Source organism: Suncus etruscus, chromosome 1, assembly GCF_024139225.1.
Source record: "Suncus etruscus isolate mSunEtr1 chromosome 1, mSunEtr1.pri.cur, whole genome shotgun sequence".
Lineage (NCBI taxonomy): Eukaryota > Metazoa > Chordata > Mammalia > Eulipotyphla > Soricidae > Suncus > Suncus etruscus.
In genome coordinates this window covers 149,327,535-149,471,713 of record NC_064848.1, presented here as the reverse complement: position 1 = coordinate 149,471,713, position 144,179 = coordinate 149,327,535, and the positions used below count along the sequence as shown (strand labels likewise).

The window sequence follows — 144,179 nt, the reverse complement described above, 5'->3', positions numbered from 1 at the left end:
TTCAGGAGACCCTATGAGTGCCAGAGATTAAACCCACTGGATTATCTCTAGCTCCTATTTCCGAAACTCAGATAAAGGCAATCACAAACCGAGATAAGCAGAGAGGGTTAGGCCTGCTCAGGCCAATGCAGCAAATATGGCCCTCAGTTCCCCAGCAATCACACTATTTTGAAATTTCTTTCATCTGCCTCATTTTCTCGGAACCCCTTTGTTCCTCAAATGTGACCACATGGCCACACTGCCCTCCATGGAATTTCCCAGACCTCACTCTTCATGCTGTCCTTGGTGGTCCTCTCTGGATGCTGCTGAGAGCAGTGGTCTGGGGGAGGAGGACAGGGGCTAGAGAAAGAAGAATTTGTCCTCCCAAAAACCACTTAGGCTTGAGAGAACCTCTTCACAGTGGGGCAGTGAACTCCTGGTTTGTATGTGGAAAGCCTGCATTCGTTCAAATGCAAGAGCCTCTTGGTACTTCCCCTAAGCACAGACCTGGGAGCAGCCCCTGAACACTGGTATTTTTTAGCCCACAAACAGAAAAGGGTAGGGTGGAGGGAGACTGGGGAGTTAGCACAGCAGACCGGAATGCAAGCCTTGTGTGTAGAAGCCTGGGTTGGAGTCCCAACATTGCATGGTCCCCGAAGGATCCTAGTGCCCAGAAAGCAAAGTTGGGAGTAGCCTCTGAGCAGTCAGGGGTGGCCCCCAAACAAACAAACAAACAAGAAAAGGAAAACAAATATTTGGGGGCCGGAGTACTCAGTGTTAGAATATTTGCCAGTAAAGCACTCCCCCCAAAAGTAGCAACAATATATTAACAGCTAGCAGTTTTCTTCTGATTTTTAAAAAATATCTCCCCCCCATGTCCTCTCTGCCATGTGTTCAGAGGCCATTAGGACATCACTTAGCAGTGCTTTGTCAACATCTGGTGCCAGGGATTGAATCAGGAGCCTCATCTAAGCCTTAGAGCCACAGCACTGAAGGCTTGCTGACCTTGGTGGAATGTTTCAGTCCTCACTCTGGGAGTGTGTGTGCTATTGGCCTGGATGAGGGGCAGAGAGAGCACTGTGGTCAGGGGAATTTGGAGGGGCTCTTCTGTGCCCCCTCCCTTGTCCATTTCACTCAGCCCAGGGGTCCTGTTGCTGGCTTCAGCATGTCAGTCATTCATCAGGCAGCACCAGTTCTAAATGAGCAGGAGACGCTTGTGGAGAAGATGCACTGGTGGAGGCAATGCCTCAGTCCCTCAACTTCCCATTTTCCTTGTTTGTGCTTAATCTCTGGGGGGTTGCTGATAGGTGCTTGCAGGAGGGGTGCTGTGCATGGGAGAGGAAGATAGGCATTCTCGTGTGTACAGAACCAGTGTCTGGGTCCTGCAGGCTGTGGGGTTCTGGGGTGAGGGCTCTGCCCCCTGACTGGACCCAATTTGTGTTGGTGCCCCAAGGCTATGAACTGCAGCTGAGAAACCTGGGCAGAGAACAATACAGTTAGTGAAGGCTGAAACTAATAGACTGAAAATTTGTAAAGGAGGGGCTAGAGTGGTAGCACAGTGATAGGGCATTTGCCTTGCATGCAGCCAATACAGGATCAACCCAGGTTTGATCCCTGGCATCCCCAAGCCTGCCAGGAGCAATTTCTGAGTGCAGAGCCAGGAGTAACCTCTGAGCTCCATCAGGTGTGGTCCAAAAACAAAACAAAACAAAACAAAAGCAACAACAAAAATTAGTAAAGGGCCTGAAAAGGAGGCCCTTCAGAGGATCTCCTAAAACTACCTGTGAGCTGAGAGCCAGCCTTAGGAATAGATAAGGGTCTTATTTCTCTAGTCTTTTTTGGGATTTTGTGGTCAGCTGTGTTCAGAGCTTGCTTCAGACTCTGCACTCAGGGATCACTTCTGTTGAAGTTCAGGGCACCCTGCAGGTGTCAGGGTTTGAACCCGAAGCAGTTGTGTGCAAGTCATGTGCTCTGTACTATCCCTTCAGCCCAGATGGGTTCTGATTCCTACCCCCAGCTGCCCAAAACAGAAAGCAGGCATGTTTTCTCCCCGGTGATTCAGGGACAGACAGGCTATTTTTAACCTTTGTTTTTACTGATGGAGAATCAGAATTTCAAAGGGGCTTGCTTATCCCTTAAGTGACAAGGATAGAATCAGAACCTGGGGCTGAAGCTGCTTTCAGTGAACAGTCAGTGAAATGCAATTCCCAAAGGAATAGTGGCGGACGATGTAAAACCCCCCAGTCCCTAATAAAGAGTTCCCTGGCCTGAGACCTGAAACACTGAGCCTATCTCCACTGGGAAAGGAACAAGCATAGGGGCCGGAGCAATAGCACAGCAAGTAGAACATTTGCCTTGCATACAGCTGATCCGAGATGGATCTGGGTTCGATCCCCAGAATTCCATATGATCCCCCGAGCCTGCCAGGAGTGATTTCTGAGCATAGAGTCAGGAGTAACCCCTGGGTGTGAAAAGAAAACAAAACAAATGAAAAAGGAACAAGCATAAACGAGCATTTCCTATAGTCCACACCATGAGAACGATCATCATGAAAGCATACCCAGTGTGTATTTTTTTTAGCATGGTTTGTGCACTCAATCAACCTTGGCATGGAGTCGGTGCACAGACGGTTGGAGAAATAGATCTTGAAAATGAAGGGAGAGCTGCAAAGAAGTTCCTTGAGGAGTAATTGGAGTGGCTGTGAGCATTTAGGTAGAAAGAAGACAGAAGGTACAATACAAAGCCATCTTAAGATGGAAAGATCAGATTGTTTTTGGTTTGTTTTTGGCTTGGGGGGATCACATTTGGCAGCACTCAGGGGTTTACTCCTGGCTCTGCACTTAGAAATCTCTCCGGCAGGCTTGGGGAACTATATGGGATGCCTGGAATCAAACCTGAGCCTGGCCCGGGTTGGCTGCTTACAGAGCAAATTCCCTACCACTGTGCTATCACTCCAACCCCAAGATGAGATTGTTTTGTGTCAGTCCAGATTTAAGAAGATAGCTGGCAGGGCAGGGCAAGGGCAAGTTAGAAATGAGACCACCTATAGGGGCCAGAGCGATAGCACAGCAATAGAGCTTTTGCCTTGCATGCTGCTGACCTGGGACAAACCCGAGTTTGATCCCAGCATCCCATATGGTCCTCCGAACCTGCCAAGAATAATTTCTGGGGCCCGGAGAGATAGCACAGCGGCGTTTGCCTTGCAAGCAGCCGATCCAAGACCAAAGGTGGTTGGTTCGAATCCCGGTGTCCCATATGGTCCCCCGTGCCTGCCAGGAGCTATTTCTGAGCAGACAGCCAGGAGTAACCCCTGAGCACCGCCGGGTGTGGCCCAAAAACAAACAAACAAAAACAAAACAAAACAAAACAAAAGAATAATTTCTGAGCACAGAGCCAGGAGTAACCCCTGAGCACCCCGGGCCTAAACACACACACACACACACACACACACACACACACACACACACACACACACACACACACACACACACAAAGGAAAGAAAGAAATGAGACCACAATGAAGAATACACTATAACCAGCAAAAGGGACAGGGATGAAAACGGGACCCTTGGAAGAATCGTTGCCACAGCCCTGGGCAAAAGCAGAGGCTTTACCTTGCATAGATGTAGGGAATTGAAACCAGCTAAGTCTGGGGGACCTGCACCCCATCCTATCCCACCAGGTGGCTCTGGACTTGTTTGGTCCCTAGGAGGGGCCAAAGGACTGTGACCTATTCTGAGCCTGTTCCTACAAAAAGTTACACAGATGAAACAACTCTGGTGTAAGAGGTCCAGATCACCGAACACTGCGGATTAGCTGAGGAAGGGTCTAGAGACCTCAGGACTGGTGAGTGTGTCAGTAATTGAGGGAGGAGAAGGCATGGCCTAGGGCTGAGGTATGGGACGTTGAAGGGAGGTTGAGGAAGTGTTTTTATTTTTTTGTTTTTTGGGACTACACCCGTTTGATGCTCAGGGGTTACTCCTGGCTAAGCACTCAGAAATTGCCCCTGGCTTGGGGGACCATATGGGACGCAGAGGGATGGAACCACAGTCCGTTCCTTGGCTAGCACTTGCAAGGCAGACATCTTACCTCTAGCGCCACCTCACCGGCCCCCTTTTTTTTTTTTTTTTTTTTTGAGGAGTAAAAGGTCAACGCCATAGCTGAAACTGTTCAGGACTTAACTCCTGGTTCTGTGCTCAGGGATCACTATTGGCAAGGTTCAAGGGGCCCATATGGGGTGCTTGGGATAGAGGGACTATCCAGACACTAGATGAGCACCTTGGCCCCAGGACTATCTCTCAGGCATGAGGAAGTTGCTAAAGAACCTCTGGGCTTGTTGGCTAAGTGACTGCAAATGACAAAGGACAGGAAGGTGAAATCAGCCCCAAGGTTCAATAAGAGTTGCCCCATTCAGGGAGGAAATTGGAGAGGAGAGAAGAATTTAAAAAAAATTTTTTTTAAATTAACTCACCATGAAATATAGTTAAAAATTGTGGTATTGGTGGAGAGAAGGTCATACTGTTGGTAGGATTGATGTTTAAACATTTAATACCTGAAACAATTGTATTGTGAACAACTTGGTAAATTACAGTGTTTTCATAAAAAATTTGGGAAAAGTGCTGATAGTTGAGTTCTAGTCTACAAAGTTCCTTTACTAGTGTTCATTTCCTGCCATCAATATCCCTAGTTTCCCTTCTTTTTTTCTTTGTTTTATTGTTTTTTTTTTTTGGGGGGGGGATCACAACCAGCAGTGCTCAGGGGTAACTCCTGGCTCTATGCTCAGAAATCGCCCCTGGCAGGCACATATGGGATGCCAGGATTTGAACCACCACTGTCCTGCAGGAAAGGCAAATGCCTTATCTCCATGCTATCTCTCCGGCCCCCTTAGCCTCCCTTCTGTCCTCCACCCCCACCACCAGCTGTCTCTATGGCAAATACCTCCCTATATCTCTGTCTCTCTCTGTTTCTCTGTCTCTCTCTCAGTTTGATTCAGATAAAGTGATCCAGGGCCAAAGCGGTAGTACAGCAAGGAAAGTGTTTGCCTTGCACACACCCAACTGGTTTGATCCCTGGCATCCCATTTTGTCCTCTGAGCTAGGAGTGATTTCTTAGCGTAGAGCCAGGAGGAACCCCCGAGCACCACAAGATCACCAGGTATTGCCCCCAAACCAAACAACAACAACAACAACAAAAAAGTGATTCACAAGATACATACTGATGTGGAGAAGCTCTTTTTTTTTTTTTTTTTTTTTTTTTTTCGTTTCTGGGCAACATCCAGCTATGCTCAGTGCTTACTCTTGGCTCTGCCTTCCGGGACCTCTCGTGGTGGGGTTTGGAGAACCAACCATATGGAGTGCTGATGATTGAACCCAGACAGGCTGTGTGCAGGGCAAGCACTCGATCCACTTTCCTATCACTCTGGGGCCATGATGTGGAGAAGCTGTACGAGCAATCTGGAAGCAAGGCTGAATGCAGCCTTTGAAGCTATGTGTGTCCGCGCAGAAAGAACCACTTCTAGGCTTGCGCGTGGTCCTCTCTTAGCCATGGGGCCTTTTTCCTTCTGTCCTCCTCTGGCCCAGGGTCTTTTACAGTTGGTGGGATGTGCTCATTTCCAGCCCTGGCCTCTCCTTCCCAGAAGAAGACCCTTAGAAAAGGACCTGCCTGTAGCTCGTTTGTTTGGGGAAGAGTGGCAGGGAGAAGGAAAGGAAACCTGGTTTAAAGCACCTGAAACTGTCTGGAGGGTCCAGCTTCAGCCCACAGGATTCCCTGCTGATTCATAGACAATTTATTGCTTGAACACATTATTTGTTTGGCCACACCCAACAGTACTTACTGGCTTAGTCCTAGCATAATGGAGGGAACCATGAGCAAGATGCAAATGACACCATTAGGTCACCCTGAAGGAAACCATTTCACCTCAGGTTCACAAATCCAGGGACAGCACTGTGGTCCCTCTCTGCCTGCCTGCAGGCTCCCCTGGAAAGCTGGGTTGGGCTCTAAACTCAACTGGGGCTTTTCCTCCCAATGATAGGCCAGGGCAGGCTGCATGGCAGAGCTGCTAAAGGGACTTTCTCAGACCTAGCTCCTGTGGCCTCGGATGCTCTTGACAGCCAGAAGTGAATGGAAAGTTCCTCCAACCTGGTCTCTGTGGGTGTGATTAAATTTGTTGTCTCAATGGAAGATTCTTTACCATAGTTCCTCATATTTTACCTTATGGTAAAAACGATGCCATATCATAACATAGTTCCCTGTAAGCTTTTATTCTTTTTGGTTTTTGGTTCAAACCCAGCAGTGCTCAGGGATTGCTCCTGGCTCTGTGCTCAGAAATGGCTCCTGTCAGGCTCAGGGGACCATATGGGATACCGAAGATTGAACCACCATCCCCTGGATTGGTTGCATGCAAGGCAAATGCCCTACCACTGTGTTATCTCTCTGGTCTACTATTTTGAATTTTGAATTAATTTTTATTAATTTACCTCTTCTCCCACAAGTATTTGTAAAGAATTAGTCCAACTTCCTCCTTTCGTTCTTTCTTCTTTTTTTTTTTTTCCTCTGTGCCCTATGCCCTGAGCTTTTATTCTAGACAAAACTTTTTATTCTAGGTTTTTATACCAAGCACAACCAAAACAGGTGAAGTTAAAGAAAAAATATATATCTATATAAAATAAAATAAATAGTTAAAATGAATTTAAAAAAAAGTAATTAAAGGGGCCCAGAGAGATAGTACAGCGGCATTTGCCTTGCAAGCAGCCGATCCAGGACCAAAGGTAGTTGGTTCGAATCCCGGTGTCCCATATGGTACCCCGTGCCTGCCAGGAACTATTTCTGAGCAGACAGCCAGGAGTAGCCCCTGAGCACTGCCGGGTGTGACCCAAAAACAAAAACAAAAAAAAGTAATTAAAGAAAAAAGTGATGGAGACTACTGTGTTTGAGGATAAATACCATAAGAAGCATTATTATAGAGATAATAAACATACAAAGGAAATATAGGCATCCCAATTGTCTTCTTTTCTCTTATTTTTTAAACAGAACCACATAACTTGAATCATCTTGTTCTGCCTCATAAGTTAAGGGAGAAAAAAATGGATGGTACCAGAACATTGAGTAGAAATAAAAAAGGATCAGATTTAAACACCAAACCCAAAGTCAATGACAACAGAATCGATACCCAATCTACAGCAAGCTGTACACAGAGGGGACCAGTTACCCTCGAAGTCTGGGAGGCAAAACAGGGGGATGCTGGGAACTGGGGTGGAGGGAGGACAACAATGGTGGTGGGACTACCCTGATTCAATGCCACTATGTGCCACAAATATTACTGTGAAAGATTTGTAATTCACATTGGTCACAATAAAAATTATTTTTAAAAAATTGTGGTTATCGGGGCCGGGCGGTGGCGCTGGAGGTAAGGTGCCTGCCTTGCCTGCGCTAGCCTAGAACGGACCGCGGTTCGATCCCCCGGAGTCCCATATGGTCCCCCAAGAAGCCAGGAGCAACTTCTGAGCGCATATCCAGGAGTAACCCCTGAGCGTCACAGGGTGTGAACCAAAAAAAAAAAAAAAATTGTGGTTATCACAATTGCCAAAACATTGCCAGGATCCAAGCCTCTACCAGGAACATCTACCACTGCTTTGGCATTGACTTATTCCAAAGAGTGCTCCCAACACCCAGACGATTCAGCAACAGTCTGCAGGCAGGGCAGATCGCTCCACATTTAATGGTAAGCTGAAACTAGAGGATGCTCCACATCAACCTGACATCGATGAAAGAAATGCACAGAATTCAGAGTCTTTAAATATAAGAATCTGATACCAACAATAGCTAAAGTGTGAAAAAGTTTCACCAGGAACTTGAGAATGACTGGAGTTGAATGGACTGGTATGCCTGGAACCCAGAGTCAGTCTTATGCCAATAAACTTCTGTGGTGAGGCCTTTTTGTAATCAGGTCAAGGATTTTTTTCCATTTTCCCCATTTTTCTGGACCTATGCAAACAACGGCGATTGCCACTATCACACCTTTATTGTATTTTTTTACTCTTATCCTTTAAGGAAAAAAAATACAACTTACTGAACTTAAAAACAAATAACTGTAGTAGAATGCCTGTCTCGAATACAGGCAGGGGATGGGAAGGGGGTAGGGGGTGATGTTACACTGGTGAAGGGGGGGTGTTCTGGTTATGACTGTAACCCAACTATGATCATGTTACTTAAATAAAAAATATATTAAAAAATTGTGGTTATGCCATTCTTTTATAGGTTAAGCAGTCAACCTAAATTTACAATAGCAAATTATAAACTTACGTTGGCAGATGCTGTCCATGAACTTGTATCATCTGCAATTTTTTATTTTGAATTAGAGTTTCTTTGTAGCTATTTATTTGGTTTGGGGGCTACCCTCGTCTGTGTTAAGGGGCTATTCCTGGGGGGGGTACTTGAGAATCATTCCCAGGGGTTCTTAGGGGAACACGCAGCTCCAGGGATTGAACCCAGGTCTCCCTCCCACCTGGCTGAAGCCAGGTGCTTCGGCCCTTTGCACTATCTCCTAGGCACCTTGCCTGTGGATTTATGGGTTTGTTTGGCCTCGTGGCCATGGATTGCAAGGCAACTGAATCTCTGAACAAAGTTAAGTGGTCTCTTACCTGACTTCTGGTGATTTTCCATTGCCTTGGATTGGGGTTCTAATACACAGCCTTGGGGTGGGGGATCTGGAGTTGAAGTAAACAGCAACTTGAAGGCTAAAGCAGTGACCAGGCATTGGGAATTCAAGGAATCAGCTAAGAAGATGTAAAGATCCTTGATGAACTCTATAATGTTGGCTCAGTGAATGGTTCTTCCCAAACCCCCTCCTGAAAAACACCAGATGGAATGGAAGCTGCTGACCAGACTCTCCCTGCCTTCAGATAGGGAGGAGAACTGTCTCTCATGAGGGCTTAGGGAAAAAATGGTTGAATCTATATTGCTGATTTGTCTGCATTAGGTCAAACTCATCTTCAAAACAATGGCTTAAGTGAAATAGAAATGGTTCAATGGTCATAGCATGCTTTGTAAGTGGGAAGCCCACTTACAGATGATCCTCAGGACCATCTATATTCTATATGGTCCCCCAAGTACTTCTGGAATTCATCCCTGAACACTCACTGATCACCCCATTGACAAATAAAAGCTATTAAATGTTTTTTTGATTAATATCTTTATTTAAGCTCCATCATTCTATTAAATGTTTTTCATGTGCAAAATGCTGTTGTGTCTGTTTCACTGGCTTCAGCACTCTCTGTACCTTCATGACCTCATGACCCATATTGACTGCTAGAGCTCCAGCCATTACATCTGACTTAAGCAGGTGAAAGATATTTTCCTTAAGGAGCTAACTTTGGCTTATAACTACTTTTGTTGTAAGCAAACTTTTATTTTGGGGGGGGTCACACCTGGCGGCGCTCAGGGGTTACTTTTGACTCTGCATTCAGAAGTCACTCCTGGCAGGCTTGGGGGACCATATGGGATGCCAGGATTTGAACTGGGTCCGTCCTGTGTTGGCTGCGTGCAAGGCAAACATCTTACCACTGTGCTATCGCTCCGGCCCCTGTAAGCAAACTTTTAATTAGAGCTTTATGTACAGACCAATTTGGAGGGAGACTGGGTGAACTGGGCCCTTTGTAGGCTGTGCTGAATAAATCTGAGATTCTCTTACTAAATGTGGAAGGACCATTGTTATTGGAGTGTAGGCAGCTTACTGTCTTTACCAGGGAAAGTTGGATTGATTTAGTAGCTGTGAGAGAAATTAGATATTAAAGTTCATAACTCACTTAGCTCTGTGTCAGCCTTCATCTGTGAGCTTAAGTAATGTCGTTACAAAAAAGAAGTTAGTCCCTATGACTCATATCTGTGGTTGCTAAATTGTGTTTCATGAATTCCTTCGGTCTCCTGAAGTTGCCTCAGAGGCTGGTGGTAGTTTCAGAGACTAATGAGCAGCCCAAACCAGACCAATTCCTCTTTTATCTGTTTTGTTATGTCCTGCTGTAAAGAATTTAGATCTGATGGCTGGAGCTCCAGCAGTCAATATGCATCATGAAGATGAGGCAACTTCTAATCATAAGGAAACAAGAACCTTGGACCACAGAAGCTCTCAAGCACTGTGAGAAACAAGCTTAGGAGCAACCGTGGGACATTTCTTGGTTTTGAGAGAAGCAAATTGTACAGATGTTATGGCCAGGGTCAAGAAATAAAGGGAGGGCCCGGAGAGATAGCACAGCGGCGTTTGCCTTGCAAGCAGCCGATCCAGGACCAAAGGTGGTTGGTTCGAATCTCGGTGTCCCATGTGGTCCCCCATGCCTGCCAGGAGCTATTTCTGAGCGGACAGCCAGGAGTAACCCCTGAGCACCGCCAGGTGTGGTCCAAAAACAAAAACAGAAACAAAACAAAACAAAAAAGAAATAAAGGGATATGTTTCTGTAATTGAGAACAACAAAATTGATCAGGCTTTCATGATTTGGTAGATGATTAAACATAATTTTCTTGACTCTGAAGCATTACATTTATTTCCCAAAGGCTAGAATAAAGAGAAAATGAACTCTGAGTAAGATTGAGGCTTGCTTCCCTGTTCTATCACTGCTGCTTGTCATTCAGTTTTTCTGAATCTCTCTTTGTTCCGTTATAAAGAGTGGGTGCTAGTGTTCCTCTGAGCAGGGCGGGGAGGGGGAATTACCATCAAGTGTGGAGACTTGGAAGCTATGTGTTTAACGTGCTCAATCTCATACATGTGTTGGAGGACCCAAAGCACTGGGGTGTTTGTGGGGGGGATAAGGACGGGGATGAGGGTCTAGCCTGGCCTCAAGAATCCTGCCCCTCTGTTCTCAAGGCTCAGAGCACAGGCATAATGTGGGGCACATCCCCTGGGCTGTGTCTATCTACTCTCCTATGACAGTTTGTGTATTTTTAAATATTGTTTAAATAAACAATACAATTGTGTTGAAGTTTTATTTTTTAATAATATCTTTATTTAAGCACTATGTTTACAAACATGTTTTTAGTTGGGCTTCAGTTATAAAAAAAAAAAAAGAACACCCCCCCTTTACCAGTACAACTTTCCCATCATCAGTGCCCCCCCTTCCCATCCCCTGCCTGTATGTGTGTGTGTGTGTGTGTGTGTTGTTCTTTCCAATATGCAGTGATGGGGGGGGGCAGAGAGATAGTATAGTGATCAGGGTGCTTGCCTTGAACCCTCATAACTAGGTTTGATTCCTGGCTCCTTTTAATAGCCCCTGAGGCTGCCAGGAGTGATCCCTGAGTACAGAGCCATGAATGAGTAAGCCAGAACCTTAAAAACACTAATACAGGGCCCGGAGAGATAGCACAGTGGTGTTTGCCTTGCAAGCAGCCAATCCAGGACCTAAGGTGGTTGGTTCGAATCCCGGTGTCCCATATGGTCCCCCGTGCCTGCCAGAAGCTATTTCTGAGCAGACAGCCAGGAGTAACCCCTGAGTACCACTGGGTGTGGCCCAAAAACAAAACAAAACAAAAAAAAAACCCCACTAATACAGGGGTCGGAGAAATAGCACTGAGGTAAGACGTTTTTGCCTTGTTTCCAGAAGGACGGTGGTTTGAATCCCGGCATCCCATATGGTCCCCCGTGCCTGCTGGGGCGATACCTGTGCTTAGAGCCAGGAGTAACTCCTAAACGTTGCCGGGTGTGACCCAAAAACCAAAACCAAAAACCAAAACAAAAATAACAACAAAAAAAAAAACACTAATATAATCAAAATGTGACCAACAAAAAACAAACCAAACTTGCTTTTTGCTTCTGGAAAGACAACTCTCTCTTCCAGCAAGCTTCTTCTTCTTCTTGTTCAGGAGCCTTGACTGGGTCTCTGCACAACTTATCCCTCACCCCAGGGGGCCCTCCACACCCTCCTGGCTCCTTGGAAGTACCCAGGTGCCCAAGGTGTTTGCCAAGGTCACAGACACAGTTTCATTTCCTCCAAGGCATAAAGAGCTCTAATTTCTTCAGCTTCCCAAGGTCACCCTGATTTCTCAAAGAACAGTTGTTAAGTGACCTGCTTCGATGCTGAGAGACCCTAATTATTTCCCGGGATGGCCCTGCCTCCCCACCACCTGGGGATCGGGTTCTCGACTTGTGGCTTGTTCTTTCACTTCCTCCCTAGCCTGCTTCCCACAAACCCACAGGCCGCCTGGGTTTTCTCTGACTTGCAACATGCCCAGGGTTGAACACAACTGTGGCCTGAACACAAGGCTTTCCTTTCCTCACTGCCCACTGGGCAGAAGGAAGTTCTAGGAAGTTTGTTCATGTTCCAGGGGGTCACAGAGGAACAAAGAAAGGAACCCTGGGGAGGGGAGCTAAGCAATAGCACAACAGTAGGGCATTTGCCTTGCATGTGGCTGACCTGGGATGGGCCCACGTTTGATCCCCAGCATCCCATATGGTCCCCTGAGCCAGCCAGGAGCAATTTCTAAGCGCAGAGCCAGGAGTAACCTCTGAGCTCCACCGAGTGTGGCTCAAAAACCAAAAATAAATAAATAAATAATGAAAAAAATAACCGTGGGAAGATAGTACAGCGGTCTGGCGCTTGTCTTCTATGTGGCTGACCCAGGTTTAATCCCAGGCATCTCATATTATCCCCTGGGCACCACTAGGACTGATCCTTCCTTCCTTCCTTCCTTCCTTCCTTCCTTCCCTTTCTTTCTTTTCTTCCTTCTCTTCTTCCTTCCCTTTTCTTCTCTTCTTCCTTTCCTTTCCTTCCTTCCCTTTCCTTCTCTTCTTCCTTCCCTTTCTTTTTCTTTCTTTCTTTCTTTCTCTTTCTTTCTTTCTTTCTTTCTTTCTTTCTTTCTTTCTTTCTTTCTTTCTTTCTTTCTTTCTTTCTTTCTTTCTTTCTTTCTTTCTTTCTTTCTTCCTTCCTTCCTTCCTTCCTTCCTTCCTTCCTTCCTTCCTTCCTTCCTTCCTTCCTTCCTTCCTTCCTTCCTTCCTTCCTTCCTTCCTTCCTTCCTTCCTTCCTTCCTTCCTTTTGGTTTTTGGGCCACACCCATTTGACGCTCAGGGGTTACTCCTGGCTATGTGCTCAGAAATCGCCCCTGGCTTGGGGGGACCATATGGGACGCCGGGGGATCGAACCGCGGTCGGTCGTTCCTTGGCTAGCGCTTGTAAGGCAGACACCTTACCTCTAGCGCCACCTTCCCGGCCCATCTTTCTTTTCTTTTCTTTTCTTTTCTTTCTTTCTTTCTTTCTTTCTTTCTTTCTTTCTTTCTTTCTTTCTTTCTTTCTTTCTTTCTTTCTTTCTTTCGTTCTTTCTTTCTTTCTTTCTTCTTTCTCTCTTTCTTTCTTTCTTTCTTTCCTTCTCTTCTTCCTTCCCTTCTCTTTCTTTCTTTCTTTCTTTCTTTCTTTCTTTCTTTCTTTCTTTCTTTCTTTCTTTCTTTCTTTCTTTCTTTCTTTCTTTCTTTCTTTCTTTCTTTCTTTCTTTCTTTCTTTCTTTCTTTCCTTCTCTTCTTCCTTCCCTTCTTTTTCTTTCTTTCTTTCTCTCTCTCTCTCTCTCTCTCTCTTTCTTTCTTTCTTTCTTTCTTTCTTTCTTTCTTTCTTTCTTTCTTTCTTCTCTTTCTTTCTTTTTTTCTTTTCTTTTTTTTTTCTTTTATGGTTTTGGGGCCACACCTTGCGGTGCTCAGAGGTTACTCCTGACTCTGCTCAGAAATTGCTCCTGGTAGGCTCAGGGGACCATACGGGATGCCATGGGTCTATCCCAGGTTAGCTGCGTGCAAAGCATTGTGCTATCTCTCTGGCCCCACCACCAGGTCTGATTTTTGGACACAGAACTAGCTCTAAGCATTGCTGGGTGGGGCCTAATCCTCTCCCAAAAAAGAAAATCAAGAATCCCCAAGGACCTCTTTCATGGTCCTGGGCCCTCCAGCCAGGGGGTCCTACAGATTCACTTTATAGTAATTTCTCTTCTTAGCTACAGTCTCCAGCTTTGTTCCTAGAGCTTCACAGCTGCCTAGTTGGGATCCCCTCTCATAGTTAAGGGTCTATCAGTCCCAGCCAGGTCCAGAATCCTCCCTCTGATGAGGACCATGAGGAGTGCCTTCCTGTTTTGATCACTTGTTTCTGTTCTTGACTTCCAACTTTCGCTTCTGGAGTGGGGTGGGATGAGCATTCCCCCCCCCACACACCCCACTTTCCTGACAGGTCCTGAGTTACTTTCCAAACCCAAAAGTAGGTCCCCATCTCCAGCCACACAATACACAGACAGAAATTCTGCTCTGAAGTAATTTCCTTACGGAGCTGATTCTTTGAAATACTATTCTAGACTGGCCATCCAGTGGAGAAAGTCTTCTTTTTCTTTTCTTTTTTTTTTATTGAGACCATTGTGAATTACAAGTCCTTCACAGTTGGATTTCATGCACATAGTGACAGTGAATTAGGGCCATTTTCACCACCAGTGTTGACCTTTCTCCGCCATAGTTCCCAGCATGCATCCCAAACCTCCACCCTAGCCCCCTGGATTGCCAGTGTAGCAGGGACCTTTTGTGTTTAGCTTGTTATAGTTTAGGTCTCTTGAGTCTATTGTAATTGACTTTGGTTTGAGTATTTAGGTCTAATTTTTCTTTTTTCTTTATTTCATTCATTCTTTCTTCTTCCTTCTTTTTCTTTCTTCTTCCTTCCTTTTTTTCTTTTTTCTTCTTTCTTTCACTCTTTCTCTCTTTATCCTTCCTTCTTTCTTTCTTTCTTCCTTCCTTCTCTTTCTTTCTTTCTTTCTTTCTTTCTTTCTTTCTTTCTTTCTTTCTTTCTTTCTTTCTTTTCTTTCTTTCTTTCTTTCTTCTTTCTCTCTCTCTTTCTTTCTTTCTTTCTTTCTTTCCTTCTCTTCTTCCTTCCCTTCTTTTTCTTTCTTTCTTTCTCTCTCTTTCTTTCGTTCTTTCTTCCTTCCTTTCTTTCTTTCTTTCTTTCTTTCTTTCTCTCTCCTTCTTTCCTTCCTCCTTCCTTCCCTTCTTTCTTTCTCTTCTTTTTCTTTCTTTCTTTCTTTCTCTCTCTTTCTTTCTTTCTTTCTTTCTTTCTTTCTTTCTTTCTTTCTTTCTTTCTTTCTTTCTTTCTTTCTTTCTTTCTTTCTTTCTTTCTCTCTCTCTCTCTCTCTCTCTCTCTCTCTCTCTCTCTTTCTTTCTTTCTTTCTTTCTTTCTTTCTTTCTTTCTTTCTTTCTTTCTTTCTTTCTTTCTTTCTTTCTTTCTTTCTTTCTCTCATGTCTAAGGACAAACTTCACCACTTCCTTTCATGCAGGTGCCTTTCCCCAACCTTGGCCCTGGACTAGTCTTCAGCCCAGCCCATGCCCTGCTTTAGTACCTGTCTTGTCTCCCCTGCTTTTACCTTTGCTATAAAATGAAAGCATGAGGGTCTGAAGCAATAGTACAGCAGAAGGGCGTTTGCCTTGCATGTGGCTGACCTAGGACAGATCCAGGTTGATCCCCAGTATCCCATATGGTCCCTCAAGCCTGCCAGGGGTGATTTCTGAGCTCAGAGCGAGGAGTAACCCCTGAGTTCTGCTGGGTGTGGCCCAAAAATAAAAACAAAACACACACACACACAAAATGAAACAATGGGGCCCGGAGAGATAGCACAGCGGCGTTTGCCTTGCAAGCAGCCGATCCAGGACCAAAGGTGGTTGGTTCAAATCCCGGTGTCCCATATGGTCCCCCGTGCCTGCCAGGAGCTATTTCTGAGCAGACAGCCAGGAGTAACCCCTGAGCACCGCCGGGTGTGACCCAAAAACAAAAACAAAAACAAAAAAAGAAACAATGACCAGCACATGTACATATGCTTTCACAAAGGGGAGCTGTAGACTTAAACCAGCCTCATGGAAAATTTCATACTAGTTTCTACCACAAACTCTTTGATTTGTTTTTATTTTGGGGTCACACCCTGTGGTGCTCAGGGCTTATCTGATCCCCTGACTCTATGCTCAGGGATTACTCCTGGCGGGGTTAAAGGGACCAATTGTGGGAACTGGGGATTGAATTTGGGTTCAGCAAGTGTATTATTTGCTGTATTATCTCTCTGGTTCCTCTGCCACACTTTTAAAAAACAAGTGGTCTTTGAGTGTATGGTCACAATGATGGGGAGAAAGGAGGTTCAGAGAAAGGAAGTTGAAATTCTTAGAGAAAATGACCCAATTCTACTTAATAAACATTTAGTTTTTTGGGAGGGTGCTCAGGGATCTCTCCTGGCAGACTCACCCATTTGGGGGTACCAGGGATCAAACTTGTGTGGGCCACTTGCAAGACAAACACCCTACCTGTTATACTATTGCTCCATTGTCCATAACCACTTAGCATTTTATTTGCAAATCAGAATAATGTAATTGTTTGTGATGGATTTTAGAGGAGTGAAATACCCAATGATGCTCAAAGGTTACTTCTAGCAGAGTTGGGGGACCATATGAGATGCTAGAGATTGAACCCTGATCGACAACATGCAAGCAAGCATTCTACCTGCTGTACTATCAGTCTAGTCTCTCAGAATAATTTGAGATGTAAGGATGCTTGAAAATAGTGACACAATGCATGGGGAGTAGGTTGGGCAGATATCTGGCTTCCGGTTTCCTCTTTGATTCTGGAGTCCAGCTCTTGCCAGGTATGGGGTTTAGGGAGGCCCCATGCCAGAGGCCCTCTCCCTAGCCTGAGGAGTGCTGGAAGGCTTGGCAGGCCCCCCCTCTTTTTCCCCTGACTTCAGGCCTTCCCTGGGTACCAGCTCAGATGGCCAGAAGTGGGTTCAGGTGGACTCTTTGGAGTCCTCAGGCTTCCCCCCTCCCTCCATACTCCAGGGGGGAAGTTTATGGGGAGTATGTTGGGTAGATATCTGGCTTCTGGTTTCCTCTTTGATTCTGGAGTCCAGCTCTTGCCAGGTATGGGGTTTGGGGAGGCCCCATGCTGGAGGCCTTCTCCCTGGCCTGGGGAGTGCTGGGAGGCTTGGCAGGCCCCCAGCCATCCCCCTCTTTTTCCCCTGGACTCCAGGCCCTCCCTGAGTGATGGCTCAGATGGCCAGAAGTGGGTTCAGGTGGATTCTTAGGGGTCCTCAGGCTTCCCTCCTCCTTCCGTACTCCAGGAGGGATGTGCATGGGGAGGAGGGCAGGCAGATATCTGGCTTCTGGTTTCCCATTTGATTCTGGAGGCCAGCTCTTCCCAGGTATGGGGTTTGGGGAGTCCCCATGCCAGAGGCCTTCTCCCTAGCCTGGGGAGTGCTGGGATGCTTGGCAGGCCCTAGCCGTCCCCCTCTTTCTCCCCTGGACTCCAGGCCTCCCCTGGGCGCCGGTCCAGGTGGACTCTATAGAGGTCATCAAGCTTTCCCCCTTCCTCTCCCTACACTAATGGGAATGCACTTTGGGAGGAGGGCGAGTCGTTCTAGCACTGGTTTATATTGGGACGGTCACTGGAATTTTTTTCTCGTTGGTCTCCTATTGATAGTATTGTATGCATATAGTTTATATATGCATAATATCCATCTTGTATTGTGACCTTGATACTGCCCTACAAAGCTCATTTCTAATCTTTTACTGACTCAGTCCCAACCCTTATTTCCCCCCATCTTCCCATGTAGGTGCAGCTCGTGACATGAAGCTGACCACATAGAGTGATGAGTGCAGTTAGAGAAAAAACTACAATGAAAACTATCATAACAATGTGAATGAATGAGGGAAATAGAAAGCCTGTCTTGAGTACAGGTGTGGGTGGGGTAGGGAGGAGGGAGATCTGGGAAATTGGTGGTGGGAATCTTGCACTGGTGAAGGGGGTGTTCTTTACATGACTGTTATCATACAACTACAAGCATATTTGTAATCACGGTGTTTAAATAAAGATAATTTAAAAATAATGGCACAAAAGATTTTAGAATACTTATCTCCATATTTCCAAAATATGAGTATTGTGTGATCTTGTGATATCTGCTTTTCATCTGACTTCTTACCTTCTTCCCCCTAGTCATAGTACTATTTTCTGAACCATAAAGAGTATAGCTGGAGAGATAGCATGGAGGTAGAGCATTTTTCTTGCATGTTAAAGGATGGCAGTTCGAATCTTGCATCCATATGATCCCCTGAGCCTGCCAGGAGTGATTTCTGAGTGTAGAGCCAGGAGTAACCTGAACGCAGCTGGGTGAACCCAAAAACCAAAAACCAAAACCTCCCCCCCCAAAAAAAAGAGAGAGAGAGAGAATTTTGCAGAGTTGAGTCTTCTTTACCCCTAAATACTTCTAGAGCTATTTCTATTAAAAAAAAAAAAAAAAGAACATTCCCAGGGACAGAGCAATAGCACAGGAGGATTGGGCATTTGCCTTGCACACAGCTGACCCAGGCTCGATCCCTGGCATTTCATATGGTTCCCTGAGTCTACCAGAAGTAATTTCAGAGCACAGAGCACAGAATAACCCGAGTGCCACTGGGTGCACATTCCTTTACATAGCTCAGAGTTCAAAGTTCTAACACTGATAATAGTTTTATTATCGAATCTATAAACTTTACTTCCAATTTTACTCATTGTTACAAAGCAATGATAGCAAAACAGATCCAAAAAATCTAATCTTGGATGGTACACTGAATTCTTTAGTTATTAGGTTTGTTTCTCTGGATCCTGTAACCCAGAGGAGTCTCTCAGGCTTCCTTTGTCTCTCTTAACCTTGATCTTTTTGAAGTCACAATCCCTCACAGAAGCACACCCTTCAATTCCATCTTACCCATGTTCCCTCTTGTAATTAGGTTCAGACCACGAGTTTGGGGCAGGACAAATTATAGACAAGAACCATGTTCTTCATGTTCAGCACTCGAAGCCCCCACCCACACCCTATATGTACTTGTTCCTTTGAGGGTGATGTTCATTTTGATCACCAGTTAAGGTGGTATCAACCTGGTTTCTTCCTTGTAGAGTTATAGTTTGGTCATAATTAGTAAGTACTGTGTATGGGGTATAACATTAGAAAATAGATAGGGTACTTGCCTAGCATGAATCCAGTTGCAGTTTGATGCCAAGGACCACATATGACCTCCTGAGCTTCACCAGGAGTGATCTCTGGGTGCAGAGCTAGCACCCTATAATAGGCACTCTACTATCTTCCGGGTCCTTAGCATCTCATCTCAAATTACTTTGTCTCCTTGAGTTTCCCAAGGAAATGTGTCTCTGTCTTTCGTGTGGACTCACTTATCTATTTTTTTTTCACTTATCTATTCTCTGTGTGCCTCTCAGGATTCAGCTCAAGACTCCATGTAGGGGCCAGAGCAATAGCATAGCAATAGGACATTTGCCTTGCACGTGGCCAATCCAGGATGAACCTGGGTTCAATTCCCAGCATCTCACATGGTCCCAGAGCCTGCCAGGAGTGATTTCTGAGTGTAGAGCCAGGAATAATCAGGTGTGGCCCTAAATAAAAATCCTAAATAAATGCAAAAAACACAAACACACAAACAAAAACAAAGACTCTGTGTCTCTCCTTGAGAAATAATTTCTTTGCAGTGGACACCCACACACCCCTTCCCAGAGGTTTCTGCTGCCTTGAACATGGCCAACCCTGTGGACATGTAACCCTAGTCTACGCTACTGAAATAGATTATATCTGCGTGGATGCTTCTTGCAGGGTGATGAGTGCCTCTCGTCCTAGCACGTGTCTTCTTCCTTCCTTTGTTGGGGGAACCCTCCACTCACACATTAGCTGGCTCCAAGTCACATGCTCTCTCCAGCCAGTGCTATAGGAATAAATGCACAAATTAGGGAGGCACAGGTGAAGGCAGTTTGACACAGCTGTGGGTATTTATGCCTCAAGGGAATGCCACCTGAATGCTGGCACCAAAGAGACTTGGGATGGTGGGACAGGGCACCCTGTGCTTGGAGTCTAATTCTTAAATGTGTAGCAGGAACACAAGAACAGGACGAACAGTTTCAGAGTCCAAAAGGACTCATGATAGTAGGGACCTTATCAGACAGCTACGGTGCCTGTGACCCAGGTGGGCCCTGTTTCCAAGTTTCCAGTGATTGCAAAGTCACAGTTTGCCTAGCTGGGGTGACTGAGGGAGGGCTGGGAGGGGAGCCGTGGGGAAAAGGGGAGCAGCAGGTAGGGAAGCAGTCAAAGGCTTTGGGCCAGGTGGCCCCCATGGGTGCCACCCTCCATTGAATCGGCAGCTGGTTCAGCCCACAGTTGCCTAGGGAACTGAGGGCCAGTTACTGGGACAGTTTATGAGAGCCAGATGGTTGAACTCCGGAGATATCAATGTGGCGAGTGGGTGGTGATGGGTGCCTGCGTGAGGGCTTGGCCCTAAGGCTAGAAACACAAGACATTGTAGAGGAGGGGAAGCACAGGAGAGCAGTGAGAAGATCCCAGAGCTAAGTGCTGGCAAGGGATGGGAAAGGCAAAATGGGGAAGTGAGTTCAGTGAAGGGGTGGGGGACTGCTGTAGGGTTGGAATCAGGAGCAGAAATATCTACTGGGTGAGTGTAGAACTCTTATTGTTCACTGCTGAAAACACCAGAAAGGCCTACAACCAGAGGGCTCAGTAGTCAGAGCAGAGAGGGAAGAGGAGAGTGGAGAGGGATCTTGCCAGGGGACAGGGAGGAAGCAAGAAGACAGTATTTGACAAGGATCTATGTGAAGTCCCAGGAAAAAGCAGGGAATGCAGAGGTGATAAAAATGTAAGTTGGGGAGAAAAAACACATGTAAGTTGGGGCTGGAGTAATAACATAGCCATAGGGCATTTGCTTTGCATGTGGCCAACCCAGGATGGACACGGGTTGATCCCCAGCATCCCATATGGTCTTCCGAGCCTGCCAGGAGTGATTTCTGAACACTGAGCTACAAGTGACCCCTGATCATTTCGAGGTGTGGCCCAAAACCTAAACAAACAAACAAACAACTAAAAACCATGTAAGTCTTCCTGATCTGAGACCGATCTCCTACTCAGGTCTATGCCCCAGATCCAGAAGATTCAGCCCAGGTGAGGGAAGGTGAGGCAATGAGCTAGGATTCTCCCCCATTGCTGAGCAGACCTGGAATTCCAACAAAGGGACTCCAGAGTTTGGAAAGGAGTCTCGAAGCCTGACTTGTCCTGAGAAGCCAGGAAGTGACTACAATGAAACCTCAGTGCCAGCTACATTCTGTCTTGAGTTGACTCAGGAGACTGGAGCATGAAGGCCGGTGGGAGCAGTCATGCTGGCAAGCAGAATGAGGCCGAGTTATGTAATAGGGAGGGGAAGACGTTTGTCATATGTGGTTGGAGACGGGCAACAATGCTCCATCTGTTGGGTCCCCTGCCCCCACTCGGAGGCTGACAGGGAGAACTGGGATGTGAGCACAACTGGATGGTGATTTCAGGGATTGATACAAAGGAAGGTCTGGATGCCTCCTAGTCCAGAAGGGCAGAGAGCAGACCCTGTCCCCTGCACCCCTGGTGTCAAGACTCCTGGGTTCCTGGGTTCTCTAGGTAGCATGAGAGGGGGCAGGAGGGGAGTTACTGGACTGGGCCACCTTCCATATGGTTAGAAGAATGGCAGGTTCTGCTGGCATCTGAAGCCTGCCTGTGTATCCTTCTGTTCTAGAGGATCATACACGTCTCTTCTTTTTGTTTTGTTTTGTTTTGGGGCCACAACCAGCAGCACTCAGGAGTTACTCCTGGCTCTACACTCAGAAATTGCTCCTGGAAGGCTCAGGATTCAAACCACTGTCCTTCTGCATGCAAGGCAAACGCCTTACCTCCATGCCATCTCTCTGGCTCCAAAACTACCTTTTTTTTTGGTTTTTGTTTTTTTTGTTTTTTTGGGCCACACCCAGTAACGCTCAGGGGTTACTCCTGGCTATGTGCTCAGAAGTTGCTCCTGGTTTGGGGGACCATATGGGACGCCGGGGGATCGAACCGCGGTGCGTCCAAGATTAGCACAGGCAAGGCAGGCACCTTACCTTTAGCGCCACCGCCCGGCCCCCAAAACTACCATTTTTATTGAGTACAGAGACCACCCCTGCATAGGGCAGTCAGGACAGAAAGCTCAGGCTATCCTGAGCCAGTCCCACCCAAGTTTATAAGCAAGACAATCTCTATTTTGGGGTAAATCCAAGTTGTAAACAAACATACAAAAGACCCAGGGATAATCTTTGTTTTAGGTAAAATAAGGTGTAACCCAACAACCATCCTTATTCCCACCACCGTTCTAACATTGGCACCAAGACCATCATCTTCCATCACCACATCATAATCATCACCATCACCTTTACCACTCTCACCAATACTTTCACCTTCTGTAACTGTCATTACTGTGACCATCGCCCATCACCACCCTCATTGTAATTGTACTCTTTGTGGAGGACTTAAGTCGTGGGTTGGCCTCTTTTGATTTCTCATGATTCAGGACAGAAACTAGGAAACTGAGGCTCAAAGATTCAATGACTTTCCTGATGCCATGACCAGGTTGAACCAGAAGCCTGATGGACCCAAAACTTTGGAAGGTAGCCAGGCAGGGAGGGCACAGAGTGTGGAAACAGACTCATGGGGTATGTATGACGCTGAACTCCATTTTGGCACCAGTGATATGAGATCCAGAGCCACCTCCTACAATTTTCTGAGGAGAGTGCTAAGGCCTATAAAATACAGCTGTATGTATGTATGTATGTATGTATGTATGTATGTATGTATGTATGTATGTATGTATAGCAATAGGTTTGCTGGAGTAAATGCATAAAAATACAGAAAATGTGGGACCAGAGAGATAGCATGGAGGTAAGGCATTTGACAGTGGTTTGAATCCCGGCATCCTATATGGTCCCCTGAGCCTGCCAGGAGTGATTTCTGAGCGTAGAGCCATAAGTAACCCCTGAGCGCTGCCGAGTGTGACCCAAAAAACAAAAACCAAACCAAACCAACCAAACAAACAAACAAACACAAAAACCCAGAAAATGGAGGCAGGAAAATAGTTCAAAGGACTGAAGTCAGACTTTGATCTCCAGCACTGCTGCCTGGTGTCCAGAGCACCACTGGGAGTGGCCCCTGAACACAGGACTAGGACTAGGAGTAGGCCCTGAGCATCACTGAATCTCTCTCTCTCTCTCTCTCTCTCTCTCTCTCTCTCTCTCTCTCTCTCTCTCTCTCTCTCTCATGCACACACACACACACACACACACACGTGTGCAGGCTTTCAGTTCCCTTTCAATCTCAGATACACAAGGGAAGGGCCGGAGCAGTGGTGCAAGCGGTAGGGCATTTGCCTTGCACACACTATCCTAGGACGGACCACAGTTCGATCTCCCAGTGACCCATATGGTTCCCCAAGCAGTTTCTGAGCACATAGCCAGGAGTAACCCCTGAGCGTTACCAGGTATGGCCCAAAAACCATTTCTGAATTACCTGAAATCCAGATGATTCAGATAAACTGACAGCTCATTCTACCTTCCCCATATCTGGCTCCTAGATTGAGGCTCTCTGCTCCTGGGCTGGCTCCCTCCCAGCTCCCACCTCTCAGGCCTCCCAGCACTGCTCCTCATCCTCTCTGATCTGTCTGTCCTCTGCTTCATTCTTGGGGCCTCTACAGTCTTTCTGAATCTGTGCTTTTGACCTGCACACCCTGGGGCCTCTCCCGTAATTTAGTGCCTGGCCCTGCAGGCTGGGCTTCTTGCCAGCCATTCTTTGAGCCAGGGAAGTGCACCCTCAGATTGGGCCAGTCTTCCATGGCCCCATCTTTAGACAAGCTTCCAGAAATCCTTGCTCCAATACAGAGTAAGGTCCAGAGGCAGAAGGAGCCTAGTGCTGAATCCTTGTCTCCTGGGCAGATTTATTTGGGTGATATTACAATAAACCAGAAAGTCTTGGGGCCTCTATCTTTAGTCCTCCTTCCTGTCCAGCTTACAATCTTGTTTCACTTCTCCCACCCTAGGCAACCACTGGACAAAAGTGAGTGTCTGAGGATATACCTACCTTCAAGCTCAGAAAAGAAGTTACACCCCCCCCTGACCTGACCCCCCCAGGAATCCTTAGTGGTCTTGCCTCAACTCCACCACCCACACAGCCTCCTTCCCTGTTCCTTGGGCAGTGCCCCTCTGTGGGTGGCTTGGTTGTACCATTGATTTCCCCCCCCCCAGGAGGAATCCACACCCATTGACGCTCAGGGGTTACTCCTGGCTATAAGCTCAGAAATTGCTCCTGGCTTGGGGGACCATATGGGACTCTGGAGGATCAAACTGTGGTCCATCCTAAGTTAGTGCATGCAAGGCAAATGCCCTACTGGTGTGCCACCGCTCTGGCCCCCGTACCATTGATCTTGGGGCTTTCCGGACTGGGTATGGACCTTTGTAAAGCCTCCCACAGACCCCCCTCCCCCAACTTGTCCTGCATTCCCCAAGCTGAGCAATTTAGGCGGGGAGTCCCTGCTCAGACAACAGCAGTCCATGTGCTCCTAGCATTTCTGCAGCAGTGAGAGTGGCCAGACCCCAAATGAGCGCCATCTTTGCCTCCAGTTTCCAGGTGGAGTTGTAGTTTAGGAGCACAAGGCGGGTCCATGAAATGGGGTTCTGACAGATGCCAAGGTCAGAGGGACAGGCCTCTGGCTGTGTAGACACTGCCCAGAGAACCCACAACCCGGGTGACCCAAGATTTATAGAACCCACAGCCCTGGGACCCCACAATCCTATGATCCCATAGCTCAGGACCCCCACAATTCAGCTATTGCCCTGGGATCCCACAATTCAAGGAACCCATAGCCCTGGGAACCTACAATCCAGGGAATTCACAGCAATGGGACCCCACAATCCAGAAAACCCACAGCTTTGGGGCCCACTCAGAGCTCTGTTTGCTTCATCTCACTGGGCTCTGACCCTGACTGCCAGCTCCCTGCTTCCATAGGCTGCTCCTGTCTCTCCCACCCCCAGAATCATGTCTCTCAGCCCTGATCTTGTGCCAGTGCTGTGAAAGCTGCTCAGGTAGATGTCACTTTCCAGAAAAGATGAAAGCAAAGAGTGCCCAGAAGAAAAATGGGGCAGATGCACTTAGGAGTCTTGGGTTTGGGGGTGGGGGGTCTACCAAGATGTGTGTTTGTGAGGCAAAAAAAGTGCTGCCGGGGCCGGGCGGTGGCGCTGGAGGTAAGGTGCCTGCCTTGCCTGCGCTAGCCTAGGACGGACCTCGGTTCGATCCCCTGGCATCCCATATGGTCCCCCAAGAAGCCAGGAGCAACTTCTGAGCGCATAGCCAGGAGTAACCCCTGAGCGTCACAGGGTGTGGCCCAAAAACCAAAAAAAAAAAAAAAAAAAAAAAAAAAAGTGCTGCCGAGCTCTGTGTGCAGATTCGAGGACTGTGGCTGTGAGGTTCCAGCTTTTGGTAAGTGTGACCTGGGGGGCTGAAACAGCAGGCAAGGCTGGAAGGTTTCAATTCCTTCTGGTACCCCTTATGGTCCTCTGAGCCTGCCACGAGTGATCTCTGAGCACAGAGACAAGACTAAGTCCTGAACACAGTCAGGTATGACTCCTACCCTCGCCAGAAAAGTATGATCCAGGGTTTCTCAGGGGAACTGCCTACTAAGGCTCAGTCTAAATCAGGGCTACCTAAGCAGAGTTCACAAGACTGGGAGTGCTGAGATATCTCAGAGAATAATCTCAAAGAAATCAGGCTCGTGTTGGGTCAAGAAATATTCCCAGGGGCCAGAGAGATAGCACAGAGATAGGGCGTTTGCCTTGCAATGCACCAATTCAGGACAGACATTGGTTTGAATCCTGGCATCCCACATGGTTGGTTCCTCCATGCCTGCCAGGAGTAGCTTCTGAGCACAGAGCCAGGAGTAAACCCTGATCGCCCGCCGGGTATGCCCCAAAACAAACAAACCAACAAACAAAAAATTCCCACAAGGACCAGAAAACAGGCTTTGATAGGCTTTATATGTGGGATGTTCATTCCCAGCATTGCATGATCTCCTGAGCACTGTGGGAGTCACCCACAAGCACTGTGCGGGAAGTAGCCCCTTGGCCTCATAGGGTGTGGTGTCAAACCAAAATAAAAATTCCCACCTTATTCTGGAGCAAGGAGTTTCCTAACTTCTTCAGAGGTCTCTGTTTTATAAAACAGGAAAGGAGAGGCCGGAGAGGTGGCGCTAGTGGTAAGGCATCTGCCTTGCAAGCACTAACCTAGGACGAACCACGGTTCCATCTCCCAGCATCCCATATGAAGCCAGAAAGGGGAAGTCAGGAGCTATTTCTGAGTGCAAGCTAGGAGTAACCCCTGAGCGTCACCGGGTATAGCCCCCACACCCCCCAAAAAAGAACTGCAAAGCAGATCTGAAAAAAAGTGAGCTCAACGGTGAATCGTGGGGTCAGAGCTATAGCACAGAAGTAGGGCGTTTTGCCTTGCATGCTGCTGACCCAGAACAGACCCAGGTTCGATCCTCAGCATCCCATATTATCCCCCAGCCTGCCAGAAGCAATTTCTGAGTGCAAATCCAGGAGTAACCCCTGAGTGCCACTGGGTGTGACCCCAAAAACAAAAAACAGTGAATCCCAAGACTTCCTAACCCCCCTTCTATGGGTAGCATCTACCTTTTTCCTGCCTGTCCAAGCATCTCTCTGGAAATAATCGCTTCTGCCCTCTCCATTTTATCCCTTTGGACATCTCTCCCTCCTAAACTGTGCAGGCAGAGCCGGGAAAGCCAAAAGGACTTAATATTTATTGAGTGAACTCACGAATGACATAGATTTCTCCCTCTGAAATAATCTAGTCTAAGAGAGATAGCTCAATTCACTTTTCATTGGAACAAAACTTCATTCTTCCCCAGTCCTTGACGGTGATTCAAATGAAACAAAAAGCGCAGATGTGTGTTAAAGGTTCTGCACAAAATGAGAGAGACTGGACCTTTTGGGGGAGGGGAGTATGCTGGGGAGGGGAGATATTCTCGGTAGATTTGGGTTCATTTCAGTTTCAGCTCCTTTTCTGGAAATCAGGGCGTTCTGTATCTGACACAGCAGAGGACATGGAGTGCAGAGAACATAATAACTTCTTTTGTTTTACTGTCAGGCTGGCTTTCTCTCAGGGTTCTTAGATTTGTCTGAGTCTCGTAAATAGGCAAAACAAGAATTCTTTTTTTTTTTTTTGGGTTTTGGGTTTTGGGTCACACCGGGCAGCGCTCAGTGGTTACTCCTGGCTCTATGCTCAGAAATCGCCCCTGGCAGGCACGGGGGAACATATGGGATGCCAGGATTCGAACCACCGTCCTTCCACATGGAAGGCAGACACCTTACCTCCAGGCTATCTCTCCGGTCCTGCAACAAGAATTCTAAATGGTATGAACCAAGGTTATTTGCCTTGCACTCAACTGATCTAGGTTTGATCCCTGGTATTCTATATTGTCCCCCGAGTCTGCCATGGGTGATTTCTGTGCTCAGAGCCAGGAGTAACCCTGAGTGCTGCTGGGTGTGACCCAAAAAACAAACAAACAACAAATAACAAAAATTAACATGTAACAGCATAGTTACTTAGTAGATGTATGTATATATACATATATATTACTACTCCTGAATACTAGTCTTTTTTTTTTTTTTTTTGGTTTTTGGGTCACACCAGCAGCACTCAGGGGATACGCCTGGCTCTACGCTCAGAAATCGCTCCTGGCAGGCTCAGGGGACCATATGGGATTCCGGGATTTGAACCACCATCCTCTGCATGCAAGGCAGATGCCCAACCTCCATGCTATCTCTCCGGCCTTCTGAATAATGGTCCTTACTACAATCAGGGTTACTCCTAGATGAGTGGATGGGTGGTTTGAATGAGGCTTGGGGTGTCCTCTGGAGAGTCACATCTGGTAGTGCTAAGCATATGTACTACCCTTTGAGCTAGCTTTCCGGCCCTATGTAGTACTTTTTAAAAAATTTATTTTGGGCTCCATACCTGGCAGTGCTCAGGACTTACTCCTGGCTCTACACTCAGGGATCACTCCTGGTGGTGCTCAGGGAACCAGTTGCAGTGCCAGAGATCTAACCTCAGTTGGCTGTGCACAAGGCAAGCATCTTTACCTGCTGTATCATCGCTCCTACATGTACCCCACATCATACATTTTCATGTTCCTCAAATCAAAGTGATTTTAGTCTTGGTGCTAGAAGGAGAGACAGTACAGCAGTTAGGGTGCTTGCATTGCATTTGACTGACCGGGATCAATTCCTTTCACCTCATATGGTCCTCGGAGCTCACACGGAGTGATCTCTGAGTGTCGAGTCAGGAGTAAGACCTGAGCAATATTAGGTATGGCCCATAAATGAAAACCCAAAACAAAATAATTTCAGTCTTCTATAGGGAAGTTTTGTTTTTCCATTTTGTTTATTTTGAAAAGGCCTCCCAGCTGTGCTCAACAAGCTCCAGGATTTTTTTCTGGTAATGTTTTGGGGTTGGCGAGTGACAAACAGTACTAGGATCAAACTTAGAGCCGTGTGCAAATAAAGCATGATATTCCTGGGCTATCTCCCTCTCTCTTATGTATGTATATATTTATTTAGGATTTTGGGGGGGCCACAGCTGGTGGCACTTAGGGGTTATTCCTGGTGCTATGCTCAGAAATCACTCCTGACAGGCTCAGGGGACCTTATGGGGTGCCGGGGATGAACCTAGGTCAGTCCTGGATCAGCCGCATTCAAAGCAAATGCCCTACCTGCTATGCTATTGCTCCAGCCTCCTGACTCCTATTTCCTCCCAGTTTTGCTTCCCTCTCTTTCTTTCCCCTTTGCTCCATAAATATTAATTTCTGTCAGTTTCCAATATTTCATAATAATCTACAACACTATCCCTTATTCTTGTAATAGAAACCCCAAATTTAGGAAACTTCCTCCTGCCAGGAGAAAGTTCCAGAAAACAAAAAATAACAATAGCTCTGATTTTTTGTCATTTACAGAGTCATTATAAACAACACTTTTGGGGGAAGGTAGCTCAAAAGGCCAAGAATATGCTTTGTGTACAGAAGCAGCAACTTCCCTCTAAGCACTGCATGGTCCCCCAATTACCAGCTAGGAATGGCCAAAGAGTAAGAAACAGAAATAAATAAGGGCTTAAAGGTGTGTAGTGGGTAGGGCCCTCACCTTGCATGTAGCTGATCCAAATTTGATCCCTGGCATCCCATATGGTCACCTGAGCACCACCAGAAATGATTCTTTTTTTTTTTTTTTTTTGCTTTTGTTTTTGTTTTTGGCCCATACCTGAAGGCACTTAGGGGCCACTCCTTGATCTGCACCCAGAAATAGCTTCTGGTAGGCTCGGGGGACCAGATGGGATGTTGAAGATTGAACCCGGGTTCCTTCCTGAGTTGACTGCATACAAGGCAAACGCCCTACCACTGCCCTCATCACTCTGGCCCCCAGGACTGATTCTTGAGTGCAGATCCAGGTATAATTCCTGAGCATTTCCAGGTGTTTCCCCAAAAACAAATAAATACATAACTATAATAATAAGTAAAAATAAATAAACACAAATAAATGATGCTTTCTCCTGACATCCTTGAAATCCTACCATATCACCCTCAGCTCACAGCCCCACAGAGTGCAAACAGTGTCCCAGCTGCAAACAGTGGCTGCAGTTCCCTGGCCTGTGCTCCCAACTGTTGAGTAATTGTTGTAATATTGTTTTTGCCTGTCATCCCACCTGGATTTTCCAGGTGGGGGTGATTAAGGAATGAAATAAAAAGCTTGTTGGGGAGGCATAGGGGGCTCTTTGGCCAGAACTGACTGCTGGTTCGGTTTGCTTTTTGGAGCTGGCTGCAACTGACAAAAGACTTTCCTTGCTGAACCTTTGGCCCCCTAATCTTTTGCATTCGTTGATTATTCACGTCGGATATTATTATCAAAGTCTCCCCCAAAAGGGGGGACAGAAGAATGGGATTCAATTTATCTTTTTGGGAATCATTCTTCTGTCCCCCCTTTTGGGGGAGACTCTGATGCCTGAGGTGTGGAATACTAGAATGTGGTTCATTGTCTGAGTTGGCATTAACATGTGAGTCCATACTGTGAACAGAATCAGGACTCTCTTGTGGACTTAGCACTGGAGGCTGATCATCAGTGTCAAGATCTTGATTTGGATTATGAGTATCTAAATTACGTGTCTGAGTTGATTTTTTACCGGCAATTTTTTTGCTGCCAGTGTCAGATTTATCAGCCTCTATCTTAGTCTGAATTTTCGTAGGAAAAATATTTTTATTGTCCATACTAGTCATCACTTTACAATTTCCACATTGTCTATTTCCTAACCACCAGCCAATGACTATGCATATGGTAGTCATATTAGCCAACACAGAAATTCCACAAACTATGACTAATGGAGACCACTCAAGCAATGCAAATATTGGAGTAGAAATTTTTGATTGAATTGTAAGCAGCAACCATCCAACGACAATGATATTTACTAGTATCAAACCAAATGGTTTATATCCAAGCAGAGTAATGCACTTGAGTAATGCCAAACCGATGTATTTAATAACAGATGGCATAGTGAGCGTGAGTATCCATAATAACCAGCCAAGGATCTCCAGAGGTGATTTCCAATAAAACATGTCACTTACAGTTCCAGAGGGTCCAGATTCACCTGTTCCGGGCGCCAAATGTGGGGGGAGGTCAAACCCCTTGTTGATGGTCTCCAAGTCAAAGAATGATTCCCAAAAAGATAAATTGAATCCCATTCTTCTGTCCCCCCTTTTGGGGGAGACTTTGATAATAATATCCGACGTGAATAATCAACGAATGCAAAAGATTAGGGGGCCAAAGGTTCAGCAAGGAAAGTCTTTTGTCAGTTGCAGCCAGCTCCAAAAAGCAAACCGAACCAGCAGTCAGTTCTGGCCAAAGAGCCCCCTATGCCTCCCCAACAAGCTTTTTATTTCATTCCTTAATCACCCCCACCTGGAAAATCCAGGTGGGATGACAGGCAAAAACAATATTACAACAATTACTCAACACCAACCACCTCATCTTGCACACCCCGAAGGCAAAAGAGGGGAACCAGGGACACGCAAAAGCCCCAGGAATGAGGTGGGTGTAGTGGCTTTCCATCTGGAGTCCTGCCATGTTTGATTGAGCTGAATTGATTCGAGGCTGCTGGTGTTTTGTGTGCCAAGGTAACACGACAGCACCCACGTGTCCCACCAGCACCCACATTAGAACATGGCTTGATCCTCAACCGGTGGGGGCTGGCTGCAGGCTCCCATGTGTCAGCAGAGCCAAGTTTGCTCTGTTTGCTGTGCAAAGACCTTCGCTGGAGAGTGACTGGCTTCTCATCCAAAGAGAATTTCTTTTCTCTCTGTGGTCTGTGCACTTGAACTTTCTGCCACCGCCTTTCTCCTGTTCTCCCAGGGTAGGGTTGAGGGCAAGGCAAGAGTCAAAGGTCACAGCTGACTTCGCTTAGCAATGGTGGCAGGTCAGACAGTGGGAAATGGAGTGTCTGGGGTCAAAGCAATAGCACAGTGGAGAAAGCATTTGCTTGGCAAGCAGCAACCTAGGCTCAATCCCTGACATCCCAAATGGCCCCCCAAGTCTGACAGGAGTCATTTCTAAATGCAGAACCAGGAATAACCCCTAAGCACCGCCATTTTGGGGGTGTCTTTTTAAAAAACCAAACCAAAGCACAAAGCACACAACTTAAGGGTTTAATGAACACTTAGCATATCTGTGGCCCTACTGTGCTGGAGGGTAAAAGTGATCACCCCAACTCTGGTGTGGGCAATGTGGAGAAAAACTCACTTTGTCAGGAAAAGCGCCATTCAGGGACATCTGTCCAAAAAAAACCAACCAACCAACCAACCAAACAAACAAACAAAAAAACCACGTGGATTCTGGGATCCGACTTGTGTGTTCCATTTTGTGTGTGTTGTGTGTGTGTGTGTGTTTGTGTGTATTCCATTCTTCAGGCTACCCCATATATCTATGATGGTCTAGTCAGTTACCTTATGCAGGGAGGTGCATCAGGGCTGTATCCTCCTATCCTCATGGAGGTACTGTGTTGTGTTATCTACTTTACATGTGTGGGGGCCCTGAATATGGTCCCCAGTACGATGCACCCAAAGCACTGTGCTGGGTATGGCTCAAAAGTAAACAAACAAAGCAAAAACAAAATCAAAGGGGCCAGAGCACAGGAGTAGGGCGTTTGCCTTGCATGCAGCCAACCTGGGAGAGACCCAGGTTCGATCCCCGGCATCCCCAAGCCTGCCAGGAGCAATTTCTGAGTGCAGAGCCAGGAGTAACCTCTGAGCACCTCAGGATGTGGCTCAAAAAACAATAAAACAAAACAAAACAAAACCCAAACCAAAAATGTGTGCTACAAGGGCCAAGAGATAGAGCAGTATACCTGTTCTTTGAGACTCTGAGTTCAATCTCTGGTGTTGCCACATGCTTTGGGCACCATCCAGGCAGCTCTGCTGGCTGTGGCTACTGGCACCACAAGCCATTTCATGTGCAGAGAAAGCATAGTCAGCCGTGAAGTGGACCCTGGAAGGGCCTGCAGTGAGAGGAGCAGCTCACATTGTTCTGGGGACACCAGTGTGGCCATAGTGGGCAAGGAAGAACTTCGTTTAGTGAATAGGTCATCCTCATTGTCTGGTACTGCAGCTAGGAGGCAAAGGGCTCTTTGGTTGGCATTCAGATGCCACTGGTGTTACTTGGAAGCTTGCTCCGAAATAGTTTCATGGGTGCCAACCCAGACTTGGGGGCTTCAGAGTATTTTCATGGACAGAGACAGGTCACATCTGAGAGGAATGAAGAGAAAGTGAAGGGGCAAATAGGGAGCAGGGAGGAAAGATGCTCAAGCAAGGAAGGGACATCCTAGAGCAGAAGAGGCCAGGATGGAGCAGGGCTGTATGCTCTGGACAGTATTGAAATAGAGACCAGGACTCAGGGCATGAAGGGAGCATGAAGAGGTAGTCAGCCATGAAAGGTGCTCAGAGGGGGCCTAGCTCAGGGGGGCTCCAGCTCCCTGGTGGGTGATGAGGGGGATGAGGTGGATCAACCTTCTCCAGGGTTTTGTTTATGAATTCGTTGTTCAACAAAGGGCTGTTAAAGTGATTCCTAGGGGCCAGAGCAATAGTACAGCAGGTAGGGTGATTTCCTTGCACATGGTAGACCTGGGTTCAAACCCCAGCATCCATTATGGTCCCCTGAGCACCACTGGGACTGATTCCTGAATGCATATCCAGGAGTAACCCCTTGAGCATCCCTCAAACAAACAAACAAACAAACAAACAAGTAAAGTGATTCCTACATGATGTGATGGCTCCAAGGGCTGAAGCACTGGCTTCTTATGTGGGTGCCCTGGGTTCCATTCCTGGTAACACATGGTCCCCCATCATTGCTAGGAGTGGCCCTTGAGCACTATTGAGCATGGCTCAAAATAAAAAGAAAGAAAGGGAGAGGAGAAGAGAAAAGGGGAAGGGAGGGAAAAGGAGGGAAGGTCCAATAGGAATTGGCTGAACTATAGCAGAGCAGCTTGACCCTTCTCACTGACAGGGTTTGCACCTTCTTTTCCTGAATGACTCAAGTGTGTGCTTCAGACAATGGCAGAGTGTATCTTTCTGGGGGATCAGTGGATTTCTGTTATTTTTGTAAGATGTGGGTGAGCAATATGACTCAGTATTTTTCCAAGGGATGTGAAAATTATATTGTCTATTTTGGATCATTTCATGCTGAGATCTGGAACATTTTTCTTGGGTTTCAAATGCTGGAACTTGGGAAATTTGGGGGTTTTGTTTGGCCTTTCCATCATGTCAGTTCTTGTTCAGATAAAGTTTAAAGAAAAATGACTAACAAATAGCATACTCTCTTTTCTATCTCACACACAGTCTATCTTGAATGAGAAAATTAATTCTACATCTTGTTTTTATTTTATTTTAGCGTTGGGGCCATACCTCATGGTGTTCAGAGGCTACTTGTAACTCTGTGCTCTGATTTACTCCTGGTAGTGCCATATGTGGACCATATGGATCAAATTCGGTTCAGCCATTTGCAAGGTAAGCACCCTACCCATTGTACATCTCTCCAGGCTTTTATTCCACTTTTTAAATTTTTTTATTTTTATTTTATTTTTTGGTTTTTGGGCCACACCCAACAGGGTTCAGGAAATACTGTTGGTTCTACGCTCAGAAATCACTCCTGGCAGGCTCAGGGGACCATAATGGGATGCCAGAAATCAAGCCTGGGTTCATCCCATGTCAGCAGCTTGCAAGGTAAATGCCCTACTGCTGTGCTATCATTCTGGTCCCTATTCCACTTTTTTAAAAATAAAAGATTTGTAGGAAAGAGAGCTTGCACAGTCTTGTACATGTCTTAGTTTGGTGTGATCTTTAATACCACATATCTAACCACCACTGGAGTTTATTCCTGAGCACAAAGCTAGGAGAAGAGACCCTGAGCACTACCTGAGGTGGCCAAACACTCCCTTCCCTGCTAAAAAGATTTGATAAATCTATCGATGTATCTGCCATTTTGATTGTAAAAAATAAAAGTGGAGGAAGGAAGAGTGTGTGGTTAACAAAACTGTAAAGGATATCATTCACATCCATGTCGGATATGGAATCCTCTCCAAGTGGTTTTCCAGCTTCTGGAGAAATATATCTGGGAGGAGGTGCCTCTGGGGTCCCAGGCGGTCCAACAACTATACAGTCCTTACTAAAATAAGTCCCCTGCCACTCCCCACCACAGGTCTGTAGAACTGAGCAGTAAGACCTGAGACTGTTGTTTTTTCCCTGTGGTCTCTGTAGTATCAAAACTGGGGACAAGAGGCAGGTCTTCAGCTTCCTGTTCGTTTGTTTTTGAGCCATACCCAGCAATGTTCCAGGTTGTGCTATAGCCTGAATGTGTGGCCCTATATTTTTTGTTTGCTTATTTGGGGGCCACACAACTAGGCAGGCAGGGTGTTACCTTGTTCACTCAGGAATCACTCCTGCCAGTGCTCAGGGGACCATATGCGTTGATGGAATCAAACCTTGTGCAAGCATCCTACACACTGTACTATCGCTCTCACTTCCAAAGTGTTATAGGCTAAAATGTACCCCCATAAATCCATATGTGGAAGCACTAAGCACATGATTATCTCTAGAAAGAAGGTCTTTGAGGGATGATTGAATTCAAGTGAAGACTTAGGCTAGAGAGATACTTTCACAGGTTGGAGCATACACTTTGCGGGGGGGGGGAGTTTTTCTATTTTTTCGGTACTGTACATAGCCCACCAGTACCAACAGGAATGACCCTTAAATTTAACTGGGTACCCTAAGTTCCATCTAGTGTGGCCTCCAAACACAAACAAGCAAAAAGCAAAGATTTTTTTTTTTCTGATTTCTTTTCTTTTCTTTTGGTTTTTGGGACACACCCAGAGTCGCTCAGGGGTTACTCCTGGCTATGTGTTCAGAAACCGCTCCTTGCTTGAGTGACCATATGGGATGCGGGGGGGTGGGGGAGATCAAACCGTGGTCCATTCTAGGCTAGCGTGCGCAAGGCAGATGCCTATGGCTAGCGCCACCGCTCTGGCCCCTTGTTTTTAATTTGGGCTACAGCTGGTTGTGTTCAGGGTTCTGCTCAGGGCTCATCCCTGGTGCTTGGGGGACCATATGTGGTACCAGGGATCAAACTGCTGCCAGCTATAAACAAAGCCATCACTTTTATTCCTGTGTTATCTCTCCAGCTCTAAATGAAGTCTTTAAATTTTGCCTTATCTGAACTGATTAGTATCCTTCTGGAAGAGAAGATTTGAACCTAAAGAAAAGGTGGTGTGTGTGCGAGCACGAACACAGAGGGACAGGAAGAGGCAGCCAGAGAACAGGCACCTATAAGCCTCAGGAGTAAACAGAGCTACCAACACCTTGAACTTGGCCTTCCAGCTTCTAGAAGTGTAAGTCACTTGTTAGGAAGAACTTCCAGCTTTCTTGTGGTGGCTCTAGCAAACCCAGACAGATTTGGCCCTTATGTAGTTTTGTAAGACCTGCTACCAGGATACTGGCTTTGTAGAATGGAAGTAACAAGTATGTGTTTTTAATGTGCAGTAAGGTAGTAAGTACAGTTAGGGCAATAAGCCTGGAAAACACAGGAAAAACAAGTCCCCTTCATGATCTCACTCTTCCCCAACCCTGAAGTTAAGTCTGAGCCGAAGCCTTTGAGAGGACATAGAAACCCCCAGAAAAATCTAGAAAGGAGATGGATTTACTAGGATGTTCCTTAAGCTTCAGTCTGTGACCCCTGACTTGTTAGAGCTTCTTCTGATGGGGCCGGTGAGGTGGCGCTAGAGGTAAGGTGTCTGCCTTACAAGTGCTAGCCAAGAAAGGACCATGGTTTGATCCTCCGGCGTCCCATATGGTCCCCCCAAGCCAGGGGTGATCTCTGAGCGCTTAGCCAGGAGTAATCCCTGAGCATCAAATGGGTGTGCCCCCCCCCAAAAAAAAGAACTTCTGATGCCTTAAGAGCCAAGTCCTCACAATGTGTTGACATAATCTTGTTTCTCAAAGCTTTACAGAAGATTGCCCAGCAATCTCTCTATCCCCCATCAGTGGCATGGGAGTGACCCGTTACTAAGGGAAAATTGAACTTGGGTTCCATGAGGCAGATTTATGTCATGGAGAGCGCATCTGTGTGTAGTCATGTATGGCCGTTGTGGCCCAGGGTGGGTGTGAATGTCTGCCAGGCAGGGTCATAAAGAAATGTTAACAACCGAATTAGTTGTGAGCTGATTAATGGGATGTGGACACTGTGATTGTCAAAAGTGATATCTGCTATGACAGGGTGGCAGCAAATGTTGGGTTAAGAGCACAGAAGGAGGGCCCGGAGAGATAGCACAGCGGTGCTTGCCTTGCAAGCATGCGATCCAGGACCAAAGGTGGTTGGTTCGAATCCCGGTGTCCCATATGGTCCCCCGTGCCTGCCAGGAGCTATTTCTGAGCAGACAGACAGGAGTAACCCCTGAGCACGGCCGGGTGTGGCCCAAAAACCAAAAACCAAAAAAAAAAAAAAAAAAAAAAAAAAAAGAGCACAGAAAAGCATCAGCTCACTATGGCTGTGGGTCTCTATCTATGTGGGTCTAGTTAGGCCCAAGCCCCGGGTCAGGGTCTCACAGGCCATAAAGGATTTGATGGGGGAAGCAGTGACTCTCACAGGCTTTTCCCAAGCTGGTTCAGGAGGTTGTGTGGCCAAGGGTCTGCTTCTCACAGGTCTGGACTGAGTCAGCTCCTCCTTGGAGCCTGGTCCCTCTTCAAGGCAGGGGACAGAAGCAGAAATCTCTTCCCCCATCACTGTCAACAGGATGAGTGGCTTTGTAACCTGATCTGGGCGGTGGCCTCCGAGCATTTCATTCTCTTCTAATTTAGCTCTCAGTTAGAAGGCCTTATCCCACTCTGAAGTGAAGAGATTGATTACACAAGGTAGGCCTCTGCCTGGAGTTTGCCTGCCCTGAGGGATAATGATGGTTCTGTTTTGGTTTGTTCTGTTTTGTTTTGACCACACCCTAAGGTGCTCAGAGGCTGCTTCTGCCTCAGTGCTTGGGACTGCTCCTAGTTCTGCTTGGAGAACCGACTTGTAGTTTTGAGGATCAAATTCAGGCCTTCTGCCTGCAAAGCCTGAACTCAACACATGGCACTGTCTTTCTGGCCCTGAACCTATCATTTGAACTGCAACTTGGAAAATCTCATATTATAATTATGAGACATTATGGAAACCCAGTCTGAGAGTACAGGAGGAGTACTTTCTTTGCTCACTTAAAAATCTGTTTATTAGAGATCTGAGAGGAATTCAGGAAGCACTCATAGACTATGAATATTTAAAATAAGCAAGAAAACCATGAATGGTTTTGACAGAAGTCAGTTGAAAGAAATATGCTCTAAAAGCATTCCTTTATTGTGGTGGTAGTGGTGAGAAATAATTTCAAATGATAGCAGCAGGCTTGCCTTGCACATGGTCTACTTGGGTTTGGTCTGTGGCATCCCATTTGGTCCCTAGAGCCCACCAGGAGTGATTCTTTAGTGCAGAGGTAGGTGTAACCCCTAAACATTGCTGGGCATGGCCCCCAAACAAACAAACAAACAATATTTTTAGCCTGACAATCCAAGAAGAGTGAATTCTATAAACATATTAGGGAAGAATTATAATTTTCTTTTTATTTTTGTTTTTGATTTTGAGTCACACCCGGCAGCGCTCAGGGGTTACTCCTGGCTCTATGCTTGGAAATTGCCCCTGGCAGGCACAGGGGACCATATGGGGTGCTGGGATTTGAACCACCATCCTTCAGCATGAAAGGCAAACGCCTTACCTCCATGCTATCTCTCCAGTCCCATAATTTTCTTTTATTATTATTTTTTTATTTGAATTTTCTGAGTTTATGACAGTAACATGAACCTATAACATGTTGACAATGGGAACATCTCCCTCAGGCTGACTTCAGTCATTTCTTCAAGTAGAATAGGAGATGAGGGTTAGATAGTGCACCACATCTCAAAAGGAACTAGAATTCTCTAGGGATCAGTCATAGCACAGCAGGTAGGATGTTTGTTTGCCTTGCATGACGCCTATCCAGTTTCGGTTCCAAGCATCCCATATGGTCCCTGGAGTCTGCCAGGAGTAGTTTCTGATCACAGAGTCAGGAGTAACCCCTGAGTGCCACCAGGTGTGCTCTTACCAAAAAGAAGTAACTAGAACTATCTTCAAAGAGAGCAGTGTCTCTGCCTTACTCTTTTCTGTTTTTATGTGTCACACCCAGCAGTGCTCAGGGATTACTCCTGGTTCTATGCTCAGAAATTGCTCCTGGCAGATTCAGGGGACCATATGGGATGCCAGGATTCAAACCACAGTCCTTCTGCATGCCTCCACGCCATCTTTCTGGCCCCAACCTCCCTCTTCTGTTTGTTTTCTGGTTGTTTTGGCCACACCCTCCAGTGCTCAGGGGTTACTTCTGGCTCTTCATTCAGAAATTACTCCTGGTTGGGGCCAGAGCAGTGGTGCAAGCGGTAGGGCATTTGCCTTACGTGCACTAACCTAGGACAGATCCCCCACTAATCTAGTTTGATCCCCCAGAGTCCCATATGGTCCCCGAAAGCCAGGGGCGGTGAAGCAGGTTCATTAGCCACTGGGGTATCTTCCAGCCCCCTTAATGCTCATCTACCTTTCTTTTGTTTTTTCGCTTTTGGGCTATCCTTGGTGGTGCTCAGGGCTGACTCCTGACTCTGCACTCAGGTATCACTCATGGTGTTGCTTAGGGGACCATTTGAGATGATGAAAATGGAACCCAGGCCAGTTGCGTGCAAGACAAGTGTTTTATCTGTTGTACTATCTCACTGCCCCCCACCCCCAAACAGCTTTCTAGCCTTATCCTCTGCACTCACAGTTTTCACTTGATTAACTGGCCCTTCTTGCCCTGCCCATTCCCTTCTGTCCTGTCCATGGATATTCCTAAATCCCTTTGGCCCAGGAGAGCTAAGCCTAGTTCCCATCAGGAATTCTTTCTTGTCTTCCTATTCCTTCTACACCTAAGTGGGTCAAACTAATGTTTGGTCTCTTGTGCCATTTTTTGTGGGGCAGGAAGTGTTTCTAGTTCAAAACTGACTTCTGATAAGAGAGATAACTAATTGCTGAGCAATTTTGCTTTGTCATCTGTCAATAGTACACCATCTGCCTCAAGCATCATGCTTACACCTTCCTTGTTCTTTTTCACACTCTAAATATAGATGAAAGAATTCTTCTCCTCGTCCTTACCTTCTTTTGGCAAGGCCCAGCTCATCCAGGCTTTCATCTGCCTCACACCTTTTATATAAGACCGTGCTGTGATTTTGTATTTATTCTTAAGTTAATGCCCCTTTTTCCAAGTCTTTTCAAAATCTTTACTTTGGGGGCTCCTTGTGTATCTCATGATTAACCCCTTGCTCACTATGTTAGCTCCTATACAGTTTCTCAAAAGCAGGACTTCTTTATCATTTCATTTTTATTTTCCCTGTGGTGTCCCATAGAAAGCTTAGCATAAAACAAAGATCTGGAAAATTGTATTGGTCTGACTTGTTTTTGCTCCTAAATACTAAGGTAATTCTTTTTAGGGTATTAATGGCATCCTTAGAGCTATTTTTTTGCAAGTGTACCAGCAAACAAACTTCATTAGCATAACAGACCCTGAATATTAAGGCTAACTCTACATTGTTTCCTATATTTAACTACTTAAGCAAAAGATAGATGGAAATTCCGAACTTTATCTCTTATATTGTGGGAGAAAAGAGATAGTCAGAAATATTTTACAGCTCTTGGACAATTAGAAAGTTAAACTACATTTCAAAGCCTTTTTTGGTTTAATGTAATTTTGGGGGGGGGGAGGTCACAGCCAGTGGTGCTCAGAGAATATTCTGGGCTCAGTGCTCAGGGAGTCACTTCTGGAGTTGGAGTTGAGTCACTCGAGGATCTCTGTGGTGTTGGAGATTGAAACCAGGGCTCCTACATGCAAAACCGATGTTCCATTCAATTCAATTCCATGAATTATTTCTTTGACATGTTCATTCATGTGTTGGGGGCTGAGGGTGGGATTTTACACAGTGTCTAGTGTTTATCCTGGCTCTGTACTCAGGGGTCCTTCCAGATGGGGTTCAGAAATTGGTGCTGGGAATTGGACATAGGTCAGCTGTGTTCAAGACAAAAGACTTTCTTGGCTTACTATCTCTCTGGCTCCTAATTTTAATTTCATTTGGGGGACCATACCCAGCAGTGCTGAGGGGTTACTCCTGGCAGGCTCGGGGGATCACAAGGGATGCTGGGGATCAAACCCAGGTAGGCTGCTGCAAGTCAAATGCTCTATTCATTATACTATCTCTCTCTTAATTTTAATTTCTTAATTAGGAACTTTAGAATAATAATTCTCTAAAGTAATATAACAAAGAGGCAGGAAGATATATATTAATGATAAATTTGTTAATTAATAGCCTACCTCTACTTGAAGTGAGAGCAAAACTTCCATATACTACTTGGAAATTTATTTATGAACAAGTATTAAATATCAATAAACAAATAATAATTGCCTATGGAATTTGAAATATTTCATAGATAGGGATACAAAGAGTCTAATCTTTTTCTTCTAGCTTGAAAATTCCCCGATCAACCTCAGTATAAGGATTTCATGTCTTTTCCATGTGCTCTTAAAGTGATTTGTGTTTTTCTCCACCATGACATGCAAGAATACTTTGCTACATTCTTTTTTTTTTTTTTTTTTTGGTTCTATATTCTTATTAATCCCAATTAAGGAGAGATTCCTATCTTAGATAGGGATGGATCTTTGAACTCTGTGTTCTTAGTGACCACTGTCTATTGGTAAGAGACCTACAATAATGACTCATGAATGCATGGATAGACTGATGAGTAACTTCTACTTTACTTTTACTTTGGTTTTTGGCTTTTGGGTCACACTCAGCAGCGCTCAGGGGTTACTCCTGGCTCTCTGCTCAGAAATCGCTCCTGGCAGGCTCCAAGGCCTATATGGGATGTTGGGATTCAAACCATTGTCCTTCTGTATGCAAGGCACACGCCTTACCTCCAAGCTATCTCTCCAGCCCCATTTACTTTTTTTTTTTTTTTTTTTTTTTTTTTTTTTTTTTTTTTTTTTTTTTGGTTTTTGGGCCACACCCGGTGACGCTCAGGGGTTACTCCTGGCTATGCGCTCAGAAGTCGCTCCTGGCTTGGGGGACCATATGGGACGCCGGGGGATCGAACCGCGGTCCGTCTCCTAGGCTAGCGCAGGTAAGGCAGGCACCTTACCTCGAGCGCCACCGCCCGGCCCCCCCATTTACTTTTGAACTTAGTTATCCTCTTAGGCGAATGACTGGAACACACATATGTATACAGACATGCTAATTTCCACCCACTTAATCATTATTAATTATCTGCTGTTCACTCCACCAGGAATATCTTCCAGATGGCATCCAAGTACCACAGCCCTCAGACTGACACTATGATCAGAGCCTGGTTCAACTATTCTTTTGATTTAATCAATCTCAGCTGTGTTCAGGATTTTACTCCTCTCTGTAATCAGGGATCACTCCTCATGGACTTGGGTAACTGTATGTGGTGTTTGGGGATCAAATCTGGGTCAGCAGCATGCAAGGCAAGCACCTTACCCACTGTATTATCTCTCTGGCCTTTCTATACAACTATTTTTAAAGGGGATTTTGGGACCATAACTGGCAGTGCAGTGTTCAGGGGTTACTCCAGGCTCTGCACTAAGGAATTACTATTCTCTCTCTCTCTCTCTCTCTCTCTCTCTCTCTCTCTCTCTCTCTCTCTCTCTCTCTCTCTCTGTCTCCCTCCTTCCCTTTCCCTTCCTCTCTCCCTCCCTTCCTCTCTACCTCAGTCTCCCCCCTTTTCTGTTTTTCTTTCTTTTCTCTCTCCTCTCTCTCTCTTTTTAGTTTTTGGGCCACACAGGACCGTGCTCAGGAGTTACTCCTAACTTTGTGCTCAAAAATTGCTCCTGGCATGCTATGGGGACCATATGAGTTGCCAGGAATCAAACCCAGGTCCTCTGGGATCGGCTGCTTGCAAGGCAAAGACACTACTGCTATGCTTTCTCTTTTTTCCCCTCTTTCTCTCATGTCTTTCCCCTCTCCCTCTCTCAAAAACAAAAAAGGAATTACTACTGGCAATGCTTGGGGAACCTATAGGATGCTGGGGAGTGAACCTGTTTTAGCATGTGCAAGGCAAAAGCCCTAAGTGCTATACTACAGCTCCAGCCTGTAAAACATCATTTTTTGTTTTTTTTTTCATTTTAGGGCCACATCTGGGAGTGTTCAAGATTTACTCTTAATTATTCTTCTTTTCTTCTTCTTCTTCTTCTTCTTCTTCTTCTTCTTCTTCTTCTTCTTCTTCTTCTTCTTCTTCTTCTTCTTCTTCTTCTTCCTCTTCTTCTTCTTCCTCTTCTTCTTCTTCTTCTTCTTCTCCTCCTCCTCCTCCTCTTCTTCTTCTCCTCCTCCTCCTCCTCTTCTTCTTCTTTTCTTCTTCCTTTTTCTTCTTTTTCTCTTCTTCTTTCTTCTTCTTCTTCTTCCTCCTCCTCCTCCTTCTTCTTCTTCTTCGTTTTTGGGTCACACCTGGCAGCGCTCAGGAGTTACTCCTAGCTCTCTGCTCAGAAATCGCTCCTGGCAGGCTTGGGGGACCATATGGGATGCCAGGATTCGAACCAACGACCTTCTGCATGAAAGGCAAACGCCTTACCTCCATGCTATCTCTCCAGCCCCATTTACTCTTAATTCTGTATTCAAGGATTACTACTGGCTCAGAGGACCATATGGGGTGCTGGGACTCAAACCCAAGCCAGCACATGCAAGGCAAGTGTCCCACCCGTTGGCCCCTATACAACTATTCTTTCATAGTTGGGTTGGTATTTGAGATCTAGAGACTGTAGGCAACATCCTCACCTTTGATATAAACACCTGCATACAACCAGAGATTGAACAGACAGCAGGTAAAGTGCTTGCCTTGCATGTAATCAACATACAAACTATCTCAGTACTAAATATGGTTTTCCAAGCCCCTCCAGGAGTGACTGACCGATGAGCAGAATCAGGAGTAAGCCTAGAGGATAGCAGATGTGACAACCCTCCCCAAACCCCCCCAAAAATACATACAAAATATATAATATATATAAAATATATAATGATATATATAATATATAATAACATACTCAAAGAGAATTTATAATTTTGGGATAACTCTTAATTCTAGGCCAATGAAAGATAAACGCTTTTACTTTATTTGTAACTAATTTTATTCTAAAACAGTTATATTTTTCCTTTTGGTTAGTTTTTGGTTTTTAGGTCAGACCTGGCCCTGGCTGTGTTCAGGGCTTACTCCTTATTCCTTACTCCTTACTGCTCTATGTGCAGAAATCATTCCTGGTGAAACAGGGGGTACCAATGGGGTCTGGGGATTGAACCTGGCTCAGCCACATGCAAGGCAAGCACCCTACCCAATGTACTATTGTTCTGGCCTTATTCTAGAACAGTTTTAATTTTATAAAAAAAAAAGATAGTATTTATTTTAAAAAGAGATAGAAATGACGTATTTCCATATGCATGTAATCAAGTTTCTCCTACTTGTCGAATGACATGTTCTATATTCATCACAATGAACTCCAGTGCTGAAATCATCATGTACTGAATCCCATGGTTGATTTCCAGGGGCCAACTTTGAACCTGATGGCTTTTGGAGCGTCCCCTCCCGGATACCATGTCCCATTGAATTGTAAGGTTTCCTTTGAGTCCTCTTGGCCATGACTTTCTTGGCTGTATTGTGGTGTATTTATTGATCAATGCCCCACTATTGAACTTACCTGGTGTTTTTATTTTGGTTAGACAGATGTAAAAGTGGAACTTTCTGTAAAGAGACACTTCTTCTCCCATGGTCGTTATCAACTGTTTTCTACTTCCAGACTGTCTACTCACAGGAACATTTCTCATTAGATAAGGGATGTGGTCATAGAGCCAGCCATGAAGGACTCTGTGTATGTATGTATGCATATATGTAGATGGATAGAATATATATGTACAAACATATAACAATTTTATTTATTTTGTACTTTGGGCCACATCCTACTGTGTTCAGGGATAACCTCTGGAGTGTTCAGAGGACCATAATGGGTTTCTGGGCTTGAACCAGGGTCAACTGTGTATAAGGTAAATGCACTACTTCCTACCCTCTGTATTATTGCTCTGTCCCTGAGAGAATTTTAAAATGTGCCCTCCATTTCCTGTGAGTAGGATCCTCTTTTTCATAACACAGTTGGGATATAAAGCTTAATGGAATGAAGGTCAGGGAGGCAGCTCAAGAGTATGGCACTTGTCTTCATATGAGGCTCTGAAAATGACCCCTGGAACCACCAAAAGAAAAAAGAAGTGCTTAACAATGTGATAGTTACATGTACTCTAATTTCTGAAAGATAGATGAAACTCTAGAAATAATATAAAAAGAAAATTCACTAGATCAGAGAGCTTTTCGGAATAGGAAATCATCAACTATGCAAAAACATTCGTTAGACTTTGGGACAAATTCAAGAAAAACATTATTTAATAAAACTTTATTGTTATTTTTTTTTTAAGGTTTTAGCCCCAAGGATACTCAGGGGTTACTCTCAGTTTTGTTTGCTAACCAGATTGTTCAAAGGATCATGTTTCGGGAAAGATCAAACCTGGGCCTCCTGTATGCAAAGTATATATTCCAAATCTTTGTGCTAATTCTCTGCCCCTCTCCCAATATTATTTTAAAAATTGCTATGGGAACCAGGGAGCCTCAAAGGGCTGGAAGACATGGTTGGTGTGTGTGAAACCCGGGCTTGATTCCTAAATACTGTTGGGTGTACTCATTTTCTCTACCAAAAAACTAAAACACTTCCTATAAAAAAAAGTTCAAAACTTTCAGAACAAGGGGCCGGAATAATAGCACAGTATGTATGGTTTGATCTCAGGTACCCCAAATAGTCCCCTGAACCCACTAGGAGTAATCCCTGAGCTGAGAGACAGAAGCAAGCTCTGAACACTGTCAGGTTGGCCCCAAAACAAAAGGACAAAATAATTGAAATATAATGAACACATATATACATTATTACCTAATTTCAAAAATTGTTAATATATATTATTTTATTAGCTTCATTTATCTCTTTTTTATTCTTTTGCTGACTCAAAGCAATAGTTGACAGAATAAAGCTTCACATTTTATTTATTTATTTTTTAAACTATTGATTGGTTTCTGGGCCACACCTAGCAGTGTTCAGGAGTTACTCCTGGCTCTGCACTCAGAAATGCCCCTGGCAGGCTGGGAGACCATATGGGATGCCAGGAATCAAACTGGGTTCCTCTCTGGTTGGCCGCATGCAAGGCAAACCCCCTACCACTGTGCCATATTTTCAGCCCTAAAGCCTCACGTTTTAAAACATCAGCACGTGTCTCTTGAAAGTAAGAATATTGATCTACAAGGCCACGCTAATATATGACATCAAAGAAAATAAAAGATTGGATTAATCTATCATCTACATTACATTTAAATGCCCATTTCTCCCCCAAACTATCTTTTACACTGGTGTTTTGTAATTAGGATCAAGGTTCATGAATTATATTTGTTTATTAATTAACAGACTTTTAATCTCGAACAATATCTTTCCCTGTCCTTAATATCAAAGTTTTTTAATGACAACTGTTTAAAAGTAATGAAGGCAGTTGTCTTGTGGAATATTTCACATTTTGGATAGCTCTTATTCCCTGTGGTATCAGGCAACTCAATGCTCTATCTCCTGAATTGCCTATAAATTGCTGGTTAGGGCGAAAAGGTTTAATCACATTCAGATTAAACAATTTTAGAAGAAAACTTGGTAAGTGATGCTGGGAACTTTATCCTGCATCCCTTGAGAGGTAGATAATGTCAGTTTCCATTTTCAGTTCCTTTTCCTCACTAATATCACAGATCAGCTCTGTCTTCATTTATATTACTTTCTCCTCACTGTTTTATTCTTAGATTTGCACTCTGATTAAATATGTTCATCAAAATGACAGTCCTCTGTTAGCATCTTAAACTAGGACTGTCAGTTTAGAAAATTTTCTCCAGTTCCTGAGCAGAGGGAGGCTAGGCTGATTATCCTGCAAAGCTACAGAATTTTTAAATTTGGGTTCTGCCTTTATTTCTTTTGTTTTTTTTTTGTTTTTTTTTTTTTTTGTTTTTTGGGCCACACCCAGTAACGCTCAGGGGTTACTCCTGGCTATGTGCTCAGAAGTTGCTCCTGGCTTGGGGGACCATATGGGACACCGGGGGATCGAACCGCGGTCCGTCCAAGGTTAGCGCAGGCAAGGCAGGCACCTTACCTTTAGCGCCACCGCCCGGCCCCTCTGCCTTTATTTCTAATATTGCTTTCCCCCCACCCCTCCTATCACCATCATGAAGTACCCCTCTTTAAGATCTGCTCCCACTGGCAATGTTTACCCTGCAGACATCTTCTCTCTGTAGTGCTGTCAAATGAAAATGTCTATTTTTTTCACCATGACTAAAAGCAGACTGTGCCTGTTTCATGATGAGGCTATTGCGAGGGTCAAGTGGTAGAAAAGTATTCTCCAAGATGAAATTTTAGTATCATCTAAAGCAGGAAGGGAGATGCAGTTTTCCCTATGTTAGCTTGTTCTGTGGAACTTTAGCAGCTATTTTGAAACCAAATAAAAGGACCAAAGAAGATGCTTAGACAAAATTACATAGAATTCAGGTTGCTTTTTGGTTTTGGCAAAAAAACTTGTTCACACTTAGTTCAAGATGGAAGCCTAAATGGAATTTTCCAGAACATTTTTGAGTTGTCTGCAGAAACGGTTGTCACTGGAAAACCTAGTGTATCTGTGTCTTGTTCAGGAACCTTCTGGGGAGAAAGAATCCTATCTCCCCTTACTTTTAAGGAATCACTATCAGTGGGAATTTTACCTATCTTGGCAGGCTGTTGAAGACCACTTGGGAGAGGTTATTTCTGGATATTTCCATTGCTTTGCATAGGACAAATGGTCTGTAGTCATGATCATCAAAGAAATGTCTGTAGTTGCTACTAAATAAATATTCTACAATTTTCCCGTTTTTGTTAAAATGTTTTTGAACTATCTATTCTCCCTCCCTCTAATTGTGGATAATCTTTCAGAAATGGGCTCCTAATATTGTTGTATTTGGGAAAAGAGGAGCAAACATACTCACTAGGAAACCAAAATAAGGTAATGACAAATCAGGAGGAAGGCACAAGAAATAAATATGCCTGTTTCAATGTTCATTATGCAAAAGCATCCCTTACAGTCAGAGGCCTGGGGCTGGTGGGGCTGGGAGGGTTCCAGCAACATTTAGAAAAGACAGAGGGAGTGGAAGCAGGGCAGAGAACAGCAGACAGTCTTGGGAAAGGACAAGTATTGGCCTTAGTAGGAACCAGAGCAGTTTGCAGGAACAATCACTTCTTTTCAGAGGAAGGAAAGTTATAGATAAGTGGAGTGTTACCAATCAACAAAAGAACTGTTTAGAATTGATATGGAAACAAAAAGCTAGAGCAGATATTTTAGAAAGGGGTGTGTGTGTGTGTGTGTGTGTGTGTGTGTTGTGTGTGTGTGTGTGTGTGTGTGTGATTTCCTTTGTTCTTGCCTACCAGTGCTGGCACAAGGTTGTTGGAGTGGTGGTGTTTCTTCTTTTTATTTTTTATTTTAAAGCTAATTTCTTTGTGAAATTCTCAGGAATTTTTGGATAGCACTCTTCTAGACTTCTCTCCAAACTCACTAGGTGCTGTTGGGTTCTCTATTGTTATTAATAAACAAGTACAAAATAATGATTCATAATTATAGCTAATAACTAGCTAGGTGGGTTATTATGTACCTAGAATGGTGACCAGCATTTTGTTATCTCGGTTGATGCACTCAACCCTGTAAGGTAGATTGTTATTATCATCTCCATAAAAATGAGAAAGCCCAACAGTCTGCATGTTGTCACAGGGCTGGTAGATTGTGGAATCTAGTACGTGCTCTTAATTACTAAGCACAGAGCTTGTTACTAAGTGGGCATTACTCAGAACTCCACCTTCATCCTTTTCTTCTCAAGGTCAAATCTTTGTTTTCAGTTTCTTTAACAGATTTTTCTTTTAAAAATTTTTGGCCACATCAATAAATAAAAAAAAAATTTTTTAAAAATAAATAAAAAATCTTTAAAAAATTTTGGCACATCAATAATTCATAAGGCTTACTCCTATCTCTACATTCAGAAATCACTCCTGGCATTGCTCAGGGGATCACATGGGCTGCCAGGGATCAAACTCGGATTGACCCTCATGCAAAGCAAGCACCCTACCCTCTGTGTGATAGCCCTTGTCTCTGGCCCTTGTCATCTTTTTATTCCTTTTTTTTTTTTTTTTTTTTTTTTAGTTTTTCAGGCCACCTGTTTGATGCTCAGGGGTTTCTCCTGGCTAAGCGTTCAGAAATCGCCCCTGGCTTGGGGGGGACCATATGGGACACTGGGGGATTGAACCGTGGTCCTTCCTTGGCTAGCGCTTGCAAGGCAGACACCTTACCTCTAGCGCCACCTCGCTTGCCCCATCTTTTTATTCTTACTTTTTCTTTCCCTTGTGGTGCTGGGGGTGAAACCCAGGGCCTCAGATCTTTCTAATGAACTATACTTTCTATGAGAGACTCATAGGAGTAGAGCAGGCAGAAACTTGGAGAATGTGTGTGAATTTCTCATTGGGATGCAGGATTCCAATGAATGGCACCTGTTTACGTAAGGTGGCGCCTGATGGATGTTTCCAGGTATTACTTTTCACTTGGGCTTATTTGGAGTAACATACAGCTGTAGTCATGGCTTAATCCTGGCTCTGTGTTCAGGAATCACTCCTGGTGGGATTTGGGAGACAAGATGGTGAGCTGGGTCAGCTGCACAGAAAGCAAGTACCTTACCAGTTGTGCTATCTCTCTGGCTCACGTCTACCTGTCCTCCTATATAAAGACAAATTCCTTTTGTATTTATTTTTTTGTAAGATATTTTGATACTACATAAATACCCTAATCCTTTTCAAACTTTCAAGTTATATATTTGCTCATGGTTTTCCCCATGAAATTCAGTAGGACTAGAATTCATTATTTATTTTAGGGATGCAAGATATTTTTTTTTTTTTTTTTTTTTTTTTTTTTTTTTTTTGGTTTTTGGGCCACACCCGGTAACGCGCAGGGGTTACTCCTGGCTATGCGCTCAGAAGTCGCTCCTGGCTTGGGGGACCATATGGGACGCCGGGGGATCGAACCGCGGTCCGTCTCCTAGGCTAGCGCAGGTAAGGCAGGCACCTTACCTCCAGCGCCACCGCCCGGCCCCGCAAGATATTTTTAATTGAATTAAATTATTTAGAAAAAGGGGGCCGGGAAGGTGGCGCTAGAGGTAAGGTGTCTGCCTTACAAGCGCTAGCCAAGGAACGGACCGAGGTTCGATCCCCCGGTGTCCCATATGGTCCCCCCAAGCCAGGGGCGATTTCTGAGCACATTGCCAGGAGTAACCCCTGAGCGTCAAATGGGTGTGGCCCAAAAAAACAAAAAACAAAGAAAAAAATATTTAGAAAAAGATGTGAGGGGAAAGAGAGGAATATGTGTTCAAGTGAACACAGGAGTCTCCACAGTTCAAGAAAGAATATGGCTTGAGGATACCCTCCTGGCTCTACACTATTTCTCCAGCCTCCCCCCACTTTTTTGGGCCACAGCCGGTGGGGATTACTACTGGCTCTGCGTTCAAAAATCGCTCCTGGCAGGCTTGGGGAACCATATGAAATGCTGGGAATTTAACCCAGCTCTGTCCTGGGTTGGCGCATGCAAGGCAAACGCCTTACTGCTGTGCTCTCTCTGGCCCCTCCAGCCTCTTTATATATTTATTCTGAAGTTTAATTATGTCCTCATTTTGGCCAGTAGGATATAAATTGACCTGTGCCTTTTTGGGGGGTGGGACACAGTTGGCAGTGTTCTGGGATTACTCCTGGTCTGCACTCAGTAATCACTCCTGGTGGGCTTGGTGGACCATATGGGATCCTGGGGATCAAACCAGTTAGGTTGTGTGTAAGACAAATGCCCTACCCACTATACTATCATTCTGTCCCCCTGACCTGTACTGTGTGTGTGTGTGTGTGTGTGTGTGTGTGTCAGAGCTTTCTTATTGAACTGAACTATGCCACTATCAAGATAAAATGTTTGTTTTTGTTGTTTTCTTTAAGTTCTAGGGATTGAATCCAGAGCCGCATCATACAAACATACTCTCTACCACTGACTTATCCACCTCCCCAGCCCCTGGCATGGACCCATTTGACATGTCCCAGCGTTCTATGAGCAGCCTTGTTTTCTGGCGCAATTAACAGCTCTGGGCTCATCCTCTACTTCCCTTTGCCAGTCCTGCAAGCAACCAATTGCCACGAAAATGAAATGAAGAGGAGATACGTTTCCGAAATCAAGACCTAGGTTAGATGTTTTCATGGCTTGTCAGTGTTGCTACTGCAGACTCTCTCGGGTGGAGGCTATGTAGGCACTGACACTCCTAGATTATTTCCAGATTCCCAGACACAGAAATAAACGCGTACCTCCATTTCTGGCCCACCACCCAAAGGTTCGTTCATTCTACTTCCTTCCATATCTGTAACTCGGGTTCTCCTTTACCTAAACATACTCATTGGCTGAGTTCTTCTTTTGTCGTTTTTTGTTTTTGGGCCACACCCGGTGGTGCTCAGGGGTTACTCCTGGCTCTGTGCTCAGAAATTGCTCCTGGCAGGCTTGGGGGACCATGAGATGCCAGGAAGCAAACCCAGATCCATCCTGAGTCAGTTGCGGACAAGGAAAACTCCCTACCCCTGTACTATCTCTCCACTCTGAGTTCTTTTCGTTGCCCTCTCTGCATTTCAAAGGAGCATCACTAGCAGGGCCTGGAGAAAACTTCACTCAGGCAGCTTCCATGTGAATGTGCTTCTCATCTTGACTCCAGCCTGCCTTCCCAGAATTGCAGCTGGTTTTGTCACACACACTCTACCAGGGGTCTCAAACTTGCGGCCCGAAAACGGCCCTCTGTACAACATTTTGTGGCCCTGCCCTAGAGGAATCTTTTTTTGTTTTGTTTTGTTTTAGTTGTTTGGGTCACCCCCCCCCCAATGTTCAAGGCTTACTACTGACTTTGCACTCAAGGATCACCCCGACTTTGCCTCCTGCGGCCCGCAGGTAAATTAAGTTTGAGACCCCTGCAAGTTACTCTGAAAATAGACAACCGCTTGCACTTGTTAAAAAACCTTCCTGCGGTCTTTAAGGCAAGTGCGATTACCCTGCAGTCTCCTTTGGACCACACCCGGTGACGCTCAGGGATTACTCCTGGCTCAGAAATCACTCTTCCTGGCTTGCAGGACCATACCGGACACCGGGGGAACCAAACCACGCTCAATCCCAGGTCAGTTGCGTGCAAGGCAAGCTGCAAGACAATCGCCCTACCTACCGCTGCGCCAGAGCTCAGGTCCCAGTTTTTTTTTTTTTCTTCTTCAAGCAAGTCAGAAATGTTCAGAACTCGCTCATTTTGTGGGCCACTGTTTCCAGGAGTTTCTTGTGTTGTGAACTATGCTTCTGAAGGAGAGAAGGAAAGTTTAGCTCCAGTTCTCATGTGGGAGACTAGGCTGAGAGAGGTTGGGTCCCTAACTTTATTAGGTTAGAACAGACTAGGGATCCTCTTTCTGCCTGGGGGCAAGTTACAATTAGGCAGGGATGTGGGGGTTCCTCTCGGATAAACTCAGTCACAATCCTACGGGGTGGTTAGTCTTTTATTTGTGGATCCCAAAGCAATCTTTAGGATCTTTGCATTTTTATATTATAGCAAGTTTTTATTTTAGGATTCCAAAGTTATCTTCATTCTAGGATCTTTGATTTTTTATAATATAGCAATTTTTTAATAGGATCACAAAGCAATCTTCCTTTTATTTATTTTTTTTTGGGGGGGGGGTCACTCCCGGCAGTGCTCAGGGATTACTCTATGCTCAGAAATCGCTCCTGGCAGGCTCGGGGGACCATATGGGATGCCAGAATTCGAACCAATGATCTTCTGCATGCAAGGCAAATGCTCTACCTCCATGCTATCTCTCCCGCCCCGCAATCTTTCTTCAGTCAACGTAAGTTAGCTGATTGTGGTCTTCAGTTTTTATCTTAAACATTCAGTACAGGGACTGGCGTTAGTCCTATATAGTACAGTGAGATGGGCATTGCCTGACATGCCACTGACCCAGCAGGTTCTATCTCCAGCACCACGTACAGTCCCAGGAGTGGAGCCCCACCAGGAGTGATCCCTGAGTGCAGAGGCAAGAGTGAGCCCTGAAACCCACCGGTGTGAACCCCAAACCCAAACAGCAAAACCATCAAACAAAAATCCACCTTAATTTATCATAAATAAAATTCGATAAATTTCTACACCACCCCACTAAAATAATAACTAAAAAGAATAAATACACATCCCCTTATCTAAGTTTACAAAAGAAAACCCAAACAAACAAGACAACACATTAAAAACCAGCTTGCCAGACTCATGCATCAGCTATTTCTGGACGACCCGAGCCAGATAATAGTAAATTATCTCGCTCTGGAGCATCCCCAAGTCCTCCTCCCTCGGCCTCGCCCTTCCCTCTCTTATCTTGCAAAGTTGCAACCGTGCGTGGTGCTGGACAAACACGCGGGCGGGGTGTGTGTGGTCCAGATCGGGATGCAATTCGGTGGGACGAGCCCCACCGGTTAAAGACCTACACATCGCTTCCCCGAACCCCGGCACCCCGACCCTCGAGGCTCCAACTTCCTCGGCTCCCACGCGCGGCCCGCCCGAGCCCAGACCGCGGCGAGCGCCTCGGCTCCAGGGCGTAGGAACTTGCCGGCCTCGGCCTCGGCCTCAGCGTCGGCGTCGGCCTCTGCCCGGGACGCAGCCAAGTCGGCGCTGGGCTCGCGCGCGCCGCCGCCGCCAGAGCCGCGCTGTGTCCTCAGAAAGCCTCGGCTTGGCCCGGCCCGGCCCGACCCGGCTCGGCTCAGCCCGGCGGCCCGTGGGTGCCCTTCAGCCGCCGCCGCTAGAGCCGAGAGCCGAGAGCCCAGCGCGGCCCCGACCGGGCTCCGGAAACAGCCGAAGTTAGACTTCGGCGTTGTGTGCGCGCGCCCGAGCCGGGCTCCGGAAACAGCCGAAGTGACACCTCGGCGTTGTGTTCCCCGGAGCCGAACGCCGGAAATAGCCGAAGTGCGAAGTCAGCGCCGCGCGCGTGCCCGAACCGGGCGGCGGAAACAGCCGAAGTGAGACCTCGGAGTCGTGCGCGCGCCGCCGCTCCTCACCCCCCCACCCTGCTCGGCTCGGCTCGGCTCGGCTCGGCCCGGCTCCCGCGCGCACGCGCACTGAAGCGCCGCCGACACCGCCGCCGCCGCCGCAGCCGCCGCCGCTGTTTCTCCGGCTGCTGCGGGAGGCGGCGCTGGCTGGCAGGCGGGCGGGCGGGCGTCCGCGCTCGCTCCAGTGGGCGAGCGGAGCCAGCGAGCGAGCGAGCGAGCGAGGGAGCGAGCGTGAGTGCGTTTTAAAGATGGCCGGAGCGGCGGCGGCGGCGGCGGTGGCGGTGGCCGCGGGCGCAGCAGCCGGGGCCGCCGCGGCAGCCGCGTCGCTGGCGGGGGCCCCGGGCCGGGCCTCGGCGGCCCCGCCGCCCCCGCCGGTGTACTGCGTGTGCCGGCAGCCGTACGACGTGAGCCGCTTCATGATCGAGTGCGACGCGTGCAAGGACTGGTTCCACGGCAGGTACGCGCGGACAGCCACAAGCCCGGCGGAGCCCGGCCGAGCCGCCTCGGAGCGCAGCGCGGGGTCCCGCACACGCACTCGCCGGCACAGCCCGGGCGGCCGGCGCCGCGGGGCCCTCCCGGAGGGCTCCCCGGGCGCCGGCCGGGACGGGCCGAGCGGAGCGGCTGGAGGGAGGGCGAGAGGGAGGGAGCCGGAGTGAGTGGCCGCGACCCACGGGAACAAAGGGGCGCCGGGGAGAAGTTGGCACGGGCACCCCGGGACGAGGGGACGCGGGGACCAGGCCGGGCCGATCGGGCCGCTGCCTGCCCGCCCTGCCCGCCCGCCCCGGCTCCGTCCACCCGCCTGTCCAGTCCGGGGGCTTCGGGCCCCGCGCCCCGGTCACCCCCAGGTGCCCCCCGGGCCGCGCCAGCTCTTGACGCGCGGCGCCCACCGGCTCTCCCTCCCTCCCGGGATCCCCACTCTCGCCTCGGCGCCCCCAAAGCCCCATCGCGGGGTCCCGTCGCGCCCCCCTCGGCGGGGTCCTGCCCAAACTTCCGCGGCCCGGACGGGACGGGACTCGAGCCCCCCGGCCCCGGCTCCGGAGCAACAGATGCGGCGGCCGCGGGCACTTCCAAAAGGTGCCCAAAGGTGGGAAGTTTGGGTGTACCCTCTCCAAGCGGGGCGGCAGGTCTGCGTGCCAGGGGCGGCGGGGATCGAGGCTGCTGGGGACCCCCCGCCCCTCAAGCTCGCCCCTCGGTGGAAAGTTTTACGAAAGAGCCGGGCCGGGACGGGACGGGGGCGTCTGGCACCCCAGGGCGCACGGGGCGCGCGCAGGGAGCGCACGGGCGGCGGCGCTGGGGTTGGGGTCGGTGCCGCCGCCTCCTGCCCAGCTTCGGCCGCTTTGACGTTTTGCGCGAGCCGGGGCCGCCTCCTCTCCTCCTCCTCCTCCTCCTCCTTCGCGTGTGTTTTGTCATCCAAGTCCGAGCCCGGCTCCCCAAGGGCGGCGCCACCGCCACCGCCTCCGCCACCGCCAGCCACCGGCGCGGACGCGGGCGTGGGAGGGACTCGCCTCCGCCGGGCATTTAAACAAAGAAACTAGTTGGGCTCCGGCTCCCCAAGTCCTTATTTGGGGCTGCTGGCCCGAGCCTCCGGGCCCCTTTTCGGCCCAAGGAGGTGACCCTGGTCCTCCTTCTCCTCCTCCTCCTTCCCCTGGTCTCCTTGGGTAGGGTGGGGTGGGTAAGGGGGACCCGGGCGCGAGCACCGCCGCGATCTGGGGACTGTGATTCTAGGAAGTGTCCTTTGATTGACAGCAGGACATTTAAATACAGCCTCCGCCGTGCTCCCCTCCCTCCCCAATTTTTTCGCGACCAGGCCAGATGTCTTGGTCTCCCTCTACTGGCCCTGGGAGAGAAGAGGCCTGCCTGCCTGCCTGCCTGCCTGCCTGCCTGCCTGCCTGCCTGCCTGGCAGCCCCAGCTGCACCGTCCTGGGGGTGCAGAGTGCAGGGGACTCTTGGTTTAATTAAATTTTGAGCAGTTTTTTTTTTTTTAATTCGGGATGGCCAGTGTGGACCGCAGAGGACAGAACCCCACCGACTCTTACACTGACACTGGACAGTGACATGAGCCAGTTTTCTGGTCTAGACTTTTGGGGACTGTTGCAATCACCTCCCCCCCCCCCTATCATTAAAGGGTGAATGATACAGAGTTCTTGTTTATTACTCCCAGCAGATGCCTTTTTATTTTTCTTCTTTCTTCTTTTTCTTCTGGTGCTTCTGAGTTCATAGAAAAGTGACGATTGGAGGCACCAAGTCTTGCCACTTTTAGGTCCGCGGCCTTCGTTCCCATGACGCACACTAGGCAGTCGGAAGAAAGATTATCCAGCAATCTAGGTTAGGTATAGAATCAAACAGGACTGTTGGTGGTTATGTAAACACTGGTTTCAAAGGACTATTTTCGTTGCAGTTTGGAAGCGTGTTCCTGTTGTGCAAGGTGGAGATTTGATAGATGCCTAAGTTGAAGGCTGGGACTTTTTTTTCCCTTAATGTAGGGAACATGAGACTATCATCAGGAAGAACTGGATGCAATTTGTTGTGGATTTTAGAGCTCATTTAAGTGTCCACTTACGTGAAAGACCAAAGCAGAAATTTGGGTGACTTCATAGTTGTGACAGTGACTGAAATGTTTTCTTGAACCCCGAGTTTTATGACCAGCAGTTCTTGTTCATTTAAGATGGTTCAGATCTCGGGGCTGGAGAGATAGCATGGAGGTAAAGCGTTTGCCTTTCATGCAGGTCGTCATCGGTTCTAATCCCAGTGTCCCATATGGTCCCCCGTGCCTGCCAGGAGCAATTTCTGGAGCCAGGAGTAACTCCTGAGCACTGCCGGGTGTGACCCAAAAACCACACACACACACACACACACACACACAAAGATGGTTCAGATCTCAAAAGTTAGAAAAATCAGTAATGATGGCCTACTATGCAAAAAAAAAAAAAAGCCTTATTGTAAAGCTAACTGCATTTTTTTTTTGGAGATTGGCTTCTGGCTGAACTCATTCACATATGTGAGAGGCCTACATTCTTCCACTATTTCCTTGCAGAGTTAAGTTGTGATGTGTCAGTGTTGGGGGCATCTTAACATTTTCCTGCATCACTATTTACTCTAATGTTTATCCTGAAATGTCATCTTTTAACTTAAAAGCAATATTGTATATACTACAACAGCAGAATGTTGCTCATGTGTTGCTGTATTTTTTGTACCACAAGGTGCACTCACCACCGCCCCCCAAATGCGTCTTATGGAGTGCTGAGTGCTGGGGAGGAGTGCATCTAAAAACTGTGTGCATCTTATGGTCAGGTGCATCTTATAGAGAAAAATACGGTAATTGTGTGACATATTAATTATATTAATAAATGACACTTGGGCCTGAGATCTAGTACAGTTCTAGTATTTGCATGCACCCAACTTGGGTTCAATCCCCAGTACCATATGTGGTTTCCTCAGCACTGCCAGTAATGATCTTTGGGAACATTGCTATGTACTGGCATAGCTGGATATGGCTAAAAAATCAACTGAAATACTGCTTGATTATATGATGATTGTCCCTATAGTTTTTTTTTTTTTTGGCCATATTTGGCAGTGCTCAGGGGTTGCTCCTGGCTCTGTGCTCAGAAATCGCTCCTATGGGGCCAGAGAGATAGCACAGCGGTAGGGCGTTTGCCTTGCATGCAGAAAGACGGTGGTTCAAATCCCGGCATCCCATATGGTCCCCCGAGCCTGCTGGGGGTGATTTCTGAGTATAGAGCCAGGAGTAGCCCCTGAGCGCTGCTGGATGTGACCCACCCCCCCCCCCCAAAAAAAAAAAAAGAAATCGCTCTAAGCAGGCTCCAGGGACCATATGGGAAGCCAGGAATGAACCTGGGTCTGTCTGGAGTCAGCTGTGTGCAAGGCAAATGCCCTACTGCTGTACTATCGCTCTGGCCCCTGTCCTTAAAGTTTTAGGGGTGTCTTGTATCCCAGTGCTTCTTACTTATGCTTGAGCCATTGAGGAACAGGCTGAAGCAAAGCAGAGAATCCCCTTTACCTGGACAGTTCTTGATACTTTTATTTCTTTAAGAATTAAACTTTAAGGGGTCGGAGCAATAGCACAGCGGTAGGTAGGGTGCTTGCCTTGCACACAGCCCACCCAGGACAGACCCGGATTCAACCCACATCCCATATGGTCTCCCAAGCCTGTCAGGAGCAATTTCTGAGCACAGAGCCAGGAGTAACCCCTGAGCGCCTCTGGGTGTGGCCCAAAAATTAAAAAAAAAAAAAGAATTTAAATTTTAACTTATCTTGTCTTATTTGGGGTGCCCACATCTGGTGGTGCTCAATGATCCTGATTCCATGGTCAGGGGTTGTTCCTGACACTGCTCAGAGTACAATATGATGCCAGGGATCAAACCTCAACTTCCTGCATGCGAAGCTCCAGCTCTTTGAAGTCTGTTTCTGATCCTCATGTAGGATTTTTTTTGGGAGGTGGGTGAGGTGGAAACCACACTCCAGAGTACTCAGGCTTACTTCTGGCTCTGTACTCTGGGAACACTCCTGTCCTGGTAGGCTCTAGCAGGGGTCTTCAAACTACGGCCCGCGGGCCACATATTGTATTTGTTCCCGTTTTGTTTCTTCACTTCAAAATAAGATATATGCAGTGTGCATAGGAATTTGTTCATACTTTTTATTTTCACTATAGTCTGGTTCTTCAACGGTCTGAGGGACAGTGAACTGGCCCCGTTTAAAATGTTTGAGGACCACTGCTCTAGGGGATCATGGGGTGCCAGGGATTGAATTCTGGTTGGCAAACTAAGCACTCTATCCACTGTACTATCACTTCAGCTCCTAAATAAAATCCTCAGAGTCAAGGAATTATTAGTATAAATGTGGTATTATGCAGCCTGGAACTAGGAGAAGTTTCTACCCAGGTTTATCCTGCTAGGGATAGAAACCCTTTCTTGGTCCTCTTCATTCAGGCAGTCAGGCTGAGAGAAGCAGCTTCCTTTAAGCATCAAGGTTGGCAGCTGTTTTTTGTTTGTTTTCTGTTTTTTTGTTTTTTTGGGTCACACCCGGCAGCACTCAGGGGTTACTCCTGGCTCTACACTCAGAAATTGCTCCTGGCAAGCTCAGGGGATGATATGGGATGCTGGGATTTGAACCACCATCCTTCTGCACCTTACTTCCATGCTATCTCTCCGGCCTCAGTTGGCAGCTGTTGACCCTGGAAGGCATTATGGTATTTGGGTATCTACATCCATTGTCCTGGTGGCTGCTTTGTAGGAGTGGGGAAGAGACAGGGTGGGGTAGAACTCTTGTCCTGGGGTTCAGTGTATAATCCCACACCTTTGGGCTTTCCAGGACTTCTTAGGAAATTTCCCTAAGAAATTAGAGATGAGAGTTCTGCGCTGTTTGCTGAGGAGTTCCACTGCGAATCTCCAGGCTTATGCTGCTTTCCCCTAGTACTCCCCTCATCCCCTACAGAACTACAGAACAGTAGTTACCCTGAGTAAATGCCAGCATAGTGCCTTTTGTCTCCTTACTAGCATATAAGCAACTGTGTTTGTTAATAAGTCTTTTTAATCAAATTAGTTTTTGTTTGTTTTTGGGTCACACTCAGTTGTGCTCAGGGCTTATTTCTGGCTCAGGAATCACTTTTGGTAGGAAAGGTGACCATATGGGATAAAGGGGATGGAATCCTGGTTGGCATGCAAGGTGAGAACCCTACTGACTACTCTCTGCTCCAGCCCCAATCCCATGTACCTTTATTTGGGGAGGTGGGGGGGGAGTTTGGGAGGGCCACACCCAGCGGCGCTCAGGGGTTACTCCTGGCTCTGTGCCCAGAAAGAAATTGGTCCTGGCAGGCCCGGGGACCATATGGGATGCTGGGAATTGAATCTGGGTCCGTCCCAGGTTGGCCGCATGCAAGGCAAATGCTGTACTGCTGTGCTATCGCTCCGGCTCCCATGTACCTTTTAAGAGCAGAGCTGGAATTCTTTTTATGCACCTGACGTTACCTAACTTCTTTGGTATCTTGAATGCTCTTTAAAAACTTTTCAGGGACTGCAGTAATGTTTACTTTCACAGAAGTCCAGAACATTTTAGTCATTCCCCTCTTGGTAGCTACTTAACTTTGTTTAGTACTCTCAGTTTTGTGTTTCTTCATGATGGATGGCTGACATCCATCTAACCAAATTGCTGAATATGTGGTTGGTTTTTAATATATATATCGTAGAATAAGTCAAGTGTGTTAATATACATGTAAAACACTTAAGAAGAGGCCCAGCCCTGTGTAAGTAAGGACCCAGTAAGAAATTTCCTTGAAGTAGAATATTAGTCACAGGGCACAGATATTTTTAGGCTGCATGTGCCTGTTGCCAATTTGCCTCCAGAAAGGTCATTCCAGTTTCTGCTCTTAGAGCAGCAATGCCTTTTTTGTCTATGTCCCCAGCAATATAAGGTATTAACTTCCCTCCTCTTCCTCTCAAAAAGATCCCAGACCAAAAAAAAAATCTTTGAACTGTTCTGTGATTATTTATACCAGGGACATTCCCAAGACTGTTCCCAAAAGCTCTATTTCCTGTGATTCCCAAACAGGACACCCCCCCCCCCCACATGGTACTGGCATCACCAGAGGTTTGTAAAGCTGATATTGCATGCAGCAGCCTGCATGCCCTCCCTTTGCAGATAAAAAGGTGGACTGGAGACTCCAGAGACACCATTGGTGGTGTTGGATCTTCGATGAAGATTCCTACTGGCCTAATGGGGTGTTAGAAGTTAGACAGGTGAGAGGAGGCCCAGGAAGTTTCTGTGATATGGAAATGGAAATGGCCCCTGTCTTGATCTTTGGGGATGGGGGTGTGTCAAGTTACACCTTCTGTTACCCAAAACAAAGATTATCCCTGATTTCTTTGTATCTGTTTGTTTACAACTCAAAACAAAGATCGTCTTATATGTAAACCATAGGCACAGGATAGTCTGAGGTATCTGCTAGTACTCTATCCTTACTGCCCCACCTGGGGGGTGGTCTCTATACTCAAATAAAAACGGAGATTCTGGCAGGCAGCTGGCTCTCTATACAACATAGAAGACTGTCAGACCACATGTTTCATCTTCAGCCTAGTCTGGATTATTTCTTATTTTTTGTTTGTTTTGGGGCCACATCCGGTGATGCTCAGGGGTTACTCCTGTCTCTGCACTCAGAAATCGCTCCTGGCTTGGACCATATGGGACACTAGGGGATCCAACAGCTGTCTGTCCTAGGTTAGCGTGTGCAAGGCAAACACCCTACCGCTTGCGCCACTGCTTTGGCCCCTGGTCTGGATTATTTCATGGGTGACCCTGCATTTTACTCATTCACCTAGGCTTGGAGATACAGCTCGTGGGGTGATTTTACAGGGGTATGCTTGCCCTTGTGAATACAGATGGGAACATTCACTTAGTGTTGGATGTTTTTGAGTTGCCGAGCTGTACCACTCTATCATTAAGTCATATCTTTGGACCCTGAGGTTTTTCTTGTTTTGTTTTGGTTTTGGGTCACACACGGTGGTGCTCAGGGCTCTGCACTCTGCTGGCAGGCTCAGTGGACTATATGGAATGTTGGGATTCGAACCATCATCCATCCTGGTTGGCTGTGCAAGGCAAATGCTCTACTGCTGTGCTATCTTTTTGGCCTCTGAACCCTGAAGATATAAATTTTTTTTTTTATTATCAATTTTCGTTTTTGTTTCTGGGCCACACTGCTGTAGGCAGCAGCTCAGGGGCTCCTTCCATTTCAGTTCTTCAGGGTTGCTGCCGGTGGTGTTGGGAGCAAACAAGGACTTCCTGCACCAAAACCTGCCAACTTTCAGACCATTGAACTTTTATTTCCCCATCCTCAAAGCTTAGTGTTCAAAAAGTACTTCAGTTACTTTTAAGTAATGTTTTTTTGGGGGGGGGGGGTTGGGCCACATCTAGTGGTGCTCAGGGGTTACTCCTGGCTCTGTGTTCAGAAATTGCCCCTGGCAGGCTTGGAGGACCATATGGGATGCTGGGAATCAAACCCAGGTCTTTCCCAGCCACTCTACGATCACTCTGGTACTGTCTTTTAAGTAACTTTTTTTTTTTTGTTTTGGTTTTTGGGTCTCACCCGGCAGTTGCTCAGGAGTTACTCCTGGCTCCATGCTCAGAAGTTGCTCTTAGCAAGCACGGGGGACCATATGGGACGCCGGGATTCAAACCGATGACCTTCTGCATGAGAGGCAAATGCCTTACCTCCATGCTATCTCTCCGGCCCCCTTTTAAGTAACTTTTAAGTTAAAAAAAAAATAAACCTTTCGCAGTTTGACATGGAGTATTTTGTTCTTTGGTTTCTTTCTGTTTTGTTGTTGTTGTTGTTGTTGTTGTTGTTTTTAAATGGGTCACACCTGGCAGTGCTTAGGGTTTACTCCTGTCTCTAAGCTCAGAAATCGCCCCCCGGCAGGGTCCGGGGACCATATGGGATGCTGGGATTTGAACCACTGTTCTTCTGCATGCAAGGCAAATGCCCTACCGCTGTGCTATCTCTCCTGCCCCTGTTCTTTGGTTTCTTGTGCCTGACTTTTTTTGTTTTCTTTTTTTTTTTTAATGGGATGTCAGGGATCAAACCCGAATCTGTCCCGAGTCAGCAGCTTGCAAGGAAAATGCTATCTCTCTGGCCCCTTTCTTTGGTTTCTTGTGCTTGACCTCCCTCCTCCCTCCCTCCCTCCCTCCCTCCCTCCCTCCCTCCCTCCCTCCCTCCCTCCCTCCCTCCCTCCCTCCCTCCCTCCCTCCCTCCCCTCCCACCCTCCCTCCCTCCCTCCTTTCTTTCTTTCTTTCTTTCTTTCTTTCTTTCTTTCTTTCTTTCTTTCTTTCTTTCTTTCTTTCTTTCTTTCTTTCTTTCTTTCTTTCTTTCTTTCTTTCTTTCTTTCTTTCTTTCTTTCTTTCTTTCGTCTGATTTTCACTGGAATTACTTCTTGGGTTTCGTCATTGAGTATTATGTTGATTTTGGCTCTGACTCTGCACTCTCCCAGCGCTGTTCTTGGTGCTAAAAGAAAGCAGCGAGCAAGAAAGCCAGTTTGTGCATTCAGTGGGAGGCATGAACTAATGCATGTGAGAAGACAGTGTCGTAAGCTGGGAAGGAGCTTGAAGAGATGAGACAGGGGGAGGGCCTGGCTGGTCGTCAGGTGCCTTCCTGTGCTGTGATTGATTCGGGAAGGTCCAAAGAAGAGACGTCTCCTCAGAACCTTTTCATTCTGGATTTTGCTCTATGTGGATGTGAGACAAAAGGTTTCACTTCCCATCTGTAAAGTTCATTCTAGCTGCTTCTTGCGTAGCTACCTGGAGGGAGGGAGAAAGGCAGACAGAAGGGCAGTTGTGATCTCCATGTCTATCACAGGCCAGCAGAAGCTGGGTTTCAGTACTTTCTCGGCCTTAAGCATTCACTAGTATCATTTTCATATTCTTTATTTATTTTTTAGTTTTTTTCTTTGGCCACACCTAGTGGTGCTCAGGGGTTTACTCCTGGCTCTGAGCTCAGAAATCGTTCCTGGCAGACTCAGGGGGACCATCTGGAATGCCAGGAATAGAACCTGGGTCTGTCCCAGGTCAACCACGTGCAAGGCAAACGCCCTACCACTGTGTTATCGCTCTGGCCCCTCATTTTCATTTTCATTTCTGAAGTCTGAGTGAATGAAGAGCAAGAGCGAGAGAGTGAAAGAGAGAGAATTTCTCAAGGATTTTTACTAGGATACTTACTAAATATGAGATTCCATTCTAATTGCATGGAATTTAAATGAAGCCATCTTAGAGCTCACAGCTTTGCCCATGTTAGATCTTGGGGAATTTGAGTCTGGGCAAGATCAGTGACATTCCTGGGATCCCAAAGCTCGAAGGTCACAGAGCTGGCATCATCGTGGATGGGCCAGATCAGGATGTGGCTCTCACCTGTAGTCATTACCGACCTTGGCTTGTGTGTGTTGACCCTGTAGAATGCTAATGTGGAATGACTGTCCTGGCACTTGCTCTTCCAGAGGTATAGCTTTAGACAGTGTTGTTCTCTTTCTTCTTCATTGAAATGAACCCTTTGGCACCCTTGTATTAGACATGGACTTGTGGGGCATGAGAGATAGCTTCAAGAGCTGGAGAACATGCTTTTCATGTGGAGGCCCAGGTTTGGTCCTTGGTACCGAACGGTTCGCAAACACTTCTTCTTCTTTTTTATTTATTTTTTTGGTTTTTGGGTCACACCTGGCTGCTCTCGGGTTACTCCTGGCTATATGCTCAGAAATCGCTCCTGGCAGGCTCGGGGAACCATAAGGGATGACGAGATTCGAACCACGAACCTTTGCATTCAAGGCAAATGCCCTACCCGCATGCTATCTCTCTGGTCCCTAATTTTGAAAATTTTTATATACAGTTTCTCTTAGAGATGAAATATTTTGATGTTATAACAACAAACTTAGGGGGCCCACGTGATAGCCCAGAGGTAATAAGGTGTCTGTTTTGCACACTGCTGACCCAGGACGGACCCGTGTTCAATCCCTGGCATCCCATATGGTCTCTGAGCCTGCTAGGAGTGATTTCTGAGGGCATAGCCAAGAGTAACCCTTGAGTGCCGCTGGATATGACCAAACCCCTCCCCCCAATAAATGGGGTAAACAGAACAAAAGGCTCCTTAATTCAACTTCTCAATATTATTTTTGTTGTTGTTTGTTATTCGTTTGTTTGGGGATTTTTGGCCACACCTGATTGTGCTTAGGGGTTACTTCTGGTTCTGTGCTCAGAAATTGCTCCTGGCAGGCTTGGGGGACCATAAGGGATGTGGGGGATGGAACCTGGTTGGTCACGTGCAAGCCAAACGCCCTACCTCTGTGCTATTGCTTGGCCCCTTAGTATCTATTTTTATATTTTACACTTTACTGCAGATGTCTTTCCTTCTCTTTATGTGGTTCACTAATATCTGGTCCAGAGATAATTCAAAGGTCTGGGGCTTGTGCTTTGCATGTTGAAGGGTTGGATTCCATCCCTAGCATCAAATGGTTCCCTAGGACTCCTGGAGTAGCCAGATGCGGCTCCCAAACAAACAAACAAACAAACAAAAGATGAGTTTTGTATTTATATCCTCATTTTTGCTCTTTGAATAAAGTCTGTTGTGGTAGGATTCTTCTGTGAGGGTACTTGGGCACCCTGACAACATTCTTTCCTCAGGCTTTTTATTCTCTCCCTTCAGTTTTGCTGCTGGGAGGTGTTTTACTTAGAAAAAGGAGTCTTAAGATCAGCCAGCAGTGGGGCAGGAGCGACAACACAGCGGTAGGGTGTTTGCCTTGCACACAGCTGACCCAGGACGGACCACGGTTTTATCCCCGGCATCCCGTATGGTCCCTAAAGCCAGGAGTGATTTCTGAGCGTATAGCCAGGAGTAACACCCCTGAGTGTCACCAGGTGTGGCCCCTCCCCCCAAAAAATATCAGCCAGCAGGAAGCCTGCCCCTCTCTTTCACAATCTGAAGTGGTGGCCTGAAGCCTGAGAGCAGAACAGGTGTAAAGGAATCTGGTCATGAAGAAGGCTTTGATTTATTTAGGCAATGATGTAAATAAACTCTGCAAGAATTTGCACAGCTTCTGTGTTGTGCAAGATCAGTGCTTATCTTGTAACTCTCACCATGTTTCTTTTTGGACATTACTTACCATTGTTTTTAGTTGTATTATATGTATTTATTTATTTATTTCCCCCTAATTGGGGATCTACTGTATTTTTTGTACCATAAGACATACTTTTTGTCCCCAAAGATGCGTCTTATGGAGTGAATGCCACGTAGAGTTGAAGCTTGAGTGCAGGGAAGGAGAGACAGTTATAATGACTCTTAATGCCACATTGACTGATGTTCACTTAACATGGTTGAAATATCATTCTGTTATAGTTTATTAAATATCTTAGTACACCATTTGCTTTAGAATATTTTTTTCTTGTTTTTCTTGTCTAAAAACTATGTTTGTCTTATGGTCAGGTGCATCTTATAGAGTGAAAAATACGATAACCCAGAGCCATAGACATGCTCTACCACTGAGTTACACCCCACAATTCTTTTTTATATATTCCCAGTAGCAGTAACATCTTTGACCACCATTGACTGTTAATTGATTGTAACCTATGTTGTTTGTGGACTTGAGGGTAGAGACTTTTCCAGAAGTGCTCAGGGGATGGAGGACCACTGCTGGCAGTAGTTGGCATCTGTGGTGTGGGCCTGACTGACAGTTGAGTGCTTGTGCCCCTCATCTCCTTGTGCCATGTCCCTGGATCAAGGTTTATTTGGGCAAGACCTGGTGCCTTTCACTGGGGAATGTTGTTTGGAAGGCAAGATCTGGCATTAGGTGGAGAGCACATTGTAGGCTGCTTCGAAACCCTGTGTGCATATATCTTTGTTTTTCTTCTCATTCTTTTTGTTTGTTTTGTATTTTGGTTTTTGTGCCACACCCGGTGGCACTCCTGGCTTTGCGCTCAGAAATTGCTCCTGTCAGGGTTGGGGGACCATATGGGATGCCGGGGATTGAACCCAGGTCTGTTCTGAGTTGGCCATGTGCAAGGCAAAAGCCCTGCCACTGTGCTATCGCTGTGGCCCCATTCTTCCCATTCTTTATCTGTATTTAGTAAAAGCACATTTTCATAGGGATACCTTTGGTTGAAATTCAGAATTCTAGTTTGTAACTTTTCTTGTTCCCTGGCTTTAATAAATTTATTTATGTCAGACCACTGTGCTCTCAAAATATCTTCCTGTTCCAGATAGAACATTCTTATTTCACAGTGATAAACAGCTCTTAGCATGTTGTAGATTTATTTACAGCTATTTGTTCAATTATGAAATGGCTTCAGGATTTCTAGGCTCTCCCCTTATAAATCTACTACCTAATTCTCTTACAGTATTGGCATAGTTATTTTTTGTCTTGAGCCTTGAATCCCATCTATCACTTCACCTTTTCCCAAAGTTTGCTTAATTAATTCTTTTCTTCCTTTCTTGAGCTTGCTATGTCCCTTGGTTTATTTGTTCCTGTTTGTATTGAGTTTTGGATTCTCCCCACATCTGGTTTCTTTTAATTGGTGATTTATATTTTTTGAGTATGTAAAAACTTTATTTTAGGACTCTTCTTCAGAGCTGTACAACAAGGGGTTCTCCAAAGAATCATGCCCTCTTTTCTCTCACTCCTGTTGTCTCAAGCCATCTCTGCCAACCTGTCTCTTTAGCTTCTGGTTTGCCCCTTCCTGCTTGTGGGGGTTATCTGTTGTTTCTCCAAAATGAGTTGCTGCATGTCTATTAAAGCAACTTTACATAAAGTAAATATGTAAATATGTACTTTACATAAAGTAACATGTGATAGCCTTTAAAGCCTTTTTTCTTTTAAAATTTAACAGTGTATATTGGAAATCATTTATGTCAGTTCAGTACTTTTTCCTAACTCCTTTTTATTTTTTACAATTGTATAGTTCTCCCTTTCTTTCTTTTTCTTTCTCTTTCTTTCTTTCTTTCTTTCTTTCTTTCTTTCTTTCTTTCTTTCTTTCTTTCTTTCTTTCTTTCTTTCCTTTCTTTCTTTCTTTCTTTCTTTCTTTCTTTCTCCTTCTTCTTCCTTCCTTCCTTTCCTTTCTTTCTCCTTCCTTCCTTCCTCCTTCTTTCTTTCTCCTTCCTTCCTTCCTTTCTTCTTCCTTCCTTCCTTCCTTCCTTCCTTCCTTCCTTCCTTCCTTCCTTCCTTCCTTCCTTCCTTCCTTCCTTCCTTCCTTCCTTCCTTCCTTCCTTCCTTCCTTCCTTCCTTCCTTCTTCCTTCCTTCCTTCCTTTTCAGAAATCACTCCTGGCAGGCTCGGGGGACCATATGGGACGCTGGGATTCGAACCATCATCCTTCTCTGTCTAAGGCAAACGCCCTATCGCTGTGCTATCTCTCCGGCCCCTAGTTCTCCTTTCTTGCATATACCCTGCTTTATTGATCCATTTTCTTTTTTGTTGTTGTTGGCTTTTTTTTTTGTTTATTTGTTTGTTTTTTTGGGTCATACCCGGCAGCTCTATGCTCAGGAATTGCCCCTGGCAGGCACGGGGGAACCATATGGGATGCTGGGATTCGAACCACTGTCCTTCTGCATGAAAGGCAAATGCCTTACCTTTATGCTATCTCTCTGGCCCCTGTTGTTTGTTTTTGAGCCACATCTGGTAGTGCCCAGATTTACTCCTGGTTCTGACTCAGGAATCACTCCTGGTGGGCTCAGGATCATACAGGACGCTGAGAATGAGCCTGAGTTATTTGCGTGCAAGGCAAATGCTCTACCCACTATCCTATCTTTCTGGCCCCTATCTATTTTCTCATAATGGCCATTATGTTGTTTACAGTTTCTTGCAATGCTTGCACAAGCAGTGATATTGTGATAATCTTGTGCAGATCTATTTTCCTATTACTGGAGGTATGTATTCAGGTCAATTGCTACAAGTAGAATTACTTGATCCAAAGATAAGTTTATGTTGCTCTATAGAGTAACCAGATTTTTTTGTAGAATGTTTGGAATTTCCACTAGCCATGGATGAAAGTGCCTCTTTTTCCACTTTGCACATTAGAAGGTGCTCTTATAGTTTTAATCTTAGTTTTTCTATTAGATAAAACAATGGTGCTTCATGTTTTTCACCTGCATTTCTATGATTATAAATGAATTTTCTAACTTTGAATCTTATTGGTCCTTTGAACCTCAATTTTAAGAGCTATTTGCATTTTATGAATATTGCTCCATTGTGGTACATACAAATATTATCTTCCAATCTGTGGTGTTTTTCTTTTCTTTTCTTTTCTTTTCTTTTCTTTTCTTTTCTTTTCTTTTTTTTTTTTGTGTCACACCTGGTAACACTCAGGGCTTACTTCTGGCTCTACGCTCAGAAATCGCTCCTGCCAGGCTTGGGGGACCACATGAGATGGCGGGATTTGAACTACTGTCCTTCTGCATGCAAGGCAAATGCCCTACTACCAGGCTATCTCTCTGGCCCCGATGTTTTTCTTGTATTGTTGTAGCTAGTGATTTTTTTTTTACCACATAAATTTAATATGTGTATTTGTGTAGTCGTTTTTCAATATTTTATTGGCTCTGGATTTGGAGTTATAGTTAGTAAAATATTCTTTTTCCCAGGATAAGAGGATTTTATTTTATTTTTTAAACCTTACTTTATTTATTTATTTATTTGTTTTTAGGCCAGACCTGGTGATGCTCAGGAGTTACTCCTGGCTATGTGCTCAGAAATCGCTCCTGGCTTGAGGAATTATGAGAGGCTGTCCTGGGTCAGCCGCATGCAAGGCAAATGCCCTATTGCTGTGCTATTGCTCAGGCTCTGAGGATTTTATTTTATCTATTTGTTTATTTTTGGTTTTGGGGGAGTTATATCTGCTATCTCAGGGCCTACTCCTGACTTTGCTCTTAAGGATCATTCCTGGCTGTGCTCAGGGACCATATGGGATGAGACTTGCAAGGAAAAATGCCCTACCCACTCACTATTCTATTGCTCTGACCCCATTAAGAGGTTATTATGCATGCTTTAATATAATAATGTATGGTTTGTTTATGGGCTATATCCAGCAGTAATTAGGGGCTGCAAAGGGGGGCTGCTTCTAGGGATGCTCAGGGGACCATGTGGCCCCTGATTAAACCCAAGCCGCCTGCATGCAGAGTATGTGCTCAGCCCATTGAACTGTCTCTCTGGTCCCTCACCCTCCCTTTTTCACATATAGATTCCTAATCCGTTGGGAATTTTGAATAGGACTGGCTCTTATCTAGATGGCTACCTACTTGTTCTTATACTCTTGTTTGTTTGTTTTGGAGCCACACCCAAGGGTGCCCTGGGTTTACACAGGGGATCAAACTAGTCAGCTATGAGTAAGGCAAGTACTTCCCTTACTATTTCTGTGCTTCAACCATTTTTGGGGGTGAGGGGTCATACCCTGTAGTGCTCATGGATTATTCCTGGCTCTGTTTCTAGAAATCACTCCTAGCAGTGCTCAGGGATATGGGATGCTGGGATCAAACCCGAGTTGGCTGTATGCAAGGCAAATCCCTTAACTGCAGTACTCTTGCTCCAGCCAAAAAAAAGCCATCCCCTTTTTATATGTTTTTGTTTGTTTGTTTGTTTTGGGGCAACATCCTGCTGTGCTCTGGGGTTACTCCTGGCTCTGCACTCAGAAATCACTCCTGGCAGGCTCTGTGGGGCCATATGGGTTGGTGGGATTGAACCTAGGTTGGCTGTGTGCAAGGCAAACTTCCTACCTGCCGTACTATCATTCTGGAGCCACCAACCAGCACTTTTTTTTTTGTTTGTTTGTTTGTTTGTTTTTGGGTCACACTGGCAGCGCTCAGGAGTTACTCCTGGCTCTACGCTCAGAAATCGCTCCTGGCAGGCCTGGGGGACCATATGGGATGCCGAGATTCGAACCACCGTCCTTCTGCATGCAAGGCAAACGCCCTACCTCCATGCTATCTCTCCGCCCAACCATAACTTTTTTAAGGAGGACACCACATACTGTTTTGAGAATTCAAATTTATTTCACAGACTTGAGGCACTACCTTTGTCATAGCTGAAAGAGGACCTCACTGCTCTTACCCTGCACCCCGATTTTTCAGGCGTGATCCCCTAGAGTCTCTGGTTGTCCTCCCACTGTGCAGTGCACTGCCCTGTCCCAGCTCTGAGGGGCTCCTGGGGTCCTCTGGAGAATCCTGTGGAGTGCCTTAGATCTCAGTGTGGGCTTGCCTGGCCCTCCACTAGTGCTTGCAACCACTGACACTGTCCCAGGGCCCTTCGTGCCTCTGACTGTGGAGGTTCTTCAAACTTGCTGAACATTGTGAATATTTTACCATTTTATTTTATATTTTATTCATTTATTTATTTTATTTATTTATTTTTGGTTTTTGGTGGTGCTCTGGAGTTACTCCTGGCTCTGCATTCAGAAATTACTTCTGGAGGGCTCTGGGAGCCATATGGGATGCCGGGAATCGAACCCAGGTCCATCTGGGGTTAGCTGCATGCAAGTTAAATGTCCTACCACTGTACTATCTCTCTGGCCCAAATTTAGTATTTTTCTATAAAGCATCTTTTAAAGCAAAATGCTTTTCTATAAAGCTTTTTTTTTTTTTTAATTTGTTTTTGGGTCACACCTAGCGGTGCTTAGGGTTCTGCACTCAGAAATCGCTACTGGCAGGCTCGGGGACCATAGGGATGCCAGGATTCGAACTACTGTCTGTCCTGGGTTGGCTGCATGCAAGGCAAATGCCCTCCTCTATGCTGTATCTCTGGCCTCTATAAATCATTTTGAAATACCATATAATTTTGTTCTTGACCAAGGGTTATCTTCAGTCACAGTGTGCAATGCTTGTTAGCTCTAGTACAGTGATGGCTAACCTTTTTGACCCCTTGTGCCCAAACTGCCGCACAAAAACAAAGAATTTCCTCAAAAGTGCTAGCACATCAATTAAACCTTAATAACAAGATTTTAGTATCTAAAAACTATGCATCATGCGCTGCATATCTTAATTGTGGACCTTTCCCGCATGCCAGCTTGCAAGGTGGGACTATTAATTGAGATTGTTTTTCCCCGGGAGGCATGTCCATGGAAGGTGTCCAGGGAGTGATGTGGTTAGAGGAAAGGTGTGAATGGACACAAAGAAAGGATACGGGTTTCTCCACTGAAGGAAAGGGTTGGTCGTGGTGGAGGCCCAGCAGCATCTCTGGTCAGCGTACGCTGCTGCCCTGGTCTTTTACGTCCACACCCATCCGCTTATGGGTCCCAGGTGTCAATGCTAATGGGTGGGCCCTAGGTCCCTGCTACATCCTCCATTCACGGGCCCCATGTGGCCATGTGGGTACCTGCAGGCTGTGGGTCCCCTCAGTCTTGGGTCCTTTGGGTCTCAGGATCTCTTGAATCTCATTGCTGCCATCCCAGCAGATTACTCTGCCTTTGCCTCGGGGTGCCCTGCTGCCTGCCACCAGGCTGTTTCCTTATCAGGTCTCCCGGGCCAAGCAGAGAGGTCTTTCTGAGAATCCACCTGTTTTTATCCACATGACCCAGGTTCTTGAAATAATGCTGCTTTTGAGGTGTCACTACTGCCATCTTCTTGTTTGTTTGGTTTTGGTTTTTGGGCCACACCCGGAGGCACTCAAGCATTACTCCAAGCTCTGCACTCAGAAGTTGCTCCTGGGGACCGGAGAGATAGCATAGAGGTAAGGCTTTTGCCTTTCATGCAAAAGGACGGTGATTCGAATCCCAGCATTCCATATGGTCCCCTGAGCCTGCCAGGGGCAGTATCTGAGTGTAGAGCCAGGAGTAACCCTGAGCGCTGCCGGGTGTGACCCAAAAACCAAAAACCAAAAACCAAAAAAAAAAAAAAAAAAAAAAAAAGAAGTTCCTGGCAGGCTCAGGGGACCATGTAGAATGCCAGAAACCGAAATCAGATCTGTCTGGGGTGGGCAGTGTGCAAGGCAAATAAATGCCCTGCCTCCCTATTGCTCCAGCCCCTGCTACCATCTTTTATTGACCATTGACACAGGCGCCTTGGTTTCCGGCATTTTTGTCCATCTGGAGAGACCTGTTTTCAGGATTGGGAGATTTCTGGAAATGTAATTATAGGAAGACAAGGAAAACGGCTCCATCACAGGGTATTGTTCCCTTTCACTAGTTAGGGACTTGACTTCAGCAGCTGCTCTGGCTCGGTCATTTATTCTCATCATTGAGCAAAGAAGCGTAACCTTTGCCGAAAGTTAAAATTCCTCCTTGGCCTCCCCTTCTCCCAGCTGCTTTACCATTTCTCTGCACCCCATTGTATGCTGCACCTGTCGGGTGTCTTCTGAAACTTTTTTTTTTTTTGAGGGGAGTTTTTTCTTTTCTTTTCTTTTCCTTTTTTTTTTTTTTGTAGTGCTTGAGGACTATGTCTGGCTCAGTGCTCAGGGGACCGTGTGGTGGTGTCACACCTTGATCTCCCACATTGCAAATCCCACATTCAGCCTTTTGCAGTTTCAAAATATGTGTCGAGGGGGCCCCTTCCACCCTCTGTAGTTTGAATCCTGTGACATCTCAGCCTGATCTGCCTGAAATTGTCCAGGATGCTCTTGACTAGTATCCCTTACAGTGTCACCTGTGCCCTGCTAGCCTGATGATTGGAGTATCTGCCTGTCTTCCCTCTTCCTGCTGCCACTGAGAACATGGATATGGCAATGTTAGGGTTCCTTGTGAAGAGCTGCTGTGTCCTCTTCTCTGTACCATTGCTCCGGCCCCAGATGTCTTGAAATTTATGTCATGTGGTTTCAGTTTGGGGCTATTTGTTGCTGTGTTATCTCTTCCTTTCTTCCCTTTGAATTCTTTATTTTTCAAAATACTAGAAACTTTCCACTGTGGTAAGTAACCTTTAGCATAGAAATGATTCCAAGGAAGTGTTAACATCTGACGGATTGAGCAGCATATAAGAATCTAGCAACCACTTAGCCATCTTTGGGGAATGACAAGTTCCACGTAAGTAGAATTTCCAATAACTCAAGGTTTTACTTGTGGATTGTAGAGCAAGTTGAGAAAAGTTGCTAAGAAAGTACAAGTTGTTTGCATAGAAGTTACTTTTAGAAGGAATTTAACGAACATATTATGCTTTTGAGGAAGTTGGGTCATGCTAGTGATGCTCAGGGATCATTCCTGACAGTCTTGGCTGGGGAGAAGGAGGTGGGAGGGGAAGAGGACTCTATGAGGTGCTGGAAATATGCAAGGCAGGTGGCCTACCTACTGTCCTATATCTCTGTCCCCACATGATGCCTTTCTTAGTGGATTGTCCCACTATTTTGATGATCTAGTGCAGTGGTCGGCAACCTGCAGCTCTCGAGCCACATGTGGCTCTTTACACTTTTAATTTGGCTCTTCTGTGTGCCGGGTGGCAGCTCCAGGAGTCAGGACTCTGCTCCTAGCCTCTGTCAGTGCGCGCCCTGTGTGGCTCTCAAAATAAATTACAGTCGTGGTTTTGGCAAGATTTGGCTCAGTTGAAAAAAAAGGTTGCCGACCATTGATGTAGTGTCAGGGACTGTGCCATTGTCTGCGTGGCCAGTTGACCTGTGTTGTGCTCTTAGTGCCCTGTGTTGCCTCAGATCATCGGGCATTTACTGAATTTCGGCTCTTTGGTGCTATGATTTTCCTTTTTCTGTTCTTCTGTACCCACTTGGACCAGCACTCCTTGCTTGCTTCCAAATTGTTTTCCAAACTAGAGAAAAAAAACTTAACTGATTTTGATGGAAAATCTTGCAGCAGAACTTACCCTCTCTGTCATTTTAATGCCCTCATCAGTGACAATGGGATGGGCTGGCCAGGAGCAAGGTCAAACCACAGAAAAGGGGTTGGCATGCAGCATTTCACTACATCTGGCAGAAGAGGCTAGACCTGTGGAAGTGAGTGCATTTTTTTTGCTAGATCTCAACCGGAGCTTCATCATTGCAAAGGAAAATTCAGTAGGCAGGGAAGGTAGCTCTAGATTTAGGTGGTGACACCTTCCTGGAAGACTCAGATGGCAGGTGGAGAGAAACATTGAATTGTGCATTTTTGACCAAATTGTCACAGTTTATCACATATAGTAAGGAGACACTGTGTTTTCAGGATTGACCACTGAGAAACTATCCCGTGCATATCAGTTCATTGTATTGTGATAAGGGAAATCAAATCAGAGGCAACTATCTTTGATCAATCTTTGGAGGCTGACCGTGGAATAAGTTTGTTTTAAATTATTTTCTGCTGTGCTGGGAATCGAGTGCAGGGCTGTGCACGCAAGACAAGTGCCTGGCCATGGAGTTGTCTGTTGGACCCTGAGTTAAGTTTCAGCATGTTATTCAGCAGTTGACTTTTGCTCAGTGCATTCAGATATGTGTAGTACATATCTGGTAATGCTTTCACACCTTTGCTCCTCTTGGTTATTAAGGGCAGGGTTTTACAATGCATTTGATTTCCTGGTACTTTTCCTCACCATCCCCATTGTAACTTCTCTCCTATTTTGTCAATTCAAGCCAATTCAAATTATAACATAATCAGGAAAACATTGCATTTATAATAGACTTCCCAGTTGGTGAGTCAGAAAATAAACTTCTAATATGGATTCCTAAGGCAGACTAGCCCGACTAAGATTTTTTGTGAAGAAAAATGGGGCTAGACATTGATTTTAGTGTCACTTAGGTTTGACCTCATCTCGGAGATAGAAAGTACATGACAACTTTCAGAATCTCTGAGCTGCCCTCTATGAAATTAAGTCAGTTTGTTTTGTTATAGTAATTAACCCCTTCCTGCTTTTTTCTTGTTGGGGGAAGGGACGGGCATACCCTGCTGATGCTCAGGGCTTCCTCCTGCCTCTGAGCTCAGGGTTCACTCCCCGAAGGCTTGGGAGGCCACATGGGATGCCAGGGATCAAATTCCAGCACACCAGGTACAAGGCAAATACTATACCCACTGTACTTTCTCTTACTGCGTGACAGTTTAAAAAATGCTCCTTGAGAGAATTTGCTGTCAATAATGCTGGTGGGTTCTGGCATGCCTAGATTTCAGTCACTGTTCGGTGCCACTCTCTGACACTATTTGTGTGGATATCCTACACCCAGGGATTCTCCAGTTTTTTTGCAGAACCCCTTGGGTATCCTAGAATGTTAGCAAGACCACACCCCGTCCAGTGAAATTAATTTCTTACTGTCACTTCTTACATTAATTAGTTGCACGTAGTGTGATCCATTTACTTTTCTTCGACTTGGATACAGATTGGGAGTTCCCATGTTACATCATTTGGAGTTTGGAAATTGGTTGGCTCACAGAACCAACAAGCACTGGTGGTACCAGTTTATGAGAATAGTGTGAAGGGTACAGAGGATGGACCAGGTGAAATAGGTGTGTATTCTATTAAAAAACCACCATGCTCCACAGACTTAAAGCACATAGCCTCAGATTTGGTTGAATGGTCTTGTTTGGAACCACAAAGATCTGCTTCTCACCCCCTCTGAGAGCCACAAGGACTGTAGGATTCAGGACCAAGATCAGACCCACATTTCATATTACATAGCACAGTGTCACCCCAGAAATAACACGAGTCCACCACAAGTACAGTTCTGATCTCCCTTACCATGCTCTCTGAGCTTGCTGCTAGCTCTTGGGTGTACATATCAGACATATGGTGGCAAATAACAGGTGTGTCTTGTTCCCATGTAAACAGGAAAGTGGGTGGTCATGTTACCTCCTATCACCCAGGCCACACCCTCACAACAGTTATGAAACCAGGCAGTCGAAAGACAGAAGTGGCCTACCGAGATGAAAGTGCAGTGGCGGAACAGAATTGATTCCGGAAGTGAAATCTTGTAGAAAGGGAATAATAAAGGGCTAATCGTGTGAACAGTGAATGATGCAGCCACCATTCAAGGGACTCTTTCTGAAGCCAGAGGCCAGAACAGGGAGGCTGTGGCTAAGTTCCCTTAAACCAGGCCGAATTGTGCTGTTTTCACTTCTCTGTGTGTTTTGACGGAACATGAGAGTTTGGCCTTTTTTTTTTTTTTTTTTTTTTTTAACATGCTGACAGCCAGGGCTGCCCAGCTGTGTGATGTGTGATCTGACAGTCATATGTTCCAGTCTGTGGTATTTCTTGTCACCATGGCCACACCTTGTCTCTCACACATTAAAAAGTTGGTGTTTAGCTTTCATTTGTTCGGTTTTATTTATTTATTTTTTTTTGGTTTTGGTTTTTGGGCCATACCCAATGGCGTTCAGCGGTTACTCCTGGCTCTGCGCTCAGAAATCGCTCCTGTCAGGCTTAGGGGACCATATGGGATGCTGGGATTCAAACCACTGTTCGTCCTGGGTTGGCTGTGTGCAAGGCAAATGCTGTGCTATCGCTCTGGCCCCTCATTTGTCTGTTTTGAATTGGGATGGTCTGGTGCTTGCTTTGACCTCTTCCGGGTAGTATCCTGGATGCTGCTTCTCCTTTCTTTCCCTTTGCTGGGCTGTCACAGCTGTTGGTGTGATGTTGGGGGGCTACACATCCCAGCTGCAGTGCTCAACAGGGGCCCTTGATGAGCATTACTTCCTGTATGCTTCGTTGCACTGCAGGGGTGTTCCTGCATACTGTCAGCAGCAGTACTGGGGATCCTAACCAGCAGAGCCATGGGGATATAGCCTGGGACTTGGGGCACTGCTGGGAGTAACTCTCTTGGGCCAGTCCCAGGCCCACCTCTGGCCATCTTATGTTCTGATGTGGGTATTTCTGCTTCGAACAGAGTTGATGTCCTTAGATGTCTTTCTCCCTACCACACCCACCTCTTCCCCTTTATGTTCGCAAATTAGGTTCCAAACAGGCTCTGGGATAGTAGTTTAAGCTAATTAATCCTCCTCAGTGTGCCTGGAATTTCCGCTCTTGTGTGGAAAGTATTTTGTTAGCAGCTACCATGTAAGAAGCTTTAGGTAGATCTGTGAGCAGTAAGATGTTTTGAATTATTAAATATACTCATGTCTTCAAGGAACTTGATGTCTAATTAGAGAAGCAAAGTTTTATCCTCTCCCTCACTTGATTTTATTTGCCTTACCTGCCCATCCTCAAACAGTTCTTGCGTTTGGGGGATCCCTTGGCTACTCCAGCAATTGTTGATCCACTGGACCTGGTAGTTAGTGCTAGGACCAGAGGTTATGGAAGTGCTCAACTCTGTGGTGCTAGACACTACCAGGACCACTTCACTATCCTTCATCCTGGGCTGCTCTTCTGCCTTGGGGTGCTTGAGGCTGTGGTGTGAGTGTCCCCACTTTCCCCTCTCAACCTGGGCTGCCCTTCCTCTTCATACATTCTGTCTCTCCCACTCTGGCAATCAACTTTTTGCTCTCAGATTCAGTTTTGTGTGGTTGTTGTTGTTTGTTTATCTCTCACTTGAATGATAGACATCTGTTCCTCGCCACCATATTGAAGTTGGTATAATCCCATTAAGTTAGATCATTCTTTTTTTTTTTTTTTTTTTAAGTTAGATCATTCTTGTTGAAAAATGGCAGATTTCCTTTTATGTGGCTTAGGCAGCTGAGGGTCTGTGAGAAAGGTTTCATTGTAGTAGCATTGAGCCATATCTGTGTCCTCGCTCCACTGCTATTGAGGGTCATAGGTGGCCCCTGCTAGGTAGGTGTGTGTCATAGACACTCAACTTTTGCTGCATTGAAACCACACTGGAATCACTGCCAGTGTTGTTCGTGAAGCAGGTCCTTGTAAGTGGCACAGCACCATCCAGTTACATGACATCTTTTTCATTTGTCCCCTGGTGGACACATAAGTTGCTCTGTATCTTGGCTTAAAAATAATATTGCAGGGCTGGTGTGGTAGTATAGCGGGTAGGGCATTTGGCTTGCAAGCAGCTGGCCTGGGTACCATCCCCAGCATCCTGTATAGTTGGTTCCCCGAGGCCACCAGGATTGATCCCTGAGTGCATAGCCAGGAGTAAGCACTGGACACTGCAGGGAGTGGGGACCCCCCCCCCCAATTGCTGCAGTGAATTTAGATAGGTGTGCATGTATCTTTTCAGATTAGTGTTTTCTTTTCTTTTCTTTTTTCTTGTTTTTTCGGCCACACTTGGTGATGCTCAAGAGTTACTTCCAGCTATGCGCTCAGAAATCGCTCCTGGCTTGAGGGACCATATGGGATGCCGGGGGATCGAACTGCAGTCCATCCTAGGCCTGAGAACACAAGGCAGATACCTTATGGCTCGTGCCACTGCTCTGGCCCTCAGATTAGTGTTTTCATATTGCTTGTGGTAGGGGATTGTATAGTATTTCTTGTCTTTTTGGGCCATACCTGGCTATGCTTGAGGCTTAAATCTGGTTCTGTTGTCTTGGCTCACACCTGGCAGTGCTCTGGGGAGGATCACAGGTGGTTTGGGGGATTGACCCTGGGTCAGCCATGTGCAAGGTAAAGAAAAAACCTTAACCTCTGTACTATCTCTTTGGCCCTGGTCTTAATTTTCGGGAACTTTTGGTGCTATTTTACAAGAAGCTACATCACTTTGCCTTCCTACCAACACTGTGTGATGATCCTTTTTCACATTTGTTTCTTGTCTTTTGGATAATAACTGTCCCATTGATTTGCATTGTTTATCAGTAAGTATATGATGATAGATGATAAATGTCTGTTGACCATCTATAGCTCTCAGTGTACTTTTTTTTTTTGTTGTTTTTTGGGTCATACCCGGCAATGCTCAGGGGTTATTCCTGGCTCTGCTCAGAAATCGCCCCCGGCAGGCTAGGGGGACCATATGGGATGCGGGGATTCGAATCAGCGACTTTCCGCATGCAAGGCAAATGCCTCACTGCTGTGCTCTCTCTCCGGCCTCTCAGTGTACTTTTTATGGAAAGTCATGGTGAGTAAGGAAAGATTAAGTTTCTCTATAGGTGTTTTAGATCACTAGTTCCACAAATGCCATTTTTTCCCTCTCTAGCTACCAGCAAAATAATCACCTGGGGATCTTGTTAAAAATAAAGATTACTAGGTCTCACCTAGCATCTTTTCCCTGTAGATCTAAGACAGGACTTAAGAATGTATATTTTCTTGGGCTGGAGCGGTGGCGCAAGCAGTAGGGCGCTTGCCTTGCACACACTAACCTAGGACGGGCTTCAGTTTGATCCCCTGGCGTCCATATGGTTTCCCAAGCCAGGAGCGATTTCTGAGCGTAGAGTCAGGAGTACCCCGAGTGCTGCCGGGTGTGACCCAAAAACCAAAGATATATATGTATATACATATGTATATACACACATTCTTTTTTGGGGGGGCATATATATTATTTTTTTGTTTTTTTGGGTCACACTCGGCAGCACTCAGGGGATACTCTTGGCTCTACGCTCAAAAATCGCTCCTGGGGCCAGAGAGATAGCATGGAAGTAAGGCTTTCATACAGAAGGACGGTGGTTCGAATCCCGGCATCCCATATGGTCCCTGTGCCTGCCAGCGGCGATTTCTGAGCATAGAGCCAGGAGTAACCCCTGAGCGCTGGGTGTGACCCAAAAACCAAACAAACAAATAAAAGGTTTTGCTTTTTGTTACAAGAACTGGACTCAGGAAACATTTCAGATAGATAATAGATTTATATTACTTTCAAATATAGTTTTTGCATGTGTATTTTTCTTGTTACACTTATTAGGTAGAATTTACCAGTCAAAAATGCAGAGACAGTAATTTATGTGCTTCCATACACACTTTAAAATTCTTCTTTGCGACCTTGTTAAAATTCCCAAACAAATCTTCATAAAGGTCTTGTTGGTGTTTTCTGCCCCAGGATGCATTATGGGATTCTTAAATGTTCATTTCTTGGTCATTTTGGATGGCCCTTATTTGCTGTTTGACAGGTTAGGAATAGAGCTATATCTCTCCTCATGAAATACCAGCTCCACTGGGCACTTTGCATTAGAGCTTCCTTAGTCTCTGTAGAGCACAACCTGTGTGTAAGCAGAGAGGCTGTAACAGGCTGTAAATAGCAGTAAAAGAGCATCACCTTTAGAAGGCCATATATTTAAAAGAAAGACTATATATAAAAGAAGTTCCCAAACTTGTAGGGCCTTTCTGCCTGTCTTTGTAGGGGTTAAGAGGGTTGTAGACTTGCAACCCTGCTCAGGAACCAGCTTCTTAGTGAACTAATGAAAAGTAGCACCCTACCTCTATTGAAGGCTATTGCTGCCCCCTCCCACCAACTCATTATTCTAAGACCTTCTAAGAGCACTTTAGGAACCACTTTGGGAACCACTAAGCTAGTGGTTTGACTATGGAATAGTGAAAAGCAAATACTGAGCTTTTTGGATATTTTAGAAATTAAAAATAATTTTTTCCTATTTTTTTTGTTTGTTTTTGAGAGTGGTGATGGTGGTGGTTTGGGGATATACCTGACAGTTCTAAAAGGCTTTTTTGGGGTCAGAGTGATAACATAGCTAGGGACATAGCTGGTTCGTTCCCCAGTATCCCTTGTGGTCACCAGAAACTACCAGGAGTGATTCCTGAATGCAGAACCAAGAGTAAACCCTGAGCACTACTGGAAATGACCCCCAAGCCAAAGCACAGTGCTGAGGAGTGAACTGGGGTCAACCACATGTAAGGCAAGTACCTTAATCTCAGGTCCCTAAAATACTTTTTCTTTCTTTAGAATATTCTGTGAGAAATGAGTGCCTTCATGAGAACAGCTTCTCTGTGCATATTTGTAAAGCTATCTTTCTTCCACTTGCCACTCGCTTGGCAGCTTCTGCAGACCTAAGTGTCAGACAGTAACAAGCAGAGCAAGCATGTTTTCTGCAATCACTCAAATAAAGTTATGTTCCAGTATGTAACAGTGGACGTATTCCACATGTACACCTTGGAGCAGATGTGAGTGAGGTGCAGCGGACATGCAACATAGCTGTTTCAGGTGTTTGTGTATGGCATAATAGTTAGATGTATTTGTTTGTTTGTTTTTGGGTCCCTACCTTGCAGTGCTCAGGGATTAATCCTGGCTCTGTGCTCTACAATTACAGCAGCTTTGTGATCTGGCAGCATGGGGATCGCTTCCCTTTGGGAAGCCAAGATCAGACTCAGGTACTCCTCGTGCAAGGCTAACACCCTACTCACAGTACTTTCTTTTTTCTTTCTTTTTTGGTTTTTGGACCACACCCAGCGGCACTCGGGTTACTCCTGGCTCTGTGCTCAGAAATTGCTCCTGGCAGGCTCGGTGGGCCAAATGGGATGCCGGGATTGAACCTGGTTCATCTCAGGTCAGCAGCATGCAGGGCAAATGCCCTACCACTGTGCTATCACTCTGCCCCTCCCCCTGTACTTCCTTCTGGCCCAGGTCAGGCATATTGTATGTTGCAAAATGGTCCCAATAAATCTAGTTAACATCCAGCACCAGGTTTAGTTATAAATATTTTCCTTGTCATCAGAACTTTCAAATTTCTTTTGCTGACTAGGAATATGGCTCAAAGGTTCTTAGGGCACAATTACATACTTTACATGTGGGAACCCTACGTTCAAGCTCTTCTACCACATGGTCCTCTGAACACCACATGGAAGTAATCTCAGACTACTTACTTTTGACTGTGACTCAAATAGCAACAACAACAAGGTCTGCTCTCCTCAACACTTTGAAATATGATGGCATGTGGTAGGTCACCCAGGCACATTCAATCCTCATGACTTATATAACTAGAAGTATGTTATTTGTATTTTGTTTTAGATCCCACATGTCCATGAAATCCTATGAAATTTATCTTTCTGTCTGGCTTTTCCCAGTTAGTATAATTTTCTTTAGATCTATCCATGTTGTCATAAATGGCAAAAAAAAAAAAAAGGGGGGGGTGAGCTTGGGGTCATACTTGGCAGTACTCATGGACTACTCTTGACCCTGTGCTTGGGGGTAACTACTAGTGGTACTGAGGAAACTGTATGTGGTGCCAGGGATTGAACTAGTTTTGGCTGCATGTAAGGAAGCACCTTTATGACTTCACTTCTTTGATTGACTAACAATCCACATATATATAAAATAATAATAATAATCCATATATATTTGGGCTACTGTTCAATTCAAGAAGTGAAGTCTGAAAATCTGAGATACAGGCGAGAAATAAAGGTGCTCCAGGGGCCAGAGAGATAGCATGGAGGTAAGGCTTTGCATGCAGAAGGTCAGTGGTTCGAATCCCGGCATCTGATATGGTCCCCTGAGCGAGCCAGGAGCAATTTCTGAGCATAGAACCAGGAGTGACCTCTGAGCGCTGCCAGGTGTGACCCAAAAACAAACAAACAAAAAAGGTGCTTCCTGACATGCATATAGACTGTGTGTGTGTGTGTGTGTGTGTGTGTGTGTGTGTGTGTCTGTGTGTCTGTGTGTGTGTACATATACATAGTCTATATTCTATGCACATTCTCTGTCTGGTCACCCCTAATGCACTGAGGTGGTCTCTTATCTTGCTTGTTTTATGTAGTAGATTTAGTGATGCATGCATCATTTTGAATTAGTATTTTTGTTTGGCTTTGGATAAGTGTTCATAAGTGGAATTTTGGTTTGATGGGGCTTCTCTGTTTATAACTTTTGGAGACATCTGTCTCTGAACTGTGTTCTGTAGTGACTGTCCTATTTGCTTTGTGTCTTTTTTTTAAATGTCTTTTCAGGTTTTAGGCCCATTTTTAAATTGTGTGTTGACATTAATTTTGAATATGAGCCCCTTTATTAGAAAAAATGATTAGTAAAATATTCTGTCCCTCTTGGTACCTTGCCTTTCATTTCTGTGGATGATTTTCTTTTGCATAAAGGACCCAGTGGGTCATCAACCTTCAGCCATATTTCCCTTTCATATTCTTTCTTTGGTTCTTTTTGATATTCTCTTCCTTTCTTACCCTGAGGAATGTAGATGCACTTAGGCAGCTGGTTGGCAGTAATTCTGGAAGGCCTGTGACAGTTGGATGCATGAGCCAGCTGTTGGAGGTACGAACGAGTGTCTGATTTTTGGAGATCATTATGGACTTAAGGAATTTGGTTTAGAGTATGCACTTCATTCAGACCTCTGTCAAAAATAGTCAAGCACGTAGCATGGCAATGAATAATGTGTCAGAAGTAAACTCCACAAAAAAATTGAAATAAGTTACATTCAGTTTGCATAGAAAAAACACTTAATTTTGTGAAGAGTTTTTGGTCACCAAGAACATCACAGAAGTCAGGATTTTCTTTTTGCTGCTCTTTGTTTTGGGGCTATACTCTGCAGTGCTCAGGGAGTCTAGGCTCTGTGCTCAGGGATCACTTTTGGCGGTGCTCAGGGGATCCCAGGAGATGCTGGGGATCAAACCATGTGCTGGGCAAGCACTTTGCCCACTGTAGAAGTTAAGATTTTCTGAAGCACAGATTCTGTGATGTCACCATCTGCTTTGCCCTAAAATATTTCTTACGGAAATAGAAAAAATTTTCATTGTTTGGCCAGAGCAATAGCACAGCAGTAGGGTGTTTGCTTTGCAAAACACCAGGGACAGACCAGGTTCTATTCCCGGCATCCCATATGATCTCCCGGGACTGCCAGGAGCAATTGCTGAGTGTAGAGCTAGGAGTAACCCCTAAGCATTGCTGGGTGTGACCCAAAAACCAAAAACCAAAAAAAAATTCCCCATTGTTGACTGGTAACAGTATATCTCTGGATTAAAATTTTTCATGAAATGTCATATGAAAGTGAAAATACCCTTTGACATCCTAGTACTTTACTGCACTGTCAGTCCCTTGGACCAGTGCTGACGATCATAAGGGTTTTGCACTAGCGAAGTGATGCTCTGAAGTGCTATTTCAAGCATTTCACATTTTTTTTTGGGGGGGCCACACCCGGTGACGCTCAGGGGTTACTCCTGGCTATGCGCTCCTGGCTTGGGGGACCATATGGGACGCCGGGGGATCGAACCTCGGTCCGTCCTAGGCTAGCGCAGGCAAGGCAGGCACCTTACCTCTAGCGCCACCGCCCGGCCCCGCATTTCACATATTTTTAACTTAATGTCTTTATACTTCTTTGAAGGAGCATCTGTCGTTAATAAATGATGGTGATCTTAAGAGATGACAAGACAGAACACTCAGACAGACTGAGTGTTACCCTCTGCTCTGGAGTACCCCGCTTCCCAATGAAGTTTTCCTTTATTGCTATCCACCTTGGGGTTGCCCAGAAGGTGCAGATTCTATTCTCTGATTGAGGAGAAATCAAAGTGTTTGGAGCTATAGGTGAAGAAATGAACGTTTGACAACTTTACTGAAGTCAACTTAATTCTCACAGCTGCCTTTCCCAGCTACGGAAAGGTAAAACACTGCTCATGTATAGGTTGATCAGAAAGATTATTTTTTTCTCATTACTATTTAGCTCTCATACTCAGTTCATTTTTGGACACATGGACATTTGGATGACACCCATAGAGCTCAGGAGATAATCCTGGCTCTGTGCTCAGGTGACTATAAAGTGCTGGGAATTGAAATTGAATCTGGGTTGAGCGCCTGCAAGGCGAACACTTCCCCTGTTATTTGTCCCGGTACTTTATTTCCAATTTATCAGGTAATTCAAACTGGCCAGACTTTTCGAAGTTGCTTCTAATTTCACTACTACTTAGTGGTTTTTCAATAAGTTTTCAGAGCTGGGTTTTAGGCAGGTGGTGTAGTCAATGCTTCACATGAATGGAGCCTGGGGTTCATTCATGGCACCTTCTCCATTGATTGTATTTTCAGCACAGTTTCCTATCCTCAGTGGTTTCCTGGCATCCTCATATCTGGGGTGTGTGGCACTTGGTACCCAGGGGAGACCCGAGCTCAGCTGAAGACGGTCTATAAAGCAGGGCAGCATTAGACACAGTGGAGAAGCAGGAACACCAGGCAAATGGATGTGGCTTTCTGGGAGGTGAGCTAGTGGAGGAATGTGGAGATGGGGTCAGGTCAGGCTGGGGAAGAATGCTGAGTGCCCTGGAAGCAAAAAGAATATATCTAAGACCAGGACCATCTCAAAGAACAGGGCCACCCACTCTCGGGGCAGAAACAGAGAGAACAGAACCGGGAGTCTTATCTTAGGGACAAACAAGAGAATGCCGGACAGCTTCCAGGGCTCCCTGGTTAGTCATTAATTTAGTTCTGTGCTTGTCAAGTGCCACCCAAAAATGCCAGCTCAGCAGCAACTGCAGATCAAGACAATAGTTGTCACTGTCACACTCACCAAATGACAGGGACACTGCTCTCCACTATATTCACCAAAGGTCAGCTTGTCAGCCCCCTCTCAAACCAAAACCCACCACTCAGCAGGCTCACCAACACCAGCATTTAGTTGTTAGGAAGAAGCAGGCCTGTTTGTATGAGAAGGAAAGGTTTACAGGAGAAATGGGACGAGAAAGACTAAAGACTTAGTATTACAAATTTTTAAGAAATGTGCTTTCCGGGTTCTGCCTGTTGTGTTTCTACCAAGTTCTCTCTTCATAAAGTGCTAAAGCCCTTGTGTTTCTAGAATTCTTTTTTGTTTGTTTATTTTTTGGGTCACACCCGGCAGCGCTCAGGGGTTATTCCTGTCTCTATGCTCAGAAATTGCTCCTGGCAGGCACAGGGGACCATGTGGGATATTGGGATTCAAACCACCATCCTTCTACATGCAAGGCAAACGCTCTTCCTCCATGCTATTTCTCCGGCCCTTCTAGGATTCTTTTGAGGGATGTTGGACAGTGGAAGAAGTTGCCCTTCCCTTAGAAAGAGAACTGGAAACGCATGGAATAGTTCTTGCTTTGCGTTTGGTTTGATTTTGTTCTTAATTATATTTTGTACAACTAAAGGACTATTTTTCTTTGATTTACTAATTCAATGTATTTTTTAAAATTAATTTACCACATTCTGTAAACTTAAATTATCTCCGACTGTTTTGCCAGTTGGTTAGAATTGACATCAAAGGCTTGTCTCTCTTTGGCTCAGAGAGCTGGGGGTTGGCGGTGTCTCTTTTAAATGTGGGTGCCCGGGCTTGATCCTGGCTCCACAGTACTGTGAGCACTGCTGTTGGAACAACCTCTAAGCCCAAGTTACCAGAAGTAGCTCCTGAGTACCACCATGTGTGGCAGAAAACAAACAAACAAACAAACAAAAAGAAAATCAGAGAAGTTGGAACTCTAATGGAACGACATCTCTTCATCACTGAGGACCTTGTTCTTGGCTCTGTGTTGGCCACCTGCTGTTGTGATACTTAGCTCTTATTACAGTGAAGAGAAGAATCTTAGAAATGCTTTGGAGACCTCAGATGCTGAACATCATGTCCTAGACACAGGATCTCTGCAGAGTCATGTAGATTAACTTCTTGGGCTGCCCCCACAGCATCAGTGGTGGGAACACATGGAGACCCCTGCCCATTACTGTCTTCTGCCTCTATGGCCCTTGTATGTCCAGTTCAGATTTCACAGCCCCTCATTATCTTAACTTTCTTGTCAGTGTTCACTTCTTTCTTTCTGGTCTCTGCCCAAACACCTCAGCTCTAGGCTTGCACAGCTGTCTCCTCTGCCTTGCTGAGACGTGGCACGCACAGCTGTGACAACTGTGTGCTGCTGACCTCACACACCTCATGGAGACTGTCAGCACCGCCTTGTTGTTTCTTCATCTATTCTCTGTCTAGTTGATTTGGGTGGGGGGGCACACCCAGTAGTGCTCAGAGATTGCTTTTGGCTCTGCACTTGGGAATCACTCTTGGCAGGCTCAGGGGGCCACATAGGATGCCAGGGATTGAATTCTGGACAGCTGCATGCAAGGCAAGCATCCTAGCTGCTGTATTATAGCTCCATCCACAACTGATATATAGGCATTTTTTTCCCCCTGTTATTGTATATGTTTCTGGTGTTGAGTCCTGCCTTACTGACACCACACTCGGAAGCTTTGTCGCATGTAGGTATGTGAGAGTCACGAGAGGGAGGTTTGATGTATGTGTGGGGTAGTCTGGTGTAGCTGTTGACATGCATGCTTATCTTAGTGCCAGGGATAATTTTGCTGAAAACTGTTCAAGTCTTAAATGTAGGAGCTTCTTTCTGGACTCTCATTTCTGTCCCGTTTCATGCTGTCTGTCCTTCCACCAGGCCCACACTGTCTGACTACTGCTTTGTAAGGTTTAAAATCAGTGATTGGGGGGGGGAGGGGTTTGGGCCACACCCGGTGGCGCTCAGGGATTATTCCTGGCTATCTGCTCAGAAATCGCTCCTGGCAGGCACGGGGGACCACCTAGGACACTGGGATTCGAACCAATCATTTTAGGTCTTGGATCGGCTGCTTGCAAGGCAAACACTTCTGTGCTATCTCTCCAGCCCCAAATCAGTGATTTTTAACCTCTTTATTAGATTCCAGAAGAACTCATTCTGGGTATCTTATTCTGGGTGTCTTCTGACATAGAGATACCTTGAATGTGTTTGCCTCAAGTTTGTGTCATTGGATTAGCATTGCAGAGTCTTATAGTTAAACTTTTTTTTCTTTTTTTAAACAGCACATGTCCCTTTTGCTTTTTTTGGGAAGTAAAGTAAATCAGACAGATAAATTTCAGTTGTACTCAGAAGTAAGTTGCACTGAAGGGATGGGTGTTGGGACATTGTATGAATGAAACTTAACTATCAATGACTTTTGTTTTGTTTTGTTTTTTGGGCCACACCCGTTTGATGCTCAGGGGTTACTCCTGGCTAAGCGCTCAGAAATTGCCCCTGGCTTGGGGGGACCATATGGGACGCCGGGGGATTGAACCGCGGTCCTTCCTTGGCTAGCGCTTGCAAGGCAGACACCTTACCTCTAGCGCCACCTCACCGGTTCCAACTATTAACGACTTTTTAATTCTGTTTCTCACGGTGGTTTAATTTAAAAAACTCTAAAAAAGGAGAGCATACAGGTAAATTTATAAAACTTAAAAGAAAAGGGTTATGGTGCTAGCATAGCAGGCATCCTATATGGTCCCTCGAGCACTGCCAGGAATGACCCCTGAGTGCAGAGCCAGGAGTAACCTGAGCACAGCCAGGTGTGGCCAATTCCTTCTTCCCCATAAAACATATTCTTCGAAGAAAAGTAAGTAGTGATAATTTCATTCGTTACACGGATTGACTATTGAAGCAGTAATGCCATGTTATTTTTCACAACTGAGTTTGACTTATTTATTTTTTGCCTTAGCTACAGGGAATTTTCTGATAGTAGATGAATTGCGGTTCTCAGAAGAGTCTTGTTTTGGGGTATCTTGAGTCGGCTGTGCTTCACTGGTTTTGATATTTTGCTGTAGCTGTCAAATTAATGTGTCTCAAAGCTTTATGTTTACTTAATTCTTCCTTACACGGTTGTAGGTTATAATTTGATCCTCACGGGCATTTCAGTTGTGGAGTAACAGCACAGAGAAGTGTCTGAAACATGAAGTGTGCAGTCCAATGCGTAATTATAAAACATGCACTTAGAGCAGCAGCCAGCTAGTGCCCAGCCATCCCTTGCTCACTCCTGCCCCCCAGAGGTGCTGCTCTTGTGAGCTGTGCCCCTGCTTTCTCTCTAGTTGAACCCCTGAATCCTGCACTTCCTTTTGCTTGGTTTTGACCCTTTATGTTTCCTTATTAATTTTAGAATCTGCATGTCAACCCATTTTCATGATTTTGACTGAAATTAAGTTGAAACTATAAATCATGGCCCTTGAGGAGAGTTAGTATTTTTTACATGATTGAATTTCCAATCCACGATCATGATTTTTTTGTTTGTTTTTGTTTTGGGGTCACACCTGGTGGAGGTAGGTGCTCAGGGTTATATTCCTGGCTCTACACTCAGAAATTGCTCCTGGCAGGCTTGGGGGACCACATTGGATGCTTGGGATCAAACCCAGGTCTGTCTTGGGTCATTCATGTGCAAGGCAAATGCTCTACTGCTGTGCTATCACTCTGGGCCACCAAATTGTTTTTAATCTAAGATTTAAATTTTTCTTTCTTCTTCTGTCCACATTGTAGTTTTTGCACTGTTTACACACTTGCTGTGCTTCTCACTAGGGTCACAGACTTTGAGCTGGTGATCTAAAATCTAGTCTGCTTGCAGGCCTTGCCTGGAGTCGCACACTTAGTTGTGGCACTCCCACACTTCTATTGGCAGCATACTGCAGAATGCACATGGTTATGGTATTGGGGTTACATTTACAATATAAAGGAGGCAATAATGAACAATTTTATGCAGAGAGACTAGAAATACAGATAAATAGGGTCAGAAAAATAGAACAATTGGTAGGTTGGCTGCCTACCTTAGTTTCATCCCCCCAACCCCAGGTGGTCTTTCAAGCCCCACCAGGAGTGATCCCTGAGCATAGCCAGGTGTGGCCCTAAAACAAAACAATACAGATAAATAGGAAAATCTGAATAAAAAGGCAGCAAAATTTTTATAGTTTTGTAACTGTCTTAGACAGTAATTAAAAAATGTTCTGCAGGGGCCGGGCAGTGGCGCTGGAGGTAAGGTGCCTGCCTTGCCTGCGCTAACCTAGGACGGACCGCAGTTCGATCCCCCGGCGTCCCATATGGTCCCCCAAGAAGCCAGGAGCAACTTCTGAGCGCAGAGCCAGGAGTAACCCCTGAGCCTCACAGGGTGTGGCCCAAAAACCAAAAAAAAAAAAAAAATGTTCTGCAAAGAAAATTTCAGGCCCTAACAGTCTCAGATACACACTTTATTAAATGCTTAAAAAAATAATTCCTGCAGGGCTGGATTGCCTTGCATGCGGCTGACCTGGGTTCTATTCCCGGAATCTCATATGCTCTCCCAAGCCTGCTAGGAGTGATTTCTGAGTGTAGCAGAGCCAGGAGAAATCCCTGAGTACTACCAGGTGTGGCCCAACTCCTCCCTCAAATTAAAAATTTTTTTTGGGCCACACCCTCTGTGCTCAGGGGTTACTCCTGCTGTCTGCTCAGAAATAGCTCCTGGCAGGCACGGGGGACCATATGGGACATCGGGATTTGAACCAACCACCTTTGGTCCTGGATTGGCTGCTTGCAAGGCAAACGCTGCTGTGTTATCTCTCCGTGCCCTCAAATTAAAATTTTTATCAGTCAGGGACTGGAGGCAGAACATTTTGCCTTCTAAGTATGAGGCCCTAAATTTGGTTGAAACCTTTTTTTTTTATACCTCATTGTATCCAAGAATGTGACTCAGTGATCGAGTACAGATCTTGTGTGTGTGTGTGTGGGGGGGGGGGGGTGGCTCTGGGTTCACTCTTTCTCTTTTTTTTTTTTTTTTTCGGGTCACACCCGGCAATGCTCGGGTTACTTCTGGCTCTACGCTCAGAAATCACTCCTAGCAGACTTGGGGGACCATATAGGATACCAGGATTCGAACCACCATACTTCTGCATGCAAGGCAAATGCCCTACCTCCCTGCTACCTCTCGGTTCCTGGGTTCAATCTTCAGAACCATAAAATAGAAAGGTGGGTGGGGTGTGTTATGGCTCAGTAGCAAGCATCTGCCTGTAAGTGTGAGGCCATGAGTTTGAGGTCACAACAACCCACATGCTAGTGTGATGGTGGCAGTACTACCAATCTGGAACATTTTAAATGTAAAAGAGGTTATTGTGACCAATTTGACTCAGAGACTGTAGGTAATCTATAGTTTTTCCATTTTCTTTCTGTTTCGTTATTGTTTTGGTTTGCTTTTGGCCCACATGCAGCAGTGCTCAGGGTGTACTTCTGGCTCCGCACTCAGGAACACTTAAGGTTGGCTCAGGGGACCATATAGGGCAGTGATGGCTAACCTTTTTGAGCCCAAGTGCCCAAACTGCCGCACAATACCCAGTCCTCCCAATAGCCAGTCCGGCCCTGTTGCCAGGTGAGCTGCAAAGCAGACACTGGCACACTCGCTTCCCGCCGCACTGCATGTCTTAATTTAGCAGTCTGACTAGGATGGACCATGTGGAGACTTCTTTTTCTTCATCATGGTCATTTGTGAAGTTTTGTATGTCTGAATTGATATCTCTTGTTTCTAGAATTTCATAGCTATTAATCTTAAGATATTACTACCTGTTCTCCAATTCCTGAGACTCATTAAATGTATGTTATACTTTCTCATTTTATCCGTGTTGCTTTTGGTTTATTTTCCCCACACATAACAATGCTCATCATTTGGTTACTCAGCTCTGTGCTCTAGGGTCACTCCTGAAGTGCTGTTCTGGGCCGTGAACCCAGGCCTCTCATATGCCAAGCAGCTGCTCAAACATGTTAAAGCCTTTGAACTGACTGTCAGGCCTTTTTTGTATTTCCCATCATCCCTCTCAGCTATATTCTACAGAATGTGACCACTGACTCATTCCCTAATAATGACGCGAGAAGTAGGTTGGCTGTGGTGGGCTTTCTTGTTAGGTTTCTCCTGTTTTCCAGAGGTGACCAACTCATGTGCCTCAGTCCCTAGCTAGTTCCCACAGCTGTGCCCCGGGTGGTATGGGCCATTGGAAACCAGGTCTCAGACATGTGTGACTGATGGAGTGGGAAGGCCACCAGCAGAGAGATGTGATCAGTTCCAGCCCTGCTGACTAGATCAGAACCTCTTAGCTCAGGGCCCCACCCCGTGGCCTTCTTTCACCTTTGTTACCCCCAGCTTAGAGAAAATCACTTTTCTCCAATGCTCCCTTTTCTGATTCTGGTGATAATGGAGGATTTGGCCAGAGATATAGTGAAGGTGATAAGCACTGACCTATGGCCTGTACTTGTCTCAACACCAGTATCCTCACTCAGCCTACCAGAAATGATTTCTGGGCATGTGAGCATAGAGTCAGAAACAATTTCTGAACACTGCAAAGAGTGGACCCAAAACAAAGGAAAAAAAAAAGGAAATTACTTTAGTATTTGAGTTCTTTTTTAGGGGGGGCGGGGGGGCACACCCGGCAGTGCTCAGAGGTAACTCCTGGGCTCAGAAATCACTCCTGGCAGGCTTGGGGTACCATATGGGATGCTGGGGATTGAACCTGGGTCTGTCGGTTCACTGCATGCAAGGCAAACACTACCACTGTGCTATTGCACAGGCCCCAACTTGAATATCTTTTGAGAGGCTACAACAGGATCTGTTGCCAGAATGGTCTATTGCTTAGCCAAATTGCAATCAGTTTGTTCTCTCCAAGTAAAGACTTTGTATTTATTTACACAGTGGCTTTATTTGTCTTTGTTTCAGCTGTGTTGGAGTAGAAGAACATCACGCAGTTGACATCGACCTATACCACTGTCCCAACTGTGCCGCTTTACATGGCGCTTCCTTGAGTAAGTACTAGAAGCTTCAATCCAAGCCGAAGATCAAAAGTCAGCACGTATGTGACACTGCTTTAATGGGACTCTGGTTTTCTTAACACTCACCAGTGACTACCAGGGGCAAAAGTTTTCTGAATTGCCTTGCCATACTGGCTGAAGTGTGACCTGGTTCAGCCATCCTCTGTGATCAGATCCACTCTCTATTGTCCTAAGGGAGCCAGAGTGAGGCGAGAGAGACCTAATATTTGCCCTCCAGTCTTAGACCCTAATCTTCCTGAGGGACCAGGTAGAGGAGGGAGTGTCCTCTGGAGTGTTCCAGCACCACATACAAGATGGACTTTATGTTACACTTTTATATTTGCTTTCCAAGATAGACCTGGACAGTAACTATCATTGTGCAAGTATGAGATCAGAAAAGGAGACTAAAAATAGGACCAGAACAAGTTAGAGCCTTCTCTTAAAAAACAAAACAAAACATATATATATATATAACTGGGCTGGAGAGATAGCATGGAGGTAAGGTGTTTGCCTTGCATGCACAAGGACGGCGGTTCGAATCCTGGCATTCCATATGGTCCCCCGAGCCTGCCAGAAGCGATTTCTGAGTGTAGAGCCAGGAGGAACCCCTGAGCGCTGCTGGGTGTGATCCAAAAGCCCCCACAAAACAAAAAAACAAAAAACAAAACTGAAAACCATGATGATGGACCCTTTAAAGATATTAATTTTAAAAATATGTAAATTGATATAATACTTTAATATGTATTTTAAAGATAATGTAATATAATAAAAATTAAAAATTAAAAAATAAATAAAAAATGCAGACTGCAAATCAGCCTTTTGGTGTTCATAAAGCTAAAGGGAAGATCTATAGTTTTTAGTTATTTTAGAACTGAAAGGAGCCTTTTCTAAACATGCCTATGTGTTCACGTGAAGGTTCTTCTTTTGTGTAGTGCTGAAGTATGTAGCGTATATTGAAATAATCATAGCCCCAAGTGAGACTCTTGGAGGAGACAACTAAAACTGAGTTGTTAGCTCACGAAGGAAACGCAACCACAACTTGTCACATTTTTAGTGTTTTATATAATTTTTAGTGTTTATATAATCCCCAAGTGAAATAATTTGAATTTAATTTCTGTGAAATAATTAGAGGACACACGAGACAGAATAATGTGGTGTTGAAAACACCACAACCCGTGAAGCACATGCTTTGCTATTTTTCCCATGTGATATCATTGAAAAAAAAAACACCCCAAAACTTGTCAAGTTCACTGAATTGATTACACAGTCTATAATAGGTCACAATGTACACTATGAGTATGATATTTCAGAGGGAAGTTTGTGCCTGACTCTTCTAGGGTTCTTATCTTTGCATAAACCCAAGGTAGGGCATGCATTGTTCTCTTCCTGGCCGAAGCACAACTCTGAGGACCCTGGAGAAAGGGCCCAGTTATCTCTTCATTGGAGTTTAAGGTGTCTTCCTCACGTCTTTCCTTTGCGCCACCCCACCCCCTTACAGAACACCAGGAAGCCTGTTCTCAAAAGCCATTTTACATAGTCTGAATCTCACTTCTTTTGGTGACCTATTTTCCCTCTCTTCCTGTGACTGAAGAGGGCAAGTTGAGAAACTAATTCTTTAGTGTTGCTTCTCCTTTGCAGTTCCCAGATTTTCCTCTCAGGGAGGGGTAAAAAACATTCTTCCCCTGGGAGCTGATCTAATTCTAAAACTGGCCCAATAGGACAGCCTTTTTTTTTTTTTTTTGATTTTGATTTTTGGGCAACACCCCACACTCCTGGCTCTGCACTCAGAAATTGCTCCTGGCAGGCTTGGGGACCATATGGGATCGAACCTGGGTTCATCCCTGGCCGGCTGGGTGAAAGACAAACACCCTGCCACTGTTATTGCTCCAGCCCCACCGGACAGCCTTCTTGAAAGTAACTGGTAACCTACCTGGGTATAGAGGAGTTGCCCTCTGTTACCTGCCATGTTATTACAACTCTAACATGTCAGTATGAGGAAAGGTCCATGTAGAGCTTCTGGACTTGCTGGGCAGAACTGGTTCAAGACTAGCTCAGAGCATTCAGGCTCAAATCTGTTCTGATTGTTGAGTGTTCAATCAGAAGAGAAAACAAACAAACAAACAAACAGGACAGGGTCATCTCATAGCATTTTTTTTTAGATTTTGGAATAAATTGCTTCTGAATTTTGGTTGAAATGGGAGTTTACTTACCACTTTTCTGGAAGCAATCTTTGCAATATGCAAGTATTTTTAAAAGATGGATTTTTTCAGTATGTCTCCTCATTTATCCTGAATATTTTTGTCTGTGAATTTTAATAGCAACTTTTATCAACTTTGAAGGAAAATTCAGAATGAACTAAGTGTTTAAGATTCCAGAAATGACTGTAGTGTGCATCTACATCTAAAATTCCAGACCTCCTTTAGTTTCCTTTTGAATATTTAATAAGGAGAAAGTGCTCATTATAAGGTAAACATGATAAATTATTATCCCAGCTAGAAGATAAAATGGAATTTCAGAAACAAGATGCCTTGAATTCTGGAAGCTATTTTGATTTAATATTTGAGGACCTCCCAAACAGTGTTTGGGGCCTGCGGACCACTCCTGGTAATATTCAGCCAGCCATACTAGATGTTTTTAATTTGTTTTTGGTTTTGGGCTCCTGCCTCTTGACTCACTCTTGAAGTTGCTCAGGGTACCATATGCAGTGCTTACAATCGAACCCTGGGTTGGCCATTTGCAATTCAAAGTGCCTTATCATCTCTCCAGCCATAGAAGTGATTTAAAATGGGAAAATTGAACATATGAGAGATGCTTTAATGGGATTTTCTAGTAAGGTTGCTTTAAGATTTTCAATTTTTTCATGAGCTATTTTAAACATAGGCTTTATTTTTATATTGAGAGATTCAATCTTTTTTTGTTTTTGTTTTTGTTTTTGGGCCACACCCGTTTGACGCTCAGGGGTTACTCCTGGCTATGCGCTCAGAAATCGCTCCTGGCTTGGGGGGACCATATGGGACACCAGGGGATTGAACCGTGGTCCATCCTATGCTAGTGCTTGCAAGGCAGACACCTTACCTCTAGCGCCACCTTCCTGGCCCCGAGAGATTCACTCTTATACACTACTTTAGAACCAACCTCCCTCCCTCCCTCCCTCCCTCCCTCCCTCCCTCCCTCCCTCCCTCCCTCCCTCCCTCCCTCCCTCCCTCCCTCCCTCCCCCCCTTTCTTCCTTCCTTCCTTCTTTCCCTCCCTCCCTCCCTTCTATCTTTCCCTTTCTCCCTTCTATCTTTCCCTTTCTTCCTCCCCCATCCTCCCGACATTTGGAGATGCTCAGTGGTACTACTCATTACGTACTCAGGGATCACTCCTGGTGGTGCTTTGGGGACCATATGGGATTCTGAGGATTAAAGCCAGGTCAGCTGCATGCAAGGCAAGTACCCCACTCACTATACTATTGTTCCAGCCTCTGGAATCTTCTTTTAGCCCCTAAGTCACCACTGTTTTATAGAGCATTTCTCCATTTCCACAAGAACTCAGGATTCTTTTAAAGATGATCTTTGTAAAGCGACAGTTTGAAATAACTTAGATTCATAGAGTCATTTTGTCCCTTTTCTCTTATGTATTTTTTCTCCACTTAGGTTCATTTCTTATTAACTCAGAACATAAAATTCATAAGACTTGGGCACCAATGACTTCTTAAAGATATGTAACAGAGGCAATACAATTTTATGACAATGATAAGAGCTTGGACAATGCAAAATACACTAATGTTTTGATTTTTTTTTCTCATTTTAATTTATTTAAAATAAAAAATACAAACACCTCAATCTTTGTTTTGTTTTGTTTTTGGGCCACACCCAGCGGTGCTCAGGGTTACTTCTGGCTGTCTGCTCAGAAATAGCTCCTGGCAGGCACAGGGGACCATATGGGACACCGGGATTCGAACCAACCACCTTTGGTCCTGGATCTGCTGCTTGCAAGGCAAACGCCGCTGTGCTATCTCTCCGGGCCCACAAACACCTCAATCTTATGTATTTTTAATGAAAATATTTAAACATGCAGTTGGAAAGCATTTTAGAGTCAGCACTTCTTTTTTTGTTTTTGTTTTTGTTTTGTTTTTGGGGCCACACCTGTTTGATGCTCAGGGGTTACTCCTGGCTAAGCGCTCAGAGGACCATATGGGATGCCGGGGGATCGAACTGTGGTCCTTCCTTGGCTAGCGCTTGCAGGGCAGACACCTAACCTCTAGCGCCACCTCAACGGCCCCTGAGAGTGAGCACTTCTAACTTACAATCTGCATGTACTGTTTTCTGTTGTCCATTTCACTGCATGTTGGTTTATTCCATTATTTAGTCATCTGAGTGAGTTGTGGGTATCAGTTTTCCAAAATAAAGAAGGTTTCAGGCTTAAGAGTGCTGATTTAGAGAGTACCCAGTGGTCTGCAAAAGAAGTATGTGGTTAAAATAGGTTTTTACTGAGAGATTTAAGCCCTCCCCGAGAGGGTGACTGAAACAATCCATCAGTTCTCATTATGGCTTAATGTTCTGGAGAGAATAGTGATTTTAAATAATCATGACTGTGCAAGTGTGGGCATTTTAAAAGGCTCCATCTGCTCATTGGAGTTCTGATTGATTTTTAAATTATTTGGAAATAAAAAGTAGATTTAAAAAATCCAGTTAATTGCCTAGACAGGTCACTCCATAGATTGACAGTAGAGCCTTGTTTCTTTGATTGTTTTTTGGGAGCCTGACTATTATTACTGATTCATAGTAAAAAATCTTTTGCGTGTTGCCAGACCACAGAATAATAATAATAACAATAATCTAATAATAAATAAATAAAACTGTAATCTTATATTATCAATAATGTAATAAACAAATTGTTATAATAAATAACAAATAAACATAAATTATAATAAATAAAATAACATAATCTATAATAAGCAAATAAAATAATAATATTAACCAAATTGAACTTTTTATTTTATTTTATTTTATTTTATTTTTTTTGCTTTTAGGATGATGAGGGAAGGAAACCTGTAATCTCAGAATTCCATGAAGTAATCTTTGACTTCTTCAGTCTAGAGCTGCCTTAACAATTTGGAGTGTTGGGCCCGGGTAATGACTCTAGTAGAATTCTTGATTGGCATGAGCAGGACCCTGAGTTCTGGACTCAAGAGGTCCTTGGTATACCACCAGGCGTGGCTCTGGGGTTCAGGCCTCATGTCACCCTGTTGCAGTAATATGCTGGCACTTCCCCTGGAGATGTGACTCCACTGGCAGAGCACACACCTAGGATGTGAAGCTCTGGGTTCAGTCCCCCACACCACAAAAAGGAAAAAAAAAAAGGACCATATTGATGTCTAAATTAGTGTGTCCCTGGGCTGGAGAGAGCACAGCAGCAGGGCGTTTGCCTTGCATGCAGCCCTTTCCGACATCCCATATAGTTCTTCAGCATCGCTGGATGTGTCCAAAAAAACAATAAATAAATAAATAAATAGATAAATAAATAAATAAAGTTAGAGAGTAATTATCTTTAAAAAAATAAATACTCCCACCCCCAAAAAATAATGTGTCCCTACAGGATGACAGTATTAAACAAAAAGGCCAGGGCTTGAACCCAGGTGGGCTGAGTGCAAGGCAAGCATCCTACCTGCTGTACTATTGCTACAATTGGAACGTGTCTTCCTAACTGTCTGGCAGTCATTACTGCTAAGTAACTAGAATAGAGTGATTGTATGCCATTAAACTGTATAGTAGATGTGAGCTTGAATGTGTGTAGTATCCCAATCACCCGAACTCTGTTTTCAATCTTTTTGAAACCAGTGAAAAAGAGGAGGAACTGGCACAGACACGATTACACGGAAATCGATGATGGCTCCAAACCCGTGCAAGCGGGAACTCGAACTTTTGTGAAGGAATTACGTTCTCGAGTCTTCCCAAGGTATGGTGATAAGATAAACGTGACATTTTCTGAAGTAATGGGTTTAAATGGCTTTAGGTTGCTGACAGTCATTCTTTTATTTTCTTTTATTTTGGTTTTCGGGTCACACCTGGCGGTGTTCAGGGGTTACTCCTGGCTCTGCACTCAGAAATTGCTCCTGGCAGGTTCAGGGGACCATATGGAACACCGGGGATCAAACTCGGGTTTTCCTGGGTCAGCCATGTGCAAGGCGAACGCCCTACCACTGTGCTCCCACTTGGGCCCCAGCCGCTCTTATTCTTAATTAGCTTTTCCTTTTGTTTTCTTGAAACAGGACAGAAAATTGCAGTACACTGCAAACTGTAGGAGTAAGAATAGTTCCAAGAAACTCACGTGTGTGCATTTCTCTTAGCTGTGAGTCGCAAGTTCATCCTGTGTAGATCCAAGGCAGCTATTTCTGGTCTGCTTCCTAATGAGAAACAGCTGCTGATTCTCAGTTTCCCCCATCGTACCTTGATTTTAAACTTGGTTTACCTTTTTTTAGGGATTGTGAGTCCTCTCAAACTGTGCTCAGGCGGCCTGGGAACTCCATTCTGGCAATTCACCTCATTGATACTCAGGGGACCCTCTGGTTCTGGGAATCAAACCAGGGCCAGCCATGTGAAAGGCAAATGCCTTTACCCCCTTACAATCTCTCCATCCCTCAGCTCTATTTTCTTACGTTGCTATCAGGTGCTATCTGCCCTGGAAGCAGTCCCCTAACTTTTTGTTCAACCGTTGCCCAATCAGAAAGCCAGGACCAGTCTCTCTGTTTCTCAAGATAATGAGAAGTTACTTGTATTATCTGCGGCTCAAAGAGAGTCAGCAGCATTATATAGCATTTAATCATGCTAATTGAGATCATTTTCTTCTCACCGCCTGACATCTATTTAGAGTGATAATACTTAAATGGTTTTTACGCCAGATCATAGCCAGGCTTGCTCAACAGGGGAAGTACAATTTAAATTTAAATCACAGTGTCACATGTAGCTTATTCCGGCATTATTTTAGATCTGTAGCTATAAAGCCCTCGCTATTCTTCGTCATCTTTCGTATTCCTGTCTCTCCCCATCCCCTTAACCCTTCAATGGACCATGTGGATGACTTGGACTCCTGGCCCTGCACCAGGAAATAAAGGAGCTGGAGTCAAAGCCCAGCGGCCAACTCGTGCCTGCTGAACCAATGAAGGCGCTTCGTTGTTTTCTTCTCTTTCAGCCCCTGGTCATTGGACAGGAATTTGCTTTCCTTGTTCACCTTGTAGCATAGGGTCTAGTTTTCAGTTCAAATCTGGGTTGCTTCAGAGAGGCTGGAGTTCCTTGAAACTGGCTCAGCAACATATCACCCATGGTGCTCACATACCTTCTCAGGGTGAGGAGACCAAGCTTGTTTCTCTCTCAAATAGGTTTCTAGCCCGAAAGAATAGCACTACAACTACTCTTGTACTGCTATTCCCATTTCCCCGAAAATAAGACAGTGTCTTATGTTAATTTTTGCTCCCAAAGATGTGCTAGGTCTTATTTTCAGGGGATGTCTCATTTTGGGGGGGGGGGGGGTTGGGCCACACCATTTCGATGCTCAGGGGTTACTCCTGGCTAAGTACTCAGAAATTGTCCCTGGCTTGGGGAGGGGGGAGACCATATGGGATGCCAGGGGATCGAACCTAGGTCCTTCCTTGGCTAGCGCTTGCAAGGCAGACACCTTACCTCTAGCGCCACCTCACCAGCCCCTTTTGTGTGTGTGTGTGTGTGTGTGTGTGTGTGTGTGTGTGTGTGTGTGTTTGGGCCACACCCGTTTGATGCTCAGGGCTTACTCCTGGTTAAGCGCTCAGAAATTGCCCCTGGCATGGGGGACCATATGGGACGATGGGGGATCGAACCTAGGTCCTTTCTTGGCTAGCGCTTGCGAGGCAGACACCTTACCTCTAGCGCCACCTCACCGGCCCGATATCTCATTTTTTTTAGATAAAATATTATAGGTTTATTTAAAACTTAATTCTCACCTTGAGTATGCAAAATACAAACTCCACAAAATGTTCATTTTACTTTGTAGTTTACAAATATACAAAATAGAAGTTTGTTTAAATTTATATTACATATTTATTAAGGCAAGGAACTATATAGAAAAAACAACATTTGTTCTGCTTAAGGCATACTTGGGAATAAACCATTGTACAAACTATATTGCACATCTGAAACCACAGTGCATAACAGACTGCATAAAATTGGTAAAGAAATAAACCAGGTGTATTTACCTGACTTAGGTCATACATGTAGATCGGAAGACAAAAATAGGTTTTCCTTGTCAAAGTATGCAGCAGTTTGAGGACTTTGACTTCCATGTTTGGTACCTTTAGAACCAAGACTCACCAAGCACCATCGTTAGGCTATTTAAAACATTTTTCTGTACCTGAATTTCTTCTAATATAATGGTTTTAGAAGGCAAAGGCAGAGAAAATACAAGTTGATCTTTATACTTATATTGCATGGGAACATAATTCAAGGGAATTCTGGTTTTCCCTCCCCCCAACGCACAGATCTAATTTTTACCCTGCTATCCACAAATTCCAGTTAACCCCTTTGGCGGCATCTTGTAAGTCCAGGAATATTCAAGTTGGAGTTTTAAAAATTGGAATGATAAGAAGATCCAGTCACAGACCCGTTTGTTCTTTGATTGTCTTTTGGTTTCTTCATTATTTCCTGATTTTTTTTTTTTTTTTTTTTTGGTTTTTGGGTCACACCGGTGACGCTCAGGGGTTACTCCTGGCTATGCGCTCAGAAGTCGCTCCTGGCTTGGGGGACCATATGGGATGCCGGGGGATCAAACCGTGGTCCGTCCTAGGCTAGCGCAGGCAAGGCAGGCACCTTACCTCTAGCGCCACCGCCCGGCCCCCATTGTTTCCTGATTATCCATCGTTCATGAGTGGCCTGTTGGGAACTTGACCATGATTGTAGTGCTGTCCAGCTGGGCGTACCTCCCTCTTCTGGACAACAGTGTAAAAGGTTAAAAAATACTGAATTCTCTTCTGGCAGTGTGGGTCATATATAGCCACTGTTTGGGAATTAAAAGTGCCTCTTCATGTGTAAGGCAAGGAAGTCTGACCTGGAGAATGCCCGGTTACACTTCTGGCACTGGAAGGGGCGGTGCCCTGTGTGCTTGCGGTAGTGCCTGGTCAGTTCATCTGAGCGGGCAAATTTCCACCCACAGCCGTCCCAGTCACAGTGGTAAGGTTTCTCACCTGTGTGGGTTCGCAGGTGTGCTTTGAGATGAGAGCTCTTCGTGTAGGTTTTGCCGCAGCCCGCATAATCACAAGTGTGAGTGGCAGTCCTTTTCCGGGGCCACGACCTTCTCCCCCTCTTTGGCTTGGGCTCTTCCGCCAGGCAGGAACCAGGTAGCATGAGCTCTTGGTAATGGAGTGCAGTCACTTGGTTCTGTATCTGGTCGGTCAGGAAGGCCGGGTAGTTGGGCCCGGCGTGGGGGTGGAAGCCAGGGGGTAGCGACAGAGCAGGGTGACAGTCCCTGGCGCTCAGCAGTTCCTCAGCACCCAGGGTCGGGGTAGTCCTGCTGGGGAGCTGCCGCCCCAGGGAGAAGTCGTGTGCGGACAGCCTGTGGCCATTGCTTAGGGAGGGTCCTGCGCCCAAATGGGCCTCTAGGGAGCCACTGACTGTGCAGGAGGACACGGCCTCCTGCTTAATCTTGGGGCACATGCGCGGGGCCCGCCGCTGTAGGGCGTGACCACCAGCGGGTGGCTGCTGTCGGGGCTGCCTTTGCCGACACGATGAACGACTGGCTGCCATACTCGCTGCCGGGAGCGCTCAGCAAGGACTTGAGCACGAACTTGCCCATCAGGCCGCCGCCTGGCGGTGGCTGCTGCTGCGGCGGGATGTACACGGGGTCCAGTTCGGGCCGCAGCAGCTCGGCCACGAAGCCGCCCGACGGGCTCACGTCGTTGATGTCGGCCAGGTTGAAAGAGGGGGCGGGCGGAGGCGCAGACTTGCGGCTGTAGAGGAGGCCACCTCCGCCGCCGCCACCTCCACCACCACCACTGCCGCCGCCGCCGGGGCCGGTGGTGGAACCCGGGGCCACGACCGAAGGGTCGCTCCCAGCCCGGATTGGGTAGCTGAAGCTGGCCGGCCCGCTGCTCGACGGCGAGGACGAAGAGGAGGCCGAGGCCGATGCCGATGAGGACACGGTGGCCGCCACGGACTCCTGATGGGACACCGAGTTGGAGAGGATAAAGTCCAGGTCCAGGAGATCGTTGAACTCCTCCTCTCTCCTAGGGAGGAGCTCCGGGTTGCTGCTGCCGACGCCGACGCTGCTGCGCCCAGGGCGCTGCTGTTCTCCAGATCGGTGCTGACCACGGTGGTGGCCGCCAGGTCGTAGGCACGACGGGGAAGCACCGGGGGAAGCCGCTTCATGTGCGAGAGCTCCTCTCGCCAGCAGTTGTTCGGAGCACCTGCTGGACGCAGCGTCTTCTCCCTTCCAGCCGGGCCGGACGCGAATGTGGAGAAGGACGGGAGCAACGCGTCGCTCACAGCCATGTCAGACTCGCCAGGTGGCTGCCTCATTAAAGTGGGGCCCCGAATGGTCGTCGGCAGTTCTTTCTTAGCAGGAGGGGTAGGCGAACTCCCAAAGTCAAAGACTTAAAAAGTGAAGCCAAAACCAAAAAGAAAAAAAAAAAAAAAAAGAAAGAAACCCCACCCCCCAAAAAAATTAGATTTGCCAAGTTCTTCTCCTTTGGTTTAAATATAAATGAAAGATGCCCTTATATATTTATCCTCTCTTCTTGTTGGAAATATAAGTAGGGAGCAAATAAAAGTTCCTTTTGTATACTAAAAAGTTCTTAAGCAAGTTGTAAAAAAAAAAAAAATAAATAACTCGTCCAAATCGACGTCCCAAAGATCAGCAAGGCTCGGCTCGGAGGGAGTTGACTAGTAGGTCCGCGGCTGGGTAGGTAGGTGGCCGGGCTGCAAAGTCCACGTCTTCTTCCCGACTAACTCAGCGGCGTGCCCGGGCCTTGGCCGTCGCCTCCGTGGCTGTGTCCGTGGGAGTGGGAGCCGGAGCCGGAGCCAGAGCCGGGCTTGCTGCCGCCGCGGCGGGCCAGGTGAGACTGGAGGTTGCGGTGGCGGTGCGGATCTGCGAACTGGGTGGCGGCGCGGGTCTCGGCGTCCAGGGGGCTGCTGCGCTGGGGGCGTGTGGCCATGGGCGCTGGCCACAGGCGGGTAGATGGGTGGGGGGCTGGAGGGGTGGGGAGGGGCACTTGGCGGCTCCCGGAGCCGCCACCACCCGCTGCCGCCTCGCCTCCTCCTCTTCGACTCCCCGCGCGCGAGCGCTGCAGCCGCACTCACGCTCTCGGGCCGGGGAACTCGATATCTCATTTTTTAATGAAGAAGAATATGGTAAAAAAAAAAAAAAAGAAGAATATGGTACACATTTATTGTTAAGTGAAAATAAAGGAAATGTATTACCTGTATTATTACGGTAGAATGGTAATTGTCCACACAAACCAGACAAATTGCGAATCCTACAGATACCAGTCGGGGTAGCCCTAGCAACCAGTTTACAGTAAATTAATTTTCATTCCAAGACAGAGCCTAAGAGGGCCTTATTTTAAGGGAGAACGCCTTATACTTTACCCAGAAGGAAACCTGTAAGTAGATCCTACTTTTGGATGATATCTTATTTTTGGGGAAACACGGTAGCATTGCTAATACCTGCCAGAGCATCTCTGCAAAGCAGATCTTAGGGAGCAGGGTAGGGACTGATCCCAGATGGCCAAGTGGATTTGGCCTTGGTTCAAGCCTGTTCAGCTCCATGCATTTTCCAGTCCGTGGTACAAAACTCCAGTAGAGTGAAAGGAATGAAAAGAATCCTATCACCCTGATTAACTCAGAGGAGTTTATAATATGGCGGATGGGTTGTCTTTTCATCACATTGAGAATGTTTTGGGCCAGAGTGATAGTTAGGCGGGCAGGGACCTTGCTGTGCGAGCATGTGGCCAGTCTGGGCTTCAATTCCTAGTACCACATATCATTCTAGAACCCATTAAGAGTGATCCTTAAGACCAGAGTTATTAGCAAGCCTGAATAGCTGGATGTAGGCTTCCCTTCAACAAACAAACAAACAATTAAAAGCACATATAAAATGTTTAAATGGGAGCTGGAGTGATAGCAAATAGGACACTTGCCTTGCATGTGATCAATCTGGGTTTGATTCCCAGCAGCATGATCCCTGCCAGGACTAAGTCTAAGCACAGCCAATTTGACCCCCAAATCAAAAAATGTTTAAAAATAAGGTTAATTATATTAAAACGAGTATGCTCTATTTTATTTTTTAAAAATTTATTTACTTTTTTGTTTGTTTTTTTGAGCCATAGCTTATTGTGCTCAGAACTTTTGTTTCTGCACTCAGGGATCACTTTGAGTCGCACTCAGGGGGACCATACAGGGGAGTGATGGCTAACCTTTTTGAGCCCGAGTGCCCAAACCGCTGCACAATTCCTGGTCCTCCTAATGGCCAGTCCGGCCCTATTGCCAGGTGAGCTGCAAAGCAGACACTGGCACACTCATTTCCCGCCGTGCCGCTTCTTAATTGCGGACCTTCCCAAGTGCCAGCTGCAAGGCCTTCGTGTGCCACAAGTTCGCCATCGAGGATATAGGGTGGGCCCGGAGAGATAGCACAGCGGCGATTGCCTTGCAAGCAGCCGATCCAGGACCAAAGGTGGTTGGTTCGAATCCCGGTGTCCCATATGGTCCCCCGTGCCTGCCAGGAGCTATTTCTGAGCAGACAGCCAGGAGTAACCCCTGAGCACCGCCGGGTGTGGCCCAAAAACCAAAAAAAAAAAAAAAAAAGAGGATATAGGGTGTGGAGGATTGAACCTCGCTCTTCTGCATTCGAGGCAAGTGTCCTTTCTGCTGTACTTTATATTTTAAAAAGAAAGCCAGCAGGTTTTTTTTTTTTTATATTTTTTAGTTTATTAGATACCATTGACCTAACTTTCAGAGACCTTTGAAGATTTGCTCCACTTCACTGCTGCATGGGTACCGTTTGTTTCCAAGTTTTTTTCTTCTAAGTGATGGTGTAGCCATATTTAAATAAACCCTTTCATCTCTGTATTTTTGTTTGACAGTGACCAAAATTAAAAATTTGGTCCAAAAATCACTAAATATTTAGATCAGAGAGGATGAGTGATTTAAAATTCTCCCTGGGAGTTTAAAAACTTGTTTAATTTTAGGAGACTTGGTTAGTCTCTTCACTGTCTTCCAGCTCAGTGTTCTGAAGGGAAGGGGGGTCATTTGTGGAGACTTAGGGGAAACCAAGATGATGTGAATTCTTTGTCAGAATGGAGTTCTAGATACTCCACCAAGAAGACTTGGGATAATCCATTCTGAGTTTCAACCTCACACTGACCTTGCCTTATTGAAGAAGGTCTAAATAGCCAGTTTCTTGGTACCTCCCTTTTATCATGCTTGCTTGTAGATAACAAGTCGTTAAGGCCTGGCTGTAAAAATGGAAATGGTTATGTTTTGACCAATCTTTTTTTTTTTTTTTTTTTTTTTTTGAGCCACACTCAGTGACTCCTGGCTATGCGTTCAGAAACTGCTCCTGGCTTGGGGAACCATATGGGACGCTGGGGATCAAACTGCTAATTAGGTTAGCACATGTAAGGCAGATGCCCTACTGCTTGCACCACTGCTCCGGTCCCTATTTTGATCAATCTTTTTTAGTGCATTGCAGCTGCATTTTGTGGCAGTTGGGAGAAAAAAAACTAGTATTTTCTCATGCAAAGATATTTCTAGTTCTTTGGCTGTCTAATTAGCTAGAACAGTTTTCTTCTACTTTTTCCTGCTGCCCTGTGGACCAACACCCATTCTGCATACCACTTAATAGACCAGTGACCAGATGACCAGTGGTTTTCAACTTTCATACCTCTGTACCTCTTCACAGACTGATAGCTGGCGGACAGCAAAGAGACTAGTCATGGGGCCAGAGCGGTAGCACAGTCAGAGTGGTAGCACAGTGGTAGGGTGTTTGCTTTGCACGCAGCTGACCCAGGACGGACTTGATTCCCGGCATCCCAGATAGTCCCCTCAGCCAGGAGTGATTTCTGAGCGCAGAGCCAGGAGTAACTCCTGAGCACTGCTGAGTGTGTCTGGAGAGATAGCATGGAGTTTGGGTATTTGCCTTGCATGTAGAAGGACGATGATTCAAATCCCAGCATCTCATAAGGTCCCCCGAGCCTGCCAGGAGCGATTTCTGAGCATAGAGAGCCAGGAGTAACCCCTGAGCGCTGCTGGGTGTGACCCAGAAACCAAAAACAAAACAAAACAAACAAAACAGAGAGAGAGGGAGGGAGGGAGGGGGAGAGGGAGGGAGGGAGAGAGAGAGAGAGAGGGAGAGAGACAGAGAGAGAGAGACTAGCTAAGTCTCTATGGGCTATCAGTGTGTTAGACTGCGGAGCCTCAGGGGCTCTTTGAGTGGCTTTGGTGACTGCTTATTATAACACTTAAAACACTGATTGGTCAGCAAAGGTAGGAAGGCTGGAACACCAGCTCACTCCATGAAGCTCACCACAAAGAGTGGTGAGCACAGTTATAGAAATAACTACACTGAGAACTACCATAATCAAGTGAATGAATGAGGGAACTGGAAAGCCTGTCTGGAGTACAGGTGGGGGTGGGGTGGGATGGAGGGAGATTTGGGACATTGGTGGCGGGAATGTTGCACTAGTGAAGAGGGGTGTTCTTTATATGACTGAAACCTTATCACAATCATTTATGTAATCAAGATATTCAAATAAAGAGAAAAAAATAAAAAAAAAACACTGATTGGGCATGTGGTTTAAATTAGGATTGCTCAGTTGAGGCATTTTGGACACTCGTTCCAAAGGGCAGTGATCAGGACTGCTAGTCATCATGTAGATTGCAAGGACGGTGTTGAATATGCAGTGTCCCCTGTGGCTGGGGAATGGCTAACAAATCTTTGTGTTGGACTTTAGAGCCAATTAGCATCTGGTCTTTTTTCTTACCCTAACTGTAGGATTTTTCCCCCTCCCTTTTATTTAAGTACCACGAACACCAAGTTGTTCATGCTTGGGTTTTAGTCTCATGTACAAAATTTTGTTTCATGTACAGAAATATGGAACATTTCATGAATTTGTGTGTCTTTCCTTGTGCAGGGGCCATGCTAATTTTCTCTGTATCATTACAATTTTAGTATATGTGCTGCTGAAACAAGTAACTAACTAGTTTTCATTCTTTTTTTTTTTTATTATTTATCTATTTATTTATTTAGGCTTTTGGGCCACATCCAGCAGTGCTCAAGGGTTACTCTTGCTCTGCACTCAGAAATCGCTCCTGGTAGGCTTGGGGAACTATATGGGATCGAACCTGAGTCGATTCCATGTTGGCTGCATGCAAGGCAAATGCTCTGCCACTGTGCTATCAGTTGGCCCCTGTAGTTTTCATTCTGATGTTTCCCTATCTCTTTACTTGCAGAGTTCCTAAATACTTGTGCTGGTTAATTTCTGTTCCTGCATATCTCTTACACACAATCATTCCTGAAGGCTGGAGGTCCACCATCCCATTGTGCCTTCTGGGTTTTTTGCTCAAACATTTAGGGACTGTTCTGCTTCTTGTGTCAGGATATGACTTGTTAGAGTTTGGGCAATTGCTGTCACATGCAATTACATTTTCATTTAGATGCATCAAAGTAATTATTTAAAAATGGGTTTCAGGAAATATTCACTATGAAAAGGGAGACTTTGGCATGCTAGGTCAGGAATTACTGAGACTGTCAATGTAGCAGATAATAAAGTCCTTGAAAGCCATAACTTTCTTACTGAACTGTCTGCAAAGCTGACATTTTCTTCCTCTTCTGTCTCCTTCAGTGCCGATGAAGTCATCGTGAAGATGCATGGCAGCCAGTTGACACACAGGTTCTTGGAGAAGCATGGATTTGAAGTTCCAATTATGGTGCCCAAGCTAGACGACTTAGGACTCAGGCTCCCTCCACCGACCTTTTCTGTTCTGGATGTGGAACGCTATGTAGGTACGAACCAGACTCCATTAGCTATGTGGGGATGTGAGAAAGGAAAATAACGATGACCCGATGACAGAAGGCTGAATGAAGACTGTTCACTTTGTGCCTTTCCTAAGCCAGCACTGAGGGAGTTCAAGATCACCCTATGTCAGGACCCAAAGTTTCCTGCAGAGCAGAAGCAACCATTTTTGCCTGTTGGAATTTTTCAGATTTGCCTCCACCTTTTGGGTTCTTGTCAGAAATTTTGATTCCTTGCTAGAAAATTTGTCACCGAGGAAGACTTCCTTGTGGGAAACAGGGCTGCTTCTAGGCATCCGTAATTACACGGAATTACACAGCAGCCTGGGATTTGCAGTTGAAGCCGTCTATATGCACTCCTCCACACTACGTGTTAGCCAGATTTCCTCAAGAGTTAGAGTGTGAGTGAGTCTATCTCGATTCATCATTGTGCGTATCTCCCCACAGCTGCAACAGAGATCTTAAAACTCACCCCTGAACTAAGCCATTGCTCGTTTCCTTTGGTAACTGTTTCACTAGAAAAGGCCAATGAAGTGGTCTGACTTTCCCATTCAGCTAATTTTGAATGTTTGATTAAGTAGGAGATGAGGCTGATTTAATAACTCTTAAGTTTATTGGCATAAATAACCCTAAAAATGAATGGCTGCCCCTGGGAGATGTGTAAAAGGGCAATGGTAGGATCTTAGCATGCAAAGTCCCATTAACCTATGGTCCTAGAAGCACTGAACTGACTCCCTTAAGTATTGTTGGGTGTTGCTAAAAATAGTGGTAGTGATGATGATAATAATAACAGTAATAGCACTATGCATTTAGGGGGGAATTTCAAGCACTTTTTTTTTAAGCACTGCAAAGTTCTTCAGTTAATAGAGTTGTTTTGCCTTTTTGTGTATGTGGGAATGTCTTATTTTGTTTTTTGCTATATCCAGGCTCTCTCTGGTTTACTCCTGGTGGTGCTCAGGGGAACATATGGAATAACGGGATTGAACCCAGATCAGCTACGTTCAAGGCACAAGTACCCTGCCCACTTTACTATCACCCATGCCCCAAGTTGCTTTGCTTTTTTTTTTTCCCTTTGTTTTGGGGCCATACCCAGTGATGCTTGGAGGTTGATTCTCCGGGCACTATACGGGATGCCAAGGATGGAACCTGTGTAGGCCGCCTGCAAGGCAGATGCCCTACCTTCTGTTCTCTCTCTTTCTGGCCCCCCCTCTTTTTCACTTTAAAATAAAATTGAATGTGAATTAGTATGTCTCTTAATTCAGATCAAGAAAATGGCATTTGTGTATTTTCTACTTCATATTGATTAAGATGGCGATACTCATAATTCCACCTGCCCTGTATGACACTCTAAAACTGATTGCTTTTCTAGGGTGACAATGTAGTGGTACATAAGCAACACACATGGTTTTGTAAGAAAACTGTAAAGGAATCCTAATTCAGAATTCAATTAACAGGTGCTAACACATACTACTTTTTAATCCTACCACTCTGTTTTTTTTTCTTCTTCTTGCAGCAGGATATTAGAAGACATAACTACCAGGGAAGCAGGAATTGCTTTACCTGGCTAATTTGAATTATCATTTTCCATGGACTGAATGGGTTTTCATAATGATTGGTGTAGACTTTTCAGTGATCATGGGGTGAAAGATAAAAGGTTGGGCTTTTCATATTCCATGTACTGAGGATTTTGAAACTCAAAATGGGCTCCATTTCCACATAGCATTCTAGTGTATTTTTGGCATCAGGAACAAGCAAGCACATAAGATGCCACTGGCATATTGAAAGCTCTGTAAGCCTGATAAGATTTTGTGCTTAGGTTTATTTATGCAGCTCTATCTTCGTTGTTTTATTTTATTTGTCTCAAAAACCTTTTTTCTAAAAGTTCCTATTGGATTTAAAAATTAAGCCTATGGAAAGATGATTATATAGGCACCAGAGCTTTATAGTTGGCTTTATTATTGCTATACTAAGTATACCTGACTTTTAAAATATGTTTGTTTAGGGCCTCTCTTGTTGTAACTTGGAAGCCCATTAATAAGACTTTGACTTTTCTCTGCAGGTGGTGACAAAGTGATAGATGTCATTGATGTGGCAAGGCAGGCTGACAGCAAAATGACACTTCACAATTACGTGAACTACTTCATGAATCCGAACAGACCAAAAGTGTTAAATGTGATCAGCCTGGAATTTTCAGATACCAAGTGAGTAGCTCTGAACATTTCAGTGTAACCTTCCGTGTGTTAGTTAAATGTAGGTTAATGATAAATCAATCCTTTTAAATTATTTTTTAAAACTAATACATTTTTTAACTGAGTCACCATGAGATACAGTTATAAAGTTGTTTGTGGTTGAGTTTCAGTTATACAGTGTTCTATTTCCCATCCTTTTCCACTGCACATTTCCCACCTCCATTGTCCCAAGTTTCCTTGCTGTTCCCCAGAGCCTGCTAGACATTTCTTGTCTTTTTCTCTCCCTCTCTGCTTTTTTTTTATATTTTAAATATTGTGTTTTACAATACTGTTAATGAAGGAGTATTAAATATATAACTTTACCTATTTTCAACATCCAATTCTTATCCAGAGTTATAATTTTCAACTGTCTTTGTCATAGTGGTCCCTTCTCTACCCTAACTGCACTACCCCTCTCTTTCTGGCAAGCTTCCTACCATGGACCTGTCCTCTTATCTGTTGTCTTTGGAAATTATTCCATACTCCCTCTATATATATATGTGTGTGTGTGTGTGTGTGTGTGTGTGTGTGTGTGTGTGTGTGTGTGTGTGTATACACACACACACACACACACACATAAATATCTCACAAATGAGTGGAATTATTCTGTCTGTTCCTCTCTGACTTATTTCACTCAGCATAATACTCTTTATATCCTTCCATGTATTAGTTAATTTCATGGTTTCATTTTTTTCTGATAGATGCATAGTATTTCATTGTATAGATGTACCATAGTTTCTTTACCTACTCATAATAAGTCAATTTTAGTAAGATACAGAATTGTGACTTCTTAAGTGGTCCAGTGGTAGCAATACTACAAATTTTACTTGAAACATCAGAGGATGTTTAGAAGTAAAATGAGATTCGAATCTATTTCTGTTAACTTTGACTTTCTTTTCATTTCTTGGTTTAGGATAAGCTGGGAGATGTACTTTTTTTTTTTAAAGCCAGTCAAATTGAGCAGTGGGGGCGTTATATACCAACTTTTGGGTGATGTAATTTTTTTAAAGTTTTTTATTCTTTTTAAAAATTTTTAAAAGTTTTAATTTGCATAATTGGATATGTATGTTTGTGTATATGTTGTTATTGTTGTGGTTTTTTTTTTTTAAAGGATGTCTGAGTTGGTGGAAGTCCCTGATATAGCCAGAAAACTGTCCTGGGTAGAAAATTATTGGCCAGATGACTCTGTCTTTCCTAAGCCATTTGTTCAGAAATATTGCTTAATGGGTGTTCAAGACAGCTACACGGATTTCCACATTGACTTTGGTGGCACTTCTGTTTGGTACCATGTTCTCTGGGTAAGAAGGGAATTAAAAAAATTTTTTTTGTGGGGGGGACCTACTGTGGTTTACAAACATTTTATTAGGATTTCATGCATTAGCTGTTTTTTGTTTTTTTTTTTTTGGTTTCTTTTGGGCCACACCCGGCAGTGCTCAGGTGTTACTCCTGGCTGTCTGCTCAGAAATAGCTCCTGGCAGGCACGGGGGACCATATGGGACACCGGGATTCGAACCAACCATCTTTGGTCCTGGATCGGCTGCTTGCAAGGCAAACGCCGCTGTGCTCTCTCTCCGGGCCCGCATTAGCTGTTCTAACCCCACATCCTTTTCTAATCTTTAGTTTCTGTTGCTTTGGAGGCTTTATTATTCTCCTATTCTCTTCTTATCCCACATGTGAAAGAGATCACTCAGTATCTGTTCCTCCCCTGACTTAATTTAATTAATATAATTAATTTCACTGAGCATAATACTCTTTAGTGCCAAAAACAAAATACCCAACAGCAACTTTCATGAGTTAATTTATTCTTACAGTCTAGTAATATTACATTTTGTATATGTAAAATATACATTTTCTTTACTTGGTTATCTGATCTTGGATACCTAGTCTGTTTCCAGATTTCGGCTATTCATGATTATCACTGCTGTGAACATAGAAGCACCAATGACAGTTTATGAGTTGAGTTTTTGGGCCCTTGCTAGGTGGCCCAGAGCGGAGGAGTATTTCATTGTCTTTTTACTGACACAAACATAGTCACATTTTCTTAGGAATTCATACACCGAGGGTCATTTTGTACCTTCTAAGGAGGATCTATTATTGACTTTTTTGTTTGTTTGTTTTTGGGCCACACCTGGCGGTGCTCAGGGGTTACTCCTGGCTGTCTGCTCAGAAATAGCTCCTGGCAGGCACAGGGGACCATGTGGGACACCGGGATTCGAACCAACCACCTTTGGTCCTGGATAGCCTACTTGCAAGGCAAACACCGCTGTGCTATCTCTCCGGGCCCTTATTGACTTTTTTTAAAACAGTACTTTATTCTTCAAACATAAAAATATGATTGCAGTTGGCCTCAGTCATAACTCACCCATGCCACATTCCCACCACCAATGCCTCCATCTCCCTCCTCCCCTACCCCTGCCCATATTCAAGACAGGTATTGCACTTCTCTCACTCACTACCATTGTCATGATAGTTGTTAGTGTGTAGTTACTTCTCTAGTTGCACTCACCACCACTTGTGGTAAGTTTCATATCATGAACCAGTCCTTTCAGCCCTCATCTCTATTGTCTCTGGGTATTACTACAATAATGTCTTTTATTTTTCTTAAAACCCATAAATGAGTGAGACTATTCTGTGTCTATCTCTGACTTATTTCACTCAACATAATAGTTTCTATATCTAGGGGCTGGAGCGGTGGCGCAAGTTGTAAGGTGTCTGCCTTGCCTGTGCTGACCTAGGACAGATTGTGGTCTGATCCCTCGGTGTCCCATATGGTCCCCCAAGCCAGGAGCAATTTCTGAGCGCATAGCCAGGAGTAACCCCTGAGCATCATTGGGTGTGGCACCCCCCAAAAAATAGTTTCCTTATTTATCCATGTATAGGAAAATTTCACGACTTCATCTCTTCTGACAGCTGCATAGTATCATTTACTTTTTTTTTTCTTTTTTTTTTTTTTTGGTTTTTTGGGCCACACCCGTTAGATGCTCAGGGGTTACTCCTGGCTACGCGCTCAGAAATTGCCCCTGGCTTGGGGGGACCATATGGGACTCCGGGGGATCAAACCGTGGTCCTTTCCTTGGCTAGCGCTTGCAAGGCAGACACCTTACCTCTAGCGCCACCTCGCCGGCCCCAGTATCATTTACTTTTAAGCGTTATTTTTTATGCCCCTTCCATTTTTATTGAGATACCATGATTTATAATACTGTTTGTATTATTTTTATCCCAACTAATGGAGGAGGAGCCATGAGTTCTAAATTTTTGTTTTGATTAGCCTTTTGACTTTTTTCATTTTCACTCTCACTAAAACCTGAATCAAATAATTAAAAAGGTATGAAATTTCTGTAATAATTGCTTCTGACCTTAAGGTTGAGACTAAGAGATCTTCTAGCTAGTTGGGAGAACTCAGAGATGCAATCGTTCTTTGCTAGTGATTTTTCACCTTGCTCTTTTGAGACCTGTGCTACTTCATACAGTAGCCACAGATATGAATAATTGAAGTTGGGGCCTGATAACACAGTGGTAAGGTGTTTGCCTTGCACGCATCCAACACGGGACAGACCCCGGTTTGAATCCTGGCATCTCATATGATCCCTTGAGCCTGCCAGGAGCGACTTCAGAGTGCAGAGCCAGGAGTAACCCTAGTGCCAGGTGTGACCCAAAGGAAAAGAAAAAGAGTAATTGAAGTTAACTGTCATTTAAAATCTAGTTTCTCACTTTCATTAGCCACATTCAAGCCTGCACCAGAGCTTATGAGTGTTGGAAGGGGCAGCACAGAGCAAACCTCTCTATCCTCACAGATAGTTCTGTCAGATGGTGCTGATCTCAAGATAGAGTTCCATTTATGTCAAACCTGTGTACTCAGAATGTTCTGGACTCTGATGCTCTGCCGTTGGGTTCTTCTTTCTTTTTTTCAGGATAAAGCAAAGGGCCAGTTCAACAAAAGGAATCTTATTTAAAGGTCCTGGAAAACAATTCTTAGACTTCTAAGGAAAAAGAGCTGAGTTTACACAAACTAACTACTCCCTCTCACTGGGGGCCTGTGGCTATGCATTTGCTTCTAGCCCTGGAAATTGAGATCAGTGATATGATTGCGGCTCTTTCCCTCCCCTTTCAGACCATCCCCAGCACTAATGTACTCACTCCTCCCCTGCCCTTGTGCTCCAGCTCTGACAAAGACACTTACTAAGGGCAATAGCAAGTGATTGCATAGGCCTCCTTTTGCCTCAAAAACTGATAATGGTCTTGGGGCCAAAGCGATAGTACAGTGGTAAAGTGTTTGGCTTACATGCGGCCAACCCAGGGCGGATCCAGGTTCGATTTCCAGCATCCCATATGGTCCCCAGAGACTGCCAGGAGCAATTTCTAAGTGCAGAGTCAGGAGTAATTTCTGAGGGCTACTGGATGTGGCCCCAACTCCCCCCCCCCCAAAAAAAAATCCCAACAAAAAACACTGATAATGGTCTTGAATTTAGAGGAAATGCATTGAGAAATTGTGCTAATCTAGAACATCCTAAGCATGGCTGTCTCTTTTTGAAATAGAGTGTGATTGCTCCCTTCTAGGGTGAGAAGATTTTTTATTTGATAAAGCCAACAGATGAAAATTTGGCACTATACGAATCTTGGAGTTCCTCTGTGACCCAGAGTGAGGTGTTCTTTGGAGAGAAGGTGGATAAATGCTACAAATGTGTGGTGAGACAGGGACACACCTTGTTTGTCCCAACAGGTAAGGCATCATTATTTGTTCATCCCTGAACAGATCACTGTTGCTCAGTCACTTGCAGTCATCTTCTAATTAGGACATGTTAGTAGATTTGGGGAATTTGCTTTATTTTGTTTTGTTTTTGGAAATACCAGGCAATGCAAGGGATTGAACCTGAGTCTTCTTCATGCAGAGGTTACAGCCTATTAAGTAATCTCTCTGGCCAGGAGATAGTGCTGATCTCATATGTTTTGATCATTAATTTATTATTTTTTGTTTTGTTTTTGTTTTTGGGTCAAATCACTCCTGGCTTGGGGGACGATATGGGATGCCGAGGGATCGAACCGTGGTCTGTCCTAGGCCCTAGGCTGGCTCATGCAAGGCCTTACGCCCTGCGCCACCGCTCTGACACAATTTATATCTTTTAACATAATATTTTCCCTAATATCATTGAAAGAACCAGTATCCCCTCTCAGTTCCCCTGAGCTACACTGGGGAGGTCCTTTCTGTCCCCCCCCCCCCACAAAAAAAAATCCTGGGCTGGAGCGGTGGCACAAGCGGTAAGGCATTTGCCTTGCCTGCGCTAGCCTAGGATGGAATGCGGTTTGATCTCCTGGTGTCCCATATGGTCCCCCAAAGCCAGGAGTTATTTCTGAGCTCATAGCCAGGAGTAACCCATGAGCGTCACTGGGTTGGCCCAAAAACAAACAAACAAACAAAAATCCTTTAGTCTTTCTTTGGGGAAAGAAGGCTCCTAGGCAGTGCTCAGGGAGCCTACGGGCCATTCCTAGCAGTAGTTGACCAGCCAGATAGTTGGATGATAGGGCCTAAACCAGACAGTTTCGGTGCAAGGGTGCAGAACTGTTTGAGCCTACTGATGCTGCTGGCCACAACCAGCAGTGCTCAGTATCACACCAGAATCTGGCATCTGTTTTGCTGACCCCTCTACTGTCTCTCTAGACCTCTTCAATTATCTTTCTATTATTGTGCCATACTCATTCTTACATATTCTGTATGCCAGATCCTTATCACATATGAAAAGTCTGTGTATCTAAGTTTTGTAGGCTGTCCTTTTTTTTTCTTTTTCTTTTTGCCATACCTCCTGATACTCAGGGATTACTCTTGGCTTTACTCTCAGAAGTCGCCCCTGGCAGGCTCTGGATACTATATGGAATGCAGGGGGTCGAACCCAGGTCTGTCCTGGGTTGTCCATATGCAAGGCAAATTCCCTACCACTGTGCTGTCACTTCGGCCCTAAATAAGCTTTATAAACTTGATGGGGGTTCCCTTCCAATTTAACTGGTCAGTAGTGCTTTGTTACCTTTTTTGTTTGTTTACAACCGAAAACCCCCAGCATTGGCAACCACAGAAACCTTCACTTTGACTTTGTCCTGTGCTACAGTTGGATCAATGCTTTTGTTTGAAGCTTGCATAGTCTCACAGATTGTGGGCACTTAATAAATAAGCAAGCATGTGAATCTATAGACTGAAATAGACATGAATTGTTCTAGCCTTGGAGCACCAAGTTTCCATGATGTGAATATTTTGAGGTGCCTCGTTTTACAGGAATGACTATTTGTGGGTTTAATGCTGAAAAATTGCAAAATGGATTTGCTTCTCACTATTCCAGGGTGGATTCATGCTGTGCTCACATCTCAGGACTGTATGGCATTTGGGGGAAACTTTCTGCACAACCTTAACATTGGCATGCAGCTCAGGTTGGTAATCCCCTTCCTCCCAGGACCCTTTTTCCTTTTGTATAAGACATTGTGTTACATTTGCAGAGTTGGTTCAGTTTTACTGTCATGGAGATAGGTCCTGGCAAGTGGTAGGAATAGAAATCTTTAATCAACTATTGTCCTAAAGTTTTTGTTAGCAAAAAACAGTGATGCCTTCCAAATTAAAATCAAAAAGAGCTGATTGAGCTTGAGACTTACCTCCTTAGTTTTCAGAATTGCTGAGAGTACTTGGGCTTCCCTCTGGCTGTTCCACTCTGAGGAGACAGAAAGCTGTCCCCTGTAGGACTGTGCTCTCATCTTGCTCCCTTTCTCCAACTGTAGGAGATTATAGTGTTTGGGCTTCTAATGGTAAGTAGTCTAGGGAAATGATTCCTCATTGACAGACTCCATCAGGATCAGGGAATCAGGTTCTGTAGCATGGGCCCCTGCCTCTGGATTTTGAGACTCCCCTCCCTTTGCCTACTCTGGAAAGTATGATCAGAACTCTTCACATTTCAGGGCTACTGTCACCTGCAACATTAGGCCAGACTTGCTTCTCTTCTTCAGTAGAAGGATCTCATGTCTTTGCCTCAAGTAGTCTTGGGTTTGGATGGAATGGCTTCTGGCCACTGCAGCAGCTGTGAAAGCTCCATTGCAGAGCTGGCCATGCTGGCTGTGGTTCCTGCTGTCCATCGCAGATGACCCATTGCCCAGTGTGGTCCCCTTTCCAGGTTCTTCTGGGGAAGTTAGGATACAAATGCAAAGGTGGCATCTTCCTGGAAGTTAGTTTTCTCCTTCACTGCAGTATAAGATTTGTAATAGCCTGGAGAAAATCCTTATTCCATTCTGTCCAGACAATCCATTGTTAGCTACCATTCACATGGGACTCAGGGATCCTCTATGTCCTGATTGTTGTTTTTATTGTCCTTAAGTTGGTGATGTCTGTTCAACCTCGAAATGTCAATGCTAATGTTAAGTTTCTTCAAATTTTACCCATTAGGTGTTATGAGATGGAGAAAAGGCTAAAAACACCAGACCTTTTCAAATTCCCTTTCTTTGAAGCCATATGTTGGTTTGTAGCCAAAAATCTGCTGGAAACCCTCAAAGGTAATGAGTGTACTATACTTTTTAAAAAATGCGGGGCTGGAGGGATAGCACAGTGGTAGGATGTTTTCCTTGCACACTACCAACCCGGGAAAGACCTAGGTTCAATCCCCAGCATCCCATATAGTCTTTGAGCCTACCAGGAACGATTTCTGAGTGCAGAGCCAGGAGTAAACCCTGAGTGTTGCTGGGTGTGGCCCCAAAACAATAACAATAACAACAACAAAAACAACAAAATGTTTTGACCCACACCTGACTCTGTACTCAGAAATTAATCTTGGCAGTTCTTAGGGAACCATATGGAATTCAGGGGAGTGAACCCAGATTAGTTGTGTGCTAAGTCCTACTCACTGTACTATTGCTCCAGCCCTGTATTCTCCACTTTTGTTATATGATAGGATGCATAATATATGTAGATTTTCTCAAAGCTACCTAAAAGGAGAGACCCCTTTTCCAATGTGGTCTGCCTGGTACCCTTCTTTGGTCATTTGAAATGTCCAATTTCTCTCTGCCAACCAGCATTTTAGCAAAGTAACATCCTCAGTCCCTAATCTCACCAGTCAGGAGGATGCCAAGCCTGGGGACAGCCCTGGTCATAAGGCAAGTGCATGTTTGATGCTCTGGTAGCTGCACACTTCCACAGCCACCTGACTTGTTCCTCCCAGAAATGCATCATTGGCCCAAGACTGTTGTCTCCTTTGCAGTCCCAAACAGTTGCTCAAAATAAGTGTGTGTAGGGGGCTCATCTCCATATCCTGAGAGAATAGGAGCTACCCTGTTCATACACATGGCCCCACTGGAGTCTGTCTCCAAGCCTGGAGCAGGAGAATGACCTTCAGGAAGCAACTGTTATGTGGAGTTCATTTTGGTGCTTTTGTCTTTGACTTTGTTGGAACTCAGCATAGTCAAGTGGATACTGAGTGTCCCTTGGCCTTTTCTTCGGAGTTTGTTCCATTTGTCCTGCACTTGTGCCTATTGCAGGGCAAGTTCATCTTTTTTTTTTTTTTTTTTTTTTTGACCCCTAACTTACTAGTTCCTTTACAACAGTGCTACTGCACTTAGAACTTCAGGAGAACAATTACTAAAACAGCTGTAATCTAGTGTAAACACTGGTTTATTTTTCTCATTTAGAAGTTACATAAGAAAAAGTTAATGAAAGCGACAAAAACTTCCTAGGAAAGCATGCTCAGAATAAAATGCAAAACAGTTATAACTTCTCTCCTAGAAAGAAAGTGAGACTTGCTGATTTTGAGGGAGTGGGGTGCGGAGAATGTCGGGTATGAACAAAGGAGATGCCTTCTGTTAGTGTCAGTGTGTGACAAAGAGGTGGGGTTCTCGGGGATGCAGGGAGTGCAGGTGCTTCCTGCCAGGATTTGTCTGTTCTTAAGAAACAGCTTTATTCCTAGGGATTGCTCGGTGTTCCCTGAGGATTTCAGGGCTCCCGCTTGAATCCTGATACTGCCTTGAGCTCTGTGAACTATATGTAGTTTCCAGTAAAAATTGTAGACTATATTCATAACCTCTTATCCAAATGTGAACCTAGAAAAGCAGAAAGACTTAGAAATGCATAGGAAAGACCTTGTTTCCTAGAAATTAGTTCTGGTACCTACATTTCCCCCATCTAGAGAAGATACCAATAATTCTCTACTCAAAGAAATGTCACATTTGCAGGACACACACCCTGTTATGATGCTTTTCACGCACACACACACACACACACACAAACACACCTGTTGTGATGCTTTTACTTCATTAAGAGGGACTCATCCATCAACCTTTTACAACAACTTCAGATTTTATCTGAAAGACCAAATATTGCTGTTCATCTTGCATTCTGATTATGGAGACTCACAATAACTTTTTAATCTTTGCCAAGACATCCAACGATTACTTTACCTTTCCCTGTCTGCTATTTCTAATGACATAAACCCTTTCTTAGCTTTAACATCTGTGAATAAACCTGGGCAGTTCAACTTTGCCCTTTTTACATGCCTCAGTCTGACAGCAGGCTTCCTGGCGTGGCTCTTGTCAGTGTGGTACCTGGAACTTTACCTGTACTGGAAGCAGATAGCAGGACTTCCTTTAATGTTCTTCTGTTTCTTGGTCTTTCTTTCCTTTCCTGCCATTTATCTATTTTTGCCATCACCTGTTGATGTGTCATTGCCCAGTTTGCAATTTGTTGACTTTGGGATTAAGGACAGCCTTTAATTCATCTCCTTATCTCTTCGTCACACAGAACTGAGAGAAGATGGTTTCCAACCACAAACGTACCTAGTACAGGGCGTGAAAGCCCTGCACACTGCTTTAAAGCTGTGGATGAAGAAAGAGGTAGGTGGGGGGGGGGATATTTTGTTTGTTTTGGGGCCATAGCAGTGGCATTGTTAATCCTGGCTCCGTGCTCAGAGCTCCTGGCAGGCTAGGGGGCTCTTATGGGATGCTGGGGTTTGAACCCAGGCTACACCCTACCCGCTGTGCTATCACTATGGCCCTGAGAGAGGTCGTCTTCTTTGGGGAACAATTTGTTGCTTTTAAATTTTAAATTTTTTTTATTAATTTTTAGAAATTTATATTTTTACTTTATTTGGTTTATAAAGTGGTTCATAATTTGTGTGTGTGTGTGTGTGTGTGTGTGTGTGTGTGTGGTTTTGGGTCACGCCCGGCAGTGCTCAGGGGTTATTCCTGGCTCCAGGCTCATAAATTGCTCCTGGCAGGCATGGGGGACCATATGGGACACCAGGATACGAACCGATGACCTCCTGCATGAAAGGCAAACACCTTACCTCCATGCTATCTCCCCGGCCCCCAAAGTGGTTCATAATACAGTTGTGTTGGGTATTCAGTGTTCCATTCCAAATCCCATCACCAATCCCACTTCTTTCCACCATTGATTCTAGTTTCCCACCTCCAAAACTTGCCCCACCTCAGCAGGTGCAAAATAATTGATTTTATATTGCTGATTACAACAAAATGGCTAATGGAATTAGGAAAAAAAAAGTTCAGTTAAAGAAAGTTGGTGAAAATTGTTACATCTCACAACATGGGTCATTAAAATCATTTACTGAGTCTTTTGCAACTAGTTGAGTTTTCTGTGTTATTATTTTTATTTACTGAGGTAAATTTGCTTCTATGTTACTTTCCCATCTGATTTGTTGTACTTCTGCTGGGCTATCAGTGTTGTAAAATTTGGAGGTGTCACACGGCTGTGTGTCTGGCTGGGTGCTAAAGGAACTCCCGAATTTTGAGCCTGTCTCCTTCTGAGGGGGCTCCAGAGTTTAAAGCTTGAAGATCGGTGTGCACCCGTGAGTTTCAGCAGCTTGCCTCACATCTCTTCTGAGATTAGTTGTGAAACTGTGAAACTGGGCCACGTGGTGGCTATGGAATGTGGGTCAGTTGTTACCATTTTTATTTGTTTTTGGGCCATCCCGGTGGTACTCAGGGGTTAGGTTACTCTGGGCTCTGCACTTAGAAATAACTCCTGGTAGGCTTGGAGGACCAGAGATAGAAATTCAGGCAACTGCTTGCAAGGCAAACTCCCTACATGCTGTAATATTGCTCTGGCCCCAAGTTGTTACTTTTTTTTTATATAGCAGCATTAGTAGACAGAACCCTGCTGCCTTGCAGGCATCACTAATGGCTGGCAAGAGTGGTGGAAAGGGAGATAGAGCACCAGCTTTTAAAACAACCTACATTTTATTCTGCAGGTCATGGGAACACATGAGTTTTTGCTTGCTTATGAAAATAAAAAGTACTTTCTTTTGTCCATTATTTGAAAAATAAAGGAATTCAACGGTAGCTAACATCCATCTGGACTAAGAAATATAGATTAATAAGTAACTTGGAATTCTGAGTGCACCAACTACCCTGTTTGGTTTTTACCTCCTCCTTCTTTCCTCCCAGTCATCCGGATGCTGGAGTCTAATGTTATTCCTTTCATAGAGAATGGGAGGCTTCTGGGAATGAGGTACTGGGTGTCTAGTGATGCTGGGAGAGTAGGGAGAGCACTGGAATTAGAGGAGTGCTCCTGTCCCCCACTAGCGGCGATAGTGAAGGAAGAGGATGAACCTCACCTTTCAGTTTTCACTCAGCATGGTCTGCTAGTTTGCACTGGAATCGCAGCACCTCCACAGTTCTTTACTCTTCTAGGTTTGTCCTGGGCTTCAGCTTCTCAGTAGTCCTCTGCTTCTGACAGGGGCTTTCGTCACGGCCTCCAAGGGCCCCTTTTAGGTTTATGGACTCTGGTTCGAACAGGCACCCTTTTAATAACACACAGATTCCACTAAACAGTAAACACACAAGTTGATGAAAATACCTTTTAGCGCTCACTTTGGAATGTGAACGTGAGGTAACAAGTTGATTTGGGGGCCAGAAACGAGGGTTAGTGGCAGAGCACAGGCTTTCCATGTGTGAGGCCTGAGCTCCATCTCCAGCAACACATAAACACACACACTCCTGTTCTTAAAAGATATCACGAGAGTGATTAATATGTCATCGTCCCATTTATACTCTCAACTTTCTTATCATTGCTACAGATATGCCAGAGCAAGGCATGATGGGAACATTCAGGAAAATAAAATATTTCTCTTCATTCTCAAAGATGTCATCAGTCACATGACAAAAACAAAGAGATTATAAAGGTTACATTGTAAAATGTATACCTCCTCATGTGGTGAAAGGCTTAGCTAAGTGCTCATCACTCTCCTGTGTTCATCAGATTAATCTTCAGAACTTTTAAAACTCTACCCACCGCCCCTGAGACAGGGATCTGGGTCAAGTCCTCTCGGACATTGGTCTTACACATGCCTTGTTTGTGCGAGGCCCTGGGTTCATTCCATCCTTACAACTCTAGCATTCTTTTCTCCAGGTGGACCAGTAACAATAAAAATAAACAGCTCCAGATCTTTCCCTAGAGATTCTGATTTAATACTTCTGGCATGGGGTTGAGACTTCTGTTTTAAACAACTAGATGGATGGCTTTGAAGCTCGGTCAGATTTCTCACCTAGAACAGTTACTGTTCATTCATTACTTCGGAAATACTTCATTCAGAGCATGTTGTTCTCATGTGTTGTGATCAAGGCTGTGTCTGCAACTTTGATCTAAGGTGACAGGCTGTTCCTTGTCTGTGGACTTGATTTTGGATTCAGATTTCAGTTTTGTTGCAAATGAACTAGCTTCCTAAGCTTCGTAATTACCTAATAATCTCTGCGCCTTTGCTGCCTATTGTGATATGGGAGAAATTCTTGTTGAAAGGACTTGTGAGCTACCATTCCTAAATTACGTTCCCAAAGCAGCCTCTCACCTGGCACATAGTGAGCATGGAATATTCCACTGTTTGATGCAATTTGTTTAAAAAATGGTGCTAAACCTAAGGAGTGGATAGAAAGCAAAAGGAAAAGTTAATAATATGCTGAGAGCATTGGAAAAAAAAATTCAGAATGTTGGGCTGGAGAGATAGTATAGCTAGCAGGTTTTTGACCCAAGTTCTTTTTGTGTTTGTTTGTTTTTGGGTCACACCCGGCCGCGCTCAGGGGTTACTCCTGGCTCTATGCTCAGAAATTGCTCCTGGAAGGCTTAGGGGACCATATGGGATACTGGGATTCGAACCCCTGACCTTCTGCATGAAAGGCAAAGGCCTTACCTCCATGCTATCTCTCCAGCCCCACTGACCCAAGTTCTATCGTTGGCATCTCATATGGTCCTCTGAGCACCTCCAGGTGTAATTCCTGAGTATAGAGCCAGTAGTAAGTCCTGACTATGTATTCCTGGCAGTGCTTGGGCAGACTTTATAGGGTGCCAGGGATTGAGCTGGGGTCAACAGCATGCAAAGCAAAATCATCTTATCCTGGGGCTGGAGTGATAGCACAGCAGTAAGGCGTTTGCCTTGCACGCTGCTGACCCGGCTTTGAGCCCCAACATTTCATATGGTTCCCCAGCCCAGGAGCTATTTCTGAGCACAGAGCCAAGTCTGTGCTCAGCCACCCTGAGTGCAAATAAACCATATTTTAAAACAATAAAATTTTAAAAATCATCTTATCATCTGCCCTCTCTTGAGCCCACAATAAGTTTTTCATATTAACCTGTAAGTGATTTTAATTTTGGTTTTCTTTTCTTGATCCAAATGCAGCTTGTATCTGAACATGCCTTTGAAATTCCAGACAACGTTAGACCTGGACACCTTATTAAAGAACTTTCTAAAGTAATTCGAGCAATAGAGGTAAGAGTAAAATAAACAGATACTCAGCACACTGTAGACATTCAGAAGCCCTTACACAACTCAAGGCAACATGGAAGGCTAGTGTTCTAGAAGAAACTTTGGGCTATTGGGCTTCCACCCATTAGGCTTTCACCTTGAAAAAAACCTTCAGGAGGTCAGGAATAGAAGCACCAGTGCCGAATATGAGTGTGATGGTTACAGGACTAGTGGAGAAGAGCCGATAAATGACTGTAAGAATTGACTTGGCCTCTAAATGCTGCCATAGCACATGTAGAAAGCTCAAGATTTCATGGTTCCAGAGGTTGGCTGTGAGATTGTGGGCTTTAGATGCTACACTTACTGAGGAAGAGGGCCCATCTAAGGGGGCGGGCCCTTAGTGAGAGAGAGGGGCTCATAGGAAGGAGGTACTGTCTCTTTAACTGACTGAGTGGGAGGACACATACCTTGGAAGGAGATATTCTTTGAGAAAGAGGGCCCTAGCAGAAGGAGTGGGTGCCTACTGAAAACAAGAGGATTAGTGATGCTGGGATTGAATCACATACTCTGTGTGAGGCAGTTCTACCAGTTGCCTGCATGGTGCTGGTATCTGAGCCTGCCTTTCCTCCTCCTGAATTTCAGATCGAATCCACCGAGCTGTCTGCACTGGTTTGGAGTCTGCTACTTTTACTCAGATTTATGTTTTAAATATGTCCTTGAGTGGCTTAGTAGCTATTGCTGGTTGTTGAGAGGCATTCACGGAAGGGCTATTTCATAGTTCAGTTTCCCATTCTTTATTTGGGTTTGGTATAGATGTGGCCATTATGAAAAAATTTACTAAAACATTCTTGTCTGCCTTCTAGTGGTAAATCTCTGTATCCTGGATTTGCTACCTTAAAGTAGAGTTGTTGAATTAAATTTGTTTTGGGTTTGGGTTTCGGTTCCCCTTTATAGTACTTAGGGATCACTCCTGGTGATGCTAGGATTGAATCATATTGGCTGCATGCAAGGTCCTGTGCTCTCTCCAGCCTTAAGTGAATTCTGTGCCAACCTGCTTCGCTTTGCCTGGGTTCCTGCTCTCAGCAGGAAAGTGGAGAATGGCAGTGGTTCTATTATCTGGCTGACATTTGGTGATTGGCATCTTTGATCTTGGCTGGTGTGGAGTCAGTTCACAGTGATGTGTAGTACTCTGGGTACCAGGAAACATTAGCAGGAGCCACTTGTCATGTGGGATTTGCAGGTCTCCTCTGAGGCACCTTGCTGGAGAATTCTGCCCATTTTTAAAATCTATGATCTGTAGGATTAGTGATGCATCTTGGTTATAAGTTCTTGTTCTCTCTCTACTCTCTCCCATACACACACGCGCATGCATGCATACAGAGGAATGCCTTTCTCCATAGCCTGTATCTCAACTTTCTGTTATTTTAATGCTGCCCCTTAGTGGACAGACATGTCTTAATTTGAAGATGTCCAACTTATCCATTTTTTTTCTATTATAGTTAGTATTTTTATGCCCCAAGGAATCTTTATCTACCTCCAAGGTCTTCATGATACTAATTTTATTCCCCTTAGAAGATTTTATATTTACTTAAAAGCCTACAGGGGACTTTTGAAAATATATTAAATTGAACCTTTACTTTTTTCCCCACATGTGGTCCTAGTTTTATTTACCATTGTTGAAAACAGATTGTTTGGTTTGGGGCCTCCAACTGGTGGGGGTGGTCTGGGTTACTCCAGCTCTGTACTTGGGGGAAGGGGATTCACTATGGTATTGAGAGGCTGTGCCATGCTAGATCAAATCTGGGCTTCCTGCATTACAAAGCCTATACTCCAGTGCACTGAGTTATCTCTGGGCGTGAAATGAATTCCTTTTAGAAAGCTCCTTTCATAGGGCTGGTGATGTAGCTCCAGTGTCTAACATGGTAGACCGGCCCTTGAATCAATCAGATGTGTGCACACATTCATGGCAGCTGATGGGCAAGAAGCAGTCCCTAGCTCTATTATAAACTAAAGGGAAATTTAAAAATGATATTCTGACCTGTCTTGCAATAGAAATGAATTTTGCAGGACAGGAGCGGTGGTGCAAGTAGTAGGGCGTTTGCCTTGCAGGCGCTAACCTAGGACGGACCACGGTTTGGTCTCCTCGCATCCCGTATGGTCCCCGGGAATGATTTCTGAGCTCATGCCAGGAGTAACCCCTGAGTGTCACTGGGTGTGGCCCAAAAAAGCAAAAGAAAAAAAAAGAAATGAATTTTGCAGACATTTATATGAAGTCAGACAAGCTGATTACAAAGGGATATATTCTGCATAATTCTGCTCTCATGAGGTTTCTAGAATTATCAAATGATAGAGAAAGTAGAATGGTAGTTGGCAAGAACTGGGTGTAAGAAGGTCTGGGGTAGGTGTTACTCTTATTTACTAGGTCCTGAGTGAAAATTTGAGAAGATAAAAGAGTGTATTTCGTGCCCACCAGGCTTGCCCGTGTCATGAATGTGGCCATGCCCTGCACCAATGTCAGGCATGTGTAGCTGAAGATAGCGTGTGAATGTTGCTTCTGATGACAGGAACACGAGTGGGAAAGCTTGGCTGCTGCTGCTCTTGTTGATTTTCTTTTTTAAGTCGGAATGTCTTAGCTACATAAACTTAGATCTCTAGCTTGCCAAGCAATCACCACTATGATGCACATGTGGGTATGAAGTAGTTCTTAGGATGCTAAGAAAGAACTGGAAGCTCTTTGATAACACTGGGGACGAGGTCAGTAATTTATGCTCTGTCTTATGGAGGAAACAAAAGTGGCCTTCCTGGTGTCAGTGAAGTCAAGGATATTGGTTCTGTCCAGGCGACAGGGAGAGACAGGACTGAAGATGTCAGCAGAGCTCCTGCGTCTTAGACTTTGATCTTTTTGCTTAAGGGATTTACTTTGGAAGGACTTGGGAGCTAGTTACATGACTGGTTCCTGAGGAGTGTGTATAGCCTTGTGATAAAAGGACTCTGAATTTAATTCTTAAAGGAGGAGAACGGCAAACCAATTAAATCTCAGGGAATTCCTACTGTGTGTCCAGTTTCACGTTCCGCACATGAAGCAACTTCTCCCTACCATTCCCGACGAAAGATGCGGAAACTTCGGGATCATGCTGTCCGGACTCCTTCTAACCTAGACATCCTGGAGCTGCACACGAGGGAGGTGCTCCGCAGACTGGAGATGTGTCCGTGGGAAGAGGCAAGTGGGGGCCAGCACCAGGCCTGCCTGGTCTCAGGCAGTCCGTAGCCTGCAGGTCCCAGTGCTTAACCTGTTTTGAGGCTGGCCATGCTTGTTGGGGTCCTTTGCCACTGGCTTGTGTAGGCACTGGAGAAAACCCAACAAGGGGGATGTCCCTGGCCACTTCTACCCTAGTTTACATAGCAGGCCTAAAACACATCATTCTGGAAATTATGCACTCTGGAGGGTGCAAATCTGGGGAGCTGGCTGCTTTAGTTTGGTGTCAAAAGGAGAAACAGTAGTTGAAATAAGGCCAAGGGAAGGGTTAGAGACTTAAGGGAAGACCCAGAGCTGGAAGTTGGCTTCCTCCTCACCAGTCCAAGTGGTGACTCTTCAATGGAGTCTGCCCAGTATCATCCTAAAGTGTTGAGGCTGGGAAAGCAAGGCTCGGCTTTGGTAAACACCAATGAGCTTGTCACCACAATTTCTCACTTTAAATAGAGAAAGTGAAATAACACTATTCATGAAATGATGTAAAGAAGTTACACAGATTATTCAAGTATTCAAGCAGACGTACTTAAGTATTTCAAGTTTTTGATCATCCATGTTGGTACTGTTTTAAGGCTCTGTTGTTTTTGCTTCTTTAGCCAACAGTCAGCTTGAGTACATCAGTCAAGGGAAAAGGAATACAAAAAGTCAGCAGAGTCCCCATGTAGAAAGCAGAGGGGAAGCAGGCTGGCCGAGTGTGCTGGAAGCTGCAGGGCAAGGTATGCAAGGAAGCACCATTAGGCTGGCGCCTCCAGCCTTGCTGCTCTGCCCGTGGCCAGTGGCTGTGTGCTTGTGCCAGGGAACCTGCTTCCTGACAGGATGAGTGGGGGGTCAAAGTAGCCTTGTTCATGCCTGAATACTAGGATCCAGCACAACCTGGCATGGCCCGGGTGGCTATCAGGGAAGGGGGTGGTCAGCTGGACCCAGAATAGATCAGGGTGGAGCTTCAACTTGGTCTGTTTTCTACTTGAAGGATGTCTTGAGCTCTAAACTGAACGGGAAGTTCAACAAGCATCTCCAGCCTTCTTCCACAGTTCCTGAGTGGAGAGCAAAAGATAATGATCTCCGATTACTCCTGACCAATGGACGGATAATTAAGTATGTGCAATAGATGCCTTGCTTTTTTTTTGGGGGGGGGGGCTATACCTGGCAGCGCTCAGGGGTTATTTCTGGCTCTCTGCTTAGAAATCACTCCTGGCAGGCATCGGGGACCATATGGGATGCCGGGATTCAAACCAATACCTGTATTAGGTCAGCTGCTTGCAAGGCAAATGACCTACCGCTGTGCTATCTCTTTGGCCCCTAGATGCCTTGCTTCTGAAAGACTCCCTGACTATGCACCCCACCGCACAGACTGGGAACAAATTGCAGCTCCCTTAAACCCCAGGGAAATTGAGGGTGGGGAGGTAGACAGTCAGTTTTCTGACTCAGTGGTTTTCCTCACTGCAGAGATGAGAGGCACCCCTTTGCAGATCAGAGTCTTTATACAGCTGACAGTGAAAATGAAGAGGAGAAGGGAAGAGCAGAACAGGCAAAGGTGAAGACGGAAGAAAGTTCGGGAACTGAAGAGGTGGAGAACGAAGAATCTCAAAAACCACTTAACAGTATGTTTGCTTTCATGATCATTTGGACGTCTGTTTATTCGTGATGTGCTAATAATAGTAAAGTGACTTGTTAAGTTCTGAGCTCTCTTGTTTTCTGGGGTAGGTAGGGCTGATACAGGGCTGTGCTCAGGACTTACTCCTGGCTCTTTGCACAGGGAGTGGAAAGGAAACTCGTGGAGGGGCTACTGGGACTGTAGGCAATCCTGGGGATCAAGCCTGGGTTGGCTGAATGTAGGCTCAGCACCATCTATTGCTCTGGTCCAAGTTCATACCTTTTGTACTGAAAATGCTCTTTGGAGAAGTGTTTTTAGAGTATGCTCAGAGTGAGTGCCAAGGAGAGAATGGCACCCAGTGGAGTGCTAATGAGGAGGGTCAGGGGCCACGGATACCCTCTCTGGCATCTTTTTGCTAGTCACGGGAAAATTAATATATTTTGATGGGCCTCTGCTTCAAGAATTAAGAAGTTGTGAATCTAATGCAACTTTATAAGGAGTTTTAGTAACATGTATGGTTTTCAGAGTTTGGAAATAGGGATACCGCATATACTCAAGTATAAGCTGAGTTTTTTCTGGCATAAAATTTGTGCCAAAATACCCAAACTCAGCTTATACTAGGGCCATATGGGTTATTTGATTCAGTGTGCATGCACTGAATCAAATGCACGTAGTCTTCTGCCGTCTGCTGGAGGGGGCGGTGCATCAGCTCAGTCCACAGTCATGGCTGAGTTGAAGAGGTAGGAGGTAGGTGGCTGAACTGAACTAGATGTCACTAACTATTTAACCCACAATATTCATTGGCAAATTTAATTAAGTGAAAAACCCATTTAAGGCAGTAAAGTCATGTAAATAAATGTTTATAAATCCTGAATCCTTAAAATCAGGGATTTTGGAGTATTAAGGATTCAGGATTTTTTGTTTTGTTTTGTTTTTTTTTTTTTTTGGGCCACACCTGGCGGTGCTCAGGGGTTACTTCTGGCTATCTGCTCAGAAATCGCTCCTGGCAGGCATGGGGGACCATATGGGATGCTGGGATTCGAACCAATCACCTTAGGTCCTGGATCGGCTGCTTGCAAGGCAAACGCCGCTGTCCTATCTCTCCGGCCCCAGGATTCAGGATTTTTAAGCATTTATTTATGATGCTTTACTGTCTTAAATGGTTTATTCACTTAATTAAAGTTGTCATTGAATACTATGGGTTAATGTGGTATGCTAATGGTATACAATATATCAGTCATGCATTAAAAATGTAATCATGCATTTATTTACTTATTTATTTACTGATTCCTCAATTATTCTAATTGTTTTGGGTGTATATTTTTATTTTTGAAATTTACCAGTGGCGCTGCATTTTCCACCTCAGCTTATACTCGAGTACATATGGTAATTGATCTGAGCATTATTTCATTGATCTCCTGTGGGTCTTAAGACTCCCTGTTTAGTTAGTAGTTAGCTTTTAGTACTCTTAACAGCAGGACCTCTTTTTTCTGGCACCTTTCTTTTTGAATAAAGACATGATTTCTGGGCCCGGAGAGATAGCACAGCAGTGTTTGCCTTTCAAGCAGCCGATCCAGGACCTAAGGTGGTTGGTTCGAATCCTGGTATCCCCCGTGCCTGCCAGGAGCTATTTCTGAGCAGATAACCAGGAGTAATCCCTGAGCACCACCGGGTGTGGCCCAAAAACAAACAAACAAAAAAAAGACATGATTTCTTAGTGCCTTTTTAGAAATGCAATATACATTCCTAATTTAAAAAGTAATTATGTATTTGGAGATTTGACAAATAAATATGCAAGTAACCACTATTTAATATATGTTAAATATCTCTATTCCTGCAAATTCTGGGACAGTTTTTTCCTGCCCAGGAAACACAACCTACTCAATGGTGCTGCTTGCTGTGGGACACGGTCAAAGCCTGAGTGTATAAACTTGTTGAATTCATTGTGTCCTGAAAGCTTTGTGAGGACACACCACACACACACACACACACACAAATTGGAAGTTTTTTTTTTTTTCTGGGAAGAACTATAAAATAACCAGAACTACAACACACACACACACACACACACACACACACACACACATATACACACACACACCACACAAATGCTCAATAAATAGCACACCACACACACACACACACACACACACACACGTTTTTAGAATGCACATCAGTAGGTTTCAGGCAGGGAGAAAATCCTTGTGGGGGATGAGAGAAGCAGGTGAAGCAGAGCCAGGTGTTGATGGCCATGCTGGGCAGACGGAAGGCGCTGCCTCATTTTGAAAATTCTAATGCCTTCCCCTCTCCACCCTTCTTTCTTCAGGGTTTTTTACAAGCGTGAAGTCAGAACTCAGGAATCGATCATCAGAATACTCGGATATTTCTGATTCAGAAGACTCTGGGCCTGATTGCACTGCATTGGTATGCTGCAAACCCTGGACTTGTTCATCTTCTCAGAGGTGGCACTCAGGCCATGCACTAGGGGGATTGAAGTCAGGGCCCCGCATGTACCAGGCATGCACCCCTCTCCTCACTTGTGTTTATAATTGGAAATAGCCTCTGTCAGGTTTTGGAAAAAACCATTCTTTTTTGGTGGGGAGCGGCCCATACCCGGTGATGCTCTGGGGTTAATCCTGGCTCTGGGCTCAAAAATTACTCCTGGCAGTCTCAGAGGACCAAATGAGGCCAGGGATCGAACCCGAGTTGGCCTAGTGCAAGGCAAGTGCCCTACTTGCTTTGCTATGGCTCTGGCCCCAGAAAATACCATTATTATTTTATTTCGTTGCACATTTCTTACAGGTTATATTTTGTTTTATTTTAAAGAAAATCTAGATATGTGTCTTTTACTAAGGAATCATATTATTGTTGTAATGAAACACTCACTTTTTTATATGGAATAGAGAACTTCCCATGTGAATGAAGTATCTTTGATTAATTTGTATAAACCTTCAGATCTATTTGTAACTTGGCTTCCATGTCTTTGCTTTTTTTTTTTGTTTGTTTTGTTTCATTTTTTGCTTTTTTTTTTGTTTTGTTTTTGGTCAAGCCTGGTGGTGTTCAGGGGTTATTCTTGACTCTGCACTCAAAAATGGTGTGCTCAGGGGGACCATATGGGATGCCAGGGACCACCAGGTTGGTCATGTGCAAGGCAGCCATCCTTATCACTGTATTATCACTCTGGTCCCTCAGTTTTTTTGCTTATTTGTCCTACTTTAATCTCAGAAAAACAATTTTACCACTGAAGAGTCTGAAAGTTCAGGTGATGAGAAAAAACAAGAAGTCACATCAAACTTTAAGGAGGATACTAGTGTAATGAGGACCTTCCTTCAGAAGAGCCAAAAGCCATCTAGAAGTGAAATCCCAATTAAAAGGTAAACTGCTTTGAGGACCATCTTGTTACGTTCTGAGAGACCCAATATAGAAGCAGCTTTCCATTTTAGTTTCACCCTGAGGATCCTCACGTGTCAGCTCTGGTCTTTTGCAGGGAGTGCCCTACCTCGACAAGCACAGAGGAGGAAGCAATTCAGGGCATGCTCTCCATGGCAGGGTTGCAGTACTCCACATGTCTCCAGAGGCAGGTACCCAGCTCCAATTGCAGTGGGCACCGAAGCTCTATGCAGGAACCTGGTGACTGTCATCGTGCTGGCCTTGAGGTCAGACAGGTGTATCGCTATGACAAACCAGTGCAATGCGGTAAGACATGTTAGCATCTCTGAAAATGAACCTCTGCCCCCCAACTTAATGTCTCTTTGGTCCTAAGAGGATAAAGAAAATTTGTCTGTTGTCTGTCTTCAACTAGAAATGATGGTGCTCAACCTAATGGCCAGATTAGATTATGCACACTGTTGACAAATTGTATATTGTCTAACTACAAGAATTCAAAAAATGTATGCTACCTGAGACTTGAGCATTGTTTTCACTGTATCATTCTCCCGTGGCTATCGCAAAAAAGTGATATTTTCCTTCCAAAAATGGCTCAGAGTAGAGATTGGTAGGCCTTAACTGGTTAGGTCATCTTGAACACTCACTCCCTTCCTCCCTTGTCTCCTTTTCCCTCCTCTCCCCCGCCCCATTCCTCCTCCTCCTTTCCTCCTCCTTCCTGCCACACCTGGTGATATTCAGGGTTGACTCCTGCCTCTGCATTCAGGAGTTATTCCTGGTACTCAGGATCTATGTGATGCCAAGGATTGAATTTGGATCGGCCACATTGTAATAGCAAGTGCCTACCCACTGTATTATCATTCTGGCCCAAACCCTCTTTTTTTTTTTTTTTAAATAAGGAAGGGAAAAAAAACAGTTCTGAATTGGTTCTAATTGAGAATTATATCTCTTCCTCTTGATAGCAAAGACTTAGAACAAAAAGAAGAGAGTTGAAAAGCTCAGTCATGTCATCCCTTTTGGGGAAAATTTCCCTCTAAGAATCTGAGTGAGGCCTGGGAGAAGATCCTATGGGATTCAAATCATATAGTTTTTTTCTTTTCTTTGGGCCACACCCAGCGGCATTCAGGGGTTACTCCAGGCTCTGCGCTCAGAAATTGGTACTAGTAGGCTCTGGGGAATATATGGATATCCTGGGATCAAACCTGGGTCTGCCCCGGGTCAGCCACATGCAAGACAGACACCCTACCACTGTACTATAGCTCTGGCCCCATCAAGCCCAGATATCTTTCATTGGCATCTGAGTACTTCTCCCTTAGGTGTGCCAAGCTTGACAGTCTTTGCAGACCGCGTAGAGCCATACTTGTGTATGGAAGGGAAATGACCGGGTGAAGTTCTTTCTACTTGCATAGACTTAAATAGCTATTATTCATACTTGTTGGTAGTTGGGACCAGAGAGACAGCACAGGGGTAAAGGTGTTTGCCTATATGCAACTAACTTCTATTTGATCTGCAGCATCAAATGTAGTTCTCTAAGCACCTCTAGGACTCACCCCTAAACACAGAATTATGAGTAGCACCCAAACAACACAGAGTATAAGACCCCCCCCCAAAACCCAAAGGTGTTGCAATGTGTTTTCAAGACCATCTGATTTCAAGATCTTTGTTATTTTATTAGATGAAACTGAGGCTTAGAAATGAAAATAACTGAGGTTGGAAAGATAGTTCACTATAGAGATAGTCCACTGTAGGATAGTAATAGTACAGCTTGCCTTACCGAACCCAGGTTCAATTCCTGGCATCCCATATGGTTTCTTGAGCATCATCAGAAGTAATTCCTTAATGCAGAGACAGGAGTAAACTTTGATAGTTGCCAGATGTGGCCCAAAGACAAGCTATAATAAAAAAAATAAATAACTAATTTGAAAATTTATTGGTAATGATAAAACCAAAATTGTCTTTCATTTCGGTCTCCTTATAGTCATTAATTCCATAGAACTCACCATCTCATTTTTTTTTTTGTTTCTTTTTTGTTTTTTGGATCACACCCGGCAGTGCTCAGGGGTTACTCCTGGTTCCATGCTCAGAAATCGCTCCTGGCAGGCTCGGGGGACCATATGGGATGCCAGGATTCGAACCAATGACCTTCTGCATGAAAGGCAAAAGCCTTACCTCCATACTATCTCTCTGGCCCCATCATTCTCATTCTTTAGAGAAAATTTCTTAAGGATAGACAACAAAATTCAAGAAAATGTGTTTTTATTCTGCATACCATCTTTAGAGAGTTGATTATTTTTTGATCTTACTTCTACTTCACCCATATATCACAAGTCTATCCTATTAAGTCAGTCTTTGAGGGAGGGAAGAAATGAGTGTGTTAGCTTATGAGCTGCTTGATTTTTTTTTGAGAGGGACAGTGTTTTCTAAGACCTAACATAATTATTTTTTATGTCAGCATAAAGTTACTTTCAGTTTTAAACATTAGGCTCACTCTGTTCTTTAAGATTAAGTTTGTAGTCACTATGTACCTGAAATACTACTGTGAATTGATTTCTAATCCACTTTGATCAAAATAAAATTTTCGGGAGATTTGGGTCACACCCGGCAGCGCTCAGGGGTTACTCCTGGCTCTATGCTCAGAAATTGCTCCTGGTAGACTTGGGGGACCATGTGGGATGCCGGTATTCGAACCACCGACCTTCTGATTGCAAGGCAAATGCCTTACCTCCATGCTATCTCTCCGGCCCCAAAATAAAAATTATTAATATAAAAAAATCAAGTTTGTAGATGATTATTTTAACCAAAATTTATCTTTAGGATACCCTGTCAAGACAGAAGAACCAGATGTCAGGAGTCCTTCCTGGGCTAAACAGGATTCAGCCACCAGATTTAACCTTCAGGTATGTCTGTTCACAGCTTGAAACATTGAGAGGAGACTTAGAGTTGGCATTAACTATGATTTTGCTTGCTTCTCTGTTTTGTTTTGTTTTAATTGTTTAGTTTTGTTTTAATTGACCATTAAATTGGGAAAGCTAAAATTACTCAATTAAATGTACATTTGAGTAAAAACTCAATATTTCTAAAAGCTCCATTTTTTTTTAGAAACTTAATATAATGACTCATTAGACTCATGGCTAGAATGGTCTGGAAAAACCATCATTTGTTCAAGGAGGTAGTTAAAAACTACTGTTCACACCTTTGGATTATAAAGTAAAATTTTGGTTGGAATCATACTGGGGCTGGAAAGTTAGCACAGTGGTAGGGCGTTTGCCTTGCAAGCGGCCGACCCAGGATCAAGGTGGCCGAATCCCAGCATCCCATATGGTTCCCCATGCCTGCCAGGAATGATTTCTGAGCAGATAGCCAGGAGTAACCCCTGAGCACTGCCGGGTGTGGCCCCAAAACAGCAACAACAAAAAAACAAACAAAAAAAGAAAGCATACCATAAGGATCTCTTAATTTCTGGCATTGAACATCTCTTGAACATTTTTAGATAATTTTTTTATGATTGTAGAAGTTACAGATTCCTTTTCAGAAAGCCATTGACCATCATACTTGTTGGTTTTTACTTAAACTTATTTCCCTACACAGATGTGTACCTATCCCCAGCTTTGCCCTCTCCTGACCCTTGCTCTGGGCAGAGGGGTACCCCACAGTGTGGGAACACAGACCTCACACACAGGAACCCTGGTTTGATCCCTGTTACCATGTGATGCCCAAGAACCCCTGAGAGTGGTCACTAAGCACAGAATTGCTTAATCCTTGAGCATTGCCAGATGTGGCCTCAAAACCAAAAAAGAGAAAGAATATCATCTCGGTATATTATTAATGCATGTATCAGACAAATGGAACCCACAGCAGGTGTTGGATTTTTTTTTTTTTTTATTTTGTTTTGGGGCCATGCCCAGAGGTGCTCAGGGCTTATTCCAGGCTCTGTATTCAGAAATCACTCTTGTGGGCTCACGGGACCTTATGGAATGCCAGGGATTGAACCTGAGTTGCCGCATGCAAAGCCTTACTACTTGTTATACTATCTCTCCAACTCCCTCATAGCAGGTTTCAAAAATAAGCACTTTATTGGTTTCAAAAACAAGGCAGTGATGTTAACTTTTGCAACCTTGAGGATGACATCCAAAGAAAAGTATTACCTCATAAGACTGGAGAGAAAGCACAGTGAGTAAGCTATTGACCTTGTGCACAGCCAACCCAAGTCAGATCCCAGTACTCCTGATGGTTCCTTGAGCCATTCCCAGAGTGACTATTGAGCCAGAGCCAGGAGTTAGTCCTGAGCACACCTGGATATGACAAAACAAACAAAAAGTATACAAATTCTTCATTGGATGGCTGTGCTCCTGTGGCACCAAAGGTCAAATAGAACCCTCATGGTTGGAGCCAGAGCCTTAGTACTGGGGGTAAGGGGCTTGCTTTGCATACGGCCAACCCGGGTTCAATCCCCAGTACCCCCTGAGTTCACCAAGAATGTTCCCTGAGCACAGAGCCAGGTGTGGCCCAGAAACAATAAAAAGAATCCCCAGGGGTATTTGGATAGCAACTGCAGCAACCATCGGAGCACCTTGTCTTCCTTCCATTTATAGAGAACACAGTGAAAGGAGCTAAACTCAAAGATGTACAGTTCTATTCTTTTCCTCTTTAATTTAACTCCATGAATCTGGAATTTAAGTCCTTGAGAACTGTTAGCTGTAGAATGGTCGGGCCATTCTGAAGGGGTGCACTCTGTTCTGTGGCTCCTCCACATTAGGAAGTCCCCGTCCCCTCTTGCTCTCGGTCTGGTGACTTGAAGTCATGTTTAAGATCCCCGTCATCTTACAGGAGTCCTCGGAATTCAATTTGATTCTTTCCTCCCCTCTTTAGGATCCAGGCAGAGGCCAGAAGTGTGTCCGCAAGGAAGGCGTGTCTGAGAGCTGCCCGAAGCTGCAGAGCAGGAGTTCTGTGGACAGCAGTGGCTCAGGCCTGCAGAGTGGAAAGTACCTGCAGAGTTCAGGCTTGGTTTCTGGTGCCGTGAGCCCAGAGAGGTCAGCGGGTGAATCTTCCTTCTCCATGCCCCTGCACCCAACCAAGAGACCTGCGTCAAACCCGCCTCCAATCAGCAACCAGGCAACAAAAGGTGACTTGGCCCCCTGGGTGGGTTGTGAGTCCTGGCCCGGAGAGATAGCACAGTGGTGTTTGCCTTGCAAGCAGTCGATCTAGGACCTAAGGTGGTTGATTCGAATCCCGATGTCCCATATTGTCCCCCGGGCCTGCCAGGAGCTATTTCTGAGCAGACAGCCAGGAGTAACCCCTGAGCACTGCCGGGTGTGGCCCAAAAACCAAAAAAAAAAAAAGACAGGGCTGGAGCGATAGCACAGTGGTAGGGCATTTGCCTTGCACACGGCCAACCCAGGACAGACCCGGGTTCGATCCCTAGCATCCTTTATGGTCCCCTGAGCCTGCCAGGAGCAATTTCTGAGTGCAGAGCCAGGAGTAACCCCTGAGAGCTGCCAGGTGTGCCCCCCCCCCCAAATTAACTAAAAATATAGACAGTCTCTCACTGTGAGGGCCCAGAACTCCTGGTGCACAGGATGAGGCAAGTCAAGCAGAACAAAAGAATGAACCCCTTAGGCTCAGGACTGATGTTCTGAGAGAGAAGGAAGAGTCTAAAAAGGATGAGAAGGATCCACCAGGCTGAGTTAACAGGAAGTGATAGGCTGGAGCGATAGCACAGTGGTAAGGCATTTGCCTTGCACACAGCCAACCTGGGATGGGTTCAATCTCCGGCATCCCCTGAGACTGCCAAGATCAATTTCTGAGCACAGAGCCAGGAGTGACCCCTGAGTCCCTGGGTGTGGCCCAACAACAACAACAAAAAGGGACAGTGTAGGCACCATTGAAGGCAAGGAACAGTCTGTGCCCTTGCACAAAGATGTAAGGGCAGATGTGAAGGGCCATCGGATGGAGGGCATGGTTAGGAAAGAGCGGATTGTATCAGGGGAGCCTGGTTGGTCCGGTGGCGTGGGGTAGCTTTGTCCTGTGGCTGTGTGGCAGTTGTGCCATCACCTTGTTCCACTCACAATCGACACCATCGTTGATGCTTTCTAGGTAAACGACCCAAGAAAGGAATGGCCACGGCCAAGCAACGTCTCGGGAAGATTCTGAAGCTGAACCGAAATGGTCATGCTCGCTTTTTCGTGTGATGACGCTGCTGCTGGGGCCTCCCTTCCCCTCGGAGACCGTTCTTGGGCCGCAAGGAGCCTGGCGCTCTGGCTGAGACCCTGCGGGAAGCAGTTTGCATGTACAGTAGGGAACACTGCCTGAAGAACAAAATGAACCCGATGCTGCATTTTCACTGTGCCACACCCACTCAGCAATAACCAGTTTGGACCTGGTGGGAGAGGAAGAAAGAGGGTAGAACCTTAAAAAAGGGACCTTGAACTGGAAAAAGGGTCTCTTCTTCGTCAGGGCTTGAATTTCATTTTGTTGTCGGTAGTGTCTTGATTTATTTTCTGCGGTAGGGTAAAAAGAATTATCAATAATTTATTTAACAGATTTTTTTTTAAAGTTAACAGCTTTTAAATTCTTTTTTAAAGCTATTTATTTGGAAGATTTTCTGGAGAACTATCTCACTAATTTAGATTAAAGAATGTGAAGGTTTTTAAATTATTTTTGATAGTGTATGTGTTACCTGTGGGAAGTGCCACGGTAATGCAGACTAGTCTGGACTCTTACATTTGCTATTCAGGTTAAAGTCTTAAACAGGGATTTGATGCATTAATTATTTTAAATTAAGATGTATATGAAAATCATTTTATTTTATATATTTCATGTGCTTTTTATAAGCTATTTGCTTCGCTTTTGCTAACATCCAAGGTGCATACTGTTATCCAGGTTGATTACCTTATTGTAATAACCCCGCCTTCCCTCTGCATTCCCCAACTTTTGTGCCGATGTCCCAACTCCGTCTCCACAGAGAGATGCTTTTCATAGCCCATGTGTAAGGACAGCAGCCACAGTCCCCCACACATGCCCTTCTTTTTTTGCCTTTGCAATTTCCTTCTACAGCTTAAGAGGCTTCTTGCATTTTCATTTTTTGCTGATGGTATCTGGGTCCCAAAGAGAACAGCTTTAATCTCTCTTTCCTACTTGTGGGAGAAGTTATCAGATGCTTGGTTAAGTTGTCGTGTTAGTCGTTTTTCCAGTACGTTTGTAACAATGAGGGCCTTCTTCGCACTGCTGGTGTTAGAGGCAGGACACATTCCTGCCACAGAGGTTATATTTTATGATACTCTGATTCTATGTACCTAATTTCTTGGAAAATGTCATTTGACATAGTATATTCAAATCTGCATAATAAGCCGTTATACAATAGGACTATGCTATATTAAGTTGTATAGAAAAAGCATGTTGGAGTAGATTGTGTGGGCATGTGTGCGTGTGTGTGCGCGTGCGTGTGTGTTTGATATTTTATTTCTTAAATGTTTAAAGAATTCCTTGAGCTGCAGATTTGGAGTAAAATGGGTGCTTCTTCCAGTTTCTTCCATTATCCTAACTTAACCAGTGCATACCAGAGGTAAGTATCTGGTTAAGCTTTAAGGAATCATTTCTCTTCTCTGTGCACATTTTTAACTAATGCAGTTTTATAAAAGTAAGTAATTTCTGGGAGTAAGGTGGAGATATATTCCCAGTTTTGACTATATAGAGCATTTTACAAGTTCCTATAAAGAAAGTTAAGGCAACTAGGATAACACTTATTTTTGTGATGAAGAAATTTGACTCTTATGGATTTTTTTTAAACTCAGCAATGTAATAGAACACGTCTTTCTATACTAAGTATCACTTGAAGGTCTAAGAAAATACCATGCCATCATCATCTTTGGTGACTTATAGTCAAATGTTCATTTTCAAAGAGAAATATTTCTTACTCTGTCCCCATTCCTGTATAATTTGTGAATCGGCCCTTTAGGTGCAAATGATTGGATTAAGTCTGGGTCTTATCTAGACATCAAAGAAGAATTATTTTTATAGAAGTCTCACATGTCTATGGCTCTATAAACTCTATCTGCATATTACCCAAGCTTATCAATGGATGGAGGCAGCCATTTGATTAGTCTTTAGCTCTCAGGATGTTTGACTGATTTTTCCACCTTTCCCCAACAAGACCTCACTCAGAGAGGTTGTTTTCTGTAGACACCGTTTTAGGGTGATAATGCACATGTTTTTATTTTGATTGAAGAAATAAGAATTATAATTTCTCTTTTTTACCTACATCATGATTTGTGCTCTTTTGTTTTCCTTATCTTCTAAAAATGTTGTCTAATAAGTATTTTAATGAGCTGATTTCTTCTCATTAACTATGAAAACAAAAATAAAACAGTTTATTTTTATGAATTAAAATTGTGGCCAGTATCTGCCCGCTGTATTTAGGCCAGTAAATACTAAGTGTAGGTAGCCAGTGTGTGGAACTTTTAAGTGACGTTATTGTAAACTCCCACTTTGGCAATTTTAGCCCAAGCTTAAAAAAAAAAAAATTTCAGTATAACCACTAAAACAGAACACATCTATCTATCTTTCTCTGAACTGGTGAATATTCAGCTGCTGGTCCAGTGACTCTTGGGTACAGCCTCTTGTCAAGTTACTGGCTATGAGCCATATCTTTATCATAGGGAAATGATGAACTTTCTCTTAATTGAAGCTAGGATCTGGATTCATCCATAAATCAGCCTTTGTCTTTCCCAAAGTCTTGTTCATAAGCAGTCCCACCAATGACTACAGTTTAGAGAAGAAACTAGCAAAGATGGCATTTAGCTAGTTATATATATGCCAATACAAATAGGTAAAACAGTAATGGTTTAATATGTGGATTTTCATTGTGATGATAGATAATACTTTATACTGAATCTGACAGTGACTTATGTTCCTTAGGCCTCACTGTATTATAGTTCACAATGTCACACATGATTATGTTTTCCAGTATTGATGAACAGTGGGAATAAATACAACGCTGGCTATTCCAGATAGGTTGCATCCTTAAAATACAGTGGACCACATAATGATACATCAGTTAATTTTTAAATCACAAAAATCAAATGGATTGGCTGAACTCATAAGCGCAGAAAGAAAACAAGTTCATCTTATCACTACTTAAATACTTAGCTCAAGTACTGTTCTATTTTTAAATGCTTCTAATTATTGCCTTTTAAATGAACCTTTCCATATTTTTTTAGATTATCTCAGCAGGTTATTTTTTTTTTTTTTTTTTTTTTTTTTTTTTTTTTTTTTTTTTTTTTTTTGGTTTTTGGGCCACACCCGGTAACGCTCAGGGGTTACTCCTGGCTATGTGCTCAGAAGTTGCTCCTGGCTTGGGGGACCATATGGGACACCGGGGGATCGAACCGCGGTCCGTCCAAGGTTAGCGCAGGCAAGGCAGGCACTTTACCTTTAGCGCCACCGCCCGGCCCTCAGCAGGTTATTTATCAGACCCAGTATGACTTAGTTCTTGGGGAGACTGTAAAACTCAAGATGTGGTCTCGACCCTTGAAATTCATTCTCTGGGAAATGAGCAGTATTATTTTACTGCCTAGTCATCTTAGGCAAAAGAGGATGTACATATGTACACACACACACACACACACACACACACACACAAAACTCTCTTCATATCAACTGAGATATATAAATCCAGCCATAGGAGAAGTACAATAATTTCTCTTAAGTTTCAAAGTTTAGAAACTATCTCAGAAAATATACACACAGAACTTTCTTCATTTCAACTGAGACATAATCCCAGTAATTACTCTTAAGTTTCAAAATTTAGAAACCATCTCAGAAATTACTGATTGAATGTCAGTAATAGGGGCAGTCCCTACCAGGAGCAGAAGTTCAATTTTGCTCATATATATCAGCTGTATGATCTTGAGTTAGTCATTTATTCTTCTGGGTTTTTGTTCCTCATGTGTCAGTTTGGTAAAATGCATATTTAGTAAAGAAGTCCCCGATTTATTAGCACTGCATATTTGCAAAGATACCATCACTCAAATTGCAACTGATAATTAACAATGCATGTTTATACACGCTCTTCAATGAAAATTGTGGTCTCATACAAAACCTTTCGTATCAAATATATGCCCAGAGCATGCTTCTAAAAAAAAAAAACAAAAAACAAAAAAAAAAACTCAAGAATTTCTTCTAAGTGCTGAATTATTAAATCAGAACCAGGGCTGGTAAATTAAAGAAGGATGAATGGGCAAATGTTTATTTTCAAGTAAGTGATGTATATTCTCAAGCAATCGTTAAGACCATTTAGAAGTAATCTAAAGCTAGTCTGGAGTTTTTCTCAGAAGGGAACTGGGATATATAGGAGTGCTACTCATACCCTGCTACCTGTAAGGGCTAAGTCAAAATACATGAGCTGGGATTTGAATTACTTCACTTCTCTAAGCAGAGGGGCCAGAGGATGATACTGGGAAAGACGTGGGTGGACCAGTAATGCCTGGTATCACTATCCAAGACTGGGAAAACTGAAGCCAAAAACTGCAGTGTAGTGTTGTGAGGTGGTGCAGGGGAAGAGGGTTCTGCCTTATTCAAGAACTGCTCCAGAGGAGAGGAACTTGCCCGGCCCAGCACAGTGCAGCCGCAGGGAGATTTCTCAGTTTTTACCTGGAGGTGTGGCTCAAGCCTCTCAATTGATGTATTTTTCGGACATGCTTTTCTCATAAAATATCAAACTTAACTGTTCCCTCTTCCAAGAAGTTAATGATCACTAAGCCTCTGGGAGCTCCTAGAGCATTATTAAAAGCAATTTTGAGAAGCTGGAGCACCAGCTATCAGCTCAGGGAAGCATGTCAGTCACCTGTTGCTGAAGGAGGCACCCAGGCAGGCTGCCCCTGAAGTGACACCTCCCACCTCCTGGACCCTTTGCCTGGTGGCCTGCCGTCTCCACGGGGTGGCAAGATCATGTCCCACTCACTAGAAGGTGGCAAGAAAGGGATGAGAGGAGGGGCCCTCCCTTGGCTATTGAAATGGAACCAGCCACCTTGCTTAGTGTTGCCAGGTAGCCCGCAGGAAGCCACAGACAGGAATTGGAATTCAGGGTCCTGTGCCAGTACAGTTGGCCTCTTAAGGGTGACTGGTCTGGACCCTGTGGAGGTGCCCTCTTCACAGGCCAGAGAAACCCTTCACCCTCTGACTTCCACCCCAAGGGTTCTCTCTCCTTAGTGCTCTTTTTTTTTTTAAATTTTTTTCCTTAGTGCTCTTTCAAGTGCCCCCAAGCATTCTGATAGCAAGTGTTACGATTTTTTTTTTCTAAGAAACCAAATTCAGTGATTCTTCCAAGTGTATCTGCCCCACATTATTTCACTCATTGACCCTGGTGGCTGCCACTGGCCCTAAGCCTCCCAGTAGGAACCTATGCAAGACCCGCCTTTGGTCTGCACTCGCCTTCCTCTCCTCTAGAGAGCAGACCCAGGTGGGACTTCATCCCAGAGACAAATCCCATCTTGTTTTGGCCATTTCCTTTTCAGATTTTGACCTGTCCCCGTCCTCCACCTCAATA

The 144,179-nt window shown here is 45.0% G+C and overlaps 2 protein-coding genes and 1 non-coding gene across 3 annotated transcripts; 1 reads left to right on the top strand and 2 right to left on the bottom strand.

Moving 5' to 3' along the window:
* Positions 1–53,999: 53,999 nt before the first annotated feature.
* Positions 54,000–141,022, top strand: KDM7A (lysine demethylase 7A). The gene is made up of 20 exons (XM_049774307.1): positions 54,000–54,208; positions 92,369–92,454; positions 98,284–98,401; positions 108,306–108,466; positions 110,535–110,676; positions 111,815–112,001; positions 115,261–115,423; positions 117,030–117,117; positions 118,118–118,224; positions 120,458–120,549; positions 124,344–124,433; positions 127,420–127,629; positions 128,630–128,754; positions 129,106–129,260; positions 131,580–131,677; positions 132,479–132,627; positions 132,741–132,949; positions 135,452–135,534; positions 137,507–137,759; positions 138,731–141,022. The coding sequence occupies exons 1-20, from the start codon at positions 54,000–54,002 to the stop codon at positions 138,823–138,825; spliced, it is 2,820 nt and encodes a 939-aa protein (XP_049630264.1). The 3' UTR covers positions 138,826–141,022.
* Positions 101,340–103,060, bottom strand: LOC126011127 (Krueppel-like factor 4). Its single transcript, XM_049774838.1, is given in 4 exon segments — positions 101,340–102,131; positions 102,134–102,193; positions 102,196–102,727; positions 102,730–103,060. Coding segments are annotated over 4 exon segments (1,500 nt in total). The 5' UTR covers positions 102,985–103,060; the 3' UTR covers positions 101,340–101,478.
* On the bottom strand, positions 107,549–107,652 carry LOC126027623 (U6 spliceosomal RNA). The gene has a single exon (XR_007502295.1). It is a non-coding gene; the product is annotated as a U6 spliceosomal RNA (small nuclear RNA).
* Positions 141,023–144,179: the final 3,157 nt, after the last annotated feature.

Bases quoted from the DNA above. Each gene is read 5' to 3' on its own strand.
- KDM7A (XM_049774307.1), top strand. From the start codon at position 54,000: ATGGCCGGAGCGGCGGCGGCGGCGGCGGTGGCGGTGGCCGCGGGCGCA. The intron at 112,002-115,260 runs GTAAGAAGGGAA...GCTCCCTTCTAG, and splicing joins TTTGGTACCATGTTCTCTGG to GGTGAGAAGATTTTTTATTT. The intron at 128,755-129,105 runs GTATGTGCAATA...TCCTCACTGCAG, and splicing joins ACCAATGGACGGATAATTAA to AGATGAGAGGCACCCCTTTG.